The sequence below is a fragment of the Lagenorhynchus albirostris genome, chromosome 4 (genome assembly GCF_949774975.1).
Source record: "Lagenorhynchus albirostris chromosome 4, mLagAlb1.1, whole genome shotgun sequence".
Classification (NCBI taxonomy): Eukaryota; Metazoa; Chordata; class Mammalia; order Artiodactyla; family Delphinidae; genus Lagenorhynchus; species Lagenorhynchus albirostris.
The window spans coordinates 73,245,765-73,375,977 of NC_083098.1; the positions used below are offsets into that span (position 1 = coordinate 73,245,765).

At 38.5% G+C, this 130,213-nt stretch overlaps 1 protein-coding gene across 7 annotated transcripts; it reads right to left on the reverse strand.

Moving 5' to 3' along the window:
- Positions 1–17,921: 17,921 nt before the first annotated feature.
- On the reverse strand, positions 17,922–104,113 carry CEP135 (centrosomal protein 135). Of its 7 annotated transcripts, none has more exons than XM_060148121.1 (26): positions 103,790–104,108; positions 100,020–100,176; positions 90,841–91,031; positions 89,399–89,566; positions 86,813–86,954; positions 84,620–84,704; positions 75,203–75,331; positions 73,066–73,281; positions 70,138–70,203; positions 67,473–67,611; positions 64,555–64,778; positions 60,242–60,394; positions 59,188–59,340; positions 54,443–54,520; positions 47,287–47,438; positions 41,227–41,342; positions 40,998–41,152; positions 40,517–40,572; positions 37,770–37,938; positions 36,804–36,914; positions 36,334–36,519; positions 29,954–30,163; positions 28,619–28,821; positions 27,598–27,702; positions 25,220–25,330; positions 17,922–19,655 (listed from the first exon to the last, which is right to left on the reverse strand). In XM_060148121.1, exons 2-25 carry the CDS (start codon positions 100,157–100,159, stop codon positions 25,231–25,233), a joined length of 3,447 nt encoding a protein of 1,148 aa, XP_060004104.1. In that variant the 5' UTR covers positions 100,160–100,176; positions 103,790–104,108; the 3' UTR covers positions 17,922–19,655; positions 25,220–25,230. The 7 variants fall into 7 exon arrangements, with proteins under 7 accessions (XP_060004104.1, XP_060004105.1, XP_060004109.1 ...); XM_060148122.1 differs by lacking the exon at positions 103,790–104,108 and adding an exon at positions 103,295–103,406; XM_060148126.1 differs by lacking the exon at positions 29,954–30,163 and having other exon boundaries at positions 103,790–104,112.
- Between the last annotated feature and the right edge of the window lie 26,100 nt (positions 104,114–130,213).

Here is a 130,213-nt window from a genome sequence, read left to right on the forward strand (position 1 = left end):
GAAAGTCAAGTTGAAAGATGCTACACAAATAGAAAGGCTCAAAATTGCTTTGCTGAGTCGCTGTACGTCTGAACAGACTGACACTGACATTGGGCATTATTATCCCTAGCCATAATTAAATATTAACTTTGATATTTTAAGAAAACTATTTATCTTTTCCTTTTTTGGCCTAACTGGAAACACTAAGGTTTTTTCTCCATATGTTTTGCTATGACTATTTCGATGGAACTTGGAAATCCGTTTCTAGTGATCTTTTCCTTCAGTATGCATGCAAAGATGCTAAAAACAATTTTGTATCATTATTAATCAAGAAGTTGAAAACAAAGCAAAAAAAACAATTTCTGTGACAAAAGATGCAGAAGATGAGGGGTAAACTTAATAGGTGCTCCATCTTGAGTTGGATGTCCCAATGCCAAAACCAGGGCTACTAATTTAAATGCAGGTGCCTGACTTACAAGAGCAACTTTGATAGTGGGAGAATAGTGCATATTGCCTTATCCAACTGAGTTTTTCTAGATAAACAATTAACTACAGAATATGGTTGTGTATTTTTGTAAATATAGATATCATTGTTCAGTGTCTGCATATTCTAAATGATGTCTGCTTTATTCCAAATAAGCATAATGAAGAGTTGTATAAAGGCTTGAGCAAGTTCTCTTTGATTTGATCTAGTAGCACTAGAAGTTCTCAGAAGCCAAAAATTAAATCTGTGTAGAACATATAACTGGGGTCTTTTTCTTGACATATTATAGTCTTGCCAAGGACATGAATACACACACTATAAATATTCAAATTTACATAAATCAAGTGTAGGTCTACTGTCTTTTAATTTTGTAGGGCAAGGAATACCAAATTATACACCCTTAAAATATTGAAAGAGTTCTAGAGGATTTATGCTTATGTTAGAGTTCTCTAGCTCTAATGGACTTTTTGTCTCATGGGCCTCAGAAATCAGCAGCAATCAGGCACCACTTTTGACAGGTGCTGTTTTTTCCCTCACTTTTCAAACACATTGGTTCCTAGTTACTACATTCAGGGCTATAATAACAATGTGGCACATCAAACCAGGTATCAGTCCACTATTCCACTTTTGACATGTAAGACATGGATTTTCAGAGACCATAATACAATACAAAAGAAAGATGCAGAACATTAAGAATTTTTAAAATATTTAACCATTTAATTGCTGTATTAGAGGATACAGGTTAAAGGATATAAGAAAGAAATTATATAGTTAAACCAACAGTTCTCAATTGTGAGTGATTTTTCCTCTAGGAAACATTTGGCAGTTTCTGGAGACATCTTCAGTTGTCACAACTTGTTGGTAGGTGCTACTATGAGCATCTAGTGGGTAGAGGCCAGAGATGCTGCCAAACATTCTACAATGCACAGGACTACCTCCACAACCAAGAATTATCTAACCTAAAATGTCAACAGTGCCAAGGCTGAGAAACCCTGAATTAGATCATGGACTTCCAAAACCTCAGGATACTATACTCTACCATGTCTGCTTAACATCCCTTTCCCTGTGTATTCACATGGAATTTTCTTAGTGCTCAGGAAAGGAGTACAATAGTAAAATCTTTCACTGGGAGGAGAGACCAATGAACTGAATAGGACAAAAAGTAATGGTGCAAATAAAAGTTATATAGGTAATAAATAAATAAAGATAGGAAAAAGCTAAAGTAGTAGAAATACTGTGGTGTCGGACGTATCGTGATTGTCCCTTGCAACTTCTTCAGAACCTTGTTGTGTTCCCAACAGCCTTAACCTCCAAAGTGAGAAAATTGAAGTATGACATCATTTTGCAAATTTCTATTAGTCAAGGATAAGGTTAGTAATTCCCTTCTGACCACTCCAGGGGATGGGCTGTTGTGAATATTCAGAGTTCAAGGTGAGTGAGGTGGACTTATTTAAAAGACTCAAAGGGCAGGCAGTGGCTCTTGGGATGGGGTGACACTCGGAATAACACCTACCCTATCCATAGTACTGGCTCTGTGTTCTGTGCATGGGATAATTCACTTAATTTCAGACGTTTCTTCAGGTCTGTAAAATGGGGATAATTGTTGCATGTTACATATCTTACATCTAAATTACAAAGTTATTCCTGTGATAAACCATAATGGAAAAGAATATGAAAAAGAATGTATATACATGTATAACTGAATCACTTTGCCATACAGTAGAAATTAAAACATTGTAAATCAAATATATTTCAATAAAATAAATTTTAAAAAATAAATTACAAAGTTATAATGGTGTCTAAAAATAAAGTAACAGCAAAGTATACTAGGCAAACACTAACAAAAAGAAAGCACATGGAGACAACTGGATATTAGTATGCAAAAGAATGAAACACCATCTCACACCATATACAAAAATTAATTCAAAATAGATCATAGACCTAAAAGCAAAAGCTAAAACTGTAAAACTCTTCAAACAAAACATAGGAGTAAATCTTCACATCCTTGGCTTAGACAATGGTTTCTTAGCTACAACCCCAAAAGCACAAGCAACTAAAGAAAAAATAAATAAAACAAGACTACATCAAAATTCAAAGCTTTTGTGCTGCAAATAATATCATCAAGAGAGTGGGACTTCCCTGGCGGTGCAGTGGTTGGGAGTCCACCTGCCAATGCAGGGAACACGGGTTCGAGCCCTGGCCCAGGAGGATCCCACATGCCGCGGAGCAGCTGGGCCCGTGCGCCACAGCTACTGAGCCTGTGTGCTGCAACTGCTGAGGCCCGCACGCCTGGAGCCTGTGCTCCGCAACGAGGAGTGGCCCTGGCTCACCACAACTAGAGAAAAGCCAGTGCACAGCAATGAAGACCCAATGCAGCCAAAAATAAATTTAAAAAAAAAAAAGTGAAAATATGACCCACAGGGTGGGAAGATATATAGCTTTCCCCTGCTATCTGAAAGCAGAGCATTCTTATGAAGACTTTCATAATCCAAAGTGGTGTAAAGCAAAGAAGCAATTACCTTAGGACACAGCTTGCTAACAGATGCACAAAATAAATCAGGGTAAAGCACTTAGACAATAAGGTCCTCCCGTATAGCACAGAGAATTATATTCAATATCCTATGACAAAACATAATGGAAAAGAATATAAAAAAAGAATGTATACATATGTATAACTGAATCACTTTGCTGTACAGCAGTAATCAACACAACATTGTAAATCAACTATACTTCAATAAAAAAATAATAACACAATTTTAAAAAGATAAGGCACAGATACATACAGACACAGTTCAAACTATGGCAGCTTGATGCTGAGATGCTAAGTGTAGTTTCTGGGGAAAGAGCTTGGCAGTACCACTCTCACTGCTTGGGATGCACATCTTCTCTATAACAGATTGCTGTAGAACGCTGACCACTATTTTTGCTTTTTGACTTTTTCTGTAAAGAGAAAATCCTCTTTGGATTTCTTTCAGTTAGCAAAAACAGGTACTAATACAACGAAGCGGCATAAAGCAAACTTTTGAAAATCCGGGGATACCTGTATTTGCAAATCATATATGTATCTGATAAGGGACTTGTAGGCAAAATATATAAAGAACTTGTACAACTCAATAGTTTAAAAGAGAAATATCCGAATTTTTAAATGGGCAAAGGATCTCAACAGACATTTCTCTAGTAAAGATATACAAACGGCCAATAAGCAAATGAAAAGATGCTCAACACCATTAACCATCGGGGAAATGCAAATCAAAGCCACAATGAAATACCACTTTACACCCACTAGGATAGCAATAATTTAAAAGATAGATAATAACAATTGTTGGTGAGGATGTAGGAACATTCAACCCTCACACATTGCTGGTAGTAATGTAAAATGGTGCAGCCACTTTGGGAAATAGTTGGCAGTTCTGAAATATGTTAAATATGGAGTTACCTACCATATGACCCAGAAATTCCACTCCTAGGTACACACCTAAGAGAAATGAAAGATATGTGGCACAAACAATGTACATGAATGTTTATGGTAGCGTTACTTATAATGGCCAAAAGTGGAAATAATCAAAATGTCCACCGACTCATGAATGGATTAAACAAAAGGTGGTATTATCCATACAGTGGAATATTTGGCAATAAAAAAGGAATGAAATACTGATACATGCTACTACACAGATGAACCTTGAAAACGTTATGCTAAATGGAAGAAGCTAGGCACAAAAGACCATATATCACATGATTCCATTTATATCAAATGTCCAGACAGGCAAATCTATAGAGACAGTAGGAGATTCATGGCTGGGGCGAGGGGGAGTGGGGAGAATGTAGAGTGACTCTTAATAGGTATGAGGTTTCTTTTTAGGATGATGAAAATATTCTAAAATTGGTTGTGGTAATGGTTGTACAATGCTGTGAACGTACTAAAAATCATCAAATCATACAATTTAAATGGGTGCATTTTATGGAGATATATAAAGTATATCTCAATAAAGCTGTTCAAAAAAGAGTAGAAAGCATAAGCAGCAATATTAATATTTGATAAAAGAGATTTTAAGGTAAAAAGTATCAAATGCTAAAAGGTACAAGCCAACAACAAAAAAACAGTCTTGAAAATTTACGTATCTAACAATAGAAATTTTGAATTATTTAAGCCAAAAACGGAAATAAAAGGAAAGGTTAAAAATCTGCTGTCATAGTGGGAGAGCTTTCAACTTTTCTTAGAAATTGACACATCACATAAACAAAGATAACTACACAGAAAATTAACAAGCTTGATTTAAAAGATGTCAAGAAATGTGTATCCAACAGAAAACATGCACATTCCATACAGCACCATGTGGCACAGTCACAAAACTTTACCAAGTCTTAGCGCCACACACCCCCAAAAGCTCAATAAATTAAAAAAAAAAAAATCCTTGCAGACCACATTCTGTGATTAAAATTCAGTACATTACAAAGTTGTAAAAAGATCCTATGTCCTATGTGAAAAATTTTAATTTCCTTTTAAATAACTCATGTTAAAAATAGGGTGGTTCACCAGAACCTTTCTGGTTCACCCTAAACAGTCCCAGCTTACACTTATTGTCTGGACATAATATGCATATTTCACTCACGAAAGTATCCCAGTTTGGATGGTGAATTATATAGTGACCCCAGTTAATGAATAATCCAGAACAGAAAAAGGAATCTATTTAGAAAGCAATGACAAAATACCTTTGGGGGTACAGTCCAAGGTTCTTAGAGGAAATTTAAGAAAGATTAAAAGTAAACTAAGTATATAACTCAAGAATGAAAACACATAAAGGCAAAGAAAGCAGAAAAGAGGAAATGAAAGCAGAAGTAATGAAATAAAAACAAACAGTAGATGTGATCAGCAAAATAAAATGTTGATTCTTAGGAAAAGGTCAGTCAGTGAAGAGACACAAAAAATAAGCGTTTCACAAGAGAAACAATTAAGGTATGGATTTTTTAAAATCTAGATGAAATAGATTTTCCAGAAAAACTGAATTTCCAAAAGTGACTTGAGAAGGGGAAGAAAATCAGAATAGATGAATATTATAGGAGAAATCAAAAAGGTGGTCAAATGTTTTCTTCTAAAAAAGACACCTACCCAGGTAATTTCATTAGTCAGCTCTAACAAACGTTCAAGGAGTCAACAATTCCCATGTAAGGCAAAGGGTTCCAGGGCATGGGAAAAGAGAAATTTCACTACCCATTCCAGGACATTATTGGCCAGAGACGTATTAATACGTCTTTTGTTACCCGAACGTTATTGACCGGAGACGTATCAATACGTATTTTAGAGAGTGATTAATTAACATCACCTTGTGAAGCTGTTAGAGCTTAAAATTGATCAAGAGTTAATTATACAACTTATGATTGTCGTTATCATTCATATTTTGCTCTGTTAGGTTTTTGTTCCAACCTTGTGTGTATTATAAATGCAAGTTTATTACCATAAAATTTTCAAAAATGACACCATGAAATTTTGAGTGAAGAATTTTTCAGTGAATTTTATGCAGATACTTTCTCTGATTGTCCAAGTGACATATATACTAATGTCTCAGAAGATGATAGTTCTTCAGACGATGTGAATATTAGACCAAGAGAAAGACAAAAAACGTTAGTGATTGATTCTGATACAGAAAGTGAAAATGAAACTCATGGTGCTGGAGAATGCTCCTTTGCTTCTACAGAAGAATGGATTGAACATTTCACGAAAAGTAGAAGACTTTACAGGTGTGTCAGGTGTAACTACTGAATGTAATAACCCGCAAAGTGTTAGTGAAATAACAGAATTAATTTTGGGTAACGACTTTTTTTTTTGGCTTCATTGGGTCTTCATTGCTGCGCGCAGGGTTTCTCTAGTTGCAGTGAGCGGGGGCTACTGTTAGTTGTGGTGCACGGGCTTCTCATTGCGGTGGCTTCTCTTGTTGCAGAGCACGGGCTCTAGGCGCCTGGGCCTCAGTAGTTACGGCTCACGGGCTCAGTTGTTGTCGCTTGAGGGCTGTAGAGCACAGGCTCAGTAGTTGTGGAGCACGGGCTTAGTTGCTCCACTTCATGTGGGATCTTCCCGGACCAGGGCTCAAATCCATGTCCCCTGCATTGGCAGGCGGATTCTTAACCACTGCGCCACCAAGGAAGTCCCGGTAATGACTTTTTTGAGTTGGTTGCTTCTCAAACAAACTTGTATCGCCAACAGAATGAAGAATCATATAAAAAGTATGATAAGGCTTTAAAATGGACTGATGTAGCCAACAGTGACATGAAGAAGTTTCTTGGATTAATAATTTTGATGGAAAAAATAAGAAAGTCAAACTGGAAAAATATTGGTCAACTGATCCCTTACTTGAAACACTTATCTTTCCAAAGATTATGACGAGAAGAAGTTTCAAACAATAATTTCTTCACTTTAACAATAACTCGGAAACTCCACTTCCTGTGGACAGAATTTCAAAAGTTAAACCTCTTTTGGATTATTTTTTCTACCAAAATTTCAATTGATCTATATACCCAAACAAGAGCTATCGCTTGATGAGGCAATGATAAAGTGGAGAGGACAACTCAGTTTCGAAACCTATAATCTCGAGGACTTCCGTGGTGGTCCAGTGGACTCCACGCTACAGCACAGAGGGCCCGGATTCAATCCCTGATCAGGGAACTAGATTCCACACGCGCCAACAAAGATCCTGCATGCTGCAACTAAGACCCGGCACAGCCAAACAAATAAATATTTTTTTAAAAATCCTATAATCCTGGAAAACTTACAAAATATGGAGCTTTGGCCAGGATGGTTAGCGAAAGTGGAACTGGATATATATGCAAGCTTGAGATTTACACGGGTGAAGGAAAGAAACTGCAAGAAACAATATTATCAGTCCTACAACCTTATCTTGGTTCATGGCACCATAGTTACCAAAACAATTATTACAACAGTGTGTCCACATCTGAAATATTGTTGAAAAATAAAACCAGAGTTTGTGGGATTATAAGAGAGAATAGTGGTCTACCAAACCAATTAAAGGAGAAATCTAAAAATCTACAGAGGGGAGAAATGACATTCTTACGGAAGGGAGAAGTGATTCTTCTCATGTGGAAAGACAAGAGGCTAGTCCACATGGTGACAACTATTCATGACACCTCCATAGCATCTCCAGGAAAGGAAGACAGGAGGACTGGCCATCAGATACCTAAGCCCACTTGTATATTAGAGTATAATAAATATATGGAAGGAGTTGATTGATCCTATCAATATCTGGCAAACTTCAATATCCTCTGGAAAACTCGAAAATGGTATAAGAAAGTGGGTTTCTATTTGAGTAATTGCAGTTTATTCAATGCGTTTAAAATTTATTGTAGCCTTAATGCACAGAATAAAATGACTTACAAGCAATTTTTGTTAGCACTAGCTAGAGAATGGGTAACTGACCATTCTTGTGAATGTAATGGTAGTCCAACACCTGGTCCTTCTTGTGGAGTTTCTAAAAGAGCCCCCTGCAAAGATTCACCTTGCCGATTATCAGGTAAAATAAAGGAATATATTCTAGAGGAAATAATACCCACAGGACTAAGAAAAAAAGTGCAGCCAGAAAGTGTAGTCTGCTCTTCCAGGGAAAGGGCAGTGAAACACGGTATAGTTGTAATAGATGTTCTGTTCCCCTGCACGAAGGTGCCTGTTATAATGCCTATCACACTCTAACAAAATATTAAAATGCCTTAGTATGACATGTACGAAGTTTCAAATAAATACATGAAGTGCAAAAAATGTTGTTGATATTTACTCAAATGCAGGTGTTTTAATATTCACTTACATAACACATCACCGGACACAGGCATTAGTTTCTGCAAAAATCCCCTCGTCAATAATGTGCTGGTAAGCAAGGATGACTATGACATCAAAGCTAGACAACACTGCTTTCACACAAAAGATGACTATGGGCCAGTCCCACCTATGAACACAGATAAAAAATTCAAATTAAATGCAAAACCAGCGGTGCATTAAAAATAATATTACAGCTCTGGAAATGAATAGTGGTGATAGTACTACAACATTGTGAATGTATTTAATGCCACTGAACTGTACACTTAAAAATTGTTAAAATGGTACATTTCATGTACATCTTACCAGAATTTAAAAAAAGATAACATTACAGATGTTGGAGACAACTCTACACAGAGCTCTCATTTCTGCATGTTTTTTTCGCTGAGGTAGGGACAGTTTTTGTTGTGAACAATCTTTTCAAGGATGCTTGTAAAGCTTTGGGAGGTAGAGACAATGTCACCCCAGAGAACAAGGCAGCTTTGTTTACCATCCAATATAAGAAAGATAACATCTCCTTCCAGGGCAAAGGTTGTGCAGGTTTGCTTGAAGCCCCTTATTTGAGACTGAGGTTTCCTAAATTCCAATTCCTCAGTTGGGATATAAACCCATTGCATGTACAGCATCCATCTAGGTCTGCCTGAATGCCCCCTGTGGGATATGGGGACAGGAGGAACTGGTGTAAAACTCACACTGCCTGCTGTGCAGTGATAAAGAGCTTCCTCCCTGACCCAGGAGTCTCTTGTCCTCTGCTGGCGTTCATGAACATGTGGCAGGCTACATACCAGGCTGTGAGCAGAACCAAGTCTCAGACCGCTCACGGTTCTCCAGTTTGGGCCACAAAAGGATGGGTGCTGACAGATATGGCTCTCTGAAGAGAAAGGATGAAGTTAGGGGACAGGAGAAGGTTGCGCAGGAAATGATTGTAGTGAACGCTCTCACCCAAGTGTTGAGTGAAGGCGAGGAAACAGGGGTCCCGGACTGTCCTACCTGTTAGTGAATATTTAGAAGCTGAGCCATGAGAGGTGGGATTGAAACAAGCTGTTGGAATGGTGTTCTGCTCAGGTGGGACAGGAAAGAGATGTCATCGTGACAACGGGCAGCAAGCCCTACAGCCCCAGTCGAAAGGCAATACACTGTGGCTGCTGAAATAAATGGTGTCAGCAATAAGGACATAGAACTTTGGTTCAGCCACTTGAAATTAGAAGTCAGTGCAAAGCTTTGCTTATTGGGGATGACAACTGAAAAAAAAAAAAAGGTACAACCTAAAAGTTGGGAATTATGTTTTATTTGGTGGACCAAACTGAGGACTTAAGCCTGGAAGACAGCCTCTCAGCTCTGAGGGACTGCTCCAAAGAGGTAAGGGAGGGGCCCGGGTACATAAGGGAGGGGCCGGTTTTCTTTGCAACAAAAACCAGGTAGTTGGAACATCAAAATGTTACTGTTAATTAAAGAAAAACAGACCTCTCAAGTTAATGAATTTGGTGCTTTTCTAGGTATGGGAGGATGCAAGGGTCTGGGCTCATTGAAATCATCCCTTTGATATGAACCTTAGCTATCCAGGGCCAGGATCCTGCTTTTGTCCATCCTGAAATGCCCTCAGGGTGCAGTCACTGATGGCTTGATGGCCACAACATCATTAGCTTACTGACATGGCAGGCGACATTCTTTGTCCAAAGGGAGGAGCTGCTCTCTCCCTCTGCGCCCTCCAATCTCCCCCTCCTTCTTTTTTCTGACCTCAGGAGTCTTGTTACTCTAAGAAACCAAATGTTTGGGTTTGTCCCAAAGGAGGACTGAAGGCCATACACACTCTGTACAAATATACTTAGGAACCTCAGGGAGGGGAGGGACTCAAATTTCTATGGCTTCCTTGGACATAGGCACCCAAGTCACCATCCTACCTGGTCCATTGATGCTCAAATTTAATTGATGGGATTAGGACAGGGTTCTGAATGGGGAAGAGAAGCTAATTTGACCATATGGATGGAACTAATTCCATGTGCTGCTGTTGCCTGTACATCTGAATAAATAGTAGGAATTGAGGTGCTATAGGCTTATACTCCCATCCTGTAAGAATCAGAGGGGATTATCCCAATTAGGGAAGTATAGAAAGTAGAGACATGCTTGTGAGATGAACTCCCTGCCATTTGTCACTAGTGGGTGTGCCTTTACCCTCTGATTTCAAAGTTTTCACCCTATAGATGACATCCTATTGGTTGGCAAGTCAGAAGCCTCCATCTCAAGGCCCCTATCACACCTACACTAGCGGGGTGGCTGATAAACCCTAACAAAATTCAGAGGCTGGCTTTCCAAGTGAAGTTTCTTGGACTTAAATGGGCAGATTCACAACCCTCTATTTCTCTGGCATGCCAGGAAAAAGTGCTGTATATCTGCTCCACCTACCGTCTTCCTCCAACCAAACCTTTGAGGTTTAGCTTCTTGTTGGACTTTTGGGGAACTGGAGAGAGTATGTGCCCACTTGGGCTTTCTATTTGGTCCTTTATATCAGCTAACCCACAAATCAGCATTTTTTGAGCGGGGCCCAAACCAATAGCAATGAATGCTCTCTTTGTCCCCTACAAAAAGCCTACATTGCAGCCTGCAAAAAATCATATGGTCTGCCTGAAGCAAGAAATTGCAGTGGCTGGCAATCTGACCTGCTGCTGTGTCTGTCACCCCTGTCCACAGGCTATGAAAACAGAAAAACTCATCCACTCTTGAACCATTTATTTTGCTTCGCCCAATGCCATCGATGGACGCTCCCAGGCATGGACTCCGCCTTGTACATGTACAAACACACACACCAACACAATCTTTTAAAAATCTGATCAATACAAATTCATATGCTTCTCCTGACTGCTGAGCAGCTTATGCCATGTACAACTCTCAAGGCTATCACTACCCAGTGACATAGCCCAGGTTTCTCAACCAAACCAGTGCGATGATGATCCCAATCAAGTTTAACCACAAACCCCAAACTGGAGTGACTTGTGACCTTTGGGCTATCTGTTTGTATGTGGGGGAGAGATGGCCATGGACTCTCCATCGTGGATGAGGGTTGCTTTTTTGCTCATCTATTGCCCCATTGGCAATGACACCAGAGATTAACCAGTCAATCTAAATTGCATGAGTCATAATGGATAACAGAATGACTTTAGACCACATCCTTCATGTCTAAAATAACACCCTCTGCTCCCCATGATAACTTATAGTGGGCTACGTCTGGGATCCTGGAAGGCACAATTGAGACCAGTACTGCTGGTTAGCCTCTTCCTTCTGCTTTTGGGATCTTACTGATATTAGCCTTAATTAATGCTATATGAGACACATTGAACAGGTTTGGTCCCAGCCTCTGTTGGGCATTTTCAGCAGGTGGTCAATGGAGTGGCATACTCAACTTCGGCCAAGAATGTATTAAGATCAAGGGATAAAATATCCTTGGGAGAGGCAATGTGCCATACACCCCTGAGTATCCCTGTACATTCTTTCTTTATAAAAATTTATTTATTTTTGGCTGCATTGGGTCTTCGTTGCTGCACGCGGGCTTTTCTCTGGTAGCGGTGAGCGGGGGCTACTCTTCGCTGTGGTGCGCGGGCTTCTCATTGTGGTGGCTTCTCTTGTTGGCACAGGCTCTAGGTGTGCGGACTTCAGTGGTTGTGTCACGTGGGCTCGGTAGTTGTGGCTCGGGGGCTCTAGAGCGCAGGCTCAGTAGTTGTGGTGCACGGGCTTAGTTGCTCCGCAGCATGTGGGATCTTCCCGGACCAGGGCTCAAACCCGTGTCTCCTGCATTGGCAGGCGGATTCTTAACCACTGCACCACCAGGGAAGCCCCTCCCTGTACATTCTTGTTGTGGGTATGCAAAGAATGCAAGGCCCTGATTTATCTTCATCCAGGCCATTTCTCAGCATTGTGTTTGCAGTGAGCAATCTTGGGGGATGAAGTGATGCATCCTTCTGGGACAAAGAGCAGGCTTACTAATTGCTTGCTATAAAAGAGATTGATTAACTAAGTTCAGTGCTCTAGGCTGCTACGTGAACCTCTGCATGCTTAGTATTCATCTGGGCCCCTCCACATCGCCCCTGTGGGGATTGAGGAGGTAAGGAGAACCAGTGCAAACATGGTGCTTATGCTGCTTGCTGTGCCATGAGTAATAAAGGCCTCTGTCTCTGATCCAGGAGTCTCCTATTTTATTCCTGCATCTAGGAAACAGTAATAGGTTAACTTATTAGCTTGCAACTAAGGTAAAATAAAGTCCCAACCATTATATTTGACTGTCTCTCAATTTCTTTAGTACATATTGTTCTCGTTGAGTTCTATTTCTTGTACCACGTTTCAGCATTTTTAGTTTTCATTGCATTTATCCATTTCATATATTAGCATATGTTCATTCTTCATACTTTTATTTTCTTAATATCTAAAATATTTGTAGTTATTTCCCTTTTGTGTTTTGACTATATATTTGTCTTGTTTCAAGTAAAGTTCATTAATCAGTCCTTTTATAGATCCAGCTCTTAATTTTGTAAATCTCAATTTTTGTGGTTATTATTGTTCTCCAACTCATTGTTTTTTGTCCTTTATTATTTCTGTTACTTTTGGCGGAGGAGGAGCAGGGGTTACTGTTACTTTTTTCCAATCTCTTGATTTAAATGCTTGCTCATTTGTGAACAGTTTTATTTCCTGATTAACATATTTAAAATTACAGGTTTTCCTCTAATTACTCATCTTTAGCTGTGTCCCACAATTTTGATTTTAATGGTTTATTACTTGATTATCAGTCTAAATTATTTTACTTTCTTTATGATTTTCATCTTTAACAAAGGGTAATTTAGAAAGACATTTTTAGTTTCCAGACATATTGAAGTTTTTTCTATCCTTTTGAAAAATTATTTTCTAATTTTATGCATTATGGCCAGAGAAATGACATATAATTCTTTTGAATCTGAGGCTTCCTTTAAGGGCTACTATATGGTCTATTTTTTCAAATGTAAGAGATATGCTTGAAAAACGTGTATTCTCAGTTTATAGGGTGTGGAGTTTTATACATGTATGTACACATATAGCCATATGTTTATGTTGGCTATATCTTCTTGTTCTATTGTACTTGTTATTCTTCTTGTTGTTCACCACTATATCACACTTTTTTTCCACCCCAAGATTCTATCTTTTTAGATAATAAGGTTAGTACTCCAGCTTTCTTTTGGTTCCCATTTGCCTGGTGAATCTTTTTCTTTCCTTCTATTTTCAAATTTTAAAAAGCATACCTCTCTTGTAACTCACATACTGTCTTTTGTTTTAATAAATTTATTTATTTTTTAGTATTTATTTTTGGCTGTGTTAGGTCTTCGTTGCTGCGCGTGGGCTTTCTCTAGTTGCGGTGAGTGGGGGCTACTATTCGTTGCGGTGCGCAGGCTTCTCATTGCAGTGGCTTCTATTGTTGCAGAGCACAGGCTCTAGGCACGCGGGCTTCAGTAGTTGTGGCATACAGGTTCAGTAGTTGTGGCTCGCAGGCTCTAGAGTGCAGGCTCAGTAGTTGTGGCACACAGGCTTAGTTGCTAGATGGCATGTGGGATCTTCTTGGACGAGGGCTCGAACCCATGTCTCCTGCATTGGCAGGCGGATTCTTAACCACTGCACCACCAGGGAAGTCCCCTGTCTCTTAAATCTGATTCTTTTTTAAAAAATAAATTTATTTATTTATTTTTGGCTGCATTGGGTCTTCGTTGTCATGCGTGGGCTTTCTCTAGTTGCTGCAAGTGGGGGCTGCTCTTCGTTGCAGCACGTCGGCTTCTCATTGTGGGGGCTTCTCTTGCTGTGGAGCACAGGTTCTTGGCACGCAGGCTTCAGTAGTTGTGGTCGTGGGCTCAGTAGTTGTGGCTCACGGGCTCTAGAGCACAGGCTCAGTAGTAAGCTCAGGGGCTTAGTTGCTCCGTGGCATGTGGCATCTTCCCGGACCAGGGATCGAACCCGTGTCCCCTGCACTGGCAGGTGGATTCTTAACCACTGCATCACCAGGGAAGCCCCTGATTCTTTCTTTTTATTGATGGATTTTATCCATCAATTTACAATTTATTGTGGTTACTCTTGCATAAGGATTTATTTCTGCCATTTTGTTTCATATTTTCCATCTACTGTACTTCAATTTCATTTTTTTGTTTTGATTTTTTTTCTCTTTTCCTGCTTTCCACTGCAGAGGTCAAGTGTTCTTCTGCTGGTTTAAATATTAAATCACTTTTGAAAGCATCCCAAAATGACTTCATCATTATTAGTTAAGTGGTCATGGGCAAGTCCTTCCTGTGCTCTCATCTGTAAAATGAGAATAAAGGAGAATATGGTTGTTGTGGGAATTAATTAATATATGTAAAACTCTTGAGAAAGTGCCTGGTAAGAATAAAGTTCTATGTGTTTACTGTTATATCATTTTGATAGTTGCTCTTAAGACACCTGTTTGTGTTACCCCTCTTTGCTGATTTCTGAAATATCGAGATTTGTATGTTCTCCTGACAGGTATTTTACCTCATGTGCCTTTCTTCTCTTTCTGTCCTCCTCCCCACTATCTAGCATGTTGGTATTATCCAGATTCTAAAATTTTTGGTCTTAATTTTTATAGATATATTGTTTCTTTTTTTGGTCCCTCCTCTTCTTAATATGCTTTACCAAGCTATTTGATTATCTTTAATTATCACATCTCTTGCAGCATCTTCTATACCTACTTCTCTAATTGATTACTTCCTTCAAGTTTTTTCAATGTTGATCTTCACTTGACATTCTGAGACTTTGTATGCCTAAGAACATTTTTATTACACTTTCAGATTTGAATGACAGCACAGTTATAAAATAGGTTCAAAATTCATTTCTTTCAATGTTCTAAAAATACTATGTTGCTCGTTTCCAGTGTAATTATTGAGAAGGTTGATGTTGTCTCAGTCTGTTGGAATTGCTATAATAATTTACCATAGATTGGTAAACAATAAAAATTTCTCATGGTTTTGGAGGCTAGAAGTCAGAGATAAGGGTGCCAGCATGGTCAGGTTCTGGTGAGAGCCCTTTTCTGGGTTATAGACTGCTGACTTATTATTGTACCCTCATACAGCAGAGAGTGCAAGAGCTTTCTGGGATTCCTTTTACAAGGGTACTAATTCCATTCATGAGGGCTCCACCCTCATGACCTAATTACCTCCCAAAGGCCCCACCTCCTTATATCATCACATTAGAAAATAGGGTTTCCACATAGCAATTTTGGGAGACACATTCAGTGCACAACAGATGTAAATCTGACCCTTGTTCCTTTTTAGGTGAGCTGTTTTCTCTCTGAAGCTTTTATAATTTCTCTCCTGTCTTCAATATTGTGTCTAAATGTGGGTTTTTCCTTCTCTCCTACTTGGCTTTCTCTGAGCCCTTTTAATAAAGACCTCAGACTTTATTAAAGTATGCTTAATTTGGGGACATTTATCTCCATTATTTCTTAAACTATTTTCTACACTGTCTAATATTTCTCATTTCTAAGGCTCAATATTACCTGGATGTTGGCACTCCTACACATATCCTCTATGATGCTCATCCTTTCTTTTACATTTTCGATCTCTTTTTCTGATGTCCTCTGGAAGAAGTCCTCAATCTTATCTTCAAATGCACTATTTTAAAGCTATATAATCTGTACCTAATCCTTCATCAAAGAAAAATAGGAGCAGTATCAAACATAACAAAAAAGCACTAAGTGGAAAGATTAGGTATGAAAAAGGTAATAGTGGAAATAAAGAACACATGGGGGTTGTTGGTGCCTTGATAAGAATGGTTTGACTGGAGTAATGGGAATAAATTGTGATTAGGTGATTAGAACAATTCAAGAAGGAAGGGTGGCATGAAGTGAGTATGGATAACTCCTTTCAAGGAACTTTTGCTACAAAGAGTATGAAAAATGGAATGGTATGGTTCGAGAGGGTTTTAAAATGGGAGATTAAAAATGGGAGGTATTTTTTGATGATGGCCATTCTGACTGGTGTGAGGTGATACCACATTGTAGTCTTCACTTGCATTTCTCTAACGATTAGTGATGTTGAGCAACCTTTCATGTGTTTGTTGGCAGTCTGTATATCTTCTTTGGAGAAATGTCTATTTAGGTCTTCTGCCCATTTCTGGATTGGGTTATTTGTTTTCCTGATATTGAGCTGCACAAACTGCTTGTAAATTTTAGAGATTAATCCTTTGTCAGTTGCTTCATTTGCAAATATTTTCTCCCATTCTGAGGGTTGTCTTTTCATCTTGTTTATGGTTTCCTTTGCTGTGCAAAAGCTTTGAAGTTTCATTAGGTCCCATTTGTCTATTTTTGTTTTGATTTCCATTTCTCTGGGAGGTGGGTCAAACAGGATCTTGCTGTGATTTATCTCATAGAGTGTTCTGCCTATGATTTCCTCTAAGAGTTTTCTAGTGTCTGGCCTTCATTTGGGTCTTTAATCCATTTTGAGTTTATTTTTGTGTGTGTTAGGGAGTGTTCTAATTTCATTCTTTTACATGTAGCTGTCCAGTTTTCCCAGCACCACTTATTGAAGAGGCTGTCTTTTCTCCATTGTATATTCTTGCCTCCTTTATCAAAGATAAGGTGACCATATGTGTGTGGGTTTATCTCTGGGGCTTCCTATCTTGTTCCATTGATCTGTATTTCTGTTTTTGTGCCAGTTGGCCATCATCAAAAAATCTACAAACAATAAATGCTGGAGAGGGTGTGGAGAAAAGGGAACCCTCTTGCACTGTTGGTGGGAATATAAATTGATACAGCCACTATGGAGAACAGTATGGAGGTTCCTTAAAAAACTAAAAATAGAACTTCCATACAACCCAACAATCCCACTACTCAGCATATACCCTGAGAAAACCATAATTCAAAAGGAGTCACGTACCACAATGTTCACTGCAGCTCTATTTACAATAGCCAGGACATGGAAGCAACCTAAATGTCCACTGACAGACGAATGGATAAAGAAGACGTGGCACATATATACAATGGAATATTACTCAGCCATAAAAAGAAACGAAATTGAGTTATTTGTAGTGAGGTGGATGGATCTAGAGTCTGTCATACAGAGTGAAGTAAGTCAGAAAGAGAAAAATAAATACCGTATGCTAACACATATATATGGAATCTGAAAAAAAGAAATGGTTCTGACGAACCTAGGGGCAGGACAGGAATAGAGACGCAGATGTAGAGAATGGACTTGAGGACACGGGGAGGGGGAAGGGTAAGCTGGGACGAAGTGAGAGAGTGGCATGGACATATATACACTACCAAACGTAAAACAGAGAGCTAGTGGGAAGCAGCCGCATAGCACCGGGAGATCAGCTCCATGGTTTGTGACCACCAGAGGGGTGGGATAGGGAGGGTGGGAGGGAGACGCAGAGGGAGGGGATATGGGGATATATGTACACGTTTAGCTGATTCACTTTGTTATTCAGCAGAAACTAACACAACATTGTAATGCAATTATACTCCTATAAAGATGTTAAAAAAAAAAAAAAGTGCCTGGAATCTGAGTTCAGAGACTTCTCCATATCCCACCATGATAAAATTTGATTTGAATAAATTACACTTAACTTTAGAATTAAGAATATTGCTACCATTATACAAAATTATTTGTAAGAAAGAGAAAATAAATGGACTGGAAAGTTTATTGGAAAATCTATGTCAAGCTCCATAATTTAAAATTATTTAAAACAAATTAAAAACATCTATAAAAGGTCAGAACATTCAGTATTTCAAGATAAAACTACTTTAAAAAATTGTATCATGGTTATGAAAATAACAATTATGGCAAACTATACATTTTTAAATTAAATTAAATTAAAAATAAAATATTGAACAAAATATCCCTTGCTGTTGTTTTGGGGAAAAGGTGGGGACAAATTTTAAAATTTTATTTACATATATTTATTAAAAGATTTTCCATATGACATTGTAAATAGTCCCATTTCTATTGTACTTTGCTGTAATACATGAATTCACACACAGGAGATAGAATACATAAAATTACATAGATGGTGAAAAAGTAAGCCACATCACACCAAATACACAATTACTGCAAAGGGCATAATGAGAACATATAAGGAATATTAGTTTTAGAAAAAGAGTGCTGTCCACCCCCAGGTACACACAAACACTCACACATAAACTCCACTTTATTAAACCACAGGAGGAAATAAAATGTATCATAAATAACTGGTCTTCCATTTTCCAATGCTAGTTTTTAAGTTCTTTTTCGATCATAATGAAATCTATTAAGAACAGGATTTTCTTCAAAAGTATGGTTTAAACACGATTAGTTTTTGTATGACAATCTATTTTGTACTTTTGTTCTTTTATTAATATCTGTATATATCTAAATCCTTTAAAGTTACAACTTTGAAAATTCACTGTAAAAAGCTGTTTTCTATCTAATATGCCACAACAGGTCAGTGTTTACATACTATTCTGGAAGACTGATAAATTACAACACACAGGTTTAGAAGCAAAAAACTGGATATTATTGAATGTATAATGGAATTTTAACAAAATGTTTTACTGTATTTACCCTATATGATGATACTTTTGCATTCAAAATTTTAGATTCATACAGTGATAAATTTTATTTACTGAAAAATATCCCAAATTTCTGTTCTATCGTTTTACAAAATTCTAAATACAGCTTTTAGTTTACTTTTGATAGCATTTATATTATGTGAAGAGTCCATGTGGTAGCCAAAATAGTATATTGTATATAATATATGAATGTATCTTTTCTATCACAGTTCTTCTAGTTGGCAATAACAAATTATATATGGCAACCATTATTTTATCAAGACCTTTGCTATTATAAGAATAGACCTGAATATAGTCCCCTCAAGGATAGATAGCATATTGGTGCATAATTAATTTTACATTTAGAAGAAAAAAGTTAAACATGACAGCATAGCATCAAAGTTGATCATCCCTTGTGAATGTATTAAAGATATGGGTTATAAACACAGGCATGGAAATGAGAATATTTATATACATATATCATGGTTCACTAAGAAAAAATTATTAAAGCATAATGTGAATAATACATCATATTAATTCACAGTATAAACACACTTTGAGAAGTAATTTAAGTCAGGAATAATAAAAATACAAATATAACATTAGCACTATCCATACATATTCTGTTCTGTCATATATATGAAAATATACACATGGATATAGCTCTTTTAAACCAAATTTTTACATAAATATTCACTGATTTAAATAAAAGTTGACAGAGGTAGAATTTGTGTCAATGTTCATAATTTTCAGGAACAAGTGCTTCAAATATTTCATTACTGTCTGTCCTTTAAAAAAATCCATATAGACAATTCATGAAAGCCATCATTCTGAAAAAGCGGGGAGGGGAAAGGTGGATTAAGAAAAAAATGATAAAATTACTCAGTACTTTCATGAAAAACTGCAATTCAGTAATGTTTTAACTGAAATTATAATCTCTAATAAAACCTTTGCCCACAAATTATAGTTAATAGTCAAGAAGTATTGTTCTATATTTCAAAAAGATATTCCCTTTAAACTATTATACAAAAGCACTTCAAAGTATAAGAGTACTGAAAGAATGATACACAGTGAAAAGAATGGGGTAACATAGAATGTTAATTGAGAAAAATCGTTCAAAAGAAGGGATACTATGATGTATAGGTTTCATAAAATTACAAACAAGTACTGTAAATTATGTTGTCTGAGTCTTAAAATAGCATGTTAGGGATAGTCAAATATTTTTCCAAGTATTTTGACCTTACGTGCTATCTAACCACCCTCCCAATTAAAAAACACAGACATTAAAATATAAAAAAATCACACAATGGAAACACTGAGAAAGTAATTATTTTTTTCTATATTGAGGAAGACATACTTAAGAAGAAATTATCAGGCAGGTTGTCAAATACTGATGTAAAACATTGTTTATAAGAAGAAAAAGCTGGAAACAAACTATCGATATATGTTCCATAAGAGGAGAATGATTAAATAATTTATGGAATATCCATGTGATCAACTGTTAAATCACTACTTTAAAATGGCATTTTTGAAAATGCTTTTAATGATAAGAATAAATGTATGCAACTATATTAAGGGGAAAACCCCACAGAACAGAACAAAACAAAAAAACTGATAAAAACTATTTTGAGTATGATTTCTATTAGAATTATACATGTATGTCTATGCTTGTGTGTATATTTATTACAAATTAAACATAAGAAAGGAGTAGGGGCTTCCCTGGTGGTCCAGTGGTTAAGACTCCATGCTCCCCTCCCAATGCAGGGGTCACAGATGTGACCCCTTGTTGGGGAACTAAGATCCTGCAAAGATTCTGCATGTCGCATGTCACAGCCAAAAAAAATAAATAAATAAAGTTAAAAAAAATAAATAAACTTTTTTTTTTTCTTTTTAAAAAGAAGGGAGTGTACCAAATGGCTAATTGCTATTTTCTCTGGGTTGTAGAATTAAAAGTGATTTTGATTTGTACATCCATGTTCACAGCATTTTCACAATAGCCAAAAGATGGAAGCAAGCCAAGTGATGAATGGATAAACAAAGTGTGCTATATACATAGTATGGAATAATATTCAGCCTCAAAAAGGAAGGGAATTCTGACACATACTCCCTCCCTCATGGATAAAACTTGAAAACATTATAGTAAGTGAAATAAGTCAGTCACAAAAACACAAATGCTGCATGATTCCACTTATTTAAGGTACAAAGAATAGTCAAATTCATAGAGACAGAAATTGTCACGGTGATTGCAAGAGGTTAGGGGAAAGGGAGAATGGGGAGTTAGTGTTTAATGGGTACAGAGTTTTAGCTGGGGAAGATGAAAAAGTTCTGGAGATTGATGGTAGAGATGATTTTTGCACAAGAGTGTGAATGTACTAACTGCCAGAGAAATGTACACTTAAAAATGGTTAAAATGATAAATTTGACCTTATGTATATTTTACTCCAATAAAAAAAAATATAAAAAGAAGTGATTTTGGTTATCTTCTTTCTACTTTTGTATTTTATGTTTTCTCAGTGAGCATTTTTTAGATGCAATAATCAAAACAGTAAAAGCAAAACTGGATTATATATGTTAACTATTAGAGACACTGTAAATACGACTTGATATGAATATTTCATATTCATTTCTGGGTACTTATGGGGAAATCCCTTAAAATTAGTTTTGGTGACAACGTTAGAAAATATGAATGGAAATGTGCTACCAATTAACAACATCATTAGGATACTCTGGGAATTTGTTAATGGTTGTAGACATTTTCTAATCTACATCTACTAGAATGGCTATAATAAAAACATGGAAAATAACAAGTGTTGATAAGGACTTGGAAAACTGGAACTCTTAGACTGCTGGTGAGAATGGTACAGTTATGTGGAAAAAGTTTGGCAGGTATTCAAAAAGTTAAACATAGAATTACCTTATGACCCAGCAACTCTAGGTAATCCCAAAAGATATTAAAACAGACTAAAACAGATACTTGTACACCAATGTTCACAGCAGCATTATTCACAATAGCTAAGAGATGAAAACAACGCAGGTGTCCATCAACTGATGAGCAAAAGAACAAAATGTGGTACAAACACAAAGGAATATCATTCAGGGATGAAAAGGAATGAAGTTCTGATACATGCTACAACACAGATGAACCCTGAAGACATTATTCTAAATGAAGTAAGCTAGATGCAAAAAGACAAATATTGTATAAATTCACTTATATGAAAATCTAGAGTAGGCTAATTTATAGAGATAGAAAGTAGATTAGAGGTTATCAGGGGCAGGGAAGTGAAGACAGGGGACTGGAGAGTTATTGCTTAATAGATACAGAGTTTCTGTCGGGGTGATAAAAAATTCTGGAAATAGTGGTGATGGTTGTACAACATTGTGAATTTAATGCCACTGAGTTGTACACTTTACAGAACAGTTAAGAAGGCAAAGTTGAGGGACTTCCCTGGTTGTCCAGTGGTTAAGACTTTGCCTTCCAATGCAGGGGGTGTGGGTTCGATCCCAGGTCAGGGAAATAAGATCCCACATCCCTCCTGGCCAGAAAAAAAACAAAACAAAACAAAACATAAAACTGAAGCAATATTGTAACAAATTCAATAAAGACTTTAAAAATGGTACACATCAAAAATATCTTAAAAAAAAAGTAGGCGAAGTTCATGTTATATATATTTTATCATAATTTTAAAAAGTTTTCTAATTCATTATAGCTTTAGAGATTGCTGGAAAGCACTATGTTCTAGATCAGTGGTTCTTTTTTTTTTTTTTTTGCGGTATGCGGGCCTCTCACTGTTGTGGCCTCTCCCATTGCGGAGCACAGGCTCCGGACGCGCAGGCTCAGCGGCCATGGCTCACGGGCCCAGCCGCTCTGCGGCATGTGGGATCTTCCCGGACCGGGGCACGAACCCGTGTCCACTGCATCGGCAGGCGGACTCTCAACCACTGTGCCACCAGGGAAGCCCCCAGTGGTTCTTAAAGTATAGTTTGGGGATCCCTGGGAGTCAAGCCTCTTTTCATAAACTAAGGAATTACTTGCTTTTTCACTCATATTATCTCACAAGTATACAGATAAGTTTTCCAGGGGCTATGTGACATGAAAGGCCAGTTAGTAAATAAATATTTCAGATTTGTGGGCCACAGGGTCTCTGTCACAACTACCTAATTCTGCCACTGCAGAAAAGCAGTCTGAGACAATATGTAAACAAATCGGTGTGGCTTAATAAAGCTTAATTTACAAAATTAGGCAGTGGTGTGGATTTGGCCTACAGGGGCCTAGTTTACCAACCCTTGATCTAAAATGCAGCTGTGAATCAAGCATGAAAAAAATGCTTGTGTCACAACTGCCAAGAGGCTTTATAATGAGAAGCAGAACCTCCATCTAATCACATTCAAATTAATGCAGCAGCTTAGAAGTTGTGAGGACAAAGTGACTGCTGCCAGCACTAGGAAGTGGTCCTCAAAGTGAAAGAGGAAGTCAAATGTTTTAGTCAAATAAACAAACACAAAAGCAAAAAGCACAGCAATCAGGAATCATTTAAACATAGGCCCTACAAATACCAATAAACCCTGGGGCATCAGTATATTAAAGAATAGAACATAGCTAATACTCTTATGAGGATTCTGAAGTCACCAAGGAAATGCTTAATTATCTCCTATAAAATTCTATTGAGAGAAGCCAAAAAATGAATAATTTTTAAAAGGACTGACTTTACTATTTCTGTCAATAAGCCTGCACTTTTCAGTCATCTACTTTTCAAACCCTGGGTCTGACATGCTTCTTTCCCATTCACTCCCATCTCCAATGAATGAGCACATCACTTTGACCCTTCCTCAGCCAAATGTGTCCTAGCTCTTTACAATCACTCTGGAAAACTGCCTTACTATAACTACTCAAGCTCGAACACATGCACGTCCAGTGACCTGACAATCTCACTCCTAAGTGTATACCCAAAAGAAATGCACACATCTGTTCGCCAACATAAGGTACTAGAATGTTCATCATAATTCTATCTGTAATAGCCCAAACTGGAAATTATCACATGCCCATCAAAAACAGAATGAGTAAATGGACTGTGGTATGTTCACATAATGGAATACTATACAGCAACAAGACTGAACCAACTACAAGTACACAGCAGTATGGATGAATGTCACAGAGGTACTATTGAGAAAAAAGCCAGAAATATATGATTTCATTTATAAAATGTCCAGAAACAGACAAAAGAAATCTATGCTTTTAATAACTGAGACAGTTACTTTTAGAGTAAGGCTTATGACCAGAAGGACACCCAAGAGAGGTCATGTTTTGTTTCTTGAGCCGGGTGCAGGTTGCATAGGTGTGTTCAGTTCGTAAAAATTCATTGAGCTGTATATCCTATGATATAGCACTTTTCTGTATGTATATAATAATTTATCTTAAAATATCTAGCTTTCAATATTAAATAATATTTTCTATGTCTTTGTCAACACTTTCACTATCTGTTATTTATACCTTGAGTTTGGCACTTTATCAAATATTACCCTGTGATATATTGTCATTTAATTTTTGTTGTGGATGTCTTCTCTCTCTCTCTCTTTTTTTAAATCTGCATCGGGTCTTAGTTGCGGCGTGTGGGATCTTCATTGAGGCATGCGGGATCTTTCGTTGTGGCGTGCAGGCTCTTCCTTGCAGTGCACGGGCTTCTCTCTAGTTGTGGTGCGTGGGTTTTCTCTCTGTAGTTGTAGTGGCACATGGGCTTCTCTCTAGTTGTGGCGTGCAGGTTTTCTCTCTAGTTAGAGCGGCACATGGGCTTCTCTCTAGTTGTGGTGCGTGAGTTTTCTCTCTCTAGTTGTAGTGGCGCATGGGCTTCTCTCTAGTTGTGGCGTGCAGGTTTTCTCTCTAGTTGTAGCAGCGCGTGGGCTTCTCTCTAGTTGTGGTGCGTGAGTTTCCTCTCTCTAGTTGTGGTGTGCGGGCTCCAGAGCACGTGGGCTCTGTAGTTTGTGGCACCCAGGCTCTCACTGAGGCGCACAAGCTCAGCAGTTGTGGTGCATGGGCTTAGTTGCCCCACGGCATGTGGGATCTTAGTTCCCCGATCAGGGATCAAACCCACGTACCCTGCATTGGAAGGCAGATTCTTTACCACTGGACCACCAGGGAAGTCCCCAGATGTCTTCTTTTTTAATTAATGTATAATTTATGTACAATAAAATACATGGACTGTAAACGTTCAGTTCAACGAATTTTTACAATTGTATACAGCCATGTAACCATCACCACCATGACACAGCACATTCTATTACCTCTGAAAGTTCCCTACCACCTTTATAGGCAATCTCCTCTCCCCCCACACAGAAAACAACTCTTGTAATTTTTATAACCAGAGATAAGTTTTGCTTGTACTTGGTGTTACATACATACCTTTCTGATAATCAGTTTGTATGTTCAGGAGAATGTAAAGGAGACTTCAGAGTAGAACTAAGGGGTGGTGTGCGAAGACCGTGCCGACGCATCTCTTGGATTGCTCGTTCTCTGTCAATAAAGACAAAATAAGAGATTATACCAAAAAGTGGTAAACAAATAAAAGGTCCTGTTATTGTTGTTAAGTAATTTCTACTCAATTGATTAATTAGTATTTCTACTAAATTTAAATCCTTTGAGGGGACTTCCCGGGTGGCACAGTGGTTAAGAATCCGCCTGCCAACGCAGGGGACACAGGTTTGAGCCCTGGTCCAGGACGATCCCACATGCCGCGGAGCAACTAAGCCCGTGTGCCACAACTACTGGGTCGGCGTTCTAGAGCCCGTGAGCTACAACTACTGAGCCCACGTGCCACAACTACTGAAGCCTGCGCGCCTAGAGCCCGTGCTCCACAACAAGAGAAGCCACCGCATAGAGAAGCCTGCACACCTCAATGAAGAGTAGCCCCTGCTTGCCATGGCAACTAGAGAAAGCCCACGCAGCAACAAAGACCCAACGCAGCCATAAACAAATAAATAAATCCTATGTCTTTATATCATTTCTAAGTTGAAGATAAAAGATGTCAATTAAAGGAATATGTACTTTAAGAGATTGTTCAAAGCCCTTCTGAATATAGATTTTCAAAGTTGGTTGGTTCCCCTCTCTGCCCCTACCTTTCCCACCTCGTCTTGCACATAAATCTAGTCCTCTTCCTTCCTGTCTCAAAACGCCCAAATGTTAGAAGTAAAATAATCTACTTTCTGTTATGTCTGGGTCTGCCCCACAAAGCATGATGACTGTGTTGCCACCTCTACTGTGGGCTATTCACAGTCCCTGGCCCAGACTTTCTGACTTGAGCTCTTCAGTACCTAGGATTTCTACCTAGACGGGTGCTTCACAAACTTTTTTCATTATAATCCCCTACAAAAACTTTTTTAGATGCCCCTCCCCAAATTATTCCCCCTCCGTCCAATTTTAATACATCAGATTTTAATACATAGATACACTGTTAATACACTGTGGCCCTTCCGAGGGCCATAAATCACTGTAGTACCTAAGGTTTCTTTGCCATTCCCTCTTCCCCAAGAATCTATATTGTTCCCTGCAGGGACAATATTGCCTCTTTAAAAATGCAAGATCTAGTTGCATGGTAAACAGAAGGAAAGACATGGTCATGTGGGTCAAGGTTTCTTTGGGGACCAGGGGCAAGGAAAAAGGAGAAGAATTAAGGGAGTCTATAACCCTAGGCAACAGAGAGCTTGGTTTAGGACCCTTGAATTGAAGAGAATTTCAGTTGTCATTAATAAATGAAAATCATTACATATATACAGTTTAGTACATTCAGAAAATAGATCTTCTAAATAACAAGAAATTAACAACACTGCTTTCATGACACTGATGCAACCTCAGGCTTCATTTCTCTTTGAAATCACAAATACTGATTTCCTAGCAAATTCCATCTATAATCCAAATTGCACATCACTTAAAAGTTTTGAAGCAAATGGTTAAGAATAAGATTAGAGAACTCAAAATATTGACCTAAATAAGCAATCTGACCACTATTTGAGAATGAAATCTTAGGAATGCTGATGTCTATGGTATTAATACAGTAGGAAAGAATAATGGAAGAAAAGTAAATTGACAAGTTGATTCACAAATTAGACTTGGATTTTAACTGTTAAAGCAGGTCTCATTCCTGTCTGTAACACTTGGAGATTAAAATTTTCAACATAATAAAGCAAATGAACTGAAATATAAGTGACTATAAAAATTCCTAAGCTGTAGGGAATATATTGAAAAGATTAAGAGCACAGGCTTTAAAATTAGACAAACCTATATGGATTTTAGTCTTGGCTCTGCTATTTACTATTTGCGTGACCTTAGTTTTTAATAATAATATAGGCACAATAATAGATAGTTAATAGGATTAATCACATACATACATAGTATCTGGCATATATTTGTTAAGTGCCCTTAAGATCATCAGCATCATCGCTTTCATGATGATTTGTATTTGGAATTTCCTATTGGACCATAATGTTTTGGGCTCTTGTAGAATCCTTACTAGCTTGCTGATTCCCTAACTATATCCTTTGAAATAATGCCCTAATTTTGTCCTGAGGAATGCTACAGCAAACATTCATACAATACTTGCTACTTTATTGTGGGGATATTATCTTCTACAACACTTGTTGCCTTTTTAGGAAGAATTACCAAAGAAATTTATTTTACATATTAATGCTAAGAAAAGTTTGCTACTTGTAAGCCATATTAAATCCTTTTGGAATAGAATAGGGAATAAATAAAAACGCTGTTCAATGCTAAAAATATATTCTTACCGTTCATATCTTTCAGTTGAAATCTGCCTTTTCAGAACATCAAGATCTGTTTGTAATTGTGCCATTTTAGCCCGAAGCATGGTGTTTTCCCGGCTTTGACTATTTCTTAAAAACAAATTTAGAAAATCAAATAAATAATAAATATTCTGTTTTATAGCATCAAGTGCTATGGATTTTTGTTTTTGTTATTAATAAATACAAATGGAGGTGACATATAAGGATGAAAAAAAGAGAAGACTTTCCAACAATAATTCCATAAACGTCTGGAGCTTCTATCACAAAGTTTTCTTTTTCATTCATCTCATTTATTTAACGAACATTTACTAAGCTTCTAGTATGTGCTAGGCACTGCAGCAATGCTGGAGATACCAATGTGAGAAGACATGAATTGTAACATCAAAAAGTAAAGTATCTTTATTGGCTCTTTCTTGATTCCTACCTCAGAAAGAGATATATTTCTAATTCCTTTTAAAAGTTAATTATTCCACTCATACTATCTACTCTGTGTTTCCTCCCTTCTTCCAAAAATATGTCCAAACTTCTCCATTATCAATCTCCTAAAAGGTAATCAATATTATGAGGGTCAAATTTCATGGCCTTTTCAAAGTCTTTTTCCTAATCCATAGCATGAGACACAGCCAGCTCTCCCCATTCTGAAATGCTCTCCCCTTCGCTGACTTCTCTCTGCAGTCCTCAAATTTAGGTATTTTTCTAAAGTCCACTCGTTCACTTCCATGGGTACCACCTCTGTGGAGAACATATACAAATTACACGCCCAAACATGATGTCTCTTCTGAGCTAAACCCCCTGAGTTTCCCAAAGCAGCGGCCATGTAATCAAAATACTTTGCTTTGCACTCCCATCCCCCAGTCCCCCAACACTTTGAAAACAAAATTTTTTTCGTTCCTCCACTATTTTTCTATCATTTGTTTTATGCTACAAATCTATAAAAAATGATTCATATTGAAAAATTATTTGTGACAAGCTATTTTCCTCACATAAGTTGATTCATGACGCTTACAATTTGCTTTCTGAAAGGGTTAACTTCTCTTTAAGTAGCTGAATTTCTGTATCCTTCTCGTGGGAGGTTAAATGGGAATGAAATTCTTTATCTCTATTTGTAGCCAACAATGATTCAAGGTTTTTAATCGTATGTCTCTCACTTGACAGTTGTTTTTTTAACAGCTCTGATTCTGATTTTACATTTTCTAATTCCACTGCAACCTACAAGAAAAACAAAGCAAGATTACTTCAGTATAATTTTAGACTTACTCTGAAAAATTATCTGCACAGCTATACACACATCAGTTGCTTCATTTTGGGTACTGATTAAAGATTCTGTAATACTTTTCACATATAGGAAAAACATCTTATTTTCAAAATAATCTTTGTTATTTTTAGCAAAGACCTATCCCAACCCTCAAATAGTTTTCTTTCATGTTATCTTGTCAAGAGAGGGTAATTAACGTAAAATCCTAAAATGTGGCCACCCTATCAGTAAGGAGGCCCTTCTGGTTTATTAAATATGTATATTCTGTTTACATAGTCAAACCAGTCTTGAAGCTTCTCAGTACCTGAAAATAAAGTTACTACTAAATAAGTGAAAACTGGAAACACCCATGTTTAAAAACACACATTGGGTTGTTTAAAGTAATGCTTCGGTTTGGGAATGGGACGTTCCAGTTAACTCGACTTTTAAAATTAAGTAAGATTTTTATCAGGAAAATATTCCACTTAGAAAGGAATCAACTGCTCAATTCTTATATAAGTCTTACTTTTAAGCAGAGAAAGAATGTATTGGGATATGTTCCTATTCTATAATTAGAAGACTTATATTCTCTTAAATATCCATCTGCTTCAAAACAGCACCTAATTTTATCATCATGTTTGCCAAAGAAACCTCGACAAAAAATGTAGTAGTCAAATTAGAGTAGGGCTGAATAAAACAATATGCTACTGGGACTTCCTGGTGGCGCAGTGGTTAAGAATCCGCCTGCCAATGTAGGGGACACAGGTTCGAGCCCTGGTCCGGGAAGATCCCACATGCCTCGGAGCAACTAAGCCCGTGCGCCACAACTACTGAGCCTGCGCTCTAGAGCCCGTGAGCCACAACTACTGAAGCCCACGTGCCACAGCTACTGAAGCCCACGCACCTAGAGCCCATGCTCTGCAACAAGAGAAGCTACCGCAACGAGAAGCCCGCGCACCGCAACGAAGAGTAGCCCCCACTCGCCACAACTAGAGAAAGAGCGCATGCAGCAATGAAGACCCAATACAGCCAAAAATAAATAAATAAAATAAGTAAATTTATATATAAAAAAACAATATGCTACAATATTATCTTTTAAGTTCTTACCCTCTCAAATTCAAGGTTTTTGGAATTCAATTGCTGGGTCATAATATCTTTGCCTGAATCAAGCTTAATGCAAAGGTCTCTAAGAGATGACACATCATTTAATACTGCTGCTTTCTCATCTTCTTGGTGTCTCAGCTCTTCTTCTAATCTAGACATGGCTTTTGCCATGGATGAGATCTGAGATTCATAAGCATGATGTGCATTTATGTGCTGAAAATAAGAAAACAGGTAAAAAGTTAAAGTAACCCAGTAATATTAAAGGTTTGAATCTGTGTAACTACAACGTCCCTTTATATAACTATAAAAGCCAATTTTTGCAATTTAAAAAATTTTGCAATTTTAAGATACTCTCAGGAAGCTGTCTTCTATTTAAAGATGGCCTATTTAATGCTTAAAAAAAAACTGTGTTTAATTATTAATCATGGTAACTAAGTACCTCATGTATATATTTGGAAGATGAAAATTACTGCTTTAGGGTTGTGAACATGAGAGATCTTTTAAGTCATATTAAATTTTTCCTTTATAAACTGTTATAATAATGCTTTTTAAAGTAACATATATACTTATCACTCCTCAACTGCCTTTAAATTCTGAATTTCAAAAATGGAGTTTGCTTTAAAACTATATACCTAAACTCATATTTAAATTTAACTTAACCTAATAATAGTATACAACTTTATAAGATTTTAATAACTGAAATGACGAGCAAAATTTGAAATACTGATAAACACTTCTTTCCTAAAGTAATATACATTAAAAAAAAATAATTTATTTTTGGTTGCGTTGGGTCTTCGTTGCTGCACACAGGCTTTCTCTAGTTGTGGTGAGCAGGGAGGGGCTACTCTTCGTTGCGGTGTGCGGGCTTCTCATTGCAGTGGCTTCTCTTGTTGCGGAGCACGGGCTCTAGGCGTGCGGGCTTCAGTAGTTGCAGCACACAGGCTTCAGTAGTTGTGGCGCACAGGCTTCAGTAGTTGTGGCTCATGGCTCTAGCGCTCAGGCTCAGTAGTTGTGGTGCACGGGCTTCATTGCTCCGTGGCATGTGGGATCTTCCTGGACTCCTGGGCTCGAACCCATGTCCCCTGCACATTCTTAACCACTGCGTGGGCCACCAGAGAAGTCCCAAGTAATGCACATTTAAAATTTTTCACAATTTAAAATGTGAGTGATAAATACAAACAGATATAAACTCTACTTCTAGAATTTAGGAAGAATTCCACATTTGAAAATTAAATTATTAAACAAGCTTTACTAAAATGAATCAACATTAAAAATCTAATACACTGCTATGAAGATTTAATAAATTTCAACAATTGTAGAAAAGTACTTGGATTTTCCAAATATTAATGAATTAATTAATCAAAATTCCCCCAAAGAAATATAAATATGTAAGTCAATCTTATATACCACATAAGAACATGAACAATGACAAAGAACTAAAGAATAGTTTCTCCCAAGAACTATTTTGAAGGTTGAAAAACATTCCTTTAGTTATTATACTCTTAACAGAAAAACTTACAGAAATAGTGTATTCGTTTCCTAGGACTGCTGTAACAAATTACTGCAAATTGCTGGGTGGCTTAAAACAACAGAAATTTATTCCCTCACAATTCTGGAGGTTACAAGTCTGAAATTTAGATGCTGGCAGAGCTGGCTTCTTCTGGAGGTTCTGAGGTAGAATCTGTTCCACGCCTCTCTCCAAACTTCTGGTGATTGCTGGCAATCCTTGGTGTTCCTTGCCTTGTAGACACATAACTCCAATCTCTGCCTTCACCTTCACTTGACATTCTCCTTGTGTCTTCTGTGTCCAGATTTCTCTTATCTCATAAGGATACCAAACATTAGGTTATGGCCTGCCCTAGTCCAGTATGACCTCATCTTAAATTGATTACACCTGCAAAGGTCCTAGTTCCAAAAAGGTCACATTCACAGGTTCTGGTGGTTAGCATTTCAATATATTTGGGGGGGGCATAATTCTATCAACTCTCTGGCTCCCCCAAATTCATGTCCTTCCCATGTGCAAAATATATTCATTCTATCCCAACATTCTAGAATCAACTCTAAGTCCAAAATCTTATCTAAGTCAGAATGGGTAAGACTCTGGGTATGGTCCTTCCTGGGGCAAAATTCCTCTCCTTCCACAGACCTGTGATACTAGAAAACAAGTTACCTCCCTCTGAAATAAAATGGTGGAAAAGGCATAAAATGGTCCCATTCTGAAAGGGAGAAAATAGAAGGAATAAAGGAGTTACTAGTCCAAAGTAAGCTTGCAGCCAAGTAGGGCAAATTCCATTAGATTTCAAGGCCTAAAAATAATTATCTGTGTCTTGATACTCTGTCCTCTGGACCTGCTAGGGCAGCCCCACCTTCTCAGCCCTCAGGTATAGCCCCATCTCTTGGCTCACAGTGGCAGTGGCGCTGCTTTCTGGAATCAAGGAAGAAATAGCCCAGTCCCCTGGGCCTATGGTAGCGTAGCAGGTCCACCAGCTTTTGAGCTGCCCTTGGCAGCCCTGCTGATCTCTGAGCCACCTTCATTTTTCCCTTTTCTTGAAGGAGAACATATGTTCATAACTCTAGTGGCCTGTTTTCTGCTAGTAGGATCCAAGAAGTTTAACCTTCTTTCCTTGTATCCTGTTTCTGTCCCTTTCAGCCCAAGCTGGCAGTGTTTCTGCTGAGGTGATTGGTTGGGTCTATGAGTCACTCACCTACTCTCTTTGCCTAGCCACACTCTCGGCCCTGCCTCCAGAGCACGCTATCTGGATAGGCTAAGACTTTTCCAAATCATCAAGTCCCAGCTCTTTTTTTGCTTAGCAATTCCTTCTTCAATCTGTCTCTTTCCTTCACATCTTACTATAAGCAGCAAGGAGAAACCAGGTTGCACCTTTCATACTCTGCCTGGAAATTTCCTCAGCTAAATATCCAAGTTCATAACTTATAAGTTCTACTTTCCTAAGAGTATACCATAATTCAGCCAAGTCCTCTGCCATTTTATAATAAGAATTACCTTTTCTCCAGTGTCCAATAACATGTTCCTCAATTCCATCTGAGACCTCACTAGAAGAAACATTCTTATTTCTGGACAAATTCCATTCATGACGATTGATGTATTTTGTAAATAATAGAAGTTTTCTCTACAGCTTTCCTCTTTTTTTCTGCGGTACACGGGCCTCTCACTGCTGTGGCCTCTCCTGCTGTGGAGCACAGCTCTGGACGTGCAGGCCCAGCATCCATGGCTCACGGGCCTAGCCGCTCTGCAGCATGTGGAATCCTCCCGGACCAGGGCACAAACCTGCGTCCCCTGCATCGGCAGGCGGACTCTCAACCACTGCGCCACCAGGGAAGCCCTCCTCTTTTTTTCTGAGTTCTCACCAGAATTGCCTTTAATATCCATCTTTCTATCTACAAACTTTTCAAGGTTGTCTAGACTTTTCTATCACGCACCTCAAAACTCTTCCAGCCTGTACCCATTACTCTTCCAGCCTGTACCCAATTCCAAAGACCCTTTTTAGGTTTGTTACAAAAGCATCCACTTCCTGGTACCAAAATCTGTACTAGTTTCTTAACGCTGTCATAACAAATTACCAGAAACTAGATAGCTTAAAACAACAGAAATGTATTCCCTCTCAGTTCTGGAGGCCACAAGTCTGAAATCCAGATGTCAGCAGGATCGGTTCCTTCTGGAGGTTCTGAACGAGAATCTTTTCCACACCCCTCTCCCAGCTCAAGTGATTGCTGGCAATCCTTGGGGTTCCTTGCCTTGGTAGACACATCATTTCAATCTCTGCCTCTGTCCTCATATGGCATTCTCCCCTGTGTCTTCTGTGTCTGAATCTCCCTTATTTTACAAGGACACCAGTTATCAGATTAGGGTCCATCCTACCCAGTGTCACCTCATTTTAACCTTTTTAAAAAATATTTATTTTTGGCTGCATTGGGTCTTCATTGCTGCGCACGGGCTTTTCTCCAGTTGCGGCGAGCGGGGGTTAGTCTTTGTTACGGTGCACAGGCTTCTCATTGCGGTGGCTTCTCTTGTTGCGGAGCACGGGCTCTAGGCGCACGGGTTTCAGTAGTTGTGGCTCGTGGGCTCTAGAGTGCAGGCTCAGTAGTTGTGCGCACGGGCTTAGGTGCTCCGCGGCATGTGGGATCTTCCCAGACCAGGGCTCGAACCCGTGTCCCCTGCACTGGCAGGCGGCTTCTCAACCACTGTGCCACCAGGGAAGCCCACTTCATTTTAACTTGATTAAATCTGCAAAGATGCTATTTCCAAATAAGGTCACATTCACAGGTACTGGGAGCTAGGACCTAAATATATTTTTGGGGGGAGGGGTGCATAATTCTACGCACTACAGATAATCAATACTTTCTTCTAAAAAATGAAGACCAACTACGATACTATACCAACAAAACAAAACAAAAGTAGAACTAATAGCCAACTGTTCCTTATTGATCTAACTTATTTAGGGTCCCTATATTTTAACTAAACTCAAAATTTTATCATGAGACTTTTTTTTTTTTTTTTTTTTGCAGTACGCAGGCCTCTCACTATTGTGACCTCTCCCATTGCAGAGCACAGGCTCCAGACACGCAGGCTCAGCGGCCATGGCTCATGGGCCCAGCCGCTCCACGGCATGTGGGATCTTCCCGGACTGGGGCACGAACCTGCGTCCCCTGCATCAGCAGGAGGACTCTCAACCACTGCACCACCAGGGAAGCCCTAAGAGACTTTTATTAGACTGTCTTTATGACAGAAGCTTATTTAAATCCACATGCAAAAGAATGAAGTTGGAACCTTACCTTATATCATGTATAAAAATTAACTCAAAATGGATCAAAGACCTCAACATAAGAGCTAAAACTATAAAACGCATAGAAAAAACAGGGGAAAAGCTTCATTATGTTCGATTTAGCAACGATTTCTTAGATATGACACCAAAAATACAGGCAAGAAGAAAAACATAGATAAATTGGACTTCATCAAAATTTAAAACTCTTGTGCATCAAAGGATAAAACTGAGTGACAAGGTAAGCCATGAGATGGGAGAAAATATTCACAAATCACATATCTAATAAGGGATTGAAATCCAGAATATACAAACAATTCCTACAAGTCAACAACAAAGAAAACAACCTGATTAAAAACTAGGCAAAGGGTCTTCCCTGGTGGCACAGTGGTTGAGAGTCTGCCTGCCGATGCAGGGGACACGGGTTCGTGTCCCGGTCCGGGAAGATCCCACATGCCGCGGAGCAGCTGGGCCCGTGAGCCATGGCCGCTGAGCCTGCACGTCTGGAGCCTGTGTTCCGCAGCGGGAGAGGCCACAACAGTGAGAGGCCCGCGTACCGAAAAAAAAAAAAAAACTATGCAAAGGATTTGAATACATATTTCTCCAAAGAAAATATACAAATGGCCAATAAACACACAAAATATGCTCAACATCACTAATCATTAAGAAAATACAAGTCAAAACCAAAATGAAATACCACTTCACTCCCATTGGGATGGCCATTATTAAAACAAAAAAAAACAAAACAAAAAACCCCAGAAAATAACAAGTGTTGGTGAAGATGTGGAGGAACTGGAAGCCTAACATTGCAGGTGGGAATGTAAAATGGTGCAGCCCCTATGAAAAACTGTATGGTGGTTATTCAAAAAATTAAACATAAAATTATAATATGATCCAGTAATTCCATGTCTGGATATATCCTAAAGAACTGAAAATAAAGACTTGAATAGATATTGTACATCCAAGTTCATAGCAGCATTATTTTCAATAGCCAAAGATGGAAACAAACCAAATGTTCATTGACAGATGAATGTTTAGAATGTGGTATATGCATACAGTGGGATATTATTCAGCCTTAAAAAGGAATGAAATTCTGACACATGCTACAACATGGGTGAACCTTGAGATTTAAGTGAACCTTAGGCCTAAGTAAAATAATTCAGTCACAAAAAGACAAATATTGTATGACTCCACTTATAAGAGGGACATGGAGTAGTCAAATTCATAGAGAGAAAGTAGAATGGTGGTTGTCAGTGGCTGGGGGAGGGGAGAACGAGGAGCTAGTTAGTATTTAATGGGTACAGAGTTTTAACTGGGGAAGATGAAGAAGTTCTGGAGAAGGATGGTGGTGATAGTTGCACAACAATATGCATGTACTAATTGCCACTGTATACTTAAAAATGGTTATAATGGTAAATTCGATATTATGTATATTTTACTTACAATATAAAAGTAATGGGGCTCTCCTAAGCAAATTATCAGAATGACAGATTACCATTGAACTTGATTTTTACCAATGCTTAAACCTCACTTCAATAAAGTGCTTTTGAATGTTTTCTGTTTTACTAAATTCTGTCTGTGCAAGACAAATGAATATATTACCTCCTGAATTTCTTTTTCTAGTAGCTCCACTCTTTCTCGAAGGTGTCTCCTCTCGGTGTCAATAGAAAGAAGTTCCAGTCGAACTGAGCTGCTTTCTCCCTCAGCTTGATGGGCTTTGACCTCCCAGTCTTCAGCACGGTCATGAAGCATCTGAAATCTATCTAACAAATCTTGATTTTCTCTTTCCTGGTTTAACCACAATTAAATTGTTTCTAAATTAGTTATCATTACTCACTGGAATACCCATGTCATAAACATATACACACACTGGGATTTTTGTTTTAATTTAGGAAGCATAAGCTATCTGTGCAGACACTATACTAAGTAAGATCTGTAAGAAAATATACAAAGACAGCAGGCAAGATCTCCACTTTCATATGTTAATATCTAATAGAGGAGACAGAATAAAGAAACATGAAAAAGTTAAAAAAAAATCAGTCTTAAATCCAATCTAAACAATGTTTTTTCACCTTAGAAGCCATTAAGCTCTCCCATCGTGACACTTCAGTTATGTAATTATGAACTCTACTCTTCATTTCTTCTTTTTCTTGCACTGCTGCTTCTAATTCCAATGAAATTTGCTATAAATCAGAAAATTGAAGACAAATCTAAAATGAATGTAGCACCTAATGAGTGCTATTTATGTTCAAATAGCTCTTTCTGAATTTGGGGAATAAGTGAGAGTAGGAAAAAAGGAAAACTGTTCCTGACCGTTATTTTCACATGTTTTTCTGGACTGATCTTGACTTTTTAACCAAATATTACCATATATCTCCCACAATATATGTGACCACATATCTGGTATTTAAACTAAGGGCTAGCTACACTCAGGGGTTGACATTTTTAAAAATTTATATATCAGCAATATACTCTATAATGAATAATGTTTAAAAATAAAATATTTAAAATAAGAAAATTATTGGTTTTCTTGGTGTAATCCTTTAATAAACCAGCACAAACAAAACCAATACCTTTTAGTATTTGCCATTCTAAAATATTCATTAATTAACTTACAGGCATATCTCTAAGCCACTGGAAGTAAGTACGAATAATTAAAATCTATCATGGGTCTTTAAAACACAGCAACTTTGCCCTGGGAGTGATGCTGAGGTCCTCACCCAGTAGAGTAACACCGATTTCTGCCATAGAGAACACCATGCTCCCAGCTTCAGGATTCCTTGCAACAAAGACCACAATGGTGAGGGGACTACAGTTGTACCCATTACACACCCTGTAATATACCGCAGCATTCTAAACCACATTTTAAAATACCCTTATAAACACTATTCTCCTTAAAGAATTATTTCTTTTGTTGTTGATATTTATATAATTAAAATTTAGAAAGCATATTTAAAGCTTTAAAATTTAGCAAACAACGAATATATTGTATAACTGTATACTATAAAACTATCGAAGTTTATGCTTTATGCTCATACCTGGTTTTCTCTTGCCACTGTAGCCAGATCATCCTGTAATCTTCTGTTTTCCTTAAAAGACATTTCTTTAGATCTTCCTACTTCATCAAGTTCCTTGTGAGCTGCATCAAGCTGGCGCCGGAGGCTGCTTATCTCACGGTCCCGATTAATCAATGTTTCCTTTAGGTGGCTGTTACATGGGTGGTACAGCAATAATAAAGAAAGCTTTTTGGAAAATTTAGTTCATTTAACTGTTGTACTGTGATTTAAGTATACTAGGAATGCAAGAAATTACAACTACTCAACCTATGGACTGGGAGAAAATATATGTAAATGATGCAACCAACAAGGGTGTATACCAACAGCTCACACAACTCAATAACAAAAAAACAAACAACCCAAGCAAAAACTGGACAGAAGACCTAAATGGACATTTCTCCAAAGAAGAAATGCAGATGGCCAATAGGCACATGAAAAGATGCTCAACATTGCTAATTATTAGAGAAATGCAAATCAAAACTACAATGAGATACCACCTCACACCAGTCAGAATGGCAAACATTAAAAAGTCTACAAATAGGGCTTCCCTGGTGGCACAGTGGTTGAGAGTCCGCCTGCCGATGCAGGGGACACAGGTTCGTGCCCTGGTCCGGGAGGATCCCACATACCGCGGAGCAGCCAGGCCCGTGAGCCATGGCCGCTGAGCCTGTGCGTCTGGGCCTGTGCTCTGGAACGGGAGAGGCCACAACAGTGAGAGGCCCGCGTACCGCAAAAAAGAAAAAAAAGTCTACAAATAACAAATGCCGGAGAGGGTGTGGAGAAAAGGGAACCCTCCTACACTGTTGGTGGGAATGTAAATTGATACAGCCACTATGGAGAACAGTATGGAGGTTCCTTAAAAAAGGGAGTTACCATATGATCCAGCAATCCCACTCCTGGGCCTATACCCAGACAAAACTATAATTTGAAAAGATACACACGCCCCTATGTTCATAGCAGCATTATTTACAATAGCCAAGACATGGAAGCAACCTAAATGTCCACTGACTGTGAAATCTATAAAGAAGATGTGGTACATATATACAATGGAATACTACTCAGCCATTAAAAAGAATGAAATAAAGCCATTTGCAGCAACATGGAGGGACCTAGAGATTATCATACTAAACGAATAAGTCAGAAAGAGGAAGACAAATACCATATGGTATCACTTATATGTGGAATCTAAAATATGACACAAATGAACATATCGAAGAAACAGAAACAGACTCACAGACAGAGATTGTGGTTGCCAATGGGGAGGGGGCTGGAGGAGAAAAGGATTGGGAGTTCGGGATTAGCAGATGCAAACTAGTATTATAGAATGGATAAACAACAAGTCCTACTATATAACACAGGGAACTATGTTCAATATCCTATAATAACCATAATGGGAGACTTCCCTGGTGGTGCAGTGGTTAAGAACCTGGCTGCCAATGCAGGGGACACAGGTTCGATCCCTGGTCCGGGAAGATCCCACATGCCTCAGAACAACTACGCTCGTGTCCCACAACTATTGAGCCTGCGCTCCAGAGCCTGCGTGCCACAACTACTGAAGCCTGCGTGCCCTAGAGCCTACGCACTGCAACTACTGAAGCCCGCGCACCTAGAGCCTGTGCTCCACAACAACAGAAGCCACCACAATGAGAAGCCTGCGCACCGCCAACGAAGAGTAACCTCCGCTCACCGCAACTAGAGAAAGCCTGTGCGCAGCAACGAAGACCCAATGCAGCCAAAAAAACACATAATGGAAAATAATAAGATAAAGAATATATATATATAACTGAATCACTTTGCTGTATAGCAGAAATTAACACATTATAAATCAACCATACTGCAATAAAATTTAAAAAAAGAAATTACAACTACTGCATTAAGATACTGATTAATTAGGTGAAGCAGATATTTTAGATCTCTACCAATCATTATGTGCAAATAAAGTCATAAAATAAATTTATTATTCCAAAAGTCAAGTAAAAACAGAAGACTTTCAAGTGTTAGGAGCAGAACATAAACGATTTAATTGGCAAACACTTATTTAATGTTTAAGTCCCCACTATTATATAATATGTAAGGGTGTATAAAACAAATACAATTAGTGACTTTCGTCTTGAAGTAGAGACCAGACATAAAATGTAAAGTCTTGTAACAATGTTCAAAAAGGTTTAGATGTGGAATAAATTCAACACTGGCTACTAGGGTAATCTAAGTTTTAATGATTAGGGCCTGCACAGGATAATTACAGTAGAAATAAGGAGCAAGTAGGTATGAAAAAGAATAATTAATAAGACATAATTGTTTAGATGTGGATGACAGAGGAGGGAAGAAAGTTAAAGAGGATAACATTTCCATGCAGGAGACTGAGAAAATAACTGCTACTGATAAAAATAGGAAAATAGAAAAAGAAATTTTCCTATTGCCAGATTGCTATTCAAATAGATAAAGCTGCATTCACTGAAAATTTCTAAAAAAAACCTGGATGCCGGGGCTTCCCTGGTGGCGCAGTGGTTGAGAGTCCGCCTGCCGATGCAGGGGACACGGGTTCGTGTCCCGGTCCGGGAAGATCCCACATGCCGCGGAGCGGCTGGGCCCGTGAGCCATGGCCGCTGAGCCTGCGTGTCTGGAGCCTGTGCTCCGCAACGCGAGAGGCCACAACAGTGAGAGGCCCGCGTACCGCAAAAATAAAACAAAACAAAACAAAACTGGATGCCGTTCCATTGATTACTTACTTCATAGAAGATTCATACTCTGAGACTGTTATCTTCATCTGAGTAATAGCTTTTTCCTGTAGAAATTATAAAAATATGTAAGATTCTAAACCATTCATATAGAAATGTGTTCATTTGAATTGATACAATGTCACATTTATATAGTTTAAATCCAATTATATAAATTATATTAGAAAAGAAACCTCCAAGTAAACATATTTCCATGTACCAATTATATTTCATATATTGGCATATTTCTACCCACTAAGAATTTGAATTGTTCCTTGAGTTTGCTATAATCATATATGATAAAACTGTCTTCTAGAAATAGAACTTTTAAAGATTCAAATTATTGGTATAAAATGAAATTTAAACACATTAGAAGACATGGCTTTGGGTCTTAGGAGCTTGTACACAGGCAATAAGAACTGCATATCTAAAACAGAGAATAAAATAAGCTTTCTGTTCAGATGCTGGATAACATTACTTAACAGTCACATACTTTATTAGCTAGGTTTTCATGCAAGTTTGCAATCTTTTCTGTCTTCTCATCTACAGTCTCCTGAAGAATGTCTTTTTCTTTATCAATAACACCAATGGTCTTTTTCATTACATGAGCCTCTTCATTCTGTGAAGTCATCTTTAAGTGTAGTTTATCTATAAATGAAAAAGAAATGTTTGTTAGACAAAGTAAATTAGGATTCGCAAAAACAAAATTGAAGAATACTTACCTATTTTTTCCTCCAGTATTTTAACTTGTGCTTGTGCTGATTCAAGTTCACTTCTTTTCATGGAAAGTTGGTGCTGATGGTCCTCAAGTGACCGCTGTAGCTGCTCATTTACTAGCCTAAAGAGTCAGTGGACAAAAACAATGGTATTCTTTATCTCTGGTAGAAATAATTTTTTTTAAATGAAAGATCTTAAAAAATATTTTTATTTTTAAAGTTTCTTTTATTCCTTATTTTAAAGCTCTTCCAGTATAATCAATGGCATTATACTATATATATTATTCCTTTCTTCAAAACTGTTCCATCTTCCTCAAAATAATACAGTGTAAAAATCAAATTAATTGTATACTTTTTTCTAGAGGCTTCCTAGTAGTTTTAAAGCTTTTCTCCGTTTCCTAATCACAACCCTCTTTCTCTTAAAATCTATTTTCAATAGTCAAGGCAAAGGAAAAGTCTTGCTTTTACAGAATGGCCTAGCACTTCAACATCCTGACCATCCTGACCAGCAAGCTTTGAATTCTGCTTCCCATTCTGACTTTTTTTGATAGGTAGTCAATGGGAGGTCACAGTAAACAGGGAAATAGGTATTAACTGTAGTGCAATGAGGATTTAAGACTAAAGATTGGTTTCAGGGAGCAAAAAAAAAAGACATACAGCAAAAATAAAGACAATTTCAGACGAATCCCTTACTGATCAGTAAGATTAATTTTTTTTCAGAAGTAACAAGAATTTGCTCTCATGTCATCTAGGGTCTTTGGAAGCTTTTAGTCCTGGCCTAGGAATTCTTAGTCTGGCCTTGCTGGAAAAACATGGCTCTCACATTAGGCTATTTATTGGGGACTTCCACAGGTTCCTTTTAGGGTTTGTTTAAAGATGAGATAGTAGAAGATACTAAAGGTGGCTTAGTTTAGAATTGCCTAATAGGGAGGAGGTTGGATTCTGAAACCACTAGTAAGATGGGACATCTCCCACAGAAATGAAGAAGTTTTACATGCAACACTGAGATATTCTGAAACACAAAAGACATGACCCTGACTGCTCTAATAGCAAATGAATGATGACCCAGAGGCAGCGAGGGAAGTCAAGGTGAGGCTGACTTCTTTAGAATTGCACAACCAAATAAAACCAAGTCAGAAAGACTCTCGGTTCAAGCAATTTTACTTCATAAAATCATCTGTGAGGTCCAGGTGACTCACTGTATTCAAGCTGCTTGTAAAAGCTACAACTATTACTCTGAGGGATATAACTACACGGAGTGGAGAAAAAAGAAAGCTAATATTCACTGTACTGATAATTTACAGACATTACCTCATTTATTCCTAGGACAGTTCTATAATTAGAACCATTATCTTGATATTATAGAAACAAATAATAACTTGTTCAAGATGGCAAAGCTATTAAGGCAAAGAAAATATATAAATCCAGTTTAGTCTACCCTGATATCAATGTTTTTCTACTACATCACACTGCCTACTACGAAGAGCACAGGACATCTTCCGTGTGGAAGGGAAAATGTCTGCCAGTAAGCTATAAAGAATCCTTTCAAAACTGGAATGGCTCCCAGAGTTCCTACTGAAGGACACTGAGTAGTTGGCAGTGCTTGAAATCCTAAGTAGAAATGTAAAGATTTTTTTACATCTAAGTTCATTAGCAGGGTTAATTCCTAATGAAAGTAGGGTTGATAAATGAAGGCAGGATAACATCTTGATTGATTATACATATAAAGGAGGCCCTTAGTGAATCTTAAAAATAGCTTTGCCTTTTCATATTCTAGTGTAGGCAGGCAAGGGAATAATAGAGATTCCACACAGACCTCGGCAGTAACTTTCTGACAGAAGGATTGCTGCTAAGATAAAGGTCTTCTTAACGAAAGAACTGAGGTATAAAGTTCATAGGAAAGAATAGTTGAGTGACTATCATATTATTTGTCATCATGGTGTTTGGAAAGGAAAATTTGAGAACCTGTTGAGAAGTAAGTTGCTAGGATGAGCTAATTTCTTAGCTTCGAAAGTGCTATAAGCAAAAAGCAAAGGGAAGTGATGACTTCCCACCAGAGAGTGAAGCAATAAAACTTAGAATCAAAATTCTAGCTCTCCACTTACCAGCCATGTGGCTGGATAAGACCATCTCTCTGAGCCTCAAATTCCTGAGTTTTATTACAGTACATGGATGTATACATGCTCTCATCTTAGGGGGCAAAAGTAATTACTTCTCTTCATGATAGAGTATATTTTAAACAAAGACAGCATCATAAAGGGTCCTTTATTCTTAAGAAGTGTTCAAGTTGTAAAATGGAGCTGAAGCTCTAAGAGGCATAGGTTTGGAATTTTAATGGCCTCTTAGAAGAAAGAGAGATTGATATGGTATCCCTGTTTTTTTTAAATTAATTAATTAATTAATTTTTGGCTGCGTTGGGTCTTTGTTGCTGCCCATGGGCTTTCTCTAGTTGCAGAGAGCGGGGCTACTCTTCATTGCGGTGAGCAGGCTTCTCATTGCAGTGGCTTCTCTTGTTGCGGAGCATGGGCTTTAGGCGCATGGGCTTCAGTAGTTGTGGCTCGCAGGCTCTAGAGTGCAGGCCCAGTAGTTGTGGTGCATGGGCTTAGTTGCTCTGCGTTATGTGGGATCTTCCCGGACCAGGGCTCGAACCTGTGTCTCCTGCACTGGCAGGCGGATTCTTAACCACTACGCCACCAGGGAAGCCCAGTAACGCTGGATTTTTTTTTGGTATCCCTGTTTTATTTCAGATGTCTCCAAGACTCTATGGTTATGACCACCACTAACTGAGAAAGTATCATCTCTTGATAACTGAGAGAGGGGAATAGGGATAAGGACTGGCTTTTCTGTCACATTTCTGCAAAAGGATGATGATTTATATCTGGTGGTCCTAGGTCCCTTGGCCCTTCTAAGTCCAGTTCCATGAGCTCAGCTGTCTTTACTTAGGGCCCTGGCTCCTCTTCCTGTCTTGGTAGAAAAAAATGTTAGACATGCCCAGAAGATAATTCTTAGGCATCCTAAGGAATCTATGAGCCTTATCTAAAATGGTTCTCAATTCCTTTAACAAATAAATACTTCTCAAAGGAGACCAGTTATATTTGGTTTTCTGAATATACAAACACACTGATACTTATTGCCATAATAATAACTCTAACTAGAGCTTATGGGCTCTTCCCAGGAAAATCAGCTAATGCATTTATTTGATCCTGGATAAGTACATAACCCTCTAGTTTTAAAGAAGGTACACAGAATAACTAAAGACTAAGGTGAAATGAAAACAGTCTGACGGTATTTTCAGCTGCAGAAATCTAAATGTTTAGAGGCTCATAGCTAGCAGTGGTGAGGATTAAGGCTATTGTCCTCTGCTGCTGCACCAAGAGACTAGACCAAAGATCCTCTATTTGGACAATTAGAGACTGTGCTTGATATAGAAAAGACTGTTTGGTGGCACTGAAATTTGATGAAAAATGCCTAACTCAGGAAGGGAAAGAGAAAATGGGCCCACCAGGTGGATGAAAAGGAATATATGCTTTATCTATCTGAGTATCAGCTTCTTAAATGTCTTCATGTTAAGGGAAACAGAACTTGATGTGATTAAAGCGACAGCAAGATCTCTATTAAACATATCAAAAGTTGCATGAGGTTTGGACAAGGCGACTTTATTTCCATACAGTTCTTGGTATTATGTTTGTATTGGGTTCAGCTTTGGATGTGAACCTGACAGCTTGAACTCATAGTTCTAATGTTTACTGATGTATACTGATATGGAGAATGTGACTGACACACCTTCCTCAGAGACAAGTCTGATATTTGTCAGAGCAAAAAAAGTTATGGAATCCTGCAATCCCCCCATTATTACCTGTCTCTGTTTACAGACAAACAAAGGTAAAGAGAAAATTCTCCACAACCCATTCCTATAACAAGGTAAAGAGAAAATTCTCCACAACCCATTCCTATAACACAGTGACTGGATTATTCCTAGGTGAGGGAAGTAGGAGGCTGGGTAAGAGAAAAGGGTATTAGTATAGCGGAGAAAACGCCCAAGGAGCTGCACGGTAGGGGATCCAAGGGAGGGCACTGAAAGCTGTCTTATAAGACTGGAAAGGGTATCCTATGAGGGAAGGAAAGGGGAGTTATAGCTATAGTTTGAAGGAAAAAGCAAAATGGACTAAATGTAGCTCCAATCATCTGGACACAAAACGGAAAAGGGTAGACTAGTAATTCTGGGTGACAGAAATATACCATGGTATTTGTACTTTGGAGTTGAACATAGATAGACATGAACCAGAGGGGGAGAGGCCATTCCATTCAGGTAGCTCTCCTTCATAGGATGTATGTAGTGCCTTGCAAGGAAAAAAAAAAAAAAAACGGAAAAAGAAGCTTCTACCTTAGTTCTTCCTAAACAGTATTCCTTAATTAAACAAACAGCCAGTTCTTGGTCTTATTACATAGTTTGTTTTGATTTTGTGTAACAAATGTTTCCTAAATCTCGCCACTGTTCTCCAAGTTCATTGCCACTGTTTCACTCCAGACACATTGTCTCCATTGTCTGCCATCAGTCTCTTAAGACTCCAAATTCACCTTCCCTATTTTTGTGAGAGTTTACTTCCTAAGAGGCATGGTAGGAAGTCACCCCCTTGGTTAAAAATTTGTTTGTTCTCCATGTTTATAAGATAAAATCCAGACACTCTTGGTTATCATACCAAGTTCTTTATTACCTGACTTCAACCTGTAGATACAGCCTACTTGGGCCATACTGACTTTTTTTACCATTTTTCAGACACATCACCTTTTAGACTCTGTATATAAATATTCTGATTTTACATTTCTTTGAAAGAAGAACGAGAAGAACAATGACATAGGTAGCAAAAAACTCTGTAATTTCCAGCAATTCTACACTAAGGAGTACAAATAATCTGAAGTACAGGCATACCTTGGAGATATTGTGGGTTTGGTTCCAGACCACCACAGTAAAGAAAATATGGCAATAAAGTGTATCATGTGGATTATTTGGTTTCCCAGGGCATATAAAATTATGTTTAATACTCACAAACATAAAAAACAAACTTACGGTTAACAAAGGGGAAGGGGGAAGGGGGAAGGGGGAAATTAGGAGTTTGGGAATAGCAGATACAAACTACTATATATAAAATAAACAACAAGGTCCTACTGTATAGCACAGAGAACTATAATCACTATCTTGTTACAAAACATAATGGAAAGAATATGAAAAAGTATATATGTGTGTATATATATAAATATATATATATGCATGTATGTATTAGTGAATCACTTTGCTGTACACCAGAAACTAACACAGCATTGTAAACAACTATACTTCAATAAAAAATATTAAATTAAAAATTCAAAACCATTAAAAAAATAAGTAAATGAAAGTTATGTCTGTACTATAGTCTATTAGGTGTGCAATAGCATTATGTCTGAAAAAAACGATGCACACACCTTAATTTAAAAAACCTTATTTCTATAAAATAGTAACCATCATCTGAGCCTTCAGTGAGTTGTAGTAATAGTCAAAGCTCACTGATCACAGATCATCATAACAAATATAATAATTACGAAAAAGTTTGAAATATTGCAAGAATTACCAAAATGTGACACAGAAACATGAAGTGAGCAAATGCTGTTGGAAATACGGCACCAATAAACTTGCTTGACGCAGGTTTGCCAAAAACCTTCAATTTGTAAAAAACACAACATCTGCAAAGCACAATAAATCGAAGCACAATAAAACAAAGTACACCTGTATCTGTTAGGGAGATTTTAGAAGGAGGTAGGTACAAAAATTTGCCTGCAATCATATCAAGCTATGAAAGTCTTTAGAAGTACAGATACTCAAAACTTACCCAGATTCACTCAGTGAACAGGAACCTCCAGAGATCAGTCCCTAAATCCATACTTTACAAAAGCTCCCCAAGTGATTCTGCTGCAAAGCCAACTTTGAGAACTACTGCTTTTCAAAGGCCTAGTCCAAAATGCCACCATTATGAACCTTATATAGCAACAAGCTTGTTCCCAGAAGAGAAATGAAACTTTCAATAAACTTACCTAAGTGAGTTCATCTCTGTTTTCTGATGAGATGAGTCACCAGCCACATGGCTAAGTTTTTGAGCTTGGAGTTTTACTTTTTTCTCTAAAGACTCTATTGTTTCTTTCATTTTTAACATTTTAGACTTTAATTCACATTTTTCGTTCTCAAGCTATAATTAAATTTTAAAAATTAATAGGTATATGTCTCAGTTTCTTTTCCTTAAGCACTCTTTCATAATATCTCTGGAAGAAAACTAAGGAAATAAATTAGATTTATTTAAAAATACTTTAAAAGTCACGTGTACACTTTAGGTTCTAGATGTCAGAATAGGCAAACACATTTTTCTCTCTCTCCTCTTCAGTATCATTGAAATCAAAGAAAAGATACCAAAAAAGAAAGGCAAGAAAGGAAGAAAAGAATGTATCCATAACAGCAATGAAGGGAAACCACTAGCAGGCCAAAATTTTGAGAAATTTCTAAAAAAAAACGTAGCTAGGACTGAACTGAAGAAAGATCAGAGCAGAAAATACCGTAACCCAAACACAAAATGGACAAGATTTATATGAGGAACCTGTAACATGTTCCTGAAGAGCATAAAACACAGCCTGACAATGTGAAGACACACCATATTTCTGAATGGGAACACAATATTGGAAAGGGATTAAAATTTCCTGAAATAATTGTAAATTCAATAAAATTTCAGTAAGAATCCTGACACAACCTTTTTAAAATTAGATGGGTGACTCAGATTTCATTCTAAAATTTATTTAGGAAAAAAGAAAGTTAAGAAAAAACAGTAAAAATGGGGGGCGGGAGGAAGACTGCAGTTAGGCTTGCTTTATGAGATATCAAAATAAATGAAAAAGCTACTATAATTAAGACAGTATGGATTTCACATATGGATAAGCAGATACATCACAGATGTAAGTTTAGAAAAGGCAGTATTTTAAGAAAGTGGGAAAAGAATAAACTTCTTAAAAATAGAGCTGGGATAGCCACTCATTGAAGACAAAAAATTAGCTAGATTCTATTTTATTTTACGTACAAAAATAAACTCCAGATGCAATAATGATCTATATACAAAATTCAAAACCAAGAAACATTAGTGATAAATTTCAGTCTTCCAGTTGAAACTGTAGACTGACCACACACATTTTTAACACCCTTCTTCTGGAAACAGTGCTAAAATGACAGTAAAGAAATAAGGTTATATACTCATAAGGACAGAGAGAACAAGAGAGAAAACAAGGGTGAACAAGTGACTTCAAAAACTTGTGGAAGACAGAGCAGAGAGTGGTTCAGAGTGGAAGAAAGATATATACAATCTAAAGCAGGGTCTGAACCTAGGAACTAATGACCTTTGAGGCCAGATAATTGTTTGTTGTGAGGGCCGTCCTGTGCACTGTAGGACGTTTAGCAACATCCCTGCCTTCTGCTTACCAGATACAATAAGTACTTTTCCCCCTAATTGTGACAGACAAAAATTCTCCAGATATTGCCAAATATCTCTTAGGAGGCAGAACTGGCCCCAGTAGAGAATCACTGACCTAAAATGGCCACAGTAGGGAATACCAATGAGCGCAGCCAGTTGACTTAGCCTGAAGAAGCTCAACACGTGGAGGCATGAAGCCGTGAGGTGGGGTCACAAAGAGAACTGAACAAGGAGATTGGCTGAAAGTCTATATACTGGGACACTCATACCCCAGTTATCTCTTCCTAGAAAGTTCTCTTGTAAATCAAATATATTTAAAAAATCAATAGAAGGGCTAAAAGACAAAGTTGAGGCAATCTCCCAGAAAGTTGAACAAAAAGTCAAAGAGAAAATAAAGGAGAAAGGATAAGAATATTAGATCTCTTTAGGAAGTCTAAAACCAACAAATAAAGCTCCAGAGAGAGAAAACAGAAGAGTATAGTAAATTGAAGACACAAGATAAAGAGAAAACCCCAAATCCTTTCAGAAATAAAAACATGTCATGTACAGAGGACTCAGAAAAGAATAGCATCAGACATCTCAAAGAAAGTTGAAAGACCAATGGAGAACAGTATTCAAAATTTTTAGTGAAAATAATTTTCCAATCTGGACTGCCATATGCCTAAGCCAAATCATAAATTATAAAAGTTCAATAAAGACATTTTCAGACAAGTAGAGTACCAAAAAAATTTCTTCCCATGTATTCTTTCTCAGGAAACTGCTGGAGAAGATGCTATACCATAATGAAGGAACAAACCAAGAAAAGAAGAAAACATGAGGTTCAACACAGGAGAGGGGGACAGGGAAAGTCTTATGAGGACAGCCATGGAGAGACATAGTCCATAATGAATCAAGACAGAACGCTCAAGAAGGAGGAAAAAGGGGGAAAAAGACCAGAACTGGTTAAGTTTGAAAACTCAAAAAATATTGAAAGGCATGTGGCAGAGATGGAGTTCTTGATAAAAATTAGCAATGAAAAACAGAAAAGTAACAAAAAACAAAATGAAACAAAACAAAACAAAAGCAATTATTAACTCCAGGAAAATGGTCTACAAGAAAAAAGGTAAGAGTAGTACTGTCCCACTTGGCTGAGCCATAAACCACGAGAAGTCTTGGTAATATAAACAATAACTACTTAAGTGAGCAAAATATGTAATTAAACTATGTAATGGGGGAAGAAAAGGGGAGTGCTAATCCATCATCTACCATCACGGAGACTCACTAAATAACCTTAAATCAATAAAGACTAAATAGCGCGAGCACATTATTTAGAAACAGGGAAGTAAACACCAGGAAAGAGAGTTGTGGATGGTAATCTGTGGGATATGGAGGTGGGAAAGGAAAAAAAAATTTTTTTGCACTAAGAATCTTCCAGAATTCTTGTATTCTGGAAGAGTACATGTGTGGTATAAAGACTAAAAACAGGAACATTTGTGTACCCATCACCTGGCTTAAAAAATATTACCTGAACCTTTGACACTACTGTGAGCAGTCTCCAGTGACATCCCCTAACTCCTGCCCACAGTATCCACTAACCTGAGTCTTCTGTTTCTCATTTCTTGCTTTTCCTTAGCACACATTTGTATGAATCTCCAAACAATTTACAGTTTAGGTTAGCATGTTTTTCAACTTTACATAAGCAGAATCATACTGCATGTTTTCTTCAACATCATATTTGCAAGATTCATGCATGTTGATGTTTGTAGCTATTATTCATTCATTTTTGTTGCTCTGTAACACGCCATTGTATGACTTACCACTGTTTATTTTCCTCACAACTGACATCCAGATTGTTTTCTTTTTTCTGTCAGAGAGTAAACATTTTAGGTTTTGTAAGCCATATGGTCCTTTGCCACTACTCTACTGTAACAAAGACACAGCCATAAACAATGTATTAACAAATAAGCATGGCTGTGTTCCAATAAAAACTTTATTACAAAAACAGACTGGAGACCAGATTTGGTCTAGAGGCCATAGTTTATTGACTTTGATCCAGGGTTCATATCTAGAAATGTATTTGCTGGCTAATAGAGTATGCCTTTGCGAACCTAGAACAATGCCAAATTATTCTCCAAAGAGGTACCACCAGTTTGCACTCCCAGAAGCTTCACAAAACTAATAATACTAGCTATAACTTGTTAATTTCTGATGGATGTGAAATGATTTTGCTGTGGTTGTAATTGGTATTTCCCCTCTTATTGAGGTAGAACATCTTTTTATATTTATTAACCATTTATAATTTCTTCTGCCATGAAGTGTCAATTCACATCTTCTGTTGAGTTTTTTTTAGGTTAAACGTATAGTAAGTTGTTCTCTGCATTATTGGCTTGTCTTTTCAATTTATGGCAATTTGATAAACAAAGAGGTTCTTGTCAATGTGGTCCTATTTATCTATGTTTTCTTTAACAGAATAAACTTATTTGTGTCTTGTTTAGGAGCAAACACTGGCACCTGACACCTGCTAGCTGTGTGATCTTGGGCAAGCTTCCCCTCTGTTTCTTTATCTGTGAAATAAGGATAATATTAGCATTTACTTCTTATGGTTATTGTGAGAATTAAAATTATATACATAAATATATATAAAATGTTGAGAATAGTACCTGACACACAGTAAATGCTATATAAATGATTGCTATTATTATTATTTTGTCAAGGTAAAAAAGATTTTTCTCTTGTATTCTTCTAAAATTTGTAGCTATTTCTTGAACATTCAAGGTTGCAAGTAACCTTGAATTGATTTTTGGGTCTGGTATATTTTAGGTAGGATCCAATTCTCTTTTATTTTTTATTTAAAAGAATAGCTATCTAGCTATCTATCTACCTATCCATTCATCCATCCATCCATCCATCCATCCATCCATCTAGCTAGACTGCGCTGGGTCCTAGGTGCGGCACACGAGATCTTCGTTCCGGCATGTGGGATCTTTTAGTTGCGGCATGCAGACTCTTAGTTATGGCATGCGTGTGTGATCTAGTTTCCTGACCAGGGATCGAACCTGGGCCCTCTTCATTGGGAGTGCAGAGTCTTTCCCACTGGACCACGGGGGAAGTCCCCAATTACTTTTTTATATACATATAGATGAACAATTGTCCCAGCAACAATTTTGTGGGTTTGCTCTCTACTGGGTTTTATCACTCTCTTAATCCCTGAGCACTACCACCCTATCTTAATTAATGACTCTAAAGCCTTTATATCTAGTAAGACAAGTTCCACACCACGTTCTTCTTTAAAATTTCTTTGTGATTCTTGGCTCTTTGCTTCCATGTAAATTTTAAAATCTATTGTCAGTGTTCACTCTCACACATATCCACCCACCCACCCATCTTCTTGGGATTTCAGCTGAAACTACATCAACTCTACAGATGAATTTGGCGAGAATTTACATTATTTTATAAACATAATATCCGTCACCTTTTTAATAAATTGGATATATCTCTCCACTTATTTAGGTCTTCCTTAATGTCTTTCAGTAAGGATGCAAAATGTTTTCTATTAAGATCCTGCAAAATTATACATAGGTATCTTGTATTATTTATTGCTATAAAAATGGTATGGATTTTCTTTTTATCTTGCTTAGGATTTGTCATGCTACTAGAATTCACTATACATCCTGAATCAGAGGATTCCTGTGTTTTCTATCATACCTAGAAAAGTATCAGTTATTATGTCTTCAAATACAGCCTTCTCCCATATTTTATTATATTCTCCTAGAATTTTGACTAAATAAATGTTGGACCTTCTCACTTTATTCTCTAAGGCTTTAACTTATTTTATATTTTCTATCTCCTAGTCTCTTTCCAATGACTTCTAGTACTTCAGATATATTTTCCAGTTCATTAATTCTTGCTTTCAGATTCTGGGCAGGCTAGAGTGACAGGGACCCTTCTACCTGAAATAACTAAAAATTTGGGCAAAGCATATGGAACAATGGTTTTCAAGACACTGGCCATTAGGCAATGATGGATAGTGACCCCTGAGAGATGAAACAAGTGAGATGAGCCCTATAATTGTTCCAGTTTATTGCCTGAAGAATTTCCAAGCTGTGGCACAGGGAAAGAAACCAGCTGGACCTGGTGATTCCCGTAAGTTCAGAATACAGGACTGAGAGTCAAGGGAGGCCAAAGCAGTTAGAATTCGCAGGGCGGATACTGGAGAACTGCACAGAGTAAGAGCACCAGAGATCTATAAAGGGTGCCCCTTGAATCTTCAGCTGAGGAGAGCACAGCTCACAGAGAGCTACCCAAGGCCAGGGAAAGAACCATCAAAGAATTAGAGGGAACAGTACTGAGGGCTCATGCAGGGCCAGGAATAGGTTCTTTTCCCATCAGTCATTTGAAAACCTCATAATTCATGAGGCAACTGGTAGTGAGCGTACTCAAAAAGATTTGGTTTCAGGAGTAAAACAAAATTAGTCCGAAACTAAATGCCATTCTAGTCCCACCTAATTAAGCTTAAAAGCAAAACCAAAAAGTAACAAGCTACTTCCATCTGACTTAAGTGTATCCCAGAACAAACTTCAAGAGTGTTTCTAGGAATACAAGCTCTCCAGCAACCAAGAAAATAAAATTCACAATGTCTGACATCCAATCTAAAGTTACCAGGCATACAAAGAAGCAGGAAAATACAACCTATGAGGAAGAGGGAAAAAAATCAAGTGGCCCAAAGCTGATAGAAACAGATGATAGAATTAGCAGACAAATAAAAACAATGAAGACAGGGAAGAAGAAACTAGTCAAAACAAAACACAGAAAGAAAAAAAGACTATCAGAACACATACCAATTTGTTAAAAGCCCTATCTCTAGTGAGAGCAATAAGGAATGAAAATGATTTTCACTTTTTACTCTAAGTCTGTATTACATGATTTTTTAAACAAGAGCAAAACAACAATAATCATAGCTAACACTTACTGAGTGCTTACGATATGTCAGTAACTATACTAAGTTCTTGATATCTATTAACTCATTTAATTTTCACAAAAACTCTAAGAAGTAAGTATTAGCTCCATTTCTATCTTACAAATAAAGAAATTAAGGGATGAAAAGTTTAAGAAACTTGCCTACAGGTAACAGGTGACAAAGATGGATTTGAATCTAAGTAGTCAACCTTCAGAGTACATACTCCTAGTCACTGTTATACAGTTTCTCTAACATATTATTTTTTAATTTTAAAAACATAAAAAAAAGAAAAAGAAAAACAAATACCATATGCTAACACATATATATGGAATCTAAAAAAAAAAATGGTTCTGATGAACCTAGGGTCAGGACCGGAATAAAGACACAGATGTAGAGGATGGATTTGAGGACATGGGGGCTGGGCGGGGGAAGGGTAAGCTGGGATGAAGTGAGAGAGGGCATGGACATATACACTACCAAATGTAAAATAGATAGCTAGTGGGAAGCAACTGTATAGCACAGGGAGACCAGCTCGGTGCTTTGTGACCACCTAGAGGGGTGGGATAGGGAGGGTGGGAGGAGACGCAAGAGGAAGGGGATATGGGGATGTATGTATACATACAGCTGATTCACTTTGTTATAGAGCAGAAACTAACACAATATTGTAAAGCAATTATACTCCAATAAAGATGTGAATTAAAAAAAAGATAAAGAAAAACAAAAAAACCATACAGTACATTAAAACTATAATTAAAATAGTCATTCATACAACAAAATATATCCCAAATTCAGTTTGATAAATTACCTGGTGATTAACACATGTCAAATTTTCAACAGTTTTCTCTAATTCTGATTTTTCCAAAATACTCATTTCATGGAGATGCTGTAAGAGAATTTTATAGATGTTCACTCACATCAGATAATAAAACAAAATTACCAAAGTAAGTAATGCAAGTCTACAGTACTATTTTATCTGTCTTTTTATAACATAGAAATGTTTTAGAAAGAAAATCATTCGAAATTTTACCAAAACAATGCTTTTGGTTGAAAACAAAAACACAAGAGGTTCTCATCTTTTATGCTTTACCTCCATGTATGACTATAACAGAAGACACAGATTGGTATGGGTTCATTTATAAAGACTTACACAGATCAATCCATTAGCACAACCATAAAGGGAAAAACCCAGCAGGTTAAGTAAGCTCAGGAGAATGCCCTCATGAGAGGAGATGAAAGAGGAAAAGTGTATAAAGGAAGAACAGATGGGATCAGAAAGACACAGGAAGCAGAATGCTACAGGGCCATGCAAGTGATCAGTTTCAACAATGAGCTGGTCAACAGTGTAAACACGAGTGTTATTTTTGGTTATATTACCTTATCCAACTTTTGCTGATGCTAAGTCTAGGACAAGTGATATGTTGGTGTTCTGTGAGAATTTTTCGTACAAATTCTTACTTCCATCCATGTTATTCATTAAAAATAAGTAAAGACATCTGATGTTTGGATTATATATTTCATTGAAAAGATCACTGTGCTGTATGCATTTTTTTTGTTTATTAAATCATTCAACCGGTATTGAGTACATACTATATACCCAGCACCAAGTAAGGTATTAGGAATACAGTAAAATGGATAAAGTCTCTGATGTCATAGACATTATAGTCTATTAAAGACAAACCTTAAACATATTAAAATAAAATACATTAATATTCTGCTAGGAAAAGGAACTTTATGGCGACATACTGAAAGGGAGTCTAGGATCTAGGGTTCATTTCCTTTGTGAGGAAATGATGTTTAACTTGGCTATAAAGGATGAACAGGAATTAGCCAGGTGAGGGGACTGGAAGGGGTGAAGGATTTTTTCCTTAGAAAGTTGAGGGCAAGAAAAAGTCCATTAAGCCTAGCGTTGAGAAACTGAGGGGTGAGGAATAGGGGGGATGAGCTTGGGGAAAAGAAGCTAGACCTTGAAGTAGGCAAGGGCCAATCATCGAAGTCCCTGAAAACAGTTAATGGATTTTAAATAGGAAGTGATGTGATCGGATTTATATCTTTGAAAGATGACTCTGACTTCAGTGTGAAATACAGATTTGAGAGGCCGCTAATACACTAGTGCAGTTGAGAGAGAATAATGGCCAGAATAGGATGGTAGCAGGGGAACGGAAACAAGTAGGCTGACTGAAGAGAAACCAGTGTGAGCTGAGGAGCCAGATTCTTTGTGACTTCATTAGCAGGTGATCTTGGACAAATTATTATTACTGCTTTTTTAAAATTAAGGTATAGTTGATCCACAATATTATATGTCTTAGGTGTACAACATAGTGACTCACAATTTTTAAAGATTATACTTCATTTATAGTTTTTATAAAATATTGGCTGTTTTCCCTGTGCTGTACAATATATCCTTGTAGCTTATTTATTTTATACATAGTTGTTTGTACCTCTTAATCTCCTAACCCATTTTGCTCCTCTCCCCTTCCCTCTCCCCACTGGTCACCACTAGTTTATTCTCTATATCTGTGAGTCTGATTCTTTTTTGTTATATTCACTAGTTTGTTTTATTTAGATTCTATATATAAGTGATAACAGACAGTATTTGTCTTCCTCTGACTTACCTAAGCATAATACCCTCCAAGTCCATCCATGTTGTTGCAAACGCCAAAATTTAATTCTTTTTTTATGGCTGAGTGGGTACTCCATTTTGTGTGTGTGTGTGTGTGTGTGTGTGTGTGTGTGTGTGTGTGTGTGTGTGTGTGTGTGTGTGTGTGTGTGTGTGTGTGTATATGTATATATATCACATCTTCTTTATCCATTCATTTGTTGATGGACACTTAAGTTGTGTCCATATCTTGGCAACTATAAATAAGGCTGCTATGAACATATATCTTTTCGAATTAGTGTTTTCGTTTTCTTCAGATATATACCCAGGAGTGGAATTGCTGGATCATACAGTAGTTGCATTTTTAGGTTTCTGAGGAACCTGCGTACTGTTTTCCACAGTGGCTGCACCAATTTACATTCCCACCAACAGTATACAAGGGTTCCCTTTTCTCCACAACCTTGCCAACATTCGCTATTTGTGTTTTTTTTTTTGACGACAGCCATTCTGACAGGTATAAGGTGATATCTCGTTGCGGTTTTGAATGTCATTTCTCTGATGATTAGCAATGTTGAGCATCTTTTCACGTGTCTGTTGGTTGGGCAAATTATTTAAACTCACTGTAACTCAGAGACCACATCTGTAAGCATTACCTGACTAAAAAGGCAATTGTGAAGATTTATTGAGATAGCTCTTGTAAAAAGCACTGAGAACAGAGCTTCCCACATGGAAAGGGCTTAATAAATGTTAACTATTATTTAAGAGGTAGCATCAATAGGACTTTGTGATTAAATGAGAGATAGGAGCTTTCAGGGAAAGAGGACTCAGTGCCTGGGTTCAACAACTGGGTAGATAGTGGAACAACAGGAAACTACTAGAGAAGACTTAAAGATGGAGAGGATTAGTTCAGTTTTTATGTAAAAGACCTATTGCAAACTCATAAATCCTGACTCTTGTAATCCAGAAAGATTCTGGTCATATGAATGTCACTTTTTCTGAGTTTTTGGTACAAGTGCATTTTTTTAATCCTGTTTTTACATTCCTTAGTCATTTCAATGATATGGAAAAGGCTAAACCAGTAGCTTGTACTAAAACTTGCCATATTGCACAGAAGTTTTCCATTTGGTAATTTTAACAATTATTTTTATAAAAAAGCACTTTCTGGAAGGCAATATTCCAAAGGATCCCAATTAAAAGTATTTTGTAGGGGTAAAACTTTAACTGAAAATTTATGACATAAAGACTACCCTTATAAGACTTAAATGTTTTTATTCTTAATCTTAGTGACTAATTTCTAAGCATTAATTCAATAATATTTATTGGAAGTAAACTATGGACTCTGTAATAGTTAACAGTAATAGTTTAATATTGAGTTCTTATAATGTACTGAGTAGTATTAAGTGCTTTATGTATATTAAAATTTTGGGGGAAGATTATAAAATATAAAATACTGTCCCTAGATGTTATACCAAAAGCACACGCAATAAAAGAAAAAATAGATAAATTGGACTTCATCAAAATTAAAAACTATCTGTGCTTCAAAGGACAATACTAAGAAAATGAAAAGACAACCCACTGAACGGGGGAAAGTTTTTGCAAATCATATATCTGATAAGGGGACTATATTGAGAATATATTGATACAAAGTATTCTTATAATTCAATAATAATGAGACAACCCCATTTAAAAATGGGCAAAGGATCTGAATAGACACTAAAGAAGATATACAAGCGACCAAATAAGCACTGAAAATAAGCACATTAGCTAACAGAGAAATGCAAATGAAAACCACAATGGATACTACTTCACACCCACCAGCATGATGATAATAAAAAACCTAATAACAAGTATTGGTGAGGATGTACAGAAGTTAGAACTCTTGTACACTGTTGGTGGGAATATAAATGGTAAAGCCACTTTGGAAAACAGCCTGGCAGTTGCTCAAATGGTTAGTTATAGTTATCATATGAATCTAGGTATATGTCCAAGATAAATGAAAACATATATCCACATAAAAAGTTGTATACAAATGTTCATAGCACCATTATTCATAACAGCCAAAAAGTAGAAACCACCCCAATGATAAAATATTTTCTATCCATAAAATGGAATATTATTCCACAATAAAAAGGAATAAAGTATTGATACATACTACATAATGGATGAACCTTGAAAACATTATGCTAAGCTATGGAAGCCAGACATAAAGAAACACATACTGAATGATTCAATTTATATGAAATGTCCAGAGTAGGTAAATCTAGAGATAGAAAGTAGATTAGTGGTTGTCTAGGCCTGAGGAGGCTGGAGAAAATTAAGAGTGGCTGCTATTGGGTACAGGGTTTCTTTTCGAGGTAATGAAAATCCTCTAAAATTGATTGTGGTGATGGTTGAACAAGGCTGTGAATATACTAAAACCAAAGAATTGTACACTTTAAATGGGTGAATTATATAGTAAAGTGAATATCTCAATGAAGTTGTTTTGCAAAAATAGATAATGCCCCTCCACATGAAGGACTTCCTACTGAGATCAGAGGTTGGTTCTTTTCTATAAAGAACCAGATGATAAATATTTAGGCTTTGTGGACCATACAGTTTTTATTGCAGTTACTCAACTCTGCCATTGCAGCACAAAAAAAGCTACACAAAACACATAAATGAATGAGTATTCCAATTAATGAGTATTATCAACAATGAAATCTGAGTTTCATAATTTTCATGTCTCATGAAGTATTTTTCTTTTGATATTTTTTCAATGATTTTAAAATGTAAAAACCATTCTTAGCACACGGGCCATACAAAAACACAGCGTTCTGGATTTGGCTCATGTGCCATTGTTTGCCAACCCCTGATCTAGATTCAAAATAGTCATGTCACAGGAAAACATATAAAAAGACCTCCCCTTTTCTCAATAAATTATCTTTTAAAAATAAGTCAATTAAGTCAATACGTACTTTTAACTTTTCTTTTAAAGCTTCTCTTTCTGCCATAATCCTTCTTAAGTCAGATAATGCAAGTTCTTTTTCCTTTTCCATAAGACTAACAGTATTATGGGAGACTGTGGTTTGGGCAGATTCTTGTCTGAGTGCAGATAATTCTTCCTGAGCCTTAATGTATTAAAGATATAAATTAAAAAACATTGGACATGCTCCCAGTTTAAAAAAGGCAACTAAACATATGCTACTTTTGCTCTCTTCCCAAATGCCACCAAAATGAGAGTAAAAGGATTAATGTAATAACAGTAATAATAAAAACAAAGGACAAGGAGATTGAGGGAAGTGCCAGCCACAAAATTTGGGAAACCAAATAGCACATGGACAACTAGTAATAAACTAAGCAGTCCCAAGAAAGCAGAAATCTAAGCTAACAGTGGGAAAAGCCCAAAAGTGGATCAATTTGTACTGCAGAATCCCAAAAAAGCACCAGAAGTGAAAACGGCTTTTTCAACTTGGCCTCTTAACCCGTATGTCCTTCTCTCCCTCTAAAAATAGCAATAGGATTTCATGGGAGATTGGTATGGGAACAAATTTTGGTGATAAACACCATGCTTTGCTCAGACTCACCTTGCCCTCTAACAACTGAGGCTTTATCATCAGCCCAAAGTGTATTGAATCTCCCCTCCCTATCCCTAGAGGCTAAGTCCTTAATATCCAATTAGTGAGTGCTACCCACTGTTTCATAGACATACCCCAACATGTCTGAATCCCAAGGATACACTTGGCTCAGAGTCAGGCTGAGACTCATTCAGTAGTTTTAGAAATAGGGAATTATCCCTAACTGACCTGGTCCATAGATAAGCTAGAAAAGAGGAAGAATAAATATGAAAAAGCAATAGAAATCTCTGCTTTGGGAACAGGATGATAGTAGAAACTATTACTTATTAATTCTAACTCTGAAGGAAAATCACTAAGGTCCATATATTACAGTAATTTAAAGGATATATACTGGTACCATTACAGTTAACTGGTGCTATATAATCTGTTGGCTTAATTATAATCAATATCTTACTTCATTATATAAGACACTTAGTTTATCTCTTTCTGCTGTCAATAATTTAACATTGGACTGTATATCCTCCATATGTTTTTCAAATCTTTCTAGCATATGCTGAAGTTCATCTCTTTCTCTTGTGATCACATGAATTTCTGAGTTGTAATCACCCTGAAACATAATTCAAAAACAGAAGTTATCATTTGTTATAATTATCACCATTTGGTTGCCACAAGGATGCTGATGATGAGACTGACTGAAAGATGCTAACAGACAAAAAGAACACAACTTCCTTTAATGTAATTAAGGAACACAATTTTTAATCTATAAGGAGAGAAGGAGAGAGAGTGCTGGCAGTACTGGGGCAAATTTCCTGGCCTTCAAGTTCCCAGCAAGGGACCCAGTTGCCACTGATACTACTTGATCAGATTCCGTGAGATGTTTCAACTGTCATTCTCCCTCAGTTGTTTATACTGGTGGTAACTAAAGTATAATCCCCAGACCAGAAGCATGTAGCATCTGGGAACTTGTTAGGCATGCAAGTTTTGGGGCCCACCCCAGACCTACTCGATCAGAAACTTTGGGGACAGGGCCCAGTAACTGGTTTATCAAGCCCTCCAGGTGATTCTGATTCATACTGATTGTTGGGAACCCCTAGTTTATAACCCTCTCCAGGGGAGGAATTAAGAGGGTATGTGTATAGCTGCTCATCCAGTACAAGTAACTGTACAGCCTAGCACATTCCTCAGTGTCTTCTGTGACTGAATCTAAGATCAATTTCCCTAGCACACCAAACCCCAACTATCCCAGCTTCAAACCTATGTGAGGTCTATTTTTGCAATCAGATAAATATAAATATTTCTTTTTTTTAAGATTTATTTTATTATTTATTTATTTTTGGCTGCATCGGGTCTTAGTTGCAGCTCACGGGCCCTTTGTTGCGGCACGCGGGATTCTCTCCAGTTGTGGAGTGTGGGTTTTCTCTTCTGAAGTTGTGGTGTGCAGGCTCCAGGGAGCGTGGGCTCTGTAGTTTGTGGCACGCGGGCTCTCTAGTTGAGGCGGGTGAGCTCAGTAGTTGTGGCGCGCGCAGGCTTAGCTGCCCTGCGGCATGTGGGATCTTAGTTCCCCGATCAGGGATCGAACCCGCGTGGCCTGCATTGGAAGGCCAATTCTTTACCACTGGACCACCAGGAAAGTCCCAATATAAATATTTCTACCAGACGGTGTACATTAGGGATGTTCACTGAATAAGCAACTACTTTCAACATTTCTAAAACAAGATTTTGCTTATTATTCCAGTACAATTCAAAAAATCCACTATCTTCATAGCTATTGTAGAAAATAAATACAGTAAATGTAGACTTGGGATCTGTGGTATATTAATGTTCAAGTACTAAATGCAGAAGCTCCAGATAGTGATAATCTGATAATTTGGTACACTGGGAAGCATCCTAATCTATGTTATTCAATATCTACTGTGCACATACCATGACCAATGTAGACTTGGTAAATGGTAGATATCTGTGAAGTTCCCTTCACCTGCCACTTGGAAATAAGTTATCCTCTTGGTTAAACAAGCAAAATCAAGGCATAATGGATGAGATTAGCTATATGGACACCTTAAAGGACAAGATGTATTATAGGACAAAAGCAATTACGGTGAGGACTTAATCAAGGTTTAAATAACAATAAAAGAAAATCTGTAACTTAACAGTATCTAAATAAAAATATCTTACAGAAAGGAGGTGGGCTGCCTATGTTTTAGAAAGGAGAGCTCAATGAATAAGGATTTGACAGTCTATTTTCATTACTGTCTAGGTCTCAGCTTAAACATCACTTTCTCTAAGGAGTCCTTCAGGATTCTCCAACCTAATTCAGATCTCCCTCAATGTACTCTCATAGCATTCTGAATCTTTCCTGTATTCTTTCCTCATTAACACTTACTTTACATGAGATTATAAAGTTATTTACATGATTGGGTGTTTAATGTGTCTTTACCACTAAAATGTAAACTCTATCAGGGACACAGTAGGTATCTGGTCTTACCACATCTTCAGCACCTAGCATGGTACCCAGTAAAATGAATGAATTCTCTACTTTTCCAAATAGATCTTGTATGTAGGCATTTATATTTGTGTTAATAATTCCCTTTTACCACTCCATTGTTCCTAATACACACACACACACACACACAGGCACACACACAATGCTAAAGACTGTGAGGATAGGAAACAGGTCTTCTTTATCTCATATTCTGGGAGTCTCATTCATAGTACATTCTCAGTATATGTCTACTGAACTGAACCTAACTTTCTACCTAGACCTGATGTGCTTTGAACCAGCAAATAATAAGGAAATGAAACATTTACTAGGAACTAGGTGTTATGCTGAACCCTTCTACAAATTATCTCATGTAACCTTCACAAGAGGCTGTAGTTACTTTCCTCACTTTGCAAATGAGGAAACGTGAAGTTAGGTAACTTGCCTAAGGTCATAAAGCCAGTGTGCAGAGTTGAAACTTCTATCAGGTTTCCAAATCCAAAGCACTTTCTGCTACACTATACTCAAAACTCACATTTGGAACCCAGTCAGTACAACGTGAAAGAGGACAGTGCCGTCCCTACACAGACAACAGAGAATCAATGGGTGTACTGTTGACAAAAATCATTGATATTAAAAATGTCAATATTTTACTGAGTTGCTGCAATCCCAAGAAACTCTGCCTAACAATTTGCCATAAAGCAGGGGTTGAAAACTCACAGCCTGTACCTAATTCAGCTTTAGAGAAGTCTTTGTTGTCTGCCAACAAGTGTTTCTAAGCATGTTTAAAATACCCAATTTTAGGTGGGAATTTACTCTAGTTCCCAGCACTCACAACTGTCTTACACTCCATCCATTTCACTAATGTACATCACCTATTATTCCCTACCATGCCTGAAATTTATTACTGGGACTTTAAAATGCTATCAATGTCCCAACTTTCTAAACTTTAGAAAGTGAATTCTTTATCTACGTCAGGTAACATTAGAATATTTCAAGAAGTAAATAAGTTGAAGGGGGAGAAAGTCTCTCCTAATTTCACCAGTACCTTACCAGTACATCTCAATTTGTCTTTCAATTATGAATTCACACCAAGCAAACAAATCAAATATTTAAAAACGTTGAGGTACTTATCTACTCAGTTCTATTTAATAAATACTTGATTAAACTCATCAACCATCTTGTAGAAGATTGTCTGACACAATGAAGGTGATCAATTCAGTGATTTTTCCCGATCCCTAGGTATATATGGAGCTTGAAAACAACTCAGTACACATAAATTAACTTACACTGCATTTTCCACCAATTCATTGTGCTTGTAACAGATAACACAGCATAGTGTTTAAACTAAACTTTGTCAGTCAAATTTAGCCACTAGCCAATGAGGTTAAAAAACAGTCTAATCAGAAAATGACTCAAAACCATTTGACAATGGACAGAGATCTTCAGGAAAAAGATGACATAGTTGGTTAATAGAGCCAAGTCTGAAATCAAATGTTCTGAGTTTTAATGATTTTACTCCTAACTTCCCCTGATTTTATCTAGTGTGTAGACAACATTAGGGTCACATAAGCCTCCAGGACTCCCATAGCTCCAAAGCTTAAAATAAAGAAAAATCTAAAGAACCCAAATGATATTTATAAAATGTTGAAAATAATTAAGACCTAAAATAGAGACACATGCTTTTAATCTCTTATAAATCATGGTTAACTTTAAGTAATATATGTCTTTAGACTACCGAGTTGCAAATGTGATTGTAGTGGACAAATGGGATGATCTGTCCAGCACTCACTGACATTTTGTACCTTCCCCTGTTGCACAGTTATCATGGAAGATGACTGGTCTGTACAATGTGGCCTGGCTTTCTGACTGGTCCAAGGCTGGGAATGGCATGAAGCCATATAAACAAAGCCACTTTGCTTCAAGAGACAAAATGCATCTGATACAGAAAGTAAAGGATAGAAAGAGAGGAAATATCCAATAGCATGAGTTCCTGATTCCAGTTTCTGGAAGCTCAGATGCCCCTGCACTCCTCCCATATATATAATGAGCTATTCAATCTTTCCTTAATTTCCAGGAGTCAGTATGCTTTGCTTTGTTCTTAAGTAGTTTTCCTAATTAATACAGTGTTCCTAAAGTACAGGTCATGGAAGAAAACAAAAATCAAAATTAAGAAAGACTTCTTAAAAGCAAGTAGAATAACGTTAGATTTAATACAATAATAAACCATAAAAGTTTGCTCATAAAGATACTTTCTTGCCTTATCTATTACTCTCATAAAGAGATATTACCTTTTCTAGTGTCTTAATTACTGAAATTTTTTCACATGTAGAATGACTTCGAGAGCAAGATCTTCGCTGTATTAAATGCTGGAGTCTTTCTAGCTCTTTCTTATAAAAGTCTCGTTCATCTTCTATACCTTTCAGAAACGTATCTAAACGAGAAGGTGACTTGTCTCGTCGTTTTATTCCATGTTCTAGCCTCATCCTCTCAACTTCCAAAGTAAGTTCTCTTTCTGCAAATTAAAGTATAAAATATTAAAACAATGTTGCATATAAAATGTATAATCAGCCAAATAAATTGTATCAATAACTTTTACAATGTAAGTTACTAAAAATCATTAGCTATTTCGTATATCACCTATAACTGCCAGATATCAAAGAGGTAAATGCTGAAAGGAAAAGAGAAAAAAAACAAAAGCAAAAATTAAAAGTTTAAATAAAATCCAATAAGTCAAAGTCCTCTGCTTTTGTCATATACAAGGATAGGTACTATTTAGTACTACACAGTGAAGCAGTAAATCATCACATGGTACATTCTGATGACCTGAAAATGCACTAAAAGAAAATTTACCTGTAAACAATTGATCATAATGTGGGCAATTTTAACATTAAGCTTGAATTTAATATAGTATATATACAAAGAGGTCAAAACAACTAGTCTTTCTTTAAATAAACACAATTATTAACTTTTACCATAGAAATCACCTTTTCAGGAGTCATAAGTAGCCTAATACTGGCAATTTCATATAGTTCAATTTAACTGATATTCTTTACAACTCTAAAGCATGAAATGATTTTCAAGACATATTCTGATTCACTTCCCATCTTTTCTTTCATTCATTCCACAGATAATTATTGAGTATTTACTATATGCCCAGCATGAGCTAAGGATACAAATATGAAAAACATAGCCAAGGTCAAATAATTATTCTAGTTGTAGTAGGACAAGAGCTACAAAAGAACAGCATGCAATGCAATCTGGAGGATGAATAGGGAAATTCATTCTGAGGAGTGACCAGAGAGGTAAGAAAGTATGAGAGTGGAAGGAACAGGCAAATGTGTTAAATGCTAAGTCAAATAAACTGATGAATGGAAAAGTGTCCACTGCATTTAGCATAATGGAGGTGAGTGGTGACCTTAATAAGAGCTGTTTTATTGGTGACGTGAGGACAGAGCCAACTGGAGTGGACTGAGGTGATAAAGGGTAGTTGGTGATCAAGCAGAAAAGTACAGATGACTTTTTAAGGTGTTAAAGCTATGATGAGAAGGAAAGAGTGGCTGGATAGGAATGGGTACAATTTTTGCTTTTAGAATGGGAGAAGGGTAAGCATGTTTGAATACTAATGGGAAAAAACAGTACAAAGGCTAAAGTTAGGAAAGGAGATAATTAATATGAAAGCGTTTTAAAATTAGAGAGAATGGGATCTAGAGAACAGATGGAGGCAGTGGCCTTTCATAAGAGGTACAAGTAACAGGAGGGAAAATAAAGATGGACAGGTTCAAGATCTGGGGACAGGAAACCGACAGAATGCCTCCCTGACGGCTTCCATTTTCTTAGGGGAAACCAAAGGTTAAGATCATCCTCTTAGAATGGGTTTACTGAGAATGAAAAACACTTGAAAATGTTCCCTGCAGAGACTGAGCAACTAAGCAGTAAGAAGTATAGAGTAAGATTTCCACACATCACTGAGGGGTGGGTGCTGTGGTTTGGGACCATACAAGTTACAGTGCCGTTGATACTGTTGGGTGCACACGCAAGGACTGCTTAGCTGCTCGTGTGTGAGTACTTTGGTTGATCCATGGCTAGGTTTTGTGCAGGGGGATATATTCAAAACACAAAGGAACGAGGGAGTTTCAGGTATCTGAAAAATTACACTGAAATGGCAGGATAGAGCTAGCATGGAAGGAAGTAAATTGCAAAGTTTTATATGTAGGTCTAAGCACTTTAATAATATATTAACCCATTTAATCCTCACAACAACCTTCTGGATTAGGTGCCATCATTAACCATACAGATATGGAAACTGAAGCAATGCTAAGGAACATGTTCAAGTCATACAGCTGGTAAGTAGAGAAGGTTAGACAGATTATCCACGTGAATGCTGAAGAGCCTAGGATATAGCTTCTTCTTAAAATAGCACACTGGCTTTCTTTCACTACATGGAGTTTGATGGCACCAGGCTTCCACACTTGCCATCCCCTCTGCCTGGAAAATTGCCCCAGATCTTCATATGGCTGGTGTCCTGTCACTAAGCCCTTGGATCAGTCGATCTCTAGCATACCCTCCCATTATATTTGAAAATTCTTACCACCTAAAACTAACTTCTTCACTTATGTGCTACTAGTTTGTCTCCCTAACTAGATTAAAACCACCACAAGAGCAGGGGCCTTTGTGTATCTTGTTTATCATTATGTACCCTGGCACCAAAACCGGTTCATAAACACTTGTCAAATGAATGAATGAACAAATGAATGAATTCTTACAAGTTCCTTAAATCAACTCATTTAGGATGGGGTACCTGGCAGAAAGCCTATTTCAAGTGTGTGTGTGTGTGTACTTTAAGGTGATAAAACTGCATTTACTTAAAAAGATTCTATACTTCAATTTTCCACTATTTCAGAATGGTCTTCCGCATAGTCGTAGTTAATTCTATTACTGCATGCCTCAAAGAAGGATATATGTACATTGAAAAATATTCAAACGGGGTTCCCTGTACCAACTAGTCAGAATGTAAAAGGCCCCTGTAAGGTCCCTGAGGCAGAGAGGTTTTCTACTGTATCTCAGTGCCTACTCTGGTTTCTGATACACAGCAAGCACTCAACAAACATTTATTGAATGAATGAATGAAAGATCATCTACTACTAAAAATAATACATTAAGAAGACATCACAATCATTTTTTAAGTTATCAACATTTTATATTTTACCTGTAACTGCGAAACTTTCAATTTTTTTGTTAAGTCTTTGCTTTTCTTGTTCAAGCTGATGAACAACAGTTTCCAGGTCTGATTTTATAAGGAGTTCATCACTCAGCCTCTCCTTTTCTTTATGACATAAGTTTAATTCCTAAAAATTTTAACACTATAATTAAGATTTCTAGCAACTTTATAAATATAGCACTTAAAATAGATATTTGTAAGCACATTTATTTAAGAGTAAGTCACATACACACTTTTAGTCAGTCAAATATATATGGTTTCAATGAAAGTTAATTATCAATTATGGCTAAAAGCAACAATAAAACCCAAATTCAACAGTGCTCCTTTCTAAAGTAGTAGAACTATCGGATTTTATTTTCTTTTAATTTGTTAGCATACTGTCTTTTTAAAAAATGAATATGTACTTGTGCAATAAAAAATTTTAAAGTTTTTTATGTTTAAAGGAAAGCAGAAGTTAAGACAGTGCTCTAAGACTACCATAGGTATACATAAGTACAAAGGTTTCTCTCTCAGCCTCATCTGCACAATGAGGATAAGACCAGTACCTGGACACTGAGGATTCATCTATGAATGGATGACTCTGTGAATGTGAAGCACTCTGTACAGTGTCCGGCACATGGCAAGTACTTAATAAGTGTTAGCTAATGATATCATTAGTATTTACCTTAAAAAAATATAAACTGTAGTACCAATGGAAAAAATAAGAAGGTCAGAAAGTACAGCAACATCTTGCTGTCAGGCAACAATACTAAAATTTGGTCAGAGTTCTGAGATAAGCATTATGAATCACATATAACTGTATACAGTGTGCATAAAAATAGCACTGAACAAACAACAAAAATCCCTGTCCTCACAGAGCTTACACTGTAGTGAAAACATTAAAACATCTACTTTACATTTATTGACCTCACTGGAGAATTTAAAAATATCTACGAAACTCAAGAGTAGACAACATTTAGCAGGTTTAGCTAATTCAATTATTCAATATTGAGCTGAACTGAATACCTGCAGTTGAGTAAAACAGGAAGCCATTGTGATGCACTGTTTATAGTGAGCATATAAAAATCAACAAGTATTTGAACACCTACTATGTGCCAGCATATCACAAATGACTTTGTTTTTTTAATTTGCCTTATGACTGCCACCAGAACATTACAGCTTGACTGTAAAAAGAGTATAAGTAATGAGAAAACTTGGAAATTAGTATTAGTCTGTTCATTATTAGTGGAAACTCATCCCATTTAACAGGCTATTAAAAAAATTTTTAACAATCTTTTGGATGACCACCTAGAAATTTCTACCTGTAAGAAAGACATTCTTTCTGCCAGTTCTAGACTCTAAGACTATATGCTATATCTAGGTTTATGCTGGGATGATTATTAGTTTTCTCATTTGAAGACCACCAGAACAAACAATATGACTAGTAAAATGGTTTGTAATGCCAAACAAAATTATTAAAAGACGACTGAGTGCTTTTAATAAAAGTCAACAAAATTTTACAAAGTAACTATCAATTTTTAGTTTAAATATTAGTAAACTGACAAGTCATGAAGTCATTTAAAGAATATAAAATTCCTAACAGGTTTTCCAAATTTGAGTGTAACTTGCTACCTATTATATATGATATTAAAGAATTATAAAAATGTAAATGAAACTAAATATATACATACAATGGAATATTACTTAGCCATAAAAAGGAGTAACGATACATGCTATGACATGCTTGAACCTTGAAAACATTGTGCTAAGTGAAAGCCAAACACAAAAGGTCACATATTATATAATTCTATTTATACAGAATATCCAGAATAGGCAAATCTACAGAAACAGAAAGCAGACCAGTGGTCGCCAGAGGCTGAGCAGAGGAAAATGAGGGGTGACTGCTAATGGATATGAAGCTTTTTCCTGGAGTGAAAAAATGTTCTGGAATTAGATAGTAATGAAAAAAACCACTGCACCTCCTATCTTCCTCCTCACTCTTTTGCCCACGCCAGCCTTGCCAATGGCAAATTAAAGACTGACCAGACAGCCCCTCAGGGAGTGGATACAAAACTCTGGGAGCAGAGTAGCAATGAGACCCCCGAGAGATGAAGATCATTTTAATACCTTAAATTACTTTCCCACATTTTCTAAGAAACCAGTTCATTCATTTGAAACTCTGATGCCTTTGTCTTACTCTGCTTACACTTTAGATGGCTTTCTACTGTCCACTAGAATAAAATCCAAACATCCTGCCATGGTTTAGAACGTCTTCCATAATTTGGACAAACTATGGTTGCACTCCTTTGTGCCTATACCAAAACCGCTGAATTGTTCACTTAGAAGAGTGAATATCATGATAGGTTAATTGTATCTTAGTTAAAAAAAAGTAAAATAAAACATAAAAATTTTCTTGATGAAAATGCTGGCAATTCAATATAACAGCAGTCCCCAACCTTTTTGTCACCAGGGACTGGTTTCGTGGAAGACCATTTTTCCACGGATGGGGGTGGGGATGGCTCAGGCGGTAATGCGTGTGATGGGGAGCAGCAGATGAAGCTCTGCTCATCCGCCGCTCACCTCCTGCTGTGCGGCCCGGTTCCTAACAGGCCACAGACCAGTACCAGTCCACGACCCGAGGGTTGGGGACCCCTGCAATATAACACCTACTTACCAGTTGAAGTTTTCCCATTGTTTCTTCAAGATTCCGCATTTCAGATAGCTTTTTTTTAATCTCTTTCTAGGAATAAAAAGCCTATTAGGTAAATACCTAGAAGTCAAGAATACTTATCACTAAGTCACAGTGCAAATGAGACCAAGCCATTTTTCAAGCAGTTCATGTTCCCTCTCACCAGTGAGACCTGAGGCATTAGCCAGCCCTAAGTCTCAGTTTCAATGAGGAGGAGGCAAAGTTTAGGTTTCTCTAATTTCTTGGTATCCTGAATGCTTACAGGGACCTATCTGTAACATATGAAACAAGAGGGCTACTTGAAAATCTTTTTCTATCTGTATACTTGTAGGACTTTTCTTGATCCTTGATTTTTAGGATTCATCTTGTGGCCCTGTCATTTCCTGACTTTCCTATCTTATTTGCTTTCTCACCACCTGCTACTACCAACCTGGATCCTCTACACTGCAACTGAGAGTGCTGAATGCCAAGATTAAAATATTATAACCTAGGGGCTTCCCTGGTGGTGCAGTGGTTGAGAGTCCGCCTGCTGATGCAGGGGACACGGGATTGTGCCCCGGTCCGGGAAGATCCCACGTGCCACGGAGCGGCTGGGCCCGTGAGCCATGGCCGCTGAGCCTGCGCGTCCGGAGCCTGTGCTCCGCAACGGGAGAGGCCACAACAGTGAGAGGCCCGCGTACCGCAAAAAAAAAAAAAATAAATTATAACCTAATAGGAATCTTCTATTGAGCCAAGGTGTCATTCTTGATTACTGCCAATTGGACACGTGAAGCTATGTTCAATATGTTGTATGCACAGCACAGAATATGCAAAAGGAAGTGGAAAAGGACAGGAATGAGATATAGGAGTGTTGCAATGAAACTAAAGCCACAAAAGCAAAATTAAAACCGCAATAATTATGTTCTTCATTTTCAAGGCTGTCTTGACTATTCTGGGTCCCTTAAGATTCCACATGAATTTTAGGATTTTTTTTCCTATTTCTGTAAAAAATGCCATTGGGATTTGGAGAGGTATTACACTGAATCTGCACATTGTTTTGGGTAGTATGGACATTCGAGCAGTATACAGTCTTCCAATCCATGAACACAGGATATCTTTCCATTTATTTCTGTCTTAATTTCTTTCAGCAGTGTTTTACAGCTGTCAGGGTACAAGTCTTTTGCCTCCTTGATTAAGTTTATCCCTAAGTACTTTATTCTTTTTTGATGCTACTGTAAATGGGATTATTTTCTTAATTTCCTTTTTGTATTTTAATTACTAGCATATAGAAATGCACCAGGTTTTTATGCAATGATTTTGTATCCTGCAAGTTTGCTGAATTTATTAGTTCTGTTTTTGTTTTTTTTTTCTTTTTAATGGAATCTTTAGTGTTTTCTACACATAAGATCATCTCATCTGGAAACATAATCTTACTTCTTTCTTTTAATTGGATGCCTTTTATTTCTTTTTCTTGCCTAATTCCTCTGGTTAGGACTGCCAGTACTATGTTGAATAGAAGTAGTAAGAATGGGCATCCTTCCCTTGCTCCTAACCTTAGAGGAAAAGTTTTCAGTCTTTTGTCACTGGGTATGATGTTAGCTGCGGGCTTTTCATAATATGGCCTTTATTATGTTGAGGTAGTTTCCTTCTATTCCCCTAATTAGTGGAGGTGACACTATAAAATTAACTCATATTATTCAACTGATGTAAAGTAGTGATCATCAAACTAGGTTATACTCATTCCTGGGATAACATAAAGACTATCCAAGTATTATGTAAAACTATCATATATATATATATATATATATATATACACACACATACACAAATAATATATTGTTTACAATATATATTATATATATGTATATATAGTTACAAGGAATCAATATCTGGATTCTTAAATTTGCACATACAGTCCTTCTTAAAAATTATCTACCTGAGAACCTGCTTGTGCTCTAGGTATCATGTAAGTTCTTCTTTCCCACTTCCCCTTCCAAAACTGCCTTTTCCCCACTTTTCAAAAGAAGGGCATGCATCTAATGTAATTCTATCTCTACTTATAAAAAACTTCCGAAGCACCAGACAAAAAGATAACCTGAAATGTTGGAGCTGGCCGAAGCCTTTGATTAAGACACTATTTTCTCCCATTATATCTTACTAAGAGATGTATTTCCAATAAAATTTTACTTTTTAATTTAATAAGTATTTATCAACATTTGTACTACAGTTGTCACTTTGATCCACTGATTACTAATAATTATAATGATAACACTATTTAGAGGAAAATACTAACACTCTGAACCTTACAGTCGCAGGACATTTTTTAAAATAAAAAATTTCAATTCATGTATTTTTTTAACTGCAGAGACATTTGATATGAGTTATTATAAAAAGATATTCAAGCATAAAATATGTTAAAATAGGATAAAATTTTGTGAGGATTTCAAGAAGGGTCATTTGGATTATACTGGCTATATTTAAAAGAATGATATGACAGTTTTAAGAGATCAATACTTACAATTGATTAGAAATTACATCCTTTGCATCTATTTAAACCTGAAGATGAAAAATGTTAGCTATCAACTTAAAAATGTGCAAGGACATACACAGTTTTAAAAAATACCTTTAAAGGTTCATGAGCACAAAATGACCTAGAGGACAAACTTCAGAAGCCTGCTCACAATGCAGAGATAAAAGGACAGAGATGAAAATCTTGTAGAAAAAGAGGATAGAGTCTGGAGAGCTGTCCTAGGAAGAGATGTGCTTCAGAAAGACAAACAACTAGAAAAAGGGCAAGAATTTAGGGGATGTAAACAACACCTTAGAAAAACGTGAATTACAAAACAAACCAAAAGGCCTGAATAGGACATCAAAAGGTCTCAAGCTCACCATACTCTAGGAGAATTAATGAGCACCTCCACAACCTAGACACACCTTTGCTTCCTCAAGTTCTTTGTCGGCAGTCTCGAGCACTTCTTCTTTATGTCTTTCCAACTGCTGTGCTAACTGGTCTATTTCAGTTAATTCCTGGCAGAGTTTTTCATTTTTGTTACTTAAATTAACAACTTCAGTAGTTACTGTTTCCTTGGTTTCCATAAGCTCTTGTATATGCTTTTCCAGGTCTTTATTAGCTTGCTGAAGAAAGTCAACCTAAATTGAATTTGTAATTCATAAGGTATATAAATTGGAAAATTATTAAAATACTGAACTTCCAAAATATTTCAAAATACTATGTTTAAAAAAAACCCAAAAGTTAAAACCCCAGCTCTTTTACATTTGCAAACTTATACTGTTTCTATTTGCAAAACTGACAATGTGTGGTTTAGTAAAAATATATATCCACTGTCTTCAATTTTCAAGCATGGACGGAAAGGATAAGTAAGAAATTTGTGTGAACTTTTTCCCAATGCAGAGTTTTAAAAATATGACAAGATTATCACTAGGATGATAATATTAGTCTAGAGTGCTGTCCAATATAGTAGCCACTAGCATCCACACATGGCTACTGAGCACTTAAAATGTGGCTAGTCCAAACAGAGATGTGCTATAAATGTAAAATACAAACAGGATCCCAAAGACTTAGTACAAAAAAAAGTAAAACGCTGCAATGATATTTGACATTGATTACATGTTGAAATGGTAATATTCTGGATATATTTAGGTAGATACATTATTAAAATATATCTCATCTGTTTTCTTTTTACTTTTTTAATCAGGCTACTAGGAAGTTTTAAATTACATATGTGGCTCATATCCTATTTCTATTGAACAGCACTGCTCGAGAGTTACTGCTGATATTTGGGGCTTACTCTATTCTGGTTGCAGTCTAGGTAGCAGTGACATTTAAATTTCTGAAGGTCATGGAAACAACCTAAATGTCCATCAGAAGAATGGATAAAGAAGTTGTGGTGTGTAAATATATACACACACACAATGGAATATTACCTAGCCATAAAAAAGAATGAAATAATGCTATTTACAGACACATGGATGGGCCTAGAGATTATCATACTAAATGAAGTAAGTCAGAAAGAGAAAGACAAATACCATATGATACCACTTATATGTGGAATAAAAAATAATAATACAAATGTACTTATTTACTAAACAGAAACAGACTCATAGACATAGAAAACAAACTTATGGTTACCAAAGGGGTAAGGGGATGGAGGATGGATAAATCAGGAGTTTGGAATTAGCAGATACAAACTACCATATATAAAACAAAGAACAAGGTCCTACTGTATAGCACAGGGAACTATATTCAATATTATGTAATAAAACATAATGGAAAAGAATATGAAAAAGAATAATATATAATATATATAACTGAATCACTTTGCTGTATACCAGAAACTAACACACATTGTAACTCAACTATACTTCAATTAAAAAACAAATAAATAAATTCCTAAAGGTCATTTGTCATGCTTCATAGAAGTCTCTTGTTCTTTCACTCTTAGGTCAAATGCATGACAAGGGAAACCACTACATAGGTAAGTGAAAACTATATGTTTAATTTTTATATTTATTTTAAAAAACCACCTTTTATATATTATAAAAGAAATACTGTCATAAAAATTTTGAAAATGGAGAAAATCATAAAGAAGATTATCCCATCACACAAAGATAAACATTGCTAGTGTACTTTGGTGTATTCTCTTCTAGTGTTTTCTCTTTCTGAATGCATACACACATTTTTTTGGTGTGTGTGTGTGTGTTCACCTAGTGTTTTTTTAATTTTTTTATACAGCAGGTTCTTATTAGTCAGCAATTCTATACACACACACATTTTTTTTTAAAGCAAATTGAAGGTTACATTTTACCTATGGTTTATTCTCTTCTTTTAAATATTTATCATTATGGTGTATATATTCCTACCTCATTAAATATTCTTAAACAACATGAGTTTTCAATAGCTGTACCCAATTTTGGATACTTTGACTCCATCAAATTTTTTCCACCGTAAATAATAGCCAAGAAAACAACGCTGTCACTTTCACAAACCCACAGACCATTATAAACACTTATGATTTCATATGCTCAGTGAAATAATTATAAAACTCATTACCTGAATATTTAAATGAGCAATAAGCTTTTCGTTGGCTTTATTTTTAGTCTCCAGAGAAAGGATATCAGGGGAGCGACCCCCATCCAATGCAACCGACAGTCGTTCTATCTCTCGTTCTCTTAGTTCAATCTGAAGACATAAAGTCGTGCTATCATTTTAAGAACTCGGGTTTTCAACTGACATGATTAACACTGGACAAACATTTATTTGGATATACTTCCATTTTTCTTAGGTCCCACAATATATACAAAAGATTAACATTCATATATATACCCACACATAAATGGGATTACGAAATGCATTTATGCAGAGCAAAAATATACACAGAAAATATCAACCTAAGAACTGTCAACATAGGTTTCATAAGTATTTTTATTGAAGAGATTCTTCCTAATTTTTTTGTTTTGTTTTTTCCTCCTCTAAGAGTAGGCAATGTTTATATAAAAAGAAACTACTAACTACTGGAATTGAGTCTGAACTACTTCACTGCCTGGTGGAATAAATGTGGGATAAACAAATGAATGTAAAACACAAAGGAAAGTGATTTGCTACTGAAACTCAATATTAAAAAGGATATGAGGCTGGAGTGAATTTAATTAATTATCTATTATTTAGAAAACAACAGACTATGATTAAAAACATCACTATCAACCACGAATTCACATACAAGAATCTGGAAAAACAACCTGAACCAAGATGGCGGAGTAGAATGACGTGCTCTCACTCCCTCTTGGGAGAACACGAGAATCACAACTAGCTGCTAGCCAATCATCGACAGGAAGACACTGGAACTACCAAAAAGGATACCCCACATCCAAAGACAAAGGAGAAGCCACAATAAGACTGCAGGAGGGGCGCAATCACAGTAAAATCAAATCCCATAACTGCTGGATGGGTGACTCACAGACTGGAGAACACTTACACCACAAGTCCACCCACTGGAGTGAAGGTTCTGAGCCCCACGTCAGGCTTCCCAACCTGGGGGTCCAGCAGCGAGAGGAGGAATTCCTAGACTTACAGACTTTGAAGGCTATTGGGATTTGACTACAGGATTTCGACACGACTAGGGGAAACAGAGACTCCACTCTTGGAGTGCACACACAAAGTGGTGAGTGCACTGGGACCCAGGGGAAGGAGCAGTAACCTCAAGGGAGACTGAACCAGACCTACCTGCTAGTGTTGGAGGGTCTCCCGCAGAGGCGGGGGGGTGGCTGTGGCTCACCGTGGGGACAAGGACACTGGCAGCAGAAGTTCTGGGAAGTACTCCTTGGTGTGAGCCCTCCCACAGTCTGTCATTAGCCCCACCAAAGAGCCCACCATAGGCTCCAGTGTTGGGTTGCCTCAGGCCAAACAACCAAAAGGGAGGGAACCCAGCCCCACCCATCAGCATTCAAGCAGATTAAAGTTTTACTGAGCTCTGCCCACCAGAGCAACACCCAGCTCTACCAACCACCAGTCCCTCCCATCACGAAACCTACACAAGCCTCTTATATAGCCTCATCCACCAGAGGGCAGACAGCAGAAGCAAGAAGAACTACGATCCTGCAGTCTGTGGATCAAAAGCCACATTCACAGAAAGACAGACAAGATGAAAAGGCAGAGGGCTATGTACCACATGAAGGAACAAGATAAAACCACAGAAAAACAACTAAATGAAGTGGAGATAGGAAACCTTCCCGAAAAAGAATTCAGAATAATGATAGTGAAGATGACCCAGGACTTTGGAAAAAGAATGGAGGCAAAGATCGAGAAGATACAAGAAATGTTTCACAAAGACCTAGAAGAATTAAAGAAGAAACAAACAGAGATGAACAATACAATAAACTGAAATGAAAACTACACTAGAAGAAATCAATACCAGAATAACTGAGGCAGAAGAACGGATAAGTGATCTGGAAGACAGAATGGTGGAATTCACTGTTGTGGAACGGAATAAAGAAAAGAGAATGAAAAGAAATGAAGACAGCCTAAGAGACCTGTGGGACAACATTAAATGCAACAACATTTGCATTATAGGGGTCCCAGAAGGAGAAGAGAGAGAGAAAGGACCCGAGAAAATATTTGAAGAGATTATCGTCGAAAACTTCCCTAACGTGGGAAAGGAAACAGCCACCCAAGTCCAGGAACTACAGCAAGTCCCACATAAGGTAAACCCAAGTAGAAACACAACAAGACACATAATACTCAAATTGGCAAAAATTAAAGAAAAAGAAAAATTATTGAAAGCAGCAAGGGAAAAATGACAAATCACATACAAGGGAACTCCCATAAGGTTAACAGCTGATTTCTCAGCAGAAACTCTACAAGCCAGAAGGGAGTGGCATGACATACTTAAAGTGATGAAAGGGAAGAACCTACAACCAAGATTACTCTACCCGGCAAGGATCTCATTCAGATTCGATGGAGAAATCAAAAGCTTTACAGACACACAAAAGCTAAGAGAATTCAGCACCACCAAACCAGCTATATAGCAAATGCTAAAGGAACTTCTCTAAGTGGAAAACACAAGAGAAGAAAAGGAACTACAAAAACAAACCCAAAACAATTAATAAAATGGTCACAGGAACATACATATCGATAATTACCTTAAACGTGAATGGATTAAATGCTCCAACCAAAAGACACAGGCTTGCTGAATGGATACAAAAACAAGACCCATATACATGCGGCCTACAAGAGACCCACTTCAGACCTAGGGACACATGCAGACTGAAAGTGAGGGGATGGAAAAAGATATTCCATGCAAATGGAAATCAAAAGAAAGTTGGAATAGCAATACTCATATCTGATAAAACAGACTTTAAAATAAAGAATGTTATAAGAGACAAGGAAGGACACTACACAATGATCAAGGGATCAATCCAAGAAGAATATACAACAATTATAAATATATACGCACCCAACATAGGAGCACCTCAATACATAAGGCAACTGCTAACAGCTCTAAAAGAGGAAATCGACAGTAACACAATAATAGTGGGGGACTTTAGTACCTCACGTACACCAATGGACAGATTATCCAAAATGAAAATAAATAAGGAAACAGAAGCTTTAAATTACACAATAGACCAGATAGATTTAATTGATATTTATAAGACATGCTATCTGAAAACGGCAGATTACACTTTCTTCTCAAGTGTGTATGGAACATTCTCCAGGATAGATCACATCTTGGGGCACAAATCAAGCCTCAGTAAATTTAAGAAAATTGAAATCATATCAAGCATCTTTTCTGACCACAGCGCTATGAGATTAGAAAAGAACTACATGGGAAAAAAGTAAAAAACACAAACACATGGAGGCTAAACAATACATTACTAAATAACCAAGAGATCACTGAAGAAATCAAAGAGGAAATCAAATAATACCTAGAGACAAATGACAATGAAAACACGACGATCCAAAACCTATGGGATGCAGCAAAAGCAGTTCTAAGAGGGAAGTTTATAGCTATACAAGCCTATCTCAAGAAACAAGAAAAATCTCAAATAAACAATCTAACCTTACACCTACAGGAACTAGAGAAAGAACAGCAAACAAAACCCAAACTTAGCAGAAGGAAAGAAATCATAAAGATCAGAGCAGAAAAAAATGAAACAGAAACAAAGAAAACAATAGCAAAGATCAATAAAAGTAAAAGCTGGTTCTTTGAGAAGAGAAACAAAATTGATAAACCATTAGCCAGACTCCTCAAGAAAAAGAGGGGGAGGATTCAAATCAATAAAATTAGAAATGAAAAAGGAGACGTTATAACAGACACTGCAGAAATACAAAGCATCCTAAGAGACTAATGCAAGCAACCCTATGCCAATAAAATGGACAACCTGGAAGAAATGGACAAATTCTTAGAAAGGTATAACCTTCCAAGACTGAACCAGGAATAGAAAATATGAACAGACCAATCACAAGTAATGGAATGGAAACTGTGATTAAAAATCTTCCAACAAACAAAAGTCCAGGACCAGATGGCTTCACAGGTGAATTCTATCAAACATTTAGAGAACAGATAACACCCATCCTTCACAAACTATTCCAAAAAATTGCAGAGGAAGGAACACTTCCAAACTCATTCTATGAGGCCACCATCACCCTGATACCAAAACCAGACAGAGATACAAAAAAAAAAAAGAAAATTATAGACCAATAGCACTGATGAATATACATGCAAAAATCCTCAACAAAATACTAGCAAACAGAATCCAACAACACATTAAAAGGATCATACACCATGATCAAGTGGGGTGTATCCCAGGAATGCAAGGATTCTTCAATATACACAAATCAATCAATGTGATACATCATATTAACAAATTGAAGAATAAAAACCATATGATCATCTCAATAGATGCAGAAAAAGCTTCTGACAAAATTCAACACCCATTTATGATAAAAACTCCCCACAAAGTGGGCATAGAGGGAACCTACCTCAACATAATAAAGGCCATATATGACAAACCCACAGCAAATATCATTCTCAATGGTGAAAAACTGAAAGCATTTCCTCTAAGATCAGGTACAAGACAAGGATGTCCACTCTCACCACTATTATTCAACATAGTTTTGGAAGTCCTAGCCACGGCAATCAGAGAAGAAAAAGAAATAAAAGGAATACAAATTGGAAAAGAAGAAGTAAAACTGTCACTGTTTGCAGATGACATGATACTATACATAGAGAATCCTAAAAATGCCACCAGAAAACTACAAGAGCTAATCAATGAATTTGGTAAAGCAGCAGGATACAAAATTAATGCACAGAAATCTCTTGCATTCCTATACACTAATGATGAAAAATCTGAAAGAGAAATTAAGGAAACACTCCTATTTGCCATTGCAACAAAAAGAATAAAATACCTAGGAATAAACCTACCTAGGGAGACAAAAGACCTGTATGCAGAAAACTATAAGACACTGATGAAAGAAATTAAAGATGATACCAACAGGTGGAGAGATATACCATGTTCTTGGATTGGAAGAATCAACATTGTGAAAATGACTCTACTACGCAAAGCAATCTACAGATTCAATGCAATCCCTATCAAATTACCAATGGCATTTTTTACAGAACTAGAACAATCTTAAAATTTGTATTGAGACACAAAAGACCTCAAATAGCCAAAGAAGTATTGAGGGAAAAAAACGGAGCTGCAGGAATCAGACTCCCTGACTTCAGACTATACTATAAAGCTACAGTAATCAAGACAATATGGTCCTGACACAAAAACAGAAACATAGATCAATGGAACAAGATAGAAAGCTCAGAGGTAAACTCACGCACCTATGGTCAACTAATCTATGACAAAGGAGGCAAGGATATACAATGGAGAAAAGACAGTCTCTTCAATAAGTGGTGCTGGGAAAACTGGACAGCTACATGTAAAAGAATGAAATTAGAACACTCGCTAACACCATACACAAAAATAAAATCAAAATGGATTCGAGACCTAAATGTAAGAGCAGACACTATAAAAGTCTTAGAGGAAAACATAGCAAGAACACTCTTTGACATAAATCACAGCAAGATCTTTTTTGATCCACCTCCTAGAGTAATGGAAATAAAAACGAGAATAAACACATAGGACCTAATGAAACTTCAAAGCTTTTGCACAGCAAAGGAACCCATAAACAAGAAAAGACAACCCTCAGAATGGGAGAAAATATTTGCAAACAAATCAATGGACAAAGGATTAATCTCCAAAATATATAAACAGCTCATGCAGCTCAATATTAAAGAAACAAACAACGCAATCCAAAAATGGTCAGGAGACCTAAATAGACAGTTCTCCAAAGACATACAGATGGTCAAGAAGCACATGAAAAGCTGCTCAACATCACTAATTATTAGAGAAATGCAAATCAAAACTGCAATGAGGTATCACCTCACACCAGTTAGAATGGGCATCATCAGAAAATCTACAAACAACAAATGCTGGAGAGGGTGTGGAGAAAAGGGAACCCTCTTGTGCTGTTGGTAGGAATGTAAATTGATACAGCCACTATGGAGAACAGTATGGAGGCTCCTTAAGAAACTAAAAATAGAACTACCATATGACCCAGCAATCCCACTACTGGGCATATTCCGAGAGAAAACCATAATTCAAAAAGACATGTGCACCCCAATGTTCATTGCAGCACTATTTACAATAGCCAGGTCATGGAAGCAACCTAAATGCCCATCGACAGACAAATGGATAAAGAAGTTGTGGTACATATATACAATGGAATATTACTCAGCCATAAAAAGGAACGAAATTGGGTCATGTGTTGAGACATGGATGGATCTAGAGACTATCATACAGAGTGAAGTAAGCCAGAAAGAGAAAAACAAATATTGTATATTAACGCATGTATGGGAACGTAGAAAACCGGTTCATCTGTACCATTTTTCAGGGCAGAAGTTGAGAGACAGATGTAGAGAGAAAACATATGGACACCAAGGGGGGAAAGCCGCGGGTGGGTGGGGGGATTGTGGTGTGATGAATTGGGCGATTGGAATTGACATGTATACACTGATGTGTATAAAATTGATGACTAATAATAACCTGCTGTATAGAAAAATAAATAAAATAAAATTCAAATATTAAAAAAAAGAAAACCCCACACACTTTCAATATTTGGTTTTGTTTTCCAAAAAATTTGAAAACAAAAACCAAGTATTCAATTTAACAAACAATTATTGAGCTTTGTTCTTAAGTATACAAAGATGAATAAAACACAGTCCCTTACTTTCAGGAACACACAGCTTTACAGGAAAAGCAAGCAAGCTAACCAATAATTGCTTTAATATGTTATTCAATGGTAGAAAAATAGAAATAGGTATACGGTACCAAAGTAGTCAAGGGAATAGAGTGATTTAGACTCCATTATACAATCATTTCTATCGAAATTAATGAAGGCCTTATCAAATAAACAAGTCTAAAAAACTTATAAATGATGCTAGTCAGAGAAGAAAGGAGGGATGTTCCAGGCAGTGACAGAGAAGCATAAAGCAAGACGATATGTTTGAGAGAGCAGAAATGACTCAGTATGACTGGACTGTAATGTGCGAGGAAACTAATAGTTGGAGATGAGTCTGAAGAATTAGGCAGGAACTAATTATGATAAGCACTGAATACTTCGCTGGGAGAAATATTACTCTGGACTAAAGGATGAATTTGATAAGAATAAGACCAGAGGCAGAAAGACCATTGTAGGAATATATGAGAGATGATTAGGGCCAGTGGGATAGGGCAGAGCAGAAGTAGTAAGTTTAAGAAGCACTCAGAACTGACAGAGCATGGGAGTGGTGTGTGACAGGAGGAGAATGAGATCTAGAAAGACTACAGAATGTTGGCTTGGGCAAATGCTGATGCTCCCAACCAAAGTAGAGAATATAGGAGGAAAAAGAGATTTGAGACAGAAGTTGGGAAGTTCAGTACTAGGCATATGTGTACAGAGAGCATTCATCCAAGTGAAAATGCCCAGTGTCAAGTTGGGTATATGGGTCTGGACCTCAGCAGAGAGGTCTGAGCCTGAGACACTGGGGAGCCATCAGTATTCAGGTAATAAACTAGGAGAGTGGATGAGACTATTTGAGAAAACACAGAGGGAGAGGAGAAGGAGTCAAAGACAGAGTCTTGAGAGACAGTGATATTTTAGGGAGCAGGCAAAGGAAAAAAGCAAAGAAGATATTATAAGAGGTTAAAAAAAAAAAGCAAGAAAAGGAAAACCAACAGAAAATGAAGCCATGGATGAGTTTCAAAGAAAAATTATGAATGATGTCAAATACTACAGAGTGGGTCACAAAAATGAAGACTTAAAGTATCCTTCTGGAGGTAGCAATTGATGTCAGTGGTATCAATTACTAGGTCAATTTATAAAGTGTGGGACAGAAGCCAGAATGCAAAAGGTTATGGAGTGAACAGGAGGTGAAGAAGCAGAGAAAGAAGAATAAGATACTCTTTAGAGAAGTACTTATGAGGGAGAAAACATTAATTAGCAAGAGGGAAAAGTAGTTAAAAGAGATTTTTAACGGGATATTAGTGATGACACTAGTGCCTCCTCACCGGACTGTTAAGAAGACTAAAAAATTTATAATTGTAAAGCGGCCATGTAAGCTTGTTGAAGAATAATTGATTAAAGCAATATCCTAAGGAGAAGAGAGGAAATGGGGCCAAGTGCATAGGCAGAAAGACTAAACCTTAAACAGGAAGAAGTACCACCCTACCCACTAAGTCTTAAGGAGAGCCTGAGTGTGAATATTGCTCATTTTAAAGGGGTAGAGATAGGAAATTGAGAAAAAGGTGATATCCTGAGAAGGAGGGTCTTATAGTCCAGGGAAAGAGCTTGAAGAGAACAGTAAAATCTGGAATATATGCTGAGAAAAACAGAACAAGTTCAAACAAACAAAAAAAAACTGATAGGGAACACAGTGGACTCAATCAAGATTGATAACCACAATAGATTGGTGGTTTCAATCAGAATGGTCAGGTTATTTTCTCCAAACACCCCAGCCACCTCATGCAGAGATAGTAAAGATTGGTCAGTTTATGTTCATAAAGTACTTGGAAAAAAATATGATGAAAGAATGACTGAATATAAATTGAAAAATATCAATACAATTCATCTCATGTGCATATTTGATATCTTCAACATCTCTCCATGAAGTAAGTTTTTTGGTTGACATTATAATTCCTTTTAACTCCATTTTATCCAAGTAATCTTCAAAGTACTTTATAAACTTAACAGTTACACCAACACATGTTACATCTATATTTGTATGTGCAGATTTCTTCACTCCAAAAAAACGTAGTCATGTGCAGAAAATGAAAAACATGTTACCCAATTTAAACTTCAGTAAGCTGTTAAGAAAGAAAGCCTATAATTATCCAAGTCAGAATTTAGCCAAGACGTCAACAGAAAGTAGGAAAGAACAAAGCTTGTTAAAGTTATAATCTAACTCTGCATCTATTAATTCCCCTGCTTCTTCAGAAAACTGTGTTATGGGGTACTAGTGCTTGTAGCAAAAACATGCAACAAATATGGTAACACAGAAAAGTAACTTTCGAAGAGCCTTATATTCAAAATGACAAAATCTATAGTAAGATTAAAAAATTATTTAAAATACCATTACAAAGCATAACACACTTTAATAAAATACCTCCTGAGATGGAAACAGTTAATATGGTTATATTTGGGGAGACAGATGATTCACCTTAAAAAAATCAAAACAAAACAAAAAACTACTATTCACCTCCATGCATAATGAAGGGAATGGACTGAATGCCCTGAAGCCATCTAAGCCATTCCATCTATTAATTCTAAATATTAACAAATTTATGAAAAAGAAGAGCTGTTTTAAAAACTCAGTATCAGTAATATCAAATATAACTTAATTTCACTTACAATCACACCTACTATGCAAGTAAATAAAAATCCTACCTGCTTGTTATAATCTCTCAGTCCACTTTCCATCACTGCTAACTTTTCTTGTAACTGGTAGACTTCTTGCTGAAGTTCTTGAATTCTGAAACACATTTATAACTAATGTCAATATACTTTTGTTAAGAAATACAAAATAACAAGAAATTAAACTACATGCCTTCTCTTAAAAACCCTCTACTTTTTGTTTCTCAGTGAGGTAGGAGGTGCTGTGCCAAAGGGTTCCGAAGCCACGGCATAGAGTACATCATCTTGCAGATTTAATTTTCCAAGAATAGATAAAAAATTGAGTGGTAAATAATTTGAAACTCAGATACATTATGCCTACTACTGCATTTTAATCCTCAGGACAACTCTTCCAGGTACTGTTGCCAATTCTCAGGTTCAGGGAACTAAGCGTCTAGTCCAAAATTCACAATATTATAAAGTGAAATAAGGGATCCTACATGACCCTGTATTTTCTAATGAACTATCCTGCAATCCTAGAAAAAAGAAAAATATTGAGAAATACTACCACTCTCCAAGTAACTACAGTAAAAAACCTACTCCTTTCCAGAACTCGTTAATTCTAAGAGAAACAAGATTTGTCTAAATTATCTGAATTCTGCAACTGCCCAAATGTATTTGTTTTACATCAAACTTTGCCACGCATTAACATAAATATGACACAACCACTTTCATACCGGAAAAATAAAGCCTGAAGCCAGGTCTGCTTTTAAGAGAGGGGCTTCCCTGGCGGCGCAGTGGTTGAGAGTCCGCCTGCTGATGCAGGGGACACGGGTCCATGGCCTGGTCCAGGAAGATCCCACATGCCACAGAGTGGCTGGGCCCGTGAAGCCATGGCCGCTGAGCCTGCACATCCGGAGTCTGTGCTCCACAACGGGAGAGGCCACAGCAGTGAGAGGCCCGCATACCGCAAAAAAAAAAAAAAAAAAAAAAGAGATTTTCCATGGAGTAGGGGTGAGTAAGGCTAAACACTGCTCGTCCCTGCCATTACTGGAACCAACATTTCCTACCAATCTAGGTGTAGGATAGGAGTATGTATGCAACCACACTTACATATGCACGAATGACTCTGAATACAGTTAAATGTGCACATGCAAATTAAACCAAACAAGATAATCAAGAGACTAATGCTACCTATGATGGTTTGATAGAAAAGAAGAATGAAGAAGAACATTAAGGTGAAAGAAAAAGACAGAAAATGATAACACATGTAGCCCCCAAAAACTTCTTGCATAATACTAACACACTAAGTCCTAGATTATAACTGTACCATAAAAACAAAACACGAGATATTTCATGGGTAAGGTCAGATAACTATATAAATACAGGTACATAATACTGTGTGAGATGAACTGAGCTAAAAGATCCTAATTGGTTCCTCAATGTCTTTTTTTTTTGGCTATATTGAGATTAATAAAGTAGAAAACTCCCCCATATTCTCTGCATAATCTACAAAGTAAAAAGCTAACTGCACTAACCATTTCCACTAGTGTGTTCCGTACTTTAAACTGTTTCTGCAGCTAAGACCACAGAGGCTGTCACTAGTGCTCTCTCACTCCTCTGTACCTCTTATAATTTTCTTAATGGCATTTTGTGTATTCCTTTGTCTCATCTTTATTATACTGGGTTATAAGCTTCTCAAAAGCTGCAACACCACCTTATTCATCTTTACATCCCCAGAACAGTTACATAGTGCCTTTTCCAGAGAACTTAATGAAGTTTTAATTAAAACAATTTATATCTGATTCCAATTTAAGGAAATATCAACATATACAGCTAGAGAATCATGAAGCAGAATTTCAAAGCCAGTTACAAGTCTACTCATGTCTACTGGTATTTGACAAAAATCTGAAGTAATAAGGAGTCTGTAAAAGATTTACTGGGTGATGAAACTAAATGTCAAAGCAACTCTACTGAAATAGGCTCTAGATGGCACTAAATTGTTTTAAATCAAATATGGACAGAAACATCAGATATATGATCTCTTTGAAATCAAAAGTTTCAAAAGAAGTAAAAACCTTCTATATTCAGAATACACTCAGAAAGCATTTACTGAGTGCTTGTGCAAGGTTCTGTGCTAGGCACCAGAGATACGCTAGTTAAGAAGACAGAAGCCCTACTATGAAGAGACTGAAGGGGAACCAAGTGATCAATTAACTGAAGCCAACAAAGAATTATTTAATGCACCTGTTATCAGCCACTTGCAGGAGGTCTGCAATGTAAGGGTCATCTGGCTGAGGAACTGGGTAACAACTGACTTCAGAAGGAGGGACTGGTTCATCAATTTGCATACGCTGGCGCCTGAAAGCAATACTTCTTTTCTTGCCACCTAAAAAAAGCAAATGTGTATTTCAAAAAAAAAAAAAAAATTAAAAACAAAACAAAACACTGTCTTAGAATTAAATATTTCAGAAGGTTAGCCTTTTAGTTATAAAGTGTGTCTCTAGCTCATATTACATACTGATAAAATGTTTTCTCCCTTATATATAAATACCCACCTGATCTTTAAACAATGCATTCCTAAAAACCTCAACAAGATATGGTTATAAAACAAGCTTTATTTTCTGCATGCTTGGTACATATGCCCAGATTTAATCCGTTCCTCCAAGAGATGACCAGACTTCGGCAAGATGAAAGTTGAGTGTGCCTTGTGGTATTCGCTATTATGAGCTCAAGAAATCATCACCAGCAGAAAACTGTCAAACGAGGAGCTTAAGGTAGTGATAACTAAAATAAACATGCTTATTAAGCAATGCCAAAGGAGAAGATAACTGAAACTTTAAGAAGCCAAATTAGTATATAGTGGAAAGTATACCCTGAATTAGTATAATTTCTTAATTAGTAAATTGTCTCAATTATCCTTAAAACTAGCAGGAGTAATTTATTTTTATGGTTAGATATATCCTGCCTTGGTCCAAGCCACATGGATAATTTACCTTTTCCAGTATCTGGCCAAGATTAGACATGTACTTGAAAAACTAATCGACCCTCACAAAGAACAAACATAACTCTCAACTTTGTCTTCATTAGAATTCTAACAAATTTTTTATACTCCTAATCTTTTGTTTTGAGGATGAAGAAACTGGGTCAAAAGTATTTAAATGACCTGCTTGTATACACACCTGAACAGGTAAACCATTTTCTTCTTCCCTTATCTCCTGGTTTTCCTCCTTGGTTGCTCCTCAGTTTCTTTCAAAGACCCTCTTCTTCCACCTGTGCCTTAAATGCCAATTTTCCTAGGGTCTGTCTTTGGTTCTCCTCTCTTTCCAGTCTACATAATCTTACTAGATAATTCCTACCACATTCAGAGCTACAATTCTCATGATATTCCAATGATTCCCAAATGTGAATCTCCATCTGGGATCATACTGCTGAGAACAGATCTACATATCCCACTGCATACTAGAAATCTCAGTGTGAATGTCCTGTAGGTATAACATACTCAACACACCCTTTGTGGAGGGTGGACTCCTGTTCTGCTTTCCACATTCTCTACCTTAAGAAATATTACCATCATCCACCCACTCATTCCCTTCAAACAGAAATTTAGGAATTCCTCTACTTACCAAGTCTACCATATTCAGTCACTAAATTTTAGAGATTACACCTCCTAAATCTCTCTTGAATCTGTCCCACTCTTTTCTCAGAGAATCCTTTTTTGTTTTCTTAATCTTCTAGGTACTTCTGAGATCTTCTCCCACATTTCTCCATCTTTTCTGCCTTTGGCTCATGGTCTTCCCTCTCCAACTCACTTCCTGCCATTTCAAATCCCACTGATTCCTCCCTGACCCTGACCCCTCGGTTCACAATTCCTCAACTCTCATGAGTCTCCTCTTCACTCAGCTATAGGCCCACAATAACATGATTACGCCTGGACTTTGTCACTGGTTAGAACTGTGCCAGTGCCCAGATCTTCAACTCTCTTCTGATGGCAATCTTCATTCTGACCAAATTACTTCAGTCTCTACCTAGTCTCATAATTCAGCACTTTCCTACACCTCACTTACTTCCATAATCTTAATCCCATGGTTTAGACATCTCAATGATCTGGTTACTAGTACTGGAGATTGTTCCACTGACTTTATGACCAGACAACCACCAACTCTGCATATACCCCATCATTTCTTTTTTCTTGCTTGAGAACTACTGAGCATAAAGCTAAAAAGAGTAAAATAGGGCTTCCCTGGTGGCGCAGTGGTTGAGGGTCCGCCTGTTGATGCAGGGGACGCAGGTTCATGCCCTGGTCTGGGAGGATCCCGCATGCCACGGAGTGGCTGGGCCCGTGAGCCATGGCCGCTGGGCCTGCACGTCCGGAGCCTGTGCTCCGCGGCGGGAGAGGCCACAGCAGTGAGAGGCCCGTGTACCGCAAAAAAAAAAAAAAAAAAAAAAAAAAGAGTAAAACTAAGAAATAAGAAAGTACATCATTTCCAAATTCTTTAATGAGTATGAATTACTTTTATAACTGAAATAATAATAATGATAAAAATAATAGAAAAAAGAATTTAAATTAATGATTAAGTAAATAAAACTCTGGGCACTGAAGCCAGACTACTTGTATCTAAGAAGTTATTATTACATAAATTTCTAAGCACATGTATAGAATATAAGCTGGATCTTCAGAAATAAATTTAAAAGTTTTTGTGACTAGCCAAGTACATCTTTTCAAATACTAAAGTCTAAGCATGAAAATCCAAAGTCCCGTTTCAGTCAACAGTTCTAATATCTTTAAAATATTACATACGTACAATTTGTTTTGAGAGGGAACAGACTCACCTGGAGTTTGTACTATAGCTTGCAAATTCTTTTCTTGAAGTTGTTGAATTTTTTCATTCTTAGCTTTACTCTCTTTCTCCAAAAGTTTGAGTTTATGAACATATTGATTATTTAGAAATTTCAGATCAGCTGTTTCACGTGCACACTTTTTCAATGTGGTTTTCAACTCTTAAAATGAAAAAGATTCAAAGAGTATTTTACAATCTAGAAATTCTTCCATTTCACAAAATACAAAAAGTCATAGTAATTTGAAAGGCTCCACCTGATTCTCATGTATGCTTTGTTAGAAAGGCTATACCTTTTCTACCACTATTAACAAACTGCAAATAAGTCACTAAGCACAAAAAGGAATTATATTTTTCTTCTGTGGTATGAGCCTAATATAAATCATGACTTTTGATCCAGTAAATTGAATATGAAGCTAAGGGATTATGAATTCATGCCAGGTATCAGACAGGGCTTCCTATTGAATATGAGAAGATTTTATAATAAGTTAGCCATATAATTACCCTTTGCCCAGTACCTTTGAAATCATTCTAATTCTACCTTCCAGATCAAAGACGGGATATTAAAGAATCAGAACGACAGATACATGGCTTTCTCTCAGTTAAGAGAAAAACAAAACTTATTTCAAGAACATTTCTTCAGTTCCAGCATTTAATATTTTCTACAGCAATTTTTTTTTAAATTAATTAATTAATTTATTTATGGCTGCGTTGGGTCTTTGTTGCCATGTGCGGGCTTTTCTCTAGTTGCAGCGTGCGCGGGCTTCTTCTGTTGCACAGCATGGACTCTAGGCACACAGGCTTCAGCAGTTGTGGCACATGGGCTTCAATAGTTGTGGCACATGGGCTCAGTAGTTGTGGTGCACGGGCTTAGTTGCTCTGCGGCATGTGAGATCTTCCCGGACCAGGGCTCAAACCCATGTCCCCTGCATTGGCAAGTGGATTCTTAACCACTGTGCCACCAGGGAGGGCCCTCTACAGCAATTTTAATTCTAAAAATTTAATCCACATAAAGTAAAAATGAATACAGTTATGGAATGCAAATTTACTTTCCTTCTTGGAAACTCTTCAACACACCCTACAATATTTCAAGAGGTGTCAATAGGATGACTATCACATTTTCTAATCAACAGTTTTAAAGGTAGACTAGGCTTTCTTACATATAAAATAAAAAGGGCAAAAATATTGCATTTTAAAAATCACAAAATTTGGGCTTCCCTGGTGGTGCAGTGGTTGAGAGTCCGCCTGCCGATGCAGGGGACGCGGGTTCGTGGCCCGGTCCGGGAAGATCCCACATGCGGCAGAGCGGCTGAGCCCATGAGCCATGGCTGCTGAGCCTGTGCGTCCAGAGCCTGTGCTCCGCAACGGGAGAGGCCACAACAGTGAGAGGCCCACGTATCGCAAAAAAAAAAAAAAAAAAAAATCACAATATTTTACCTTTAATGTGTTGGCCTGATTGTTCTCTCAGTTTCATTAATTCCAGGTATAATTCATTATTTTCCTTACTCAATTTTGCATTTTCAAGTTTATAAGGTTCCAATACAAAATCAAAATTGGCACTTTCTTTTTCAGCTTTCACAGCAGATAATTTTGATTTCCGAAGACTTTCTGTTGTATGAACTAGATCACTAATATTCAAGAACAGAAAATGTAAATACAAGGAAACATTCCATTAACTTTTAATAACTAAAAACATATTTGTAAAAAGACTTAAAATAAATGTTAATGTTAAGTGAGCTCAAATCTAAAAACAAACAAACAAAAACAAACACTAGGAGTCTTTCAAGGTACCAGAAAGTACTCAAAAACTTCTCAAAACAGGAGAGACTTCCGGGAAGATGGCGGAAGAGTAAGACGCGGAGATCACCTTCCTCCCCACAGATACACCAGAAATACATCTACGCGTGGAACAACTCCTACGGAGCACCTACTGAACGCTGGCAGAAGACCTCAGACCTCCCAAAAGGCAAGGAACCCCCCACGTACCTGGTTAGGGCAAAAGAAAAAACTAAACAGAGACAAAAGGATAGGGACGGGTCCTGCACCAGCGGGAGAGAGCTGTGAAGGAGGAAAAGTGTCCACACACTAGGAAGCCCCTTCGCGGGTGGAGACTTCGGGAGGCGGAGTGGGGGAGCTTGGGAGCCGCGGAGGAGAGCACAGCAGCAGGGGTGCGGAGGGCAAAGCGGACAGATTCCAGCGCAGAGGATCGGGCCGACCGGAACTCGCCAGCCGAGAGGCTTGTCTGCTCGCCCGCCGGGGCGGGCGGGACCGGGAGCTGAGGCTCCAGCTTTTGTCGGAGCGCCGGGAGAGGACTGAGGTTGGCGGCGTGAACACAGCCTGCAGGGAGTTAGTGCACCGCGGCTAGCCGGGAGAGAGTCCGGGGAAAAGTCTGGACCTGCTGAAGAGGCAAGAGACTTTTACGTCCCTCTTTGTTTCCTGGTGCACGAGGAGAGGGGATTAAGAACGCTGCTTGAGAGAGCTCCAGGGACGGGCGCGAGCCGCCGCTAAGAGTGCGGAGCCCAGAGACAGACATGAGACGCTAGGGCCGCTGCTGCCGCCACCAGGAGGCCTGTGTGCGAACACAGGTCACTGGCCACACGCCCTTCCGGGGAGCCTGTGCAGCCCGCCACTGCCGGGGTCCCGGGATCCAGGGACAACTCCCCCGGGAGAACGCACGCACGGCGCGCCTCAGGCTGCAACGTGACGCTGGCCTCTGCCGCCGCAGGCCCGCCCCACACTCCGTGACCCTCCCTACCCCCCGGCCTGAGTGAGCCAGAGCCTCCGAATCAGCGGCTCCTTTAAACCCGTCCTGTCTGAGCAAAGAACAGACGCCCTCCGGCGACCTACACGCACAGGCGGGGCCAAATCCAAAGCTGAGCCCCTGGAAGCTGTGAGAACAAAGAAGAGAAAGGGAAATCTCTCCCAGCAGCCTCAGAAGCAGCGGATTAAAGCTCCACAATCAACTTGATATACCCTGCATCTGTGGAATACCTGACTAGACAACGAATCATCCCAAATTAAGAAGCCCTGTGGATGAAAGGCTCTTGGGGCTGCAGCCAGGAGTCAGTGCTGTGCCTCTGAGGTGGGAGAACCAACTTCAGGACACTGGTCCACAAGACACCTCCCAGCTGCACATAATATCAAACCACAAAAATCTCCGAGAGATCTCCATCTCAAGGCCAGCACCCAGCTTCACTCAACGACCAGCAAGCTATAGGGCTGGACATCCTATGCCAAACAACTAGCAAGACAGGAACACAACCCCACCCATTAGCAGAGAGGCTGCCCAAAATCATAATAAGTCTACAGACACCCCAAAACACATCACCAGACGTGGACCTGCCCACCAGAAAGACAAGATCCAGCCTCATCCACCAGAACACAGGCCCTAGTCCCCTCCACCAGGAAGCCTACACAACCCACTGAACCAACCTTAGCCACTGGGGACAGACACAAAAAACAACAGGAACTACGAACCTTCAGCCTGCAAAAAAGGAGACCCCAAACACAGTAAGATAAGCAAAATGAGAAGACAGAAAAACACACCGCAGATGAAGCAGCAAGATAAAAACCCACCAGACCTAACAAATGAAGAGGAAATAGGCAGTCTACCTGAAAAAGAATTCAGAATAATGATAGTAAGGTTGATCCGAAATCTTGGAGATAGAATGGACGATAGAATTGACAAAATGCAAGAATCAGTTAACAAGGACCTAGAAGAACTAAAGATGAAACAAGCAATGATGAACAACACAATAAATGAAATTAAAAGTACTCTAGATGGGATCAATAGCAGAATAACTGAGGCAGAAGAACGGATAAGTGACCTGGAAGATAAAATAGTGGAAATAACTACTGCAGAGCAGAATAAAGAAAAAAGAATGAAAAGAACTGAGGACAGTCTCAGAGACATCTGGGACAACATTAAACGCACCAACATTCGAATTATAGGGGTTCCAGAAGAAGAAGAGAAAAAGAAAGGGACTGAGAAAATATTTGAAGAGATTATAGTTGAAAACTTCCCTAATATGGGAAAGGAAATAGTTAATCAAGTCCAGGAAGCACATAGAGTCCCATACAGGATAAATCCAAGGAGAAATACGCCAAGACACATATTAATCAAACTGTCAAAAATTAAATACAAAGAAAACATATTAAAAGCAGCAAGGGAAAAACAACAAATAACACATAAGGGAATCCCCATAAGGTTAACAGCTGATCTCTCAGCAGAAACCCTACAAGACAGAAGGGAGTGGCAGGACATACTGAAAGTGATGAAGGAGAAAAACCTGCAACCAAGACTACTCTACCCAGCAAGGATCTCATTCAGATTTGATGGAGAAATTAAAACCTTTACAGACAAGCAAAAGCTGAGAGAGTTCAGCACCACCAAACCAGCTTTACAACAAATGCTAAAGGATCTTCTCTAGGCAAGAAACACAAGAGAAGGAAAAGACCTATAATAACGAACCCAAAACAATTTAGAAAATGGGAATAGGAACATACATATCGATAATTACCTTAAATGTAAATGGACTAAATGCTCCCACCAAAAGACACAGATTAGCTGAATGGATACAAAAACAAGACCCTTATATATGCTGTCTACAAGAGACCCACTTCAGACCTAGAGACACATACAGACTGAAAGTAAGGGGATGGCAAAAGATATTCCATGCAAATGGAAACCAAAAGAAAGCTGGAGTAGCAATTCTCATATCAGACAAAATAGACTTTAAAATAAGGACTATTAAAAGAGACAAAGAAGGACACTACATAATGATCAAGGGATCGATCCAAGAAGAAGATATAACAATTGTAAATATTTATGCACCCAACATAGGAGCACCTCAATACATAAGGCAAATACTAACAGCCATAAAAGGGGAAATCGACAGTAACACATTCATAGTAGGGGACTTAAACACCCCACTTTCACCCATGGACAGATCATCCAAAATGAAAATAAATAAGGAAACACAAGCTTTAAATGATACATTAAACAAGATGGACTTAATTGATATTTATAGGACACTCCATCCAAAAACAACAGAATACACATTTTTCTCAAGTGCCCATGGAACATTCTCCAGGATAGATCATATCTTAGGTCACAAATCAAGCCTTGGTAAATTTAAGAAAATTGAAATTGTATCAAGTATCTTTTCGGACCACAACGCCATGAGACTAGATATCAATTACAGGAAAAGATCTGTAAAAAGTACAAACACATGGAGGCTAAACAATACACTACTTAATAATGAAGTGATCACTGAAGAAATCAAAGAGGAAATCAAAAAATACCTAGAAACAAATGACAATGGAGACACAACGACCCAAAACCTGTGGGATGCAGCAAAAGCAGTTCTAAGGGGGAAGTTTATAGCAATACAAGCCCACCTTAAGAAGCAGGAAACATCTCGAATAAACAACCTAACCTTGCACCTCAAGCAATTAGAGAAAGAAGAACAAAAAACCCCCAAAGTTAGCAGGAGGAAAGAAATCATAAAAATCAGATCAGAAATAAATGAAAAAGAAATGAAGGAAACGATAGCAAAGATCAATAAAACTAAAAGCTGGTTCTTTGAAAGGATAAACAAAATTGATAAACCATTAGCTAGACTCATCAAGAAAAAAAGGGAGAAGACTCAAATCAATAGAATTAGAAATGAAAAAGGAGAAGTAACAACTGACACTGCAGAAATACAAAAGATCATGAGAGATTACTACAAGCAACTCTATGCCAATAAAATGGACAACCTGGAAGAAATGGACAAATTCTTAGAAAGGCACAACCTGCCAAGACTGAATCAGGAAGAAATAGAAAATATGAACAGACCAATCACAAGCACTGAAATTGAAACTGTGATTAAAAATCTTCCAACAAGCAGAAGCCCAGGACCAGATGGCTTCACAGGCGAATTCTATCAAACATTTAGAGAAGAGCTATCACCTATCCTTCTCAGACTCTTCCAAAATATAGCAGAGGGAGGAACACTCCCCAACTCATTCTACGAGGCCACCATCACCCTGATACCAAAACCAGACAAGGATGTCACAAAGAAAGAAAACTACAGGCCAATATCACTGATGAACATAGATGCAAATATCCTCAACAAAATACTAGCAAACAGAATCCAACAGCACATTAAACGGATCATACACCATGATCAAGTGGGGTTTATTCCAGGAATGCAAGGATTCTTCAATATACGCAAATCAATCAACGTGATACACCATATTAACAAACTGAAGGAGAAAAACCATATGATCATCTCAATAGATGCAGAGAAAGCTTTTGACAAAATTCAACACCCATTTATGATAAAAACCCTGCAGAAAGTAGGCATAGAGGGAACTTTCCTCAACATAATAAAGGCCATATATGACAAACCCACAGCCAACATCGTCCTCAATGGTGAAAAACTGAAAGCATTTCCACTAAGATCAGGAACAAGACAAGGTTGCCCACTCTCACCACTCTTATTCAACATAGTTTTGGAAGTTTTAGCCACAGCAATCAGAGAAGAAAAGGAAATAAAAGGAATCCAAATTGGAAAAGAAGAAGTAAAGCTGTCACTGTTTGCAGATGACATGATCCTATACATAGAGAATCTTAAAGATGCTACCAGAAAACTACTAGAGCTAATCAATGAATTTGGTAAAGTAGCAGGATACAAAATTAATGCACAGAAATCTCTGGCATTCCTATACACTAAGGATGAAAAATCTGAAAGTGAAATCAAGAAAACACTCCCATTTACCATTGCAACAAAAAGAATAAAATATCTAGGAATAAACCTACCTAAGGAGACAAAAGACCTGTATGCAGAAAAATATAAGACACTGATGAAAGAAATTAAAAATGATACAAATAGATGGAGAGATATACCATGTTCTTGGATTGGAAGAATCAACATTGTGAAAATGACTCTACTACCCAAAGCAATCTACAGATTCAATGCAATCCCTATGAAACTACCACTGGCATTTTTCACAGAACTAGAACAAAAAATTTCACAATTTGTATGGAAACACAAAAGACCCCGAATAGCCAAAGCAATCTTGAGAACGAAAAATGGAGCTGGAGGAATCAGGCTTCCTGACTTCAGACTATACTACAAAGCTACAGTAATCAAGACAGTATGGTACTGGCACAAAAACAGAAATATAGATCAATGGAACAGGATAGAAAGCCCACAGATAAACCCACGCACATATGGTCACCTTATCTTTGACAAAGGAGGCAGAAATGTACAGTGGAGAAAGGACAGCCTATTCAATAAGTGGTGCTGGGAAAACTGGACAGCTGCATGTAAAAGAATGAAATTAGAACACTCCCTAACACCATACACAAAAATAAGCTCAAAATGGATTAAAGACCTAAATGTAAGGTCAGACACTATCAAACTCTTAGAGGAAAACATAGGCAGAACACTCTATGACATAAATCACAGCAAGGTCCTTTTTGACCCACCTCCTAGAGAAATGGAAATAAAAATAAAAGTAAACAAATGGGACCTAATGAAACTTAAAAACTTTTGCACAGCAAAGGAAACCATAAAGAAGACAAAAAGACAACCCTCAGAATGGGAGAAAATATTTGCAAATGAAGCAACTGACAAAGGATTAATCTCCAAAATTTACAAGCAGCTCATGCAGCTTAATAACAAAAAAACAAACAACCCAATCCAAAAATGGGCAGAAGACCTAAATAGACATTTCTCCAAAGAAGATATACAGAGTGCCAACAAACACATGAAAGAATGCTCAACATCATTAATCATTAGAGAAATGCAAATCAAAACGACAATGAGATATCATCTCACACCAGTCAGAATGGCCATCATCAAAAAATCTAGAAACAATAAATGCTGGAGAGGGTGTGGAGAAAAGGGAACCTTCTTACACTGTTGGTGGGAATGTAAATTGATACAGCCACTGTGGAGAACAGTATGGAGGTTCCTTAAAAAGCTACAAATAGAACTACCATATGACCCAGCAATCCCACTACTGGGCATATACCCTGAGAAAACCATAATTCAAAAAGAGTCATGTACCAAAATGTTCATTGCAGCTCTATTTACAATAGCCCAGAGATGGAAACAACCTAAGTGTCCATCATCGGATGAATGGATAAAGAAGATGCGGCACATATATACAATGGAATATTACTCAGCCATAAAAAGAGACGAAATTGAGCTATTTGTAATGAGGTGGATAGACCCAGAGTCTGTCATACAGAGTGAAGTAAGTCAGAAAGAGAGAGACAAATACCGTATGCTAACACATATATATGGAATTTAAGAAAAAAAAAATGTCATGAAAAACCTAGGGGTGAAACAGGAATAAAGACACAGACTTACTAGAGAATGGACTTGAGGCTATGGGGAGGGGGAAGGGTAAACGGTGACAAAGCGATAAAGAGGCATGGACATATATACACTACCAAACGTAAGGTAGATAGCTAGTGGGAAGCAGCCGCATAGCACAGGGAGATCAGCTCGGTGCTTTGTGACCGCCTGGAGGGGTGGGATAGGGAGGGTGGGAGGGAGGGAGATGCAAGCGGGAAGAGATATGGGAACATATGTGTATATATAACTGATTCATTTTGTTGTGAAGCTGAAACTAACATACCATTGTAAAGCAATTATACTCCAATAAAGATGTTTAAAAAAAAAAAAAACTTCTCAAAACAGGATTAAAGATTTTTTTTAATATAAATTTATTTTATTTTTGGCTGCATTGGGTCTTCGTTGCTGTGCACAGGCTTTCACTAGTTGCGGTGAGCAGGGGCTACTCTTTGTTGTGGTGCACGGGCTCTAGGCACGTGAGCTTCAGTAGTTGTGACATGTGGGCTCAGTAGTTATGGCCTGAGGGCTCTAGAGCGCAGGCTTAGTAGTTATGGCCCGTGGGCTCAGTCACTCCGTGGCATGTGGGCTCTTCCCAGACCAGGAATCGAACCTGTGCCCCCTGCATTGGCAGGCGGATTCTTAACCACTGAGCCACCAGTGAAGTCCCAAGACAAGATTAACTAAAAGTTATATGAAACAGGCTTCCCTGGTGGCACAGTGGTTGGGAGTCCACCTGCCAATGCTGGGGACACGGGTTCATGCCCTGGTCTGGGAGGATCCCATGTGCCGCGGAGCGGCTGGGCTCATGAGCCATGGCCGCTGGGCCTGCGCGTCCGGAGCCTGTGCTCCACAGCGGAAGAGGCCACAACGGTGAGAGGCCCACGTACCGCAAAAAAAAAAAAAAAAGTTATGAAACATATACACACAGGCAGAATCATCTTTCAATCTCCCCTCTAACTTACCCCCCCATGTCTAATTAGTCACCTAATCCGGTGGAATCTGTGAAACTTATTTGTTCATTCAGCAAACATTTACTGAATGCCTGCTATATGCTGTGTCAGGGACACAACAAATAATGAGTCAGTTCCCGACCTCTAAGAACACAGACCAGTGGAATATTCATTCCATCAACATTTATTGAGCAGGGCACATGGTAAAGAACCCACTATCACGGAACTTACATTCTACTAACAATTTGTCAAAAGTTATAATACTATGTGATAACCTCAACAAATATTTCAGTGCCAACAATGTGTTCAGTCTGTTCTAGGTATGCCAGTTATAAAGTCAGTCTCTAGTCTCATGGAGTTTGCATTCTATCGGGAAGATAAAACAAGTTTCCAACAATGATAATAGCTAATAACATGCAGCAGATGTGACAGAGTCCTGCAGGCCATATGGCTAACTGAACATAAGGGCAAGGCAGGAGGGAGAGGAGAAAGGGACTTTATAGGCAGATAGAATAGCATATGGAGAGACCAAGGGAGAAAGTGAACACATGTTTAGGAGCTTCAGGTGGTTAATACAGGGGAGATGAAGGTGTACGAGTATAAAATCACTGTGGAAAAAGTTTGTCAGTTTCCTGAAAAGTTAAATATACTTCTACCCTATAACTCCGAATTGTCGATCTAGTACTTGATCATGAAGGATTCTGCAGGCCATGCTAAAGACCATAAAGTATCTTTCATCCATTCTCTCCTTTCCATCATCATCACTTATAGTCCTACTGCAAAAGCCTCCTAGGCCACTTCCCTGCTCTAGTCTCAAATCACAGTAGTAGAATTCATGCGGAAAAGAACAAAAATCACAAAGACTCTTTCAGTTAAAGTAACAAGTAACAGCTAAAGTCATGGTCAACCACATTAGAGAAACATTATAAATGTAACAGTAATTAGAGACCAGTGACTAACATAATGTCAACTATATTTCAATAAAAAATTAATGACCAGTGAATAAAGCAGTTACAGAACTCTCAACTAGATCAGAAAATCACATTAAAAATTGTACTTTTACTCACAGACAAAACCTGCAGAAACATTCACTCTGAATAGTATAGTGTGAATGGTGACCCTAGAGTTTTGCAATGTGGAGGCCCTGAATGACGACAGCAGAGTAGAATCTAAGAAGAATAGAGAAACTTCAGATGACTTAAGGACTTTTAAAAAATCTACCCATTTCTCTACTGAAGGATAAAGTTCAATCAGAAACTAGATAAATGGGATTAAGGATCACACAGGTTTAGAACCGTATTTTCATCTTTACCTGAAAAGTTTTTCTACCAAAGGTAAACACTCCACTGTCAGAGTCTGGCGGTATCCCAACTGATCCAATCTTTTCCTAATATTAATATATTTTCTTTCTGCAGCTGTAGTCATCTTGTCTTCCAAACTGGTTTTATTCATTTCCAAAAGTTAAAATCCTAAAAGAAAAGAATGAAACATCATTCTGTTATCAGCTATTATTATTGTTTCACGTTAAGAAGAAAAGAATCTTTTAATATAAAGCACTTATTCTTTGTTTCTTTTCAGGTAGGCAGTCTTCTGGAATATTTAGATTGATTTAAATCCAATGTTTATGATATTCACATTGCTGCATTAAAATAAACATCTCCTCATAAGCCTATACAGAAAAGTTAAAACAGGGACTTCCCTGGTGGTGCAGTTGTTAAGAATCCGCCTGCCAATGCAGGGCACATGGGTTTGAGCCCTGGTCCAGGAAGATCCCACATGTTGCGGAGCAACTAAACCCCTGTGCCACAACTACTGAGCCCGCGTGCCACAACTACTGAAGCCTGTACGCCTAGAGCCCGTGCTCCACAACAAAGAGAAACCACCACAACGAGAAGCCCACGCACCACAACGAAGAGTAGCCCCCGCTTGCTGCAACTAGAGAAAGCCCATGTGCGGCAACGAAGACCCAATGCAACAAAAAAATAAATAAATAATTTTTTTAAAAAAAGTTAAAACAATAAAGCTTCTAGGAAAAAAAAAATATTTTCCCAAGCCTGAGACAGGCAAAGAATACTTAGAAAAGCCTCTTTTAACAGCATTAAATACAAAGGAAAAACTTGATAAATTGGATTTCTTTAAATTGAAAAGTCTGCTCATCAAAATATGCCCTTTTATTTGACAAACAAAAACAAAAGAGTAGGAGAAAAATATTCATAATATCTAACAAAGGATTTGTATATGGGATAAAGAACCCTTACAATTCAATAATAAAGACAACCCAATAAGAAAATGGGCTAAGACTTGCAAAAGATACCTGAATGGGAATAATCATATGAAAAGTTGCTTAATACCATTAGACATCAGGGAAATTGAAACCACAATGAGATACAATTATGCCCATACTAGAATGGCTAAAATTAAAGGTACAATATCAAATGTCATTAAGGACTTGGAGTAACAGGAATCTTCACATTGCTGACAGGAGTGTAAAATCTCTGTGGAAAAAGCCTGGTAACTTCTTATAAACATACTTCTATCCTACGACTCTCTAATTCTATTCCAAGGTATTTACTCAAGGAAATGAAAATAAGCATCTACAAAGAGACTCTACAAGAATATTCGAAGCAGCTTTATTCATAATAGCCCCAAACTGCAAACAACCTATTTATCCATCAATAGAGGAAAGATGTTACATAACATACATATACTGTATGATTCCATTTATATGAAGTTCAAGAACAGGCAAAATTAAACTGTGCACAGAAATGAGAACAGCAGTGGCCTAGGGCTATGCGGGTGTCAGGAGAGCCTGACTGGAAGGGCTACAAGGGAACTTTCTGAGGTAATGAAAATATTGTGTTGATGGGGACAGACGTCACACCAGTGTATACATTTATCAAAGCTTTTCAAATAGCACACTTAAGATCTGTGCATTTCACCATGTAAATTTTACTTAGTTTAGAAAGAAAAAAAGACACAAACGCATAAGCATCTCTGTACATGTTTTTATCCTTGTCTTTTTAAATATTTATGAATATATTATCTATCAACCTGCCCTAAAATGGAGTCATTCAAAAATCACTTCTTGGGCTTCCCTGGTGGCACAGTGGTTGAGAGTCCGCCTGCTGATGCAGGGGACACGGGTTCGTGCCCCGGCCCGGGAAGATCCCACATGCCGCGGAGCGGCTGGGCCCGTGAGCCATGGCCGCTGAGCCTGCACGTCCGGAGCCTGTGCTCCGCAACAGGAGAGGCCACGGCAGTGAGAGGCCCAAGTACCGCAAAAAAAAAAAAAAAATCACTTCTTTAGAAAAATGTGCTCTTTTCTAATTTTGCCAGGTAAATATGGTCCTAATACTCGTATTTCTAAACCAAATAAAAACTCTGTTATATATCTCTACTGTTCACAATTTATAAAACATGCAAGTATATGAATACATGCAAAATTTGGTCCTCACAACTACCCTGTGAGGGAGACAGGGTGCAGGACACCCTCCCTGTTCAAAGATGAGGTAAGACTGCCTCAAGAGAGTAACTTTCGGGACTTCCCTGGTGGCGCAGTGGTTAAGAATCCGCCTGTCAATGCAGGGGACACGGGTTTGAGCCCTGGTCCGGGAAGATCCCACATGCCGCGGAACAACGAAGCCCGCGTGCCACAACTAATAAGCCTGCGAGCCACAACTACTGAGCCCGTGCACCTAGAGCCCATGCTCCGCAACAAGAGAAGCCCACGCACCACAACGAAGAGCAGCCCCCGCTCTCCGCAACTAGAGAAAGCCCGCGCGCAGCAATGAAGACTCAAGGCAGCCAATAAATAAATAAAAAGAGTAACTATATTCCCAAACCACAAGGCCACGAAGTAGGTGGGCATTCAGGTCCCCTGAGTCCTGATCCAGCACTCTGGTTTCTGTACTATGCTGCCTCAACTTATCAAATCACTAAATTAGCACCTCTCCTTGATTACTCCTTTCTACAAATCTTTCCTTCTCCACACTCTTGCTAGCCTTTTCTTTGAATGGAGTCCCCATTCTATACTAGGTTCTTTCTAGGTTCCTTCCACAAGAGGGACCTGACTGATGCAGGGTGTTCTAGAAAAAGTCCTGGAGACATCAGAAATTCACCAGTCAAACCAAGAACTAGTAGGGCCTCAACATTCAAACATGTCTCCATTTTGTCTGGTACCCACTTTGGTTACCCAGAAATAATACTTCCTCACATCCTTCTGAGAGAGAGGGAGAATATGAATATGAATCAAAAAATCATCCACACACAGGACAGATGAAAAAGATTAAAATCCTCCCAACAAGGACAAAAAACACGTATTAGGCTTTCCCCACCCATAGGCTGCTGTCCTCCACCACCGCCCCCATCTCCATTACCCAAACACTGTGGCTATACTGAAAATTTCTAGCAAAACATAAAAGGTAAGGTTTGGAGGTCCTCCACACATACGTGTTTAGAACCAGCCACTTGCTTAACTCTGGGGGGTTGACGTCTGAAAGCCAGTACATCTTATTTTTACAAAAATATCCTGTGCGTACATATGCACAGGGGCCAAAAAAACAAAACATAACAAACCCCCAAACCAACCTTAACTGAGTTTATCTCGGGAATCCTCACTCATTTCAGAGAGTGGAAGCAAGAGGGAATGTTTACTAAGGTGCTGGCCAAGGGTTAATAAACGACTCTCGTCCTACGCTTTGGGGCACTTTTGTTTTTACAAAGAACCTGTATGATTCTTATATGAAAAGAGCATTTTAACTTTTAAATCAACCCATCAGTCAGTAGGAGGCGGGTCCGCGGGGGCCGCACAGACGCTCGCGGCGAGAGGGTTAGGAGGAAACAGGGGGTTCCCGCGGCCCCAGGCCGACCTCTGGGCCGCAGCTCCGCAGTCGGGTGTTGAAGGGAAGGGGTGTCAGCAGCGGGGCGGCGGGGAGTCTCCGCGCCCCGTCCGCCAGCTCGCCCGGGCCCCACTTCCTCCCAAGGTTGCGCGGCCTCCCTCCCGGCCGCGCCCCGGCCCGCCGGGACCGCCCGGGAGGCGGAGGCACTGCCCAGCTCGGCCCTTCCGCCCCGCGCCGCGCTCACCCGCAGACCCGGCCGCTGCTCCCTTCGCCTGCGGTCGCATTCTCCCTCGCGCCTCGCCTCCCTTGCTGGCTCCTTCCGCCCCAGACACCGGTTCCGGCTCCAGGACAGTTTGAAAATGGCGCGGAGAGACTATCGGGGCCGGCGCGGAGGAGGCGCCGCGGTTGCCTCGGTAACGGGAGCGGCAGTCGTTTCGCCGCGCGCGGCGGGGACGCGCCCGACAGAGATGGCGACGCTAGGCCCGGCCCGGAAACGCAACGGCCCGCACGGCGCGAGGCCGCGGCACCCCCTAGCGGCGGGCGAACCCCAAACCTCAGCGGGCGCCAGTAACTGTGTCATCCTCTCCGTCGTGTGCCTTAACCTTCTGGACGCGGGGTTAAAACCCTGCCCAGCCCTGGTCCCTGCTGCGGATTGGCCTTCACCTGCTAGGGGGACGCCTACTCACCACGTAAACTCCAGCTTAAATAGCCAGTTGTCTGTGCAACTTTCCCTGAGAACCACCCACACCCACGTCCCCGATGCGTAGACCCTTATATTATATTCATCCCATTATGATGAGTATAATATCACTATGTTTTGATCCCATGAGTTATAACTCATCCCGTCAAAAGGTAATTATTTGTTTATATGTCTCTCCCTGCCTCCTCCAATTTTGAATTCCTTGAGTCAAGATTATTTTACTCAGCTAGTTTCTCTGGCACCGACCGCAGTAAACATGTGTGAATGAAATTACATTTAAATCAACTGGTTATAGAGAGCCTGCTCATATATAGAAAACACATGGTCAAATCCTAAAATTCCATTTCTCGCGTGAAAACTTCTAGATGATCAGAGAGAAGCTCATTTCCTCCTTTCTATTTACTACTCTCTCAAGTAGGACTTCCGTTCTGAAAATGTACCTAATCTTTGGGTATCACCTAACTGCTCTGTGGGTTGTGAATACTTTGTACTCATTCATATATTGCTTTAACCATTTTCATTGTGTGTGCCTTGTCTGTTTTCCCACGTGCTTTAATAAGTTGTTTTATGAATTGTGGGGCAATCCTGTTGGGGCCACCCTCAAAACTGATAACTGGGGGGAAGGAGAGCCAGATGCAGAGAGAAAAAAAAATAACCTTTCACTGAAAGTGCGCTTACAAACAAAAAACAATGAAGAAATCTAATGCTAACAAGGATAGCCAACAAAATAAAACATCAAAACATGAATTCTCTCTAGATGAAATGAAAGAGTCTGATGAAGCCTTTAAAATGAATATGTGTAAGGTGATCTAGATCGAAGTTTCTCGACCTTGGCACTTTTGACATTTTGGGCTGAATAATTCTTTGTTTTAGCGGGCTTGTCCTGTGTATTGTAGAATGTTTAATAACATTCTTGGCTTCTACCCACTAGATGCCAGTAGCATCCCCCAAGTTGTGACAACCAAAAAATCTCTCCAGACATTGCCAGCTGTGCCTTGGGAGGATAAATCACTCCTGGTTGAGAACAACTGGTCTAGATAGATGGAAGGAATAACAGCCATTAGAAAGAACAAGAATTGTTAAATGAAACAAGAACAGATGCATATGAAAGGGAGTCAATCAGAAAAATTGGAAATTAAAAATACAGTCATCAAATTTTTTTTTACATTACGTGGGATGAACTGTAGATTAGATATAGTGAAAAGAATTAGAAAATTTACCTAGAACCTAGTGCAAAGGAATATATTTAGAAAGCAATTAAGAAATACAAATAATAGCTTGAGAGACTCAAAGAAGGCCCCAGAGCTATGAAAGGCAGACGCCCCCCGCAAAGGTGTCTACACCCAAATTTCTGGAACCTATGAATATTACATGGCAAGAGGGATTTTGCAGACATAATTAAGGTCGTTAAAGGCCTTAAAACCGGGAGATTGTCCTGGATATTCCAGGTGGGCCCAATGCATTTGCACAAACCCTTAAAAACAGACAAGTGTGAGCAGGACTTGACGGCTGTTGGGGGTTTGAAGATGGAGGGTGCAGTGTGATGAGGAATGCGGGGATCCTAGGACAGCTGAGGGAGGCTAAGAGCCTGCAGAGTATCATGAACCTCAGCCCTCCAGGAACAAGGAACGGAATTCCTGCCAACAACCTAAGTGAATGTGGAAGCAGATTTCCTCCTTTATTCTCCTACCTTGAGGTAAAAGCCAGGCTACTGACACCTTGATTTTGGCAGCAGGGCCTACCTAGACTTCTGACCTACAGAACTATGAGATAATCAATTTGTATTGTCTTAAGCTGCTACGTTTATGGTGACTTGTTACAGTAGGAAGAGAAAACCTAATTCAGCAAAGAAGCAATGTTTGAAGAGCTAATCGCTAAGAATTTTCCAGAACTGAATCAAGGTACAAATCTTTAGATAAAAATTTTGCATCATTTTAATTAAAGATGGCAGATTAAATGTACACATTAGCTTCAGCCTTCCTCTCGCCCTCCCTCCCTCATCCTTTTAAAATGACAGTAAAGTTACTTTCATTAATTAATTAATTTATTTTTGGCTGTGTTGGGTCTTCGTTGCTGCGCATGGGCTTTCTCTAGTGGCGGCGAGCGGGGGCTACTCTTCATTGCGGTGTGCGAGCTTCTCATTGCGGCCGGAGCACAGGCTCTAGGTGCGCGGGCTTCAGTAGTTGTTGCACACGGGCTCAGCAGTTGTGGTGCATGGGCTCAGTTGCTCCGCAGCATGTGGGATCTTCCTGGACCAGGGCTCGAACCCATTTCCCCTCATTGGCAGGCCGATTTGTTGTGGTGTGCGGGCTTCTCATTGCAGTGGTTTCTCTTGTGGAACATGGGCTCTAGGCGCATGGGCTTCAGTAGTTGTGGCTCTTGGGCTCTAGAGCGCAGGCTCAGTAGTTGTGGCTCAAGGGCTTAGTTGCTCCGCGGCACGTGGGATCTTCCTGGACCAGAGACCAAACCCTTGTCCCCTGCATTGGCAGTTGGATTCTTAACCACTGTGCCACCAGGGAAGTCCAAAAGTACTTTTTAAAAGCCTTTAGAACCAAGAGAATAGTGGAGGAGACAAGATCAGTAAAATTTGGGGACTGGCAAGCAGTTGGACAGCAGAAAACAGACTTCTCAGCCTTGAAAAATCTGAATCCCAAACAGCAGTGGTAAAAGCTAAGAAGTAAGCTAACTACTCTGCAGAAGCCCCAAAGGCCCAGGAACTGGTAGTATCAGGTAGCCCTGAGGGGGCTAACAGCAGCAGACTTGTTCTTGGTAGTTTCCTACTGTCTTGCTCTGTAGGCAACCTGGAGCTAGTTCCATGTAGCTCCACCTTCATCAGGAGTAGATGCTTTGCCCCCTCACCTTCATTACTTCATTACAGGTCCCCCAGCAGGATGGATCAGATGAAGACTGAGCAAACTCTGTGGGTACAGACAGAAATTATTCATGCCGGCCCTCAGCAAGCTATTTGCTGGCTGCTATCAATGTGGGGTGCTCTCCAGATAGTAATGAGAAAGACAACTGAGAAAGCTCCTAGACACAGTGATATACACGCACAGACTAACCTGTCTCCCAGAAGCTCCTTGGCACTTGCTTGTTCAGTGTGTGGGGCTGTGGAAGGCAGGGATTTCCTAGGCTCTGGGCTTTGATATTGATTCTGTTAAGTCCATCTGATCCCTCCCCTACTTTCACTCCCTGTATTAGTTTCCCGGCTGCCATTATAAATGATCACAAACTGGGTGGCTTACCATGACAGAAATGTAACCTCTCACGGCTCTGGAGGCCAGAAGTCCATGTGTGTCTTTTATAAAGGCACTTATCATTGGATTTAGGGCCCACCCAGATAATCCAGTTGATCTCTTCATCTCAAGGTCCTTAACTTTTCACATCTGCTAAGATCCTTTTTCCAAATAAGGTAACATTTGCTGGTCATGGGAATTAGGATGTAGACATGTCTCTTGGGGGGGCTACCATTCAACCCACCACACTCCCCTAGTTTTTGACATTTTTATTTAGTCTGGGTGAGGGGAAAGACAAAATACCATGTCATGTATTCTACAGAGCCTCACACTTGCATAAGGTTTTTCATCTTTTGTTTCCTTCCTTTCTTCCTCCCTCACTCTCTCCCTTTCTGTTTCACTTAAAAGCTGAGAACTTTCTATATTTGCTTATTTGTTTAGTTATGGCTGAGGTGGGAGAGGGATGGAGAGGGCTGTCCAGGTAAAAGTGAAAGAATTCAGTGAAGTGTAAAAGCATTATTCTGTCATTGCTGTATAGTGAAATAGAGCAGCCCAGCAAAATAAGAGATAGCATCTCAATGGAAGTGAGATTATAAAGCCAGACTATAGGGCAAATATCACATATTATCAAATAAATATTTTTAAACATTAGATCACATTCAGAGTGACTAGATGCTGAGTTTCCAAGAAGCAAAACGAAATTGCATCTGAGTGAACAGCAGAATCTCATCTTGCATCTCAATTTCCCCTGGGGAGCATAAATAAAATAGTGGGTAAAGCTGCCTAGATTATTCAAATTGTGCTTTTTCCTTTCTTCCTATTTTTATAGTTCTTGGCTGAGAGCATTTTGCTGAATTTAAATGAGTGCTTTGTGTTAGAACTTTATATATTGTTATGGGTTGAATTGTGTCCTCCCCAAAATTCATATATTGAAGTCCTAACCCCCTCAGAATGTGACCTTATTCGGAAATTGGGTCATTGCAGATATAATTGATTAAGATGAATTCATATTGGTGTAGGATGGGCCCCTAATCCAATATGCCTGGTGTCCTTATAAAAAGAACACACTATGTAAAGAGAAAGAGACACATACAGAGAAAAGACAATATGAAGACAGGGAGAATGCTGTCTACAAGGAATGCCAAATATTGCCAACAAACCACCACAAGTTAGGAGAGCAGCATGAAGCAGATCCTCCCTCACAGCCCTCAGAAGGAACCAGCCCTGCCAACACATTTATCTCAGATTTCTAGCCTCCAGACAATAAATTTCTGTTGTTTGAGCAACCCAATTTGTGCTACTTTGTTCCTGCAGTCTTAGCACACTAATACATATATGTTTAACTACCAGTTGATGGCACAGAATAAGTGTCTCAGGAATTCATAAAAGAAAAAAAATCCTTTGAGGAAAAGGACAACCAAAATTTCATGGATCAGATAGAACTTGGAGTTGAACCTTGAAACAATTAGAACTTAGATGTATAGAGAACAGGAACAGACCACTTCCAAGCCCTCTCTTTGTGGCTGTTGGCAGTATGGCTTAGTTTCTTCCCATGTGGGTCTCTCTGTAGGGCAGCAGGAGTGTCCTCACACCATGGCAGCTGGCTTGCCGCCAGAGAGAGAGAGGTCAAGGAGGAATCTGCACTGCCTTTTATGACAGTCTCCGAAAGCACCCACAGTCACTTCTTCCATTTTCATCATCATTGTCACCATCATCTTCATCACCATCATCGTTGTCATCATCATCATCACATCCTCATCATCACATCCTCATCATCACATCATCATGTATTCCATGGTAGCAAGCCACTAAACCAGCCTATACTCAAGAGGAGGGGAATTATACCCCACATACTGAATGGAGCAGTGTCAAACAATTTGTGGATATCTCTTAAAACCATCACATTCCCAGTAGAGGATGAAACCAGGTCAACAGGGGTAGGTTTAAACCAGACGATACACTGAGAGATATGTTGGTACATCTGCCTGACTGCCAGCAGCCCGAAGATGCTTATTTGCTAGTCCTTGGCTTGGTGTCTCTGAGACTCAATTATTTGCTGTCTCCCTTAGAAGGAATTGACAAAGAAAGGGAATTGGATCCTTCTAGCTGAGCCACTAAAGCTGATTTAATTGGAGCAAGGATTTGTCAAGCAAAGGGAGCAAATGTGAATTAGATATTAGGTTACTGGGCTGAAGAAAAGTTCACAGTTCAGATTCAGGGTGAAATAGATGATAGTATCTGGAAGTCAGGTCCCCACCAGAATCAATGCTGGGTACTTAATCCCTCCAACCACACTAGCTTAAACGGACTTGAGCAGGCTCTCCCATCCAAGAAGCCACTTCTCAATGAAGTAGGGAACATCTGGGAACTAGAAATGTCTATCTGTGCTTGACTGCTCCTTTAAATCCAGTGTGCAGGTTAACTCTATGGGGTCCCCTTGTCCTGGGCTTCCTGATGGAAATGTGTTCTTGAAGAGAACCAGTCCTGTCTTCACTCTCAAGAGGAACTTATATGAAGCTTGTCAGTTCAACACATTCTTAGTGAATGTCTACTGTATTTCTGGCACCCGTGACCAACCAAGTTTTTAGAGCTTTCAGGCATCTTCAAGATGCAAATTTCTGTTTAGATTTATGCTCTGCCTCTTCCTACCATATTCTTATCTATAGCCTTGCTTGCTTTAGAATATACTTGAATAAGAAGCATTGCTGCTGAGGCAGCTTATTCAAAAAAAAAAAAAAAAAGTACTTCTTCCACAAGTCAAGAGCTCATCTTTAAAGCACCTTTAAATAAATTTTGTTTTTCCTTCTGATTTTGAGATGGAGTCAAAATAGATGGTCTTTATTTATTTATTTATTTTAACTGTTTGGGTTACCAGCTTTTTGGGACTCTCAGAATTTACTGTCTCAGTTCAAACATTTCCATTAGAATGCAGCCTGCTAGCACTGTTTACAACAGCCAAGACATGGAAGCAACCTAAATGTCCATTGACAAATGAATGGATAAAGAAGATGTGATACATATATACAATGGAATATTACTCGGCCAATAAAAAGAATGAAATAATGCCATTTGCAGCCACATGGATGGACCTAGAGATTGTCATACTGAGTGAAGTAAGTCAGACAGAGAAAGACAAATATTGTATGATATAGCTTATATGCAGAATCTAAAAAAAAAGATACAAATGAACATACTTACAAAACAGAAACAGACTCACAGACATAGAAAACTTATGGTTACCAAAGGGGAGGGTGCGGGGATAAATTGGGGGTATAGGATTAATAAATGCACACTACCATATATAAAATAAACAAGGATTTACTGTATAGCACAGGGAGCTATATTAAATATCTTATAATAAACTATAATGGAAAAGAATAAAAAATATAGATACATATATATGTATAACTGTATCACTTTGCTGTACACCTGAAACTAACACAAAATTGTAAATCAACTATATTTCAATTAAAAAACAAAACAAAAACTCTCACCCTGCCATCTTTCTAAGAGTGGGAGGCTGGCAGAGAGGAGCTGAAATGCTTGATAGTCATTTGGCCACACTGAGATTTCCAAAGGGAGCACTTGCCAGTGCTTGAAACCAAAATCCCTGGACACTTCAAACTTAGAGAATCCCATGAATCTAGCACAGAATATCCATTCTTGCTCCAATGTACCCACTTACTCTCTATCTTAATGTTAAAACAAAACAAAACAAAGTGAAACCTCTAGCCCAGACCAAGGGTAATTTTACAGGAAACCAGGACAGCTGGGGAGGGACACTGTAGAGATAAGGGGCAAGCAGTGTGGTGAGCCATCCTGCACCCATTGTCTGTATCCAAGTCACCGAGGACTGGGAGCCAGTGCCTCTCCTTCACCTGAAGATGGAGCCCATCTCTTTCCACCTGGATGAGGAGACCCTCTGCTTCCCCAGGGATCAATCCGAAAGATGTCCTGCAGAGCCTAGAGGACACTCTCATTTGCAGGTGTCCAGTTAAAGCATCTTTTAAATATTTTATATATATATATATATTTTTTTTTTTTTCGGTACGCGGGCCTCTCACTGTTGTGGCCTCTCCCGTTGCGGAGCACAGGCTCCGGATGCGCAGGCTCAGCGGCCATGGCTCACGGGCCCAGCCGCTCCGCGGCATGTGGGATCTTCCCGGACCGGGGCATGAACCCGCGTCCCCTGCACCGGCAGGCGGACTCCCAACCACTGCGCCACCAGGGAAGCCCCATAAATATTTTATATATATATATATATTTAAAAACCCTTTCCTGTCTTAGTGCCACCAGTGGCCCAGTTCCATCCATTCTGAATGGAAAAGCAGAGACTGCCAGTACTTTCCTTGGTCTTCTCTTCATCTCTCTTGATCTGGAAGTTCCCCTACCCATCCCATTCATCTCTCTGTTGTGGACGGATAGCAGAGGGCACCAGGCAGTCCTGTGTGACTCCTCCATGATCAGTATTTTTGTGTCTTGTTTTTGTAACTGTCCTTCTGAACCAGCAGGTGTTTGGAAATTAGGGAAAAAATTAAATTCTCACCAGTAGTTGCTGTTATAGTTAAATCAATAAAGATCTTGAGTATTAAAAAAAGAAGAGCGGGTAAAAAAAAAAACAAAAATGGTGCTTTGTGACCTCCTGGAGGGGTGGGATAGGGAGGGTGGGAGGGAGGGAGACGCAAGAGGGAAGAGATATGGGAACATATGTATATGTATAAATGATTCACTTTGTTATAAAGCAGAAACTAACACACCATTGTAAAGCAATTATACTCCAATAAAGATGCAAAAAAAAAAGAAAAAGAAAAGCGGGAGAGAGAGATTTGGAGAGGGGAGAAAAGGAGGAGAGGAGATAACATGACGAGAAAGATAATTATGGGGAAGATGACTGCTTCAGTAATAACAAAGGCAGCAAACTGATGGGGGCAAGGACGGGCAGAGTGGCATAGATGACAACACTGGAAATGAAAAGTGATATCGGGGGTGGGTGGTGGTGGTGGGATGAATTGGGAGATTGGGACTGACATATATACACTAATATGTATAAAATAGATAACTAATAAGAACCTGCTGTATAAATAAATAAATAAAATTTAAAAAGACATGAAAATGAGCACTGAATTAAATAAAAAGTGACATCAAAAGACTAAAACAGTCACTGAATGTTAGATTTCAGAGCTTGAATTTTATCCAGTATATAATGGAGAATTACTGAACATCTTTTAAACTGGAAAATTGCACGATGAAATTAGTTTGGGGAAGGTTAATTTGGGTAGTAGAAGGATGGAATGGTGAATGGTGAAGAAAGCAATATTATCTAGGACAAGAGATTATTTTAACGATGAGATAAAGGCCTGAGGGAAATGTGAGAAATATTACAAAGGAGGAATGGGGAGGGCGTAGTGAGGGGCCAGCCTCTAGAAGAGAAGGAGTGGAAGGAATCCAGGTAAATGTCAAGGTTTTGAGTTTCAGAGACTGAAGAATGTGCTGTCGTGCAGACCCCTGGGTGTATAATCAGGAGGCCATCTTGAAGGGTGCTGGGGCAGGAAGGGGACAAGGGGTGGATGGTAAGCGTGGCCTGTAAGATAAGGGGCTTGAGGTGATATTGCAGAAGTGTCTTGGGGGGGCATTATAGGAGAGATGTTTGGTCTTTTTCCCCAAACAGAGCATCTAAAGTCCTTGGAACTTCCTGAGTGACAAGGGTGAGAGGTACATCTTTTCTTCTAATGAGTGACAAGGGTGAGAGGTACATCTTTTGTTCTAATGAGTGACAAGGGTGAGAGGTACATCTTTTGTTCTTCCTGAGTGACAAGGGTGAGAGGTACATCTTTTGTTCTAATGAGGTGACTCTCAACAGGGCCCTGGATAGCTTCAGGATGGGGCTGGTCACCAGAAAGACCAAGCCTTGATTAGAAACTTGGAATTTTCAGCCCCACCCACAATCTCTAAAGAGGACAGAGGGACTGGAGCTTGAGTTAATCACCAATGGCCAATGACTTAAACAATCGTGACTACCTACCGGAACTCTGTAAAAACCCTAAACTAAGGGGTGGGATCGGGAGGGTGGGAGGGAGGGAGACGTAAGAGGGAAGAGATATGGGAACATATGTATATGTACAACTGATTCATTTTGTTATAAAGCAGAAATTAACACACCATTGTAAAGCAATTATACTCCAATAAAGATGTTAAACAAACAAACAAACAAACAAACAAACCCTAAACTATGGGAATCAGAAAGCTTCCAGGTGGGTAAACACATCAGGTGCTTGGAAGGTGGTGCACCTGGTGAGGACTCAGAAGCTCTGTGCCCCTTCCCCACTTCCTTGCCCTGGGCATCTCTTCCATTTGGTTGTTCCTGAATTCTATCCTTTTTAATAAACTGGTAATAGTAAGTAAAGTGTCTTCCTGGCTTCTGTTCTAGTAAATTATCTAACCTGAGAGGGGGTTACGGGAATATCCAATGTATAGCTGGTCAGTCAGAAATATGGGAGGCCTGGGACTTGTGACTGGGATCTGAAATAGGGACAGTCTTGTGGGACTGAGCCCTTAACCTGTGGGGTCTCTACTAACACAGTAGTAAGTAGTTCGTGTCAGAAATGAATTGAATTCTGGGGACTTCCCTGGTGGTCCAGTGGTAAAGCATCTGCCATCAAACACAGGGGACACGGGTTCAATCCCTGGTCGGGGAACTAAGATCCATATGCTGCGGGGCAACTAAGCCCTCACGCCACAACTATTGAGCTTGCGTGGCCTGGAGCCCGCGCGCCACAACTAGAGAAGAGAAAACTCACATGCTACAACTAGGGAGAAGCCCGCATGCCACAGCCCAAGTGCCGCGGTGAAGAGACCACGTGCCGTAATGGAAGATCCTGTATGCCTCAATGAAGATCCCGCATGCCGCAACTAAGACCTGAGTCAGCCAAAAAAATAAGGAAAATAAATAAATACTTTTCAAAAAGGAAATGAATTGAATTCTGGACAAGTTGGTGTCCAAGAGAGTTGGAGAAGTGGTTTTGGAAAAGACACCACGTACTTGGGTGTCAGGAGGAAAAAACCCTCTCATTTGGTGTTTAAAGTGTTGTGAGTAAAGAAAATTCACCAGGAAACAGCTGGGTGTATGCAGATAACATCTAGGAGAAACTGAGAGATAACTTGAGGTTCCTTTTTCAGGTTTCTGCTCTGTGTATTCAAAACATATTCTGTGTACCTGGATGTTGCTAACTCACTCTACTGTAGTCACAGATTATCCTGTTTCCCCTTTTAGACTGTGAGCTCCTGACAGTACACAGAAGACTAATGTGTTCTTTTTTGTGCCTATAACCCAGGCAGAGTGTCTGGCACTTAACAAAATATCAGGACATATGAACTGAATTGAATTGAACAGAACTGAACTGAATGAACCAGGCCTTCTGATACAAGTCCAGTATAACAGAGCTGCCTCCGTTCAGTGACTGGCCTAAAGATGGGGCTGAAATATCAACATTCCTGTCAACGAATTCAAGTCTTTTTATTTAAACAGCAGGGACTCAATTTCCCTATTGCCAGAGGTGTATAGTTTGGCTGGCAAGTTCATTATTTACCGGCAGATAAGGATAATGGTTATGATAGTTCCAGTCTGTCTGGAGCCTTGCAGTGGAGCCTCTGTAGTGACTTGGCTACAAAATAATCAGGTGCTATGAAAAGCTATTCTCTAGCAGCAGAGACACTGGAAAATTATTGGCAAGAAAGGGCGAGTCCCTTTTAAAAGCACAGTGCTGAAGCATCTTGATGATGGAGTAGTTTATTTTGTGTGTCTACAAAGACATCAGAATGTTCATTTCATAATTTTAATGCAAGGAACTACACCTTTTGGAGTCAGTAAGCATAGAGATAAGAGCAGGGGCTCTGCATGAATAAAAAGATTAATAAATACTAATATATATATTAAAAACCTTCTACATGCTCTAACCTTCAAAGGAAACTTCAAAAGTTCTATGGCCAAAAGACAAAGGATAAGCTGGGGAAAATGTTACAACTATTATCATAGACCTAATATATAAAAAGCTCCTACAAATTGCTAGTAAAATGACTAACACATGATAGAATATATCAGGAAATTAATTTTTAAATGAAAAAGGTATGAAAATGTAATTGCTCAAAGAGCTCTTTATCATGTGACAAGAGACTCAAACTCACTGAAAATAAGAGACATATACATTAAAACCAACAGAGACTTGAAGGATGAGTAGGTAGCCAAGTGAAAGGTGGAGAAAGACAATAGTGAAGATGCTAAGAAACTAATAACAACCATTGGGTATTGAGTGCTTGTTAGGTTCTATTTTAAGTGCTGTGCATGCTTCACAGGTACTATTTCATTTAATCACCATACTAACCCTATGAAGCAGGAAGTATTGGTGTCCCCATTTTACAGATGAGATTGAGTAATTTACCAGGAGTCACAAAGTAAGTGACAGAGCCTTGACTTTAACTCTGGAAGTTAAAACAACTCTGAATTTGGCAGACTATCAAGGAGGGGAACGCTATAGGACAACGGCTAAAAGGAGAATATTCAGATGATGATCAGTTAAACTTGGTGGAGACAGAGAGTTGTCAGGGTCCTAAAATGTCAATTAGACCAACTTCCCACATCAAACACAGATTTCTTCCGCAACGCCTCCAACAGATGGCCATCCCAGCTGCCACCTGACAATGACAAGAGGACTCACTACTTTTCAAAGCAGCTCATTTTATTGCTGAAATCTTTGTTAGAAAAATACTTCTTTATATGATGCCAAAATCTGCCTCTCCTTGTATGTGAGCAATTTGTTCTGAGCAATCAAAAGAAAGTGAATCTTTTCCCTCATACGTGAGATGACCCTTCAGAATACTCATATCCTTCCACCTTTGCTCACATGACAGGGTCTCCAAGCCCATCACTTATCTGGCTACTTCCTCTGGAGTAGAAACACTGTAGTTTCTCAGTTTTCTTATTGAGATTTATACCCAGAAATGGTTGCATCAGATTAGGACTGAAGCTTGGGATATATTTGTTTCCCTAGTGATATCTGCACAGTACATTCAACGTATCCTAATACTGTCTTAGTATCACATTAGTCTTTTTAGTAACTGAGTCACATTCTCCAGTGAAGAACCATGCACGAGCCTCTTTCTACAGCTGACCGGTTTTTAATATCTATATTTATTATCCTGAATGCAAATATGAGGTTTCTGGTGCAGAGATCAGTTTTTATTACTTACATCAATAATTATCCTTGCTCAACCCCCCAGGGTGAGGTGAAGGGAGTCAGATGCTGCCATATATGTACCGGGTTCTGTACTGCAGGAGAGGAACTCCCCCCGCAAATAAGAATCTGACAGTTTATGTATGAGAGGAATAGCTCTCTTCCTTCCTCTCTTGAGAAAGGGAGAGAAAGCTTTGCTGCCTAGTTAACACTAATTTTCCTTGAGAAGATAAGGGAAAGGTCCTGGGCTCTGACCTTCTGGAATATAAATAGATGTCTCGGGGAAGACAAGTGAAACCTCTCCTGGTTTACATATCCTGGGAGGTTTCCTTAGTTCCAGGTTTTGCCCCCATTTGAAATGTAAACACATACCTCCAGGGAGGTAACTCTTTCCAGAGTTTTCTCACTATCTATTCTGTCATAGTCATAATTAAACTTCCAAGCCTTGTTCTTTAACCCGGGTTCTGGTAAATCTTACTCAGAAAGTCCTGACTGTGCAGAAACATGAAAATACTCACTTGCTGACTTGGGCTCCGAATCACTCTCTCTCTCTCTCACTTATCATGGGTTCCAGTGATTCACCCTGAGTGTCAGTCAACATGCATTTGGCTGCAAGTATCAGAACGCCTGACTAAGAACTGGTTAAGTAATAAAAGCATTTCGTGGTCTCACTTGACAAAATACCTGACAGAAGTGAGTCCTGTCTTGGTTTGTCGTTCAATGGCGCCATCAAGGACCTGACTACTTTTCATGCTTCCACTCTCTCTCCTCAGTGGATGACTTTCATCCTCAGACCATTTGCCCCATGGTCACAGGATGGCTGCCACGAGTCTAAGTAACAGGTCCACGTGCATCAGCACCCAAAACAAGAAGCGAGGGCAGGGAGCAGGGATTTCATGGCAAGAAAATAAAAGGTTTTTCCTCATGGGTCTTTTTCTCATCAAAGAGAAATGTCTCCCAGAATCCACTGGTAAAGTTCCCTTTACTGGCCAGAACCGGGCTCCAGGCCCCCTCCTAGAGCAGTCACTGGCAAAGAAGGCCTGAATAATTTATGACCTATTCTCATACCAAATTAGGGTTCTATTAACAAGTGTAACCAAATGTTAGAAGTGATCCAGGAATTTTTGGAGGACTTCTCTCTTCATCTCAAATCAAGAGAGAGGGCACTTAAAGAGACCACTTAATTCGTGTCCCCTGAACAAAGGAGAGAATCCTGAGTTAAGGGCACCCTCTCAGACTTTGCCGTATCTTTTCCACAATCAGGTATGAGCCTCACGTGAGAGATCTCTGTTCCTGTACCAGATCCTGTGAACTGGGTCCCTTGGCATCAACTCCAGGCTCCTGACATGCCTTCCTGTCTGAGAGGCTGGAAAGCTGAGTGTTGTTTTTCCTGGATTGCCTGCAGCTGAAGTTCCACCATCATCTGCACTCATGTGAGACACATTAGGAATGGGATAAAGGAAGGAGAGTGGGGGACCGGAGGCATCCACTTGGCTGGGATGGGTCGTGGAGCAGGTAGCTTCAGGAGCTGCCGGCAGCATTGGTGGAAGCTTTCCTGACCACAAAGGAGATGTGATCTTGGGAGTGAGAGCTGTTTCTAGAAGCTTTGCCTAGACCCTGTTCCTCTATCTCTTCCAAACAATTCTGTAAGCCTCCTGCAACCTGGTTGTAAGTCCATTTCCATTGAAACAATCTAGAGGGGTTTCTCTGGTCTGCAACTAAACCCTAACAGAAGAAGGTCCTGTCTAGGAAGGCCCGCAGGAAGACGAGGTGTCTTCTGCTGAGGGGAGCTGGGGCTGGTGCCAGTTCGGGAGGCAGAGCAGAAGTAAGAGCCCGCTGGGAATTGAGATGCACTGACTCTTGGCAAATGAGCTGTAGGTGAGAAACCCACAGAGCAGGGAGGAGGGTCTCCAAAGCATCTGCAACAACAAAGAAAGAGTCAGGTTTAAACACCTGAGAGCAGACGTTGGAGCACAGAAACACTGGTCAATTAAGAACTTCCCTGCCTCTTCCCTCCTCTCCCTCCTGTAGCAATTTGGGTAGAGGAGGAATTGAAGTGGGAATGGGAAAAGAGGAAAACAAGGGACCACTTCCCTTTGTTTCTCTGCCAGCAGCAGACCCAAGCTGGAAAAGGGTGAGAACATTGACCACCAAGCCACGTTTAATGTTCTGCTTATGACAGGGAACTGTTGTGGGTATTTTAATTACTAATCAAGGACTTCTTCTTCTTCAGAGACACCAAAAAAGTCATGGGATCTGCCTGAGTTATTATCCAGGGGCAAGAGGAAGAACTGGACGTGAGGAAATAAAACTTATGTTTTGAGCCATTCTGAGCAAACTATGCTTACTATCTAAACCTCAAACATAAATAAACATGGTGGCTTCCTTTTTTCTCAAAGTAGGGGAAAAACCATCTGAAGAGGAAGATGCTGATACACAGAGAACCTGCCTTGCCTCACTCTTCCTAACTCACCAAAATTGGGTGATGACGAACAGAACTTTCCAAAATAGCCTCTAAACAGAGATTTAAAGCCTCCAAGAAATGGTGCAGATGTATAAAAATGTTCAAGGAGAGTTGTAGAAATCACTGGATGCCAAACTGGTGATACTTTAAGGAACGCCCTTAAGTTTCCAGTTAATGAAATGCCAAGTCAAAATCAACCACGCTCCCTTGCTCGGCCCCTCAGCACATGTGCACTGGTTCCCCTGGGAGGACCGAATCCTGGGTGGGATGCTCTATGGGTCTGATCTAATACATTAATTACTTCTGCTGCATAGCGCTCCCATAGCAGCTTCTTTTCATAGCATTTAATACCCTGAATTGTAATTGATTTTTAGACTGACTTAGCAGGATTGTGAATTTAACTCACACCACATCTCGGAAGTTTGGAGAAACTGTGGTCCCTTTGTTAACTGATCCAGCCTTCTTCCCTGGTCCGCACCTGCTGGTAAGGAGTAAAAATAATTAATGTTTAGATCTGACCCAGTAATTTAAACACTTCCTTTAAAGGGGGTTGTTAGTATGTCTAGGAAAATAAAAGCTCAGTCTGTCAGATTTCTCACCCTTTGGGCTCCAAGACGTGAACTGGGTGTATGCATGTGGGGAGGTGTGGAGTTGCCTCACCTTGTAGCTGAGGGAAGACTGTGGGCCTTGGGAACCTCTTCTACCCTTGTCTACCTGGTTGCTCTTACCGTCGCCGGCATTGCAGCTGCCTGTGGCTGGTGTGAGGCATGGGTCTCTCTTTGTCTCCCTGGTGGCACTCTCTCTCTGCCTCCCTGGGGCTCCTCCCAACACAACTTATTCCTCTGACTTCTGGCTGTGACTCGTCCCAGCCCATGTCGCAGGCCCTCACCCACCTCACTGGCACTATGAGTCCCCAGCCAGATTCTTGGAGAGTCTTGGTCACAGGGGCGCCATGAAGAGAGTATAGCTGACTCTAAAGTTAAACCTCATGACCTCCCTCTGCCTGGTCATGCTGGCCCCACTAGGGTTGATATGAAGCAGGCTGGAATGAGGCCTCTTCTCCAAGTCTCAAATGGGGAGTGGAGATAAGCACCCCCTTCCGCCTTTGACGTCTTCCCCAGCTAATACTACATGCCAGGATGCGTGTCTGACCACTCTGTTCCTCTCTTGCTCTTTCCTTGCCACAATCCTGGGGCTGAAGGGGAATGGCTCCCCTTCCCATCCCTCTGTATCATACCTTCCTTCCACCATAGAGTAATTAGACCCTCTCTAAGGGGTGTCTTCTCTACCCCAGGTGAGAACTCTCTGAGCCAAGGCATCCAGGCTTAGTACCTAATGGATGGGGGCTGAAGGTGAATAAAAGAATTTAGAATATCCCCTCCCAATACAATAGCCTGGCTTTTGAACTATTGTTTGGCTGCACAATCTTATTTTGAAGGCCAGAAGCTGAGTATTAATTCTTTCTCCTTGCATTACATGTAAATTGCTTACAGCAGTGTCTGGCACCCAGTAAGCAATCAGTGTTCTCATTCTATAACAGATCTCTTTGTCTCCTTCTGAGACTGGTTGATGTCTTGGGCCAACTAGAAAAATATGTGCTAGGAAAAGCAAAAGAGAGCAATTATGTTGATGATGTCTAAGATATTAACCTTATTAACATTTCATTTCACCATGTTTCAAATTTATCAACTAGTATATGCTTGTAGAGGAATTCAAACCATACAGGAGATTACAAATCAAAAGTCACAAGAAACTTCTAATATTTTCCCTGCTCTGGTCCCCCATTTTACTCTTTTCTCTAAAGATAATGACTGTAAGCATTTGGGTTGGATATTTTTACTTGCCCATCTCTACCATTACACTATGCGCTTTTTGATCTTGTCTCTGTAGCCCCACAGGCCATTAGTAAGTGTTTGATGAATGAATAAATGATTGAATAATGAATTATCAAATAATATAAGTAAATGAAACATCTTAAAAATTTGCTGTTATGTAAACTTGTTAAGATGCTAGTTTAGTTACTTTTTGGGCTTTCTTCATAGGATTACATCTGATTAAAATAGAACAGCAATTAAATTATGATGCTTCATTTACAGTTTTCTTTTAAATGCTTCCCATTATACTTAAGGAACCTTACACTGAGTAATAGAATGAGGAGTTTGGATGATGACAAGGCAATTCATCAAGGCTTTTGGGTTTTTGTGTGAATACCTGATACCATGGCAGTAATGTCCACAGCTTCATGGTTTATTTTATTTTTGATGTGTTATAAAGTATAGCCAGTATATACTCTGCTATCTAATGTGCTCAAGTAAAATGAACTGTGGCGATTGATCAATTGGATTCATCAATGTTTTAAAACGTAGTAATATAATTCTTTTTTAAATTAAAAAGGATGTAACTTTGGCGGTCTCATTAAAATGGCAGAAGAGACATGCCAATCTAGTGAATAGCTTATTGGTGTAGGAATAAGAAACAGGACCCAGTTCATATCTAGTTTCCAGAATCCGTGAATGAGCCTCTTTTCCATGTCATTTGGGGGAATTCGAAACCACTTTCTTGGAAGTCTGGATGAAGCTAGAAACTTTCTTCTGTGCTTTGTCTCACAGGTTCGCGAAAGGCTAATGAAATAACATTAGCAAGTTACTAAAGACTTTGTGGGTAATGGCTTCACAGACAAAAGACTCGATGAGACTCCCTCTGTCCTGAGAACGTATGTGAGTGCATCATCCACTCACCCTGGAGAGATGAGTCCGATTTCTCAACCATTGCAAAGAAATGCATGATTGATTTGTTTCTTTTTAAAATTGAATTTTTATTAGTACTGTGCTAAACATTTTACAAACATTATCTGGTTTAATCCTTACAATGAACCTATGAGAGGAGTACTACTCTTTCCATTTTACAAATAGGGATAATGAGGCACAAAGGCTGACTTACTTGAACAAGATCATACAGCCAGAGAGAGGAGGATTTGAGCCCAGTTCTCTCTGACTTCAGAGCCTGAGCTCTTAGCTCAATGTTACACTACTATTTATCTTCATGGGTGCTGCCCAATGGGTGGGTGAAGGTAACTCAGTGATGCATATCCCAATTTCTTTATAAAGTCTTTCTTGACTTTATCAGACCACAGATATATCTAAGTCCTCTGAGCTATTACAACACTTGCTGTCTGTATCGTACATTTGGCATCTATCATTTATTGTCTTATATAGTTGGTTTGATTTTGTGTACATACATGTTTCAGTCTGCATTAATTGGGGCTCTTTGGTTGCAAGCTACAGAAACTAACTTCAGCTAACTTAAGGGCTCCCTACCACTCCCTGACTGCAATATGGGAGGAATATTGGGTGATTCACAGACTCAGAGGAAAACAGAACCACTTGATCTTGGGAGGAATAGAAACCAGGACAACTTTGGAGATCTTTATAGAAGACATTTATGGGTGGTCTCTTTTGGTGTGACCATTGGAATGATTTAACTCTAAGTGCCTTCATCCCACTCAGAGTCACTCTGCCCAAGATTCAGATTCCTGGCAGAGAAAGACAGCCTGATTGGTCCAGCTAATATAGTCATCTGCCTAATCTTTGTAGAGCATGGAGACTGTGATGGATAGTCTTACCAGGATCCAGAATGATCCTTCTATTATATAGAAGGAGAAACAGTTCAATTCATTTCTAGATTATTTTGATAAATTTTATACCCCCTGATGAACAGCAATACTATAATATTTCAGGCAGAAAAAAAAAAATCTGTGGTCCAAAGACAAGGCTAAGAGGCAGGAAATTATTTAAAAGACAAGGGGCCCTGAGAATAAGAAGAGAAATCACAATTCTTAAGGTGATGCCCTAGGGAGAGGTGCATAATTTCAGGCTACATCAGTAAAGGTAAAGTATTCATCTATTACACTCATTAACTTTTGCTCCTCTCTCTTCTACTTAGAGAACTGTTCCCGGTGATAAATGTTATGGATTGAGCAATCTTACAGCAGATTACTCCTCCTGAATAAACAAATATGGGAATGACTTTTTATGAGCACAAGTTAGATATAGTACAGTTATAGCTGTAGTTAATTTAAAGTAAACTTGGCTTAAAAAAGTAAGTAAAATTATAATGAGTAAATTTTAATACAAACCACTTCAAGATTTTTTGTTTTTTCAAATTAAATTTAGGGCCTACAAACTGTCTCAGAAAAGCATGTGGTGTTTTGGATTAAATGTTGTATTATTCCACTACTTAGAAATCCTTTATAGAAAGTTCTCTTTCCCTAGGTGCTACAATATTGACTGTCAACCTGACCTCAAAGTAGTTGCAGAGAATCAATATTGGCTTAGTTACAGCTTGGCAAAGTCTGGGGGAGTAAAATAAGAACTGTTGGTCCAGAAAAATATCCAAAGATAAAGGGCTCTTTTAAACTATAGCAAATGAAAGAAATATTAAATTCTAATAAAACAAGACAAAATTTCTTCCAAAGAACTCTCAGACCTGTTTGCAATACGATTATTTAAATCGTCTACAAAGCTAAAAGGATCATGATTGTGCAGTGAAAATTAAATAGAAACCTCTAATGATTAATAGTAACATTTAGATAATCATTAAAGAAATTAAATCCAATACCCTAAAATTTCAAATAATTGTACCTACTCTCTCTACTGTTTATATACATATTATTTTTTGACATGTACCATTCCATGATTTACATTTTCTTTGATGGCTCAGGTAATCCTCCTACCTTCATGATCCTACCTCATGATCTCTTCATATCACAACGTACCAAGAAGGAAGAAGACATAGAGGATAAAGACCCTGCATATCTTATGAACTTCCTCTTACGTCAGGGTGGAAAATCTTTTCTAGGACCCCTTAGCAGATTTTTCTCTTACATCTCACTGACCAGAACTGGGTCGCATGGATGCATATTCCTAAATTAACTACAGGCAAAGGAGAGCTGGATAGTCATGGCAGGCTTAGACCAGGGCAAACATGCTGCCCATTATAATCACCCGGGAGGTTTGTAAAAACTTGGGCTCCACCTTCAGAGATTCTTATTTATTTGGCCGGGGTGGGGTGCAGATATCAGTATTTTTAAACGTTTCCCCAACAACTGTAATATGCAGCAGGTTGAGATCCAAGGGTTTACGCCAACCTTGATTTTTCACTTTTTCTGGCATGTTCCTACTCTGTAACAAGCAGAGCTCTGTTAGCAAGGAAGAGTAGGCAGACGCCATAGCCCACAGTATCTATCAGAGGAATTGACAGTAGATCTAGAAAACCCTCCTCCCCAAAAGAGCATATCTGAAGTCTACAGAAGACATTGTTTATTTAGATCCTCCATGAATTTAATTCATCAAGTCTTTGTTGAATTTATATCACTGTGCAAGACCCTGTATAAAAACAGGGAGTAGAGCAGTTTTTCTTTTTGCTTTATCTTGTGGCTCAATTTCCTTATAACAGTTCCTTCACTCAGCACCTAGAATGAACATTATCTTCCACATCTAGTTACTGAGCACTTAAAGCAAGGTGGCACATTAAGTGCTGGGCTCAAGCAGTGAACAAAGCAGGCAGAGCCTCTGCCCTAATGCCACTTACTTTCAAGAATATGGTTGTACTGTAAACATGGAAGAGAATCGTAAAGAAATACACGTGAAGGTTTCCTCCTTTCATGCATTAACAATTCAGGTCTCCCTGTTCACTTTTTATTTATTTATTATTTAAAAAATATTTTTTATTTGGCTGCATGGGGTCTTAGCTGCGGCACATGGGATCTTCGTTGCCGCATGTGGGATCTTCCTTGCGGCCTGTGGGATCCTTTTAGTTGTGGTGTGCGGGCTCTTTTTTTAGTTGTGGCATGTGAACTCTTAGTTGCGGCATGCGGGATCTAGTTCTCTGATCAGAGATCAAACCCGGGCCCCCTGCATTGGGAGCTCAGAGTCTTAGCCACTGGACCACCAGGGAAGTCCCACTTTTACTTTTTAAATTCAACATTTATTAAGTACTTACGTGTGCTAGATAGATACTGGTAAACAGAACAATCTTGATTCTAGTCATAAAGACTGCAGGCTAAGTAGGGGAGATAAGACACTGAAGAAGTAGAAAGACAAATAAACATATTTCATATTATGGTAAATGCCATGAAGTAAAAGAATAGGCTCTTACGAGAGAATTACAGGGCAATGTAATTTACAGGAGATTCGGAAAGGCTAACTGTTTAAAATTAAATGGAGACAAGTATAAAATTCAGATTAGAGCACATTCCTTCAATTTCTTAATTTCTTTTCCACTACCTTCTCCTCCAGCTAACTAGGCTGGAACTTCTTGAAGGACTCACCATCTTGCAAGTGAAATTGATTGAGATGCTGATCTCACAGAAGCTGCTTTCTCAAGATGGTTGGGCAAGTGATTTGCTCATAGATCGACGTTGCTTTGTCTTGCTTGCTGTATTCGCCATTGTTAGCACCTGCTTTCCCTGTCCGTTTTCATATATACCTCTCCCCATTTCCATCTACCCCACTGTCTTTTGAATGCTCCCCCTCCTAAATGCATTTAGTACTATACTCAGTCAGGGATTAAGTGAGCAGTATACCATGGTATCACGGTGTCACCAAATATTACAAACTGAGAACTCTTTTAAAACCACAAGCATAAATGTCAGCTATCTCCCAAAGGTGAAAAAACCCAAATTATCCTGATTTGTTCACAGGTATGAATGATGTAACTCTACATCACTGTTAAGCTTTGCAACACAAACTGTGGGCTGTAGACCAGCGGCATTGATATTACCTGGGATCTTGCTAGAAATGCAGAATCTTGGACCACACAAAATCTGCTGGATCAGAAACTACATTTCAACAAGATTCCTGGTTGTTCCCTATGTACATTAACATTTGAGAAGTGCCGATGTAGAGGATCCCAAAGCAGATAGTTATGAGAAAATAATCTTACGTCTTTGACACCACTCTAATATTGCATATTTAACCTTCCTGGCATAGCCATTTTTACTTTCTCAGCACTTTTTCATTTATTTATATTCTCTAAGTCAGCGGTCTCCAACATTTTTGGCACCAGGGACCAGTTTCGTGGAAGGCAATTCTTCCATGGACTGGGGTGTGGGGGGATGGTCCAGATGGTAATGCTAGTGATGGTTCTGGCAGTAATTCGAGCGACGGGGAGCGGCAGATGAAGCTTCGCTTGCTTGCCCACCGCTCACCTCCTGCTGTGCGGCCCGTTTCCTAACAGGCCGCGGACAGGTAGCAGTCCACAGCCTGGGCGTTGGGGATCCCTGCTCTAAGTTATCATCTTCAGTAGTTTGTTTAAAAGTTCTCTGTTTCTCCTTCCCTATCCCATCTAGTATACAATAGTATAGATCTTTAAGATCCAGAAAACTATAGCTGATGGGAGTCATCCACTGCCTTTTCTTTCTTTTACCTGCCATACCACCTCAGGTAAAATTAACCTTTGCCTGTTAATGGAGATATTAGATAGTGTTTGGTCCTTAGATGTAACTATATTTATATTTGTATCATTCCTGCTATCAACAGGGTAAAAGAAAGGCCAGCACTTTGAGAGGAAGGTTATTGTTGTGTGGAATATCAGCTCTGTTAATATTTGGCTTAGACCCTGAGCAAGTCACTCGATCTTCTTTGGCTCCAGATCACCATCTATAATTGTTCAAGTTTTATTATATATCAATAAAGATATATACACACATATATGTGAGTCTGATTTTGTTTTTAAATTAAATGTTGAACTAATATAAAATAAGATTTATAAGCTATATGTAAGGTATAAAGTGTCATGGTACAATGAAATCCATGTAGCCACTACCCAGTTAAGTAAAAGAACATGACAATATGCCTTTAACATCCTGTCCCCGGGGCTCCCCTGGTGGCGCAGTGGTTGAGAGTCCGCCTGCCGATGCAGGGGACACGGGTTCGTGACCCGGTCCGGGAAGATCCCACATGCCGTGGAGCGGCTGGGCCCGTGAGCCATGGCCGCTGAGCCTGCGTGTCCGGAGCCTGTGCTCCCCAACGAGAGAGGCCACAACAGTGAGAGGCCCGCGTACCGCAAAAAAAAAAAAAAATCCTGTCCCTGCTAGGTACCATAAACTTCCCTTCTTGGTCCCTAATCACTCTCCAGAATTTTATGATCATTTCCTTGCTTTTCTTCAGTTTTACCACATTTGCAACTCTAAACAACATATAGTTTAATTTTGGGTTTTGAACTTTTATAATAATAGAATCATACAGTATGTATTCTTTTTTTTATCTGACATTATTTTCCTGGCATTTATCTGCACTGTTGTATGTAGATAAAATTCACTATTTTTCACTACTGTATTGGCATATAATGAAGATACCTTAATTTATCCATCTACTGTTAATGGACATTTGGGATATTTGCAATTTTTTGCTATTACAAACTGTACTGATAGGGTCTTTGTTAAGACTTTGTGCTAATGCCTAAGTACATGAGTCTCTTTATGGCAGTGATTCTCAACCCACACTGAGTACCAGAATCACTGGGGAGCTTTGAAAAACTATAGATGCCTGCCCTCCACCCTGGCTCAGCTGAAATTTAATGTCCCAGGCATCCGTATTACACAAGCACACCAGGTGATTCTAACGTGTAGTTTGGATTCAGATTGACTGCATTGGAGCACAGACTTAGGGGTGGAATTGCTGAGTCATAGGTTACACTCATCTTTAACTTTACTAGACAGTGTTAAATTGTTTAAGTGATTATACCAACTTACGCTTCCTCCAGAAGCATTTGTGTTCTGTTGACCTCACATCCTTTTAAATTTAATTTAAATTCAATCAGGGAAAACATTTCCCTAATGTCAAGTGAACGCTCCATGTGCTTATTAGTCATACTGTCACTTTCTTCTGTGAAATGCCTGTACGTTTTTTTTTTTTTTTGTCCTTTTTGTCTATTGGTTTGTCTTTTTCTATTTTTGCTGCACCGTGTGGCTTGCAGGATCTTACTTCCCCGACCAGGGATGGAACCCTTCCCCGCTGCAGTGGAAGCTCAGAGTCCTAACCAGTAGACTGACATGGAATTCCCTGGTTTGTCTTTTTTGTTTTAAACTGATTTTTAGGAGCTCCTTATAAGTTTTGGATGCTGATTGTCGTATGTGTTGCAGTTATCATCTCTCAGTTTGTGGCCTGTTGTTTCATTTTCATGAAAGATGAACACAAGTTCCTAATTTGGACATAGTCAAATCTATCAACTTTTTTTCCCTTATGATTTGCATTTTTGTGTCTTGTTTAACAAAATCTTTCCCATTCCTGAGGTAAAAAGATACTCTCTTAAGTTCTATAGTTTTACATTTCACAATTAGGAATCCAATCCATGTGGAATTCATTTTGTACATGGTGTGAGATAAGGGCTCGATTTTTACCTTTTCTCTTACGGACAACCTGTTCCAGCACTATTTATTCCAAGCCTATCTTTCCCCCATTGATTTGCCATGCCACATCTGTAATAAAGCAAGGGTCTCTATTTGTATGGGTCTGTTTCTGGACTCCTGGTTTTGTTCCACTTGTTTATTTGTTTATTTATCTTTGCACCAATACAATGCTGCTTTAATTATAATTCTTGATAAGGAAATTCCTTCTACCTCATTCTTCAGGAGTGTCTTGGCTATTAGCCTTTTGTTTCGCTGTATACATTTTAGAAACAGCTTGTTGGGTCCTACGAAAACCAACCAAACCAAAACAGTTGTGACTTTGACTGGAACTGCATTGAGTCTTTAATCTCCAAATATTTTGGGATTTTCCCGTTATCTTTCTGTTTTTGGTTTCTAGTTTAATTCCACTGTGATCTGAAAGCAGACATTAGATAATTTATATTCTTTCAAATTTATTCTGAACCATTTTTTATGGTCCAGAATGTGGTCTATCTTGGTGAATGTTCCATATGATCAGGAGAAGAATGTGTACTCTGCTGTTGTGGATGAAGTAGTCTATTGATGTCCATTATCTCCATTTGATTGATGGTACTGTTGAGTTCAGTTTTGTCCTTACTGATTTTCTGTCTGTTGGATCTGTCCATTTCTGATAAAGGTATACTGAAATCTCCAACTATAATAGTGGATTCGTTTATTTCTCCTTGCAATTCTATTAGTATTCGCCTCACATATTTCAATGCTCTGTTGTTAGGCATATACACATTAAGGATTGTTAGGTCTTGCTGGAGAATTAGCCTCTTTATCATTATGTAATGCCCTTCTTTATCCCTGATAACTTTCCTTACTCTGCAGTCTGCTCTGTCGGAAATTAATATATCTACTCCTGCTTTCTTTTGATTAGTGTTAGCATGGTATATTTTTTCCCATCCATTTGCTTTTATTCTGTATATGTCTTTATATTTAAAGTAGATTTCTTGAAAACATATGGTTGGGTCTTGTTTTTTGATCCACTCTGACAATCTCTGTCTTTCAATTGGTGCATTTAGACCATTGACATTCAAAATGATTTTTGATATAGTTGGATTAATAGCTACCCATATATGTTACTGTTTTCTATTTGTTGCCCTTGTTCTTTGTTCCTAGCTTTGTCATTCTTTCTTTTTCTGTCTTTTGTAGTTTTAACTGTGCACTTTATATGATTCCATTTTCTCTCCTTTCTTAGCATATCAGTTATACTTCTTTTAAAACTTTTTTATTGTTTGCCCTAGAGTTTGCAATATACATTTACAACTAATCCAAGTCTTTCAAATAACCCTACAATGTGTCATGGATAGTAAGAGTAGCTTATAGTAATAAAATAATCCTAATTCCTCCCTCTCATCCTTTATCACTGCTATGATTCATTTCACTTATACATAAGCATATTTATATATGCATAAATAATTGAATACATTGTTGCTATTGTTATTTTGAACAAACTGTTATCTGTTAGATCAATTAAGAATAAGAAAAATAAGTTTTAATTTTCCCTTCACTTATTCCTTCTCTGATGTTCTTCCTTTCTTCATGCAGATCTGAGTTTCTGAACTGTGTCATTTTCCTTCTAAAGTTCTTTTAACATTTCTTGCAAGG

Coding starts and splice junctions, on each gene's coding strand:
- CEP135 (XM_060148121.1), bottom strand. CDS start 100,159: ATGAATAAAACCAGTTTGGAAGACAAGATGACTACAGCTGCAGAAAGA. Junction 75,332..84,619: donor TGAGAGATTATAACAAGCAG/GTAGGATTTTTA, acceptor TTATGTCTTCAG/ATTGAACTAAGAGAACGAGA. Junction 64,779..67,472: donor TGAAAGTTTCGCAGTTACAG/GTAAAATATAAA, acceptor TTTAATTTGCAG/AAAGAGAACTTACTTTGGAA.